The sequence below is a fragment of the Lithobates pipiens genome, unplaced genomic scaffold, assembly GCF_037356315.1.
Source record: "Lithobates pipiens isolate NorthernLeopardFrog02 unplaced genomic scaffold, aLitPip1_a1.2 Scaffold_169, whole genome shotgun sequence".
In the NCBI taxonomy this organism is placed as follows: Eukaryota; Metazoa; Chordata; class Amphibia; order Anura; family Ranidae; genus Lithobates; species Lithobates pipiens.
In genome coordinates, this window is record NW_027507754.1 from 1,233,664 (window position 1) to 1,362,188 (window position 128,525).

Below are 128,525 nucleotides of genomic sequence, written 5' to 3' on the forward strand. Positions count from 1 at the left end.
CTTTATGGTTGGAAGTAGTTTAATTTCCAGTCACATGGTGTGTGGCCTTATAAAGACTCTGTTTGTGTACCTTCTCTGCCATCTACTGGTTATTAATAGAATAGAAGGGATATGTTTAGAAATATAAAAAAAAATGAATATGTACTTTGCTTTGGGGTGTCTGTTTTGTGACCATATAAACCCCAGTCCGTCACACTTACATAAAGAGAGCAGCAGCTGCGCTAAAACACTGAAACCTATATATTTGACCTAAACCAAAGTGATTCTGTGAAACTAGGTGAAAAAAACTAAATTCAAATAAAAATAATTATTTAAAAATTAATCAATACAAATCTTGAACAAAGTTATGTAGTGCCAATTAAAAGTCCACAGTGATTATTTGAAAAACTTCCAAACGAAAATACACCAGTGATATCCATAGCGAAGTGCACCACCACCTTATAAGAATTCTTCTTACCAGAAAGTAAGCCAAATGCAAAGTTGGCTTTAACCCAGCCTGGGCCTTTAATTCATAAATGGATAAGGCAGTAGTGACCTTTTTTGAAGACTTGAAGTCATAGACAAACTTTGGCTCCACACATGTATTTAACCCAGAAAAAAAAAAAAAAAAAACCTGTAACACAGCGTAATAATGTCAAAAAATTTAAATAAAAAAACACATAAATTGCACTTACAATGTGAATCAAGCTTATATGCAGAAAATATAAAACACCCAGTGATTTAAACAAAACTCCCATCCTCGTCAACGGCGTGGTGAAGTCCGCATGTACCTCCCACGCTGTTAACGAGGACGGGGAGTTTTTTTTGTTTTGTTGCCGGCCGGCTTCATTTTTATGCTATATGGAATCGTGTGTTTTGAAAGTGCATTCTTTTTTCTTTGCAAGTAAACCAGTTTAGACGTTATTACGCTATGGTCTGTTATACTTTTTTTTTCTGGGTTGACACCCACTAAAATGTACAGGAGATACAGAGTTCTGTCTTTGCTGTGCATTTGCACCAATCATCATTTCATTCCCCTTGTGTATCCAGCTGAGGACCTATCCATTTGAGAGATTATTCGCATTTGTGGGCTTGTTAGCCAGTAAGGAGGCCCTCTATGTGGTGTTAGGACACTTCGTGTTCGTTATTCGTTTAAATAACTGGGTGTTTATTTTCTGCATATAAGCTTGATTCACATTGTAAGTGCAATTATGTGTTTTTTATTTGAATTTTTTGACATTACTACACAATTTTTTTTATGGGTTAAATACAGTGCCTTTGCGAAAGTATTCGGCCCCCTTGAACTTTTCAACCTTTTGCCACATTTCAGGCTTCAAACATAACGATATAAAATTTTTATTTTTTGTAAAGAATCACCAACAAGTGGGACACAATTGTGAAGTGGAATGAAATCTATTGGATTTTCGAAACTTTTTTAACTAATAAAAAAAATGAAAAGTGGGGCGTGTTATATCCTCTGTGTTGTGAGAGACACAAGACTCTGGTCTCGTGCAAAATTATTCGCCCCCCTTGCGTTAATACTTTGTAGAGCCACCTTTTGCTGCGATTACAGCTGCAAGTCGCTTGGAGTATGTCTCTAATCAGTTTTGCACATTGAGAGACTGAAATTCTTGCCCATTCTTCCTTGCAAAACAGCTCAAGCTCAGTGAGGTTGGATGGAGAGCGTTTGTGAACAGCAGTTTTCAGCTCTTTCCACAGATTCTCGATTGGATTCAGGTCTGGACTTTGACTTGGCCATTCTAACACCTGGATACGTTTATTTGTGAACCATTCCTTTGTAGATTTTGCTGTATGTTTGGGATCATTGTCTTGTTGGAAGATAAATCTCCATCCCAGTTTCAGGTCTTTTGCAGACTCCAACAGGTTTTCATCCAGAATGGTCCTGTATTTGGCTGCATCCATCTTCCCCTCAATTTTAACCATCTTCCCTGTCCCTGCTGAAGAAAAGCAGGCCCAAACCATGATGCTGCCACCACCATGTTTGACAGTGGGGATGGTGTGTTGAGGGTGATGAGCTGTGTTGCTTTTACGCCAAACATATCGTTTTGCATTGTGGGCAAAAAGTTTGATTTTGGTTTCATCTGACCAGAGCACCTTCTTCCACATGTTTGGTGTGTCTCCCAGGTGGCTTGTGGCAAACTTTAGACGAGAATTTTTATGGATATCTTTGAGAAATGGCTTTCTTCTTGCCACTCTTCCATAAAGGCCAGATTTGTGCAGTGTACAACTGATTGTTGTCCTATGGACAGACTCTCCGACCTCAGCTGTAGTTCTCTGCAGTTCATCCAGAGTGATCATGGGCCTCTTGGCTGCATCTCTGATCAGTCTTCTTGTCTGAGCTGAAAGTTTAGAGGGACGGCCAGGTCTTGGTAGATTTTCAGTGGTCGGATACTTCTTCCATTTCAAAATGATCGCTTGCACAGTGCTCCTTGGGATGTTTAAAGCTTGGGAAATCTTTTTGTATCCAAATCCGGCTTTAAACTTCTCCACAACAGTATTACGGACCTGCCTGGTGTGTTCCTTGGTCTTCATGATGCTCTCTGCGCTTTCAACAAAACCCTGAGACTATCACAGAGCAGGTGCATTTATACAGAGACTTGATTACACACAGGTGGATTCTATTTATCACCATCAGTCATTTAGGACAACATTGGATCATTCAGGAGATCCTCGCTGAACTTCTGGAGTGAGTTTGCTGCACTAAGTAAAGGGGCCGAATAATTTTGCATGCACCACTTTTCAGTTTTTTATTTGCTAAAAAAAATTAAATTATCCAATAGATTTCGTTTCCACTTCACAATTGTGTCCCACTTGTTGGTGATTCTTCACAAAAAATAAATATTTTATATCTTTATGTTTGAAGCCTGAAATGTGGCAAAAGGTTGAAAAGTTCAAGGGGGCCGAATACTTTCGCAAGGCACTGTATGTCCCCCGAAGGGAAAGATTCCAACATTGGGGGCGCAGGAGGAGAACCGAAGGATCTGCTTGTTGTGGCAAGAGGAATGAAGGTTTCGAGACACAGTGCTGTTTCCACCATCAGGTGGTGAGTGCTCAATACAGCCCCCAGTGGTGACACATAGGCATGTCAACATAACAAAGCGGTTGAATAGTTAAATTTTGTACTTTATCCTACAGGTAAGCTTATAATAAGACTTACCTGTAGTTAAAAAAGAATGTCTCCTAGTAAAGGTAAGTATTGCATAACGAGCTAGTATGCGGTGCATACTAGCTCATTATGCCTTTTCACTTGCAGGTGTAAAAGAAAGAAAAAAAGTCAGCGGGTTTACTCCCGCTTTAAAAGAAGAAATTCATAAGAAAATTTCCACTTACCTTTCCTCACTGCAGGGTTATCTGAGATAAACCCAATCTTCACCCTGGGCTCCAAAACCTTCAGGAACAGGGAAACCTAGAGGTTACCCACAATCCTAGACCTGCAACAGCACTCTGCCATTAAAACTATATGTCCTTAATACCAAAAAGTAGTGGATCCCAGGATCCAGCTCTCTAAAAAGAGAAGCATTCACAAGTAAAACCTTGTTTCTCTGGACACGAGGCCCGGGTACCATTCCTTTGGCCCATGAAAGGACACTCTGAACGGATCCGGGCAGCATGGCTAGCCCCGGCAAGGATTGCTTCCAGTGGAGCTCAGCACAGCACATCTTTACTCATGACCAACACCTTAGACACTGGCAAAAAAAAAAACAGGACTCCCAGTAGTGGGAGGTGTTATATAGGGAATGCACTTCTTGCCTTAGGGCATGCCAGTGTCCATCACCTATCAGTGGCCCTATAACCCACATAGTAACTACTATGGCTCGGTGTCCCCTTGGGCTTTCACACAGACTGCAGGGGAGCTGTTTTGCAGGCACTTTACAGGCGCTATTTTTATCCCAAAAGCGCCTGAAAAACACCCCAGTGTGAAAGGTGTCTAACTGTTAGATTTTATGAGATGAAGGGAGGAAAAAAAAAAAAAAAAGAAAGAAAAAAAATCGGCATCATATCTGCCGCCGCGATTTCTAAATATCGGCATTGGCCAGAGAAAAACTCATATCGGTTAATCTCTAGATAAAACACAGATACACCCGAACATCCACCACTTCTGCTAGAAAATCTTGCTACCTAGACACAAACCTGTTCAGTTTGTGGTTTAACCCAAAGGCCAGGAGGTCCAACCTTTTTATGTGCAGACGAGGCTGTGGAATGGTTTTAACATGAACACAGTGAGTAGGCAAAATGTAAGCCCCTCCTACTGCCACGATTTGGCTACACCCACAATTAGCCACCTATTTTCCTCCAGGTACCCAAGGCTGAACCACCCCCCCAGTCAAATTAATTACTTATGACCCTGAACAGAAAAGAGACTTGAGATTGGCCGTCAGAGGTTGGAACAAACCTTACACTGACAGAGGTGCTTACAACGGTCTTCTCCGATGTTGGGTACACTAAATTAACTCTAAATCCAAAAATGTTTTTAAAGCCCAACTCCAGGCTCAGCTTAAAAGCACCCTGCACCATTAAAAAACACACAATTCCAGGTATCTTCTTGTCCAGTGATGTCATGGTCCCTCTTTGCCTTCTTCCTCCAGAGATGGAGAGATTCTAAATGCTGCAGACTGCATTACTACATAATGTGATGCCATGCTCTGAAGCATTTTCAGGCGCGTTGAGGGCAGAAGATGGAGCTTTGGCACCCTGGGTACACAGAAAGACTGAATACATGCAGCACTAGATTGGCGAGTTCTAAAGCAGAGTGGCCAGAGCTACTTTTTTTGTTTTCAAGAGCTGGCACTTTTTTGAATATTGCCTAAATTGGTATTAAAATTCATATGAAAAAAGTTAAGGATACATTGCAGTCGCTCAAATAATGAGCCAAGCTTTCTTGCTTCCCTTAGTTCAGACTTGCCATAACTACACACATACGCCAAACGTGATGAACAAAGCATTCATGTGCATTTAAACAGTCTTTAATGATTAAGTATAACTTATTACTAAAAGAAAACCTTACATTTCATATTTTTTGGCAGGAAAAATAAGCAATGCAATTAATAAGCCAAGGCTTACGATGTAGCATAGTGCATTTCATGAAGATCTCCCTCTTTAGAATTTGATTGGCTCTTGCTCCATATAAAGCAGCAGCTCATGTAACTTGGAGAGCAAAACAAAAAAAATTAAATAAATAAAAAACAACAGTACATAATTTTGCACTTTCTTTGCCAAAATCCTGGCCACAATTTAAAGGGAACCTGCACTGCAAAAAACTCTGGAGCCTGACTTCATGTGAAAATGCCAGCTGCCTAGTTTTCATGCAGAGTCAATATATTTAATACTATGAGGAACAGAATTCAAAACTAAAGTACGCACATTAGGAGTTTCACATCAAAAAATAAAAAACAAAACAAAAAAACAAAGCGCACCGGTATTGTATAAAGGTTTACCATCAATTGAACTAGAAGAAAAAAAAAATGCATCATAAAGCATGCATAAAGGATGCTAGTCTGATATAAAATTGCCCTCTGGTGGCCAGCAGAAAACAATATAGTCTATGATGAGTGGAAAAAGCAGCAGTCAGGACTATTTTAACAGCACACAAACTTCAAATCATCTACAGACTTGATTAAGAGTATTAAAGAAGCTGGTAATAAAGGATGTGGTGGGTGGTCAGCATGGCCTGCCCTGACTACTGCACTTTTAAAACCACTGAACTTATTACCAGCTGCTGGCCATGAATGGACACAACAGACTTGATTCCTCTATGCTTTATTAATGTGAGTGCAAGATTTGTTTTCTATTAAGTGATGCTAAACTGTCTTACAGCCTGCCATGTTGCGAACTTTGTAATATTTTCCAGTTGTAAGATTTCCCTAGGTCAGTGATGGGGAACCTTGGCATGGGAAATGTAGTTCCAAAACATCTGGGGTGCCAAGGGTTCGCCATCACAGTTATATAGCCTAGAAGTGGTGGGTCTTTATTTCCTGCCAGCAACACTGATCGGGCAACCCTTTGCTATAGTGGCTAAATTGGCTTTCTTTCCTACGGAGAATGTATTGATTATGGGAGATTTTAATACGGTCCCGGACCCTGGGTGGGATAGAATGTCTAATGCATCTCTGGGGTGTCAAGTTTTTCCATCACTGCCCTAGGTAATGTTTAAATAACCCTATAGTACGGAGACAAGAGATAGCCAGGCAACTAGCACTAGATGGCAATGCTCACAATGTCCTCCTCCTGAAGATGGTAGTCTCTTTGGCCATTAGCAATTTCACCGTCAGACCACCTGATCTGCAAACTGGCTCCAGGTTGGTGACGAAGACTATCCAGGCTGTTAGGCTGATCCAATGAGCATTTTAAAAACGAGAGTTCAATGACAGACTCCAGTTTCTCAGTGCAGGTTTCCTTTAAGAATGGGATGAAACACTTCCATAGGCAGACCAAAAGTTCAGTCATCATACTGGCTAGCCCCTGGGTAAGCAGCAGCTTTAACAGTATACACAAAACTACCAAACTGAAACTAACAAACTTAAGAAAAATGAAGGAACTTCACATTTTCTAAATGTTTCCCAAATTACACATTTTAACATCAGCAGAAAAATGGCTCCAAACTCCAAGTCCTAAAAGACGGCTCAGACAAATGGTGGTCTTGTGTTCATCCCGTGGCTACAGGTAGTAGAGAAGGTTAGCCAGGGAATTGTGCGGCTCCTTGTGAATGCTCTGGCCAACCAGGAAGGCCAGTTTGTGGGCGTACTGGCAAGGAGCTGGCACTCTAATCACTCCCTGGAAAGAGAAAGAAAAAGGCAGAGGTCATGTTTTATTATAGTCTTTGAATAATTTAGTGTTAAAAGGTCACCCAAAAAACTACATTCATACCCCTTGAAATTTTCAACATTTTGTCATGTTAACATGCAACCAAAAACGTAAATGTATTTTTATGTGACAGACCAACACAAAGTGGCTCATAATTGTGAAGTGGAAGGAAAACGATCAATGGTTTTCAAAATTATTTTACAAATATGAGAAAAGTGTGGTGTGCATTTGTATTGAGCCCCGAGTCAATACTTTGTAGAACCACCTTTCACTGCAATTACAGCGGCAAGTCATTTTTGGGGACGTCTCTACCAGCTTTGCACATCTAGAGTGACATTTCTGCCCATTCTTCTTTGCAAAATAGCTCAAGCTCTGTCAGATCATATGGAGAGCGTCTTAACAGAAATTTAAGTCTCTCCACAGATTTTAGGCTGGATTTAGGTCTGTACTTTGACTGGGCTATTCTAATACATGAATATGCTTTGATGTAAACCATTCCATTGTAGATCTGGCTGTATGTTTAGGGTCATTGTCCTGCTGGAAGGTGAACCTCCACTCCAGTCTCAAGTCTTTTGCAGACCAACAGTCCCATCAACTCTGACCAGCTTTCCTATCCCTTCTGAAGAAAAGCATCCCCACAACATGATGCTGCCACCACCATGTTGGGGATGGTGTGTTCAGGGCGATGTGAAGTGTTAGTTTTCCATCACACAGTGTTTTTTTAGGCCAAAAGAAACTGGATTTTTGTACTCACCGTAAAAACCTTTTCTCTGAAGTTCAACGGACACAGCTCCTTTAATTCTTGACCTTAGGGTTATCACGCCACCTTCAGGAGAGGACTAGGCAGAACATGTAAAAACAGCAAGACTGCACAGCACTGCCCAGGGGGCGGTCCCTCTGGCTATAACCCCTCACCCCACTTTCTGCAGCTCAGTTCGTCAAAAACCAGCATAAATAGGAGGGGTGAGTGCTGTGTCCGTCAATGAACTTCAGAGAAAAAGGATTTTACGGCAAGTACAAAAATCCTATTCTCTTTCGTTCATTGACAGACACAGCTCCTTTAATTCTTGACCTTAGGGATGTCCCCAAGCAGTGTCAAAAGATGAGGGGTGGAAACAGCAAAACAAACTTCACCCACAACAAAAGGAACCACTCAACAGAGGAGTTGTCATTTTAAATGGCCACCATCAAAAACTGTGGCCAACTTATGCATCAAAAGATGCGTTCACAACAAACTGAAAGAAAGTGTAAATTGCAACCTTACACAGCCGCCTGTAAAACCTTGCGGCCGAAGTAAGCATCTGAAGATGTGCTAATGTCAACTTTGTAGAATTTAGCGAAAGTGTGAACTGACAACCAAGTCGCCACCTTACACACCTGGGAGACAGACGCTTGATGTCGGATAGCGCCGGGAAGTTCCAATTGCCGTGGTGGAATGAGCCGTGACAGGAAAAGGGGGCACCCGCCCCCTTTAAGGCATAGGCCTGAACCGTGATCTGTCTGAGCCACCGAGAAATGGTGGACGATGAGAGACTGCCAGACCTTTTTTCAGACCGGCCACAGAGAGAGTCCAACTTCTGGAAGGGAGCTATAGCAGACAGATACACCCGTAAAGCCCGGACCACTTCAAAGGAATGTAAGGCAACTTCTTTTCGGGTGTGTCGGCTTAGGACATAGGGATGGTAACACGATGTCCTCATTGAGATGGAAAGCCGAAACCACATTTGGAAGGAAAGAGGGCCGCGGACGTGGCACAGCCTTATCCTTGTGGATGACCAGGTAGGGAGACTTGCATGACAAGGCCGCCAACTCAGAAACCCTTCTGGCGGATGTAATAGCCACTAGAAGACTACTTTCTGAGAAAGAGTTAACAAGGGAATCTCCCCAATGTTTTCAAATGGCGGTTTCTGGAGTGCCGATAGCACCAGATTCAGATCCCACAGAGGTATTGGTGGTCGAACCGGAGGGACTAAGTGTCGAACCCCTTGCACAAAAGTACCCACCAATGAGTGAGCCGCCAAGGGACGTTGGAAAAAGACAGCCAAGGCTGATATCTGAGTAAACCAAAAAGGGGGGAACCCCACGCTTGAACTAAAGGTAATGAATATAAAAAGAAAAGCTGCTCCCCTCAGTGCAATGTGATGACTTTGTAAATTTGTGGGCTGTAAGTGATAAAGGAGGCGCTTAATACAATATGCCCAAATAGCCAATATTGGGACAAATAAAGTGCACTAGTGCTTAATGATGAAACATTGACATTTCAACACATCTTGTACATAATACCGTGCATACACCAAATACATTAAAGAGGATAATCCAATATTTAAACATCAACAAAATAAATTAATTCGAACAAAAAGTCCATATTATTGAAGAAAATAGCTGAAGTGAATGGATTCTACCACTTGGACATAATAGGAACACAAATGTGTCACCCGGTGGATATATGGCAAGTAGCCTACTCACCAACTCACCAAGACCCCTTTAATTAAAAAGACAGGTCAGGTGAAGCTTTGACAGATTAAGGAACCGCAGCCTTTGATGGAGAAATCCTGCTTGGAAAAGCCTGGAGTATTACTTCAATCCGCAGTTACTCGGGAAAAATACAGAGTGCGGGACCATGGCATATTATTATATCGTTATATTTAAAAATAGAACATATAACAAAAACAGCCAAATGGCCTCTAGCTTTAAAAAGTGCTTTGCCTCGGCACTAAAGGGAACGAGCGTATCAGACTGGGTGGGTTGTGAACCAGCCGTGCCGCTGCTTGAATCAGCATGCGTTAGATTCTCTCTCCCCCCCCCCCGAATGACGTCATTACAACAAAACGTACCACAAAGCGCATCCTGGTCACGTCGTTTGATCCAAACATCCAGTTGTCGATCGTTCAGGGGGTGGAACGCACACCGATTCAAGCAGTGGAAGCGGCACAGCTAGTTCACAACCCACCCGGTCTGATACGCTCCTTCCCTTTAGTGCAGAGGCAAGGCACTTTTTAAAGTAAGAGGCCCTTTGGCAGTTATATGTTCTATTTTTAAATAAAATAGTATGCCATGGTCCCGCTCTCTCTGTATTTTTCCTGAGTAACTGCGGATTGAAGTCATACTCCATATTCATTTAATTATTGGATTATCCGCTTTAATGTATTTGGTGTATGCACGGTATTATGTACAAGATGTGTTGAAATGTCAATGTTTTATCATTAAGCACTAGTGCACTTTATTTGTCCCAATATTAGCTAGTTAGGCATATTGTATTAAGCGCCTCCTTTATCACTTACAACCCACAAGGCTGATATCTGCCCTTGATGGTGCTTAAGGCAAGTTTCTAATCCACTCCTCGCTGCAAAAACAGCAGGAGTCTGGAAACTGAAAATGTGCGCGGACACATTGAGATGTAAGCCTTCCAAGTACGATGGTAAATCTTGAGAAGAATTCCGTGCCCTCAGCATAGTGAAAATTACCAAGTCTGACAGACCTTGGTCCCTTAGTACCTGGTTTTCAATAGCCATGCCGTTAAAACCAGCGACTGTAAAGCTGGATGAAATATCGGACCCTGCGATAGAAGGTCCTCTCGCATCAGCAGCCGCTAAGGAACATCCGCCACCAGTCGTACTAGGTCGGCATACCAAGGACGTTGAGGCCAATCTGGGGCAATTAGAATCACCTCGGCCTCCACTCTCTCTCAGTAGACGTGGTAGAAGTTTGGGGGGGGCGATGCATAAATCAGCCGATAGAGCCACCGTGTCTGACGTGTCCGCCCAGGGGTCTCTTGTCCTGGATACAAACCTCTGCACCTTCTGATTGAGCCGAGAGGCCAGGAGGTCCACATCTGGTGTGCACCATCTAAGGCAAAGGAGTCGGAATACATCCGGATGCAACAACCATTCCCCTGGGTCCAGCATCTAATGACTTAGGTAGTCCGCCTGCCAGTTTTCTACGCCTGGAATGTATATGGCCGGCAGGGCCGGAAAGTGCCGCTCTGCTCACTGGAGGATGTGAGCCACCTCCCATGCTGCGGCCGAGCTCCTTGTTCCTTCTTGATGGTTGACATATGCCACAGCTGTGGCATTGTCTGACTGGATCCTGACCAGATGCCCCTGTAGCCTACTGGACCATGTGGAGAGGCACCGTCTGATCGCCCGAAGCTCAAGCACATTGATAGGTAGTAGGGATTCTTCCCGTGGCCAGAGGCCCTGGACTGACTGTACACCCATAACTTCCCCGGTCAGGCTGGCGTCCATTGTGATCACCGTCCAATGCAGAGGAAGGAACGATCTCCTGGACCGAAAGGCCAAAGACCTCAAGCCACCAGAGAAGGGAATCCCTGACTAACTGGCTCACCCGAATTTGACAATCCAGGGGGGAATGAAGATTTGTTACATTTTGACAAAATCTCCTTTTGCAGGACTCAAGTGTGAAATTGAGCGTACGGTACCGCTTCAAAAGTGGCTACCATAAAGGCCAAGAACTCTCATGCAGAAGCGCAGCGACGACCACCTGCGGTTCACCAATAACCTCACTGCAGCTTGAAGAGTCTGCAGCTTGTCTGAAGGGAGAGAAAAAAAAAAAAAAAAAAAAACACTGGCTTCTGAGGTGTCCAACAGTAAGCCCAGGTACTCCAGGTGCTGAATCGGCACTAACACTGACTTCTTTAGGCAACAGCGCCAGAATTGGAGCTAACACTTTGGTAAAGACTCGGGGTGCTGACGCCAGGCCAAAAAAGGAGAGCCACAAACTGGTAGTTCTCTTCCCCGACTGCAAATTGCAGAAACCTCTGATGCCTGAGGCATATGGGTACATGCAAGTACGCGTCCTGGATGTCCAAGGAGCCAGGAAGTCCCCCTGATAGAGTGCAGGGACCACGGAGCAAACCAATTCCATCCTGAACCTTTGCACTTTCACAAAGCTGTTGAGGTCCTTCAAGCCCAGGATTGGACAAATCCCTTCCTTTTTGGGGACTACAAACAGATTGGAGTAGAATCCCTGAAACCTTTCCAGCATTGGTACAGGTACTATCACCCCACGCAGAAGCAGGTCCTGTACTGCCCCGAACAGAGCTTCCCGACGAGCCAGAAGTAGAGGTAGATTGGAGGGGGAAAAAAAAAAATCTGTTTGGTGGACAAGAAAAAGCCATCTTGTATCCCAATGAAACCAGTTCACAGACTCATTGGGTCGGACAATAGGGAGGTCCACCGAGCTGCAAACTCCCGAAGGCGACCCCCCCCCCCCAGCATTTTTAGCCAATTTAAGCGCCATAGCACTACTGCTGATACTGATGCGCTAAAGAGCAAGGGGACCGTATTCAGGGCCGCATTACAGACCTACTTAAGGCCATGCACTAACTGATCTGCCAGTTCTACGCAGACCGGGGAAGACTGTTGCTTCTTCAATTTACGATGCAACAACTTTGCCCATTCAGTAAGCGTCTGCGACACCAAGGACGTAGCCAGGACAGGTCGCAATGCTGACCCCACCACTGCAAACATGGACCGGTCCACTGCCTCGGCTCTGTCGACAGGATCCTTGAAGGCAGGAGTCCCTTCTATCGGAATCATGGTTACTTTAACCTGGATACAGGGGGGGTCAACGACTGAAGGAGACGCCCATTTTTTCAGGAGGCTCTCCTTCTTGGGACTGAAAAGGCCCGTTGCGGCCTTCCCCATTCCTTGTAGATGAACTTATCAAAATAAGTCAAATACGGAAACACCTTAGGCACGTGGGCCAGTTTGTGGGACCCAAAAGGGAACACCACCTCAGCAGAAGTTCCTGCTGCATCCTTTATCTTCAGGGTATCCCTCACTGTAGTGATAAGTGCTCCTACTAGCGCTTTTTCATGCGCTAACCCAGACACAGAGTCAGTCATTCTCACTGTCCTGGGCCACATCCTTTGACACGTCAGAACAGGGGGCACCAGTCACCGCGGGGCCCGAGTCTGAATCAGAGCTCTCCCCAGAAGATGGGGGGGGGGGGCAGGGGGCATTTTTTTTACGCCCCTTGCGCCCACACGCCGCTTCCATCCTGGCAACAAAGGTCTCCAGGACCACCGACAAAGCGTCCATAGGCACCACATTTTTAGCAGGTGAGCCGGTTGCAATGGTAGGGATGTCTGGGGAAGAAGCGCCAGCTTCTGACGCCATGCTGACTCTCACTCGCCTGCCACAACTTAGGGACTTAAGGCAAGGTACACAAAATCCCACCCTCCTAGCTGCTCGCAGACTGAGGGGCCCCTCCGCAGAACTCACCACTATGACCAAGTGCTGCGCTATGCTGCCGCTGACCGCTCTGCCCTGTGTCAGTCATAAAGTGCCCAGAGTAAAAACCAAGCCGTTCTGGAGGTACACAGACACCAGCACTAGAGGTAAACCGTGCTGAGGCTACAAGAAAATGTCCTAGTAAAACAAAAAAAAATAAAAAAATCACCAAGAAAATGGCCACCGAACCTTCTAGAAAAAAGGCTGACAGCACATACACTGCATAAAACGACAGAAAAATGGTCACAGCCCACGTGGCAGCCTCTCCTCATGTATAATAGCCCAAGCACCTCAGAGTGAAGAAAAAAGGGCAGTAAAGAAAGAAAGAAGAAAAAAAAAAAAAAAAGCCCATAACAGCCAGTGCAGCCCCCTGCCAAAGCCCGGAGCCCCCCCCCCCCGCCCAGGTACATAGACCGCACCTCATGCCCAGTCACACAGTAGCCCCAGAAGGGGGAGGAGGGAATGAGGGATAGGGAGAGAGGAAAGGTAGCGTGAGAGACCCCCTAGTCGACCTGCCAGGGAATGCCTAGCTGCTCTATCCTGCCGAGGCAGGGAGAGCCGTACTTGCCCGTCCTGTCGGGATTGCTGGACGCATTCCACCACAGACCCATCACCCGAGCAGTACTGGGTGGCTGTTGGCCACGGTGTTCTGGCAGATGTCCTGCTATCATATAGTGTCCGCCCCATACTGCGCATGTGCAGTACTGGGCAGAAGAAGCTTCGTAAAATCTCCGAAGATGAACGGCGCCTGCGCCGAGAGTGGAGGTGGTAGCCCCCCCATCCAAGCGGACACAGGGTTGTGAAAATTAGAGGGCCCCTTGCGGGCGAGCTTCGCTTGCCATGGTTCGGGCTCGGCCTCGCTGCGCTTGGCTCTTTTTATTCTAACTCCATGTCCACTTGGTTGGTGGGGATAGAACCTGGACTCATGGCGCATACACCGTTCATCCTCGGCTATTTTCGGAATCTGTGTGCGCTGTGTACTGCGCATGCGCAGTACACAGTGGACACTATCCAATGGGGGACCATATATGATAGGACAACTGCACACTGACATGGACAGCAGTAGCCCAGTCATGCGTGTGCCCCGGAGCATATAGCTCACCAGCCGCCCCTGGTGCAGAAAGAGGCATGTCGTTGCCGACCCAGCGTGTAGCTAGGGTCTGCTCATGCTCGATGCCCAAGCTGGGGAGACTACAAGGAACTATATTATCCAGCCTGTCATCCAGCCCGGCTGTTGATTGTAGATTGCAGGATCAAAATTGCAGAAAAAAAATTAAACAATTCCCAGGAGCAATGGTCCCGTCAGGGAGCCAGGTCCTTCTACACTAGGCACAAAAAAAAAAAAAAAAAAAACTGAGCTGCACGAAGAAGGGTGAGGGGGTTATAGCCAAAGGGACCATCCCCTGGGTGGTGCTGTGCAGTCTTGCTGTTTTTACATGTTCTACCTAGTCCTCTCCTGCAGGTGGCGTAATAACCACAAGGTCAAGAATTAAAGGAGCTGTGTCCGTCAATGAACGTCTGATCAGAGCACCTTCTTCCGCATGTTTGCTGTGTCCCCACATGGCTTCTCACAAACTGCAAACAGGACTTGTTATGGCTTTCAACAAGGGCTTTCTTCTTGCCATTCATCCATAAAAAGGCCAGATTTGTGGAGTGCACAACTAAGATGTCCTGTGGAAAGATTCTCCCACTTGAGCTATGGATCTCTGCAGCTCCTCCAGAGAGTTACCATGGGCCTCTTCGCTGCTTCTCTGAATAATGCTTTCCTTGCCCGGCCTGTCAATTTAGGTGGATAGCCAAGTCTTGGTATAATTTACAGTTGTGTCATTCGCTTTCCATTTTTTCAGATGATAAATTGAACAGTGCTCCATGAGATGTTCAAAGCTTGGGATTTTTTTTTTTTTATAACCTAAACCGGCTTTAAACTTCTCCGGAACCTTATCCCTGACCTGTCTGGTGTGTTCATTGGCCTTCATGATGCTGTTTGTTTACTAAAGTTCTCTAACAAACCTCTGAGGGCGTCACAGACCAGCTGTATTTATACTGAGATTACATTACACACAGGTAGACTTTATTTAGTAATTAGGTGACTTCTGAAGGCAATTGGTTCGACTAGATTTTAGTTAGGGGTATCAGAGTAAAGGGGGCTGAATACAAATGCATGCAACACTTTTCAGATATTTGTAAAACATTGAAAACCATCTATCATTTTCCTGCCACTTCACAAGTATGTGCCACTTTGTGTTGGGCCATCACATAAAATCCCAATAAAATACATTAACATTTTTGGTTGTAACATGAAAAAATTTGGAAAATTTCAAGGGTAATGAATACTTTTTCAAGACAGACACTGTACATCATAGATGGTGTCTGTTGGTCACAGTCACCTGCTGGCTTCTTATATCTCTTGTGGACTCAAAATGGTAAAACTCTCCTTGCAATAATTTCTGGCACTTTTATCATCCACCTTGGGGTGGTTCGTACCTACCTTGGGGTGCCCTAGCCAACCGCGGAGACAGGCCGCATCAGCCATTCATAGTGATCTGTGAATGGGAAAAATCCAAGTCTGGACAGCCTTTGCAGCTGTCGGCATGTAGTTCTTAATTAACTACCACCGCACTGTGGTAATTCATGGATTCTTCTTATTGGTGTAAAACTGCATGTCTGTACAATGTACAGACAGTCATCTTACACCAACAGTCTGCAGGAGACCTGCATGGAACCAGCAATCTGCTGATCACTAGTGCAATGCATGCATTCTAGGCTTCTAAAACAAAACAAAAAAAAAAAAAAAAAAACAACATGCATTACTTTTTTTTTTTTTCTAAAAAGGTGATCTTATTCTTAATGTCCTGCTAGCAGGGTTTATATTAGTAGGCAATGAGCCCTCACTGGTCCCTGCGATTCAGCTGGATGCTTATAGTAGAGATAGGACACCCTGCTCTCTCTTTCTCTGATGCCCCCAAAGACTTGCAGTGGGAATCTGTGGGTGAGAGGTCTCTCTAGTCCCTCGGCAGCAAGGGCAAAGCTTGAGTACAGCAGTCTATTGTGCACCAAAAGCATAGCCTTCCATTTTCTCCTGGGCTTCCTAACCAATCTCTTCCAACCCAGCCAGGCAGCAACCAACCCTGGATGCAGATGTGTGCGCCCCAAGTAACTTGCACCAAGAGCGTGAATTTTCCTGGTCAGTCCAGTAAAAATCATTTAACCTCTCCCCTTTTTCCTTGGTGCTTTTTGGGAACTGTAGTGTAAAAAGTTCACTAGCCCAATGCATATCTGCTATCTCAAACTACATTTCCCATAATTTATCACTCTGCATAGGAGTCTATGGACTGGTTTGACTTTACTCTCCCCCTATGGGTCTGGAGACCATCTTTCCCATACAATGCAAGAAAAGCCTCTTTGCAAGAAAGGACCACCAAGTCAGAGATGCCCAATGAATGCAATAGCCATCATAAAGGCAACCTTTCACGTGGGATCCCCCAATGGGAAATCCTGAATCAGCTCAAAGGAACGTTTTTGAATAACTGAAAGTACCAGGTTCAGGTCCCATAGAGCTAGAGTGGTAAATTAACACAAGCAAAGCCAAAATGTTTTTGGGAAAAGAATGGATAAGGCCAAAACCTGACCCTTCGAGTACTAAGAGCTAGATGTTGTCCAGGCCAGACTGGAGAAGGCCAGGATACAAGTAATAGATTTCTCACCAAAGTAAGCCTTCAAAATGTAGAGCCTAAAAAGGTGGATTTCTTGCCTTGAGCAAAGTGAAAATGAATGTCAGCAATTCTGTTATCCTATAGGACCTGGATTTTAACAGCTATACCGTTCAAGCCAGGGACTGAGAGGCAGAGGGCCCTGTGGAAGGAGGTCTTGCCTATTAGGTAAAGGCCAAGGCATGTCCACCAGGAGTCTGTGGGTCTATGTACCAAGTTCTCTTGGTCCAATTAGAAGCAATGAGGCTCACCAGAATCCAATTCTTCTTGGGATCACAGGAGTACAGTTCTTTCTGCTAAAGTCTGCGGTCAGCTGATGTCACTTAGTTGAGCCAGTCTTGGGAAAGATCCCAACTTTACAGCTGTGGCATTGTCCGGCTGCATATTGACTGGGTGTAGGTTTAGAAAAGGGATCCAGTGTAGGATAGTCAGTTTGTGACTCTTAATGGGGAGCAGGTTCTGTAGAGGCTAGGTTCCCTAGACAGTCAGGGAGCTGTAGACCCCACCCTAGCCCATCAGGCTTGCGTTCATTGTCATCACCTTCCAGAGAGGTGGAAGGTGAACAATTTCCCCGAAGCTGGGGCTGAGTTGGAAATTCACCATGTCAGGGGAGAAGAACCACACACCAGGTAGCCAAAGAGGATTGAGGGGAACCCTATTCTTACCATACTGCTTTCCACACCAGTTTCACAAGGGTCCTCCATGAGGGGGTGCAGAATGCTGCCTGCCACGGCCATGACACTGCTCATCTGACAGGACAGTCAGATTGATCTGTCATGTTTCCCCAGGAGAAAAAAACTCAACAGGCTGCCCCTTGCCAGGGCTATCACAGGCAATCCTGCATGGAGTAAGGAACTGTATGCACTCAAACTTGACATACAACCAATTTATATGGTTTGATCACAAAGCCAGCAACAAGTTTAAAGTAAAGTAAAAACAAAAGAATATAAATTTCCAACAGGAAGTCCTAACTCCAAGATAATAGGCTGACTACAAAGCTTGATCACCTGTTTTATTTTTCGGTCGTCCCCAGCATTCTGGGTAGCATTACACTCCGTAGGTCAGGGATAGGCAACCCTGGCCCTCAAGCTGTGGTGAAACTACAATTCCCATCATGCCTCTGCCTCTAGGAGTCATGCCTGTGATTGTTAGGGTCTTGCAATGTCTCATTGGACTTGTAGTTTCAAAACGGCTTTGAGGGCCGAAGTTGCTATGCCTGCCGTAGGTGAAAATGTAAACCCAAAGCATAGCTGTATCGTCCAGCGAACATAAGAAAAACGATGATACTTTAATTACTGAACCCTGCATTCAATATATCTGGTCCCCCACAGTACACGGAAATGCAATTATTTTAGTAAATATAAACTGCTAAATTCTCATCACCAATATTATTGTTGCTGGCATTTGGGCAAACACCGAAACGCAAATTCAAATATGCAGTGTTGATGCCTTAATTTAAGGCATAGGACAGAATATAACTGACCTGACTATCTGGACAGTGCCGATTGGCCCTGTGCTGATCACATGCACCCTCCCAAGAACAAAAAAAAAAAGAAAAAAAAAAAAAAAAAACAACACCACACTACCTAACAATACACACCAAGCTGAGCTTGTACAGAGTCCCCCCAAGGCTCTGTTCTATCAGTAGATGGATTGGGAACAGTGGAAGGGGGTGGGGAAGAGGGTCAGAGAAGACAGGATCAAACAGCTTTTTTTGTTTTTAGACAATGCAAGGGGTTAACCCCTTAGGTTCCGCTGTGAGTACAACAAGCATGCTTTACTGCATATACAGACTGATGTTACTGTTGTGGGTTTGGTAACACTTTAATTTCACTTTAAGAGATTAGCTTCCATCATACATACAGGCCAGTTGAAGTACTGGTGGCACAGCTTGTAGGTCAGTCGCTGCATATAATCTGGCTTCAGACCTCCGCTATCATATACAACATTGTAGTGTGTTGGGGACACAGTGCCTTGTCGCACAGACTGGCTGATGATAAAGAAGTCATACCTGAAAGGAAGAAGCCACAAAAGAGTTTTTGGAAAAAATAAAAAAAATAACCCCACACTATACACACACCAATCTAGCCATTCTACAAAGCCGGTTGAAAACAAAAAAAGGAAACAGCTGAGCTACTCTACCTAAAACTGAACTTCAGGCAAACAGCTAAACAAATGTATTTTTAATGATTTCTTGCCAAAAGATTGAAAAAAAAAATGTCTGCCAATTAGTAAGATCTGTGGCTTCATCGGGTTAATGGTGCCAATTCATTGAGGAAGCTGGGATACAGAAAAAAAAAACAAAAAAAAAAAAACCACATTAAAAAAAAATTCTGAACGTGGAAAATGTACATGTGCATATATCACAGAATTACAAACCCTTTGGCAGGTAAAATAAATGTGTGCTTTTTAAAAATGCACATTTAGCTGCTTGCCAGGATTTCCATAGTTTAACATGGTGCTGGCTAGGAATTTTGACTTCCTACTCAGGGGACCGATGTTGCTGGCATTTGGCCACACACAGGAACGCAAGTTCAAATCTGCAGTGTTGATGCCTAAAGCGACGGCATAGGACAGAATATAAAATAGGTATATTTTTGCCGGAAGGGTTGCCTTTTTTCCCCCTCTTTCAGTATGTTTATTAGGGAAAAGTTTTGAAGAATTACAGTTAAGGAAGGTAGTAACATGTTTTTAGCTGTAACTGGAGTTGAGCCAAACAATGTAGAACCATACATGGAAATCATAAAACATTTCCACAGCATTTCACCTAAGTGTGATCAGTAAGCCTTAGAAAGGGCAAAGGGCTGCATTTGTTTCTTAAATTATAATGGGGTAAGGCCTTATAGCCAAATTGGGAACACAATCCATTTATTGGGGGTCTAATCTGAGCATGAGAGAGAGTTGGAGACACCCTGTAAGGACATTATTCCACTAACTGGTGTCATCTGCAAATACAGAAATGGGCCTTTAATCATAGTTAAATAGTAGGAGAGGTTGAAATAAGACACAAGTCCAACCTATGTGTGTAATAATATGTCAGTATTGCATCTCCCTGTATGTTGTGGTCGTTCAGGTGCTTTTTTTTTTTTAAACCATCGCTCCTCCCTTCCGCTGAAACCACTGCCTGTGGAAGAGCATTCCACAGCCTTGCCACTCTGACAGTAAAGAACCCTCTACACAGTTTAAGTTTAAACCTCTTTTCTTCTAATCGTAACCACTTCAATACCGGGCACGTAAACACCTTCCTGCCCAGACCAATTTTGAGCTTTCAGCGCTGTCGCACTTTGAATGACAATTGCGCGGTCATGCTACACTGTACCCAAATGAAATTTTTATAATTTTTTTTCCCCACAAATAGAGCTTTCTTTTGATGGTATTTGATCACCTCTACGGTTTTTATTTTTTGCGCTACAAATAAAAAAAAAATGTTTTTGTTTCAGTTTCAAAACTGTGTAAATAAGTACGTTTTCTCCTTCACTGATGGGCACTGATAAGGCGGCACTGATGGGCACCAATGAAGTGGCACTGATGAGGTGGCATTGATGGACACTGATAGGCGGCACTGATGGGCGACACGGATGGACACTGATAGGCGGCACAGGTGGGCCCTCATAGGCGGCACAGGTGGGCCCTCATAGGCGGCATTGGTGTTATACTGTACTAATGGATGCCAATCAGTGCCAAACAATAATGCATGCCAATCAGTGATGCCCATTGTGGGCACTGACTGGCATCCATTATGGGCACTGATTGGCATCCATTGTGCTGACTGGTATCCCTGGTGGTCTAGGGAGGATTACCTTTTCCCTGGTGGTCCAGTGTGGGCATCCTCGGGGGGGCTGTGCTGATAATCGATCAGCACAGACCCCCCCTGTCAGAGAAGCAGCCGATCGGCTCTCCTCTACTCGCGTCTGACAGACGCGAGTGAGGAAGAGCCGATCACCGGCTCTTCCCATTTACACTGTGATCAGCTGTGATTGGACACGGCTGATCACGTGGTAAAGAGTCTCCGTCGGAGACTCTTTACCGAGATCATAGTTGCCGGGTGTCAGACTGACACCCCGCAACAACGATTTCCGCGATGCGCGCCCCCGGGGGCGCGCAGCGGCTCAATCCTGAGGACGTCATATGACGTCCGGTCAGGATTATGAAACCACTTTGCCACAGTCAATTTGTAATAGGGCGGGCGGAAAGTGGTTAAAGAGTGGCCACGTGCGTTACTAAATTCCCTTCCATGGAAAAGTTTGATCCCTATTTTGGGGTCACCAGTATGGCATTTGTAAATTAAAATCATATCCCCTCTCAAGCATCTCTTCTCCAGTAAGAATAAGTTCAGTGCTCACAACCTTTCTTCATAACCAATATCTCCATATACAGTGTACTCCAGGTGAGGCCGGACCAGAGTCTTGTAGAGTGGGAGAATTATCGCTTTATCTTTTAAGGTAATCCCCTTTTTAAATGCATGCCAATATTCTGTTTGCTTTGTTAGCAGCAGCTTGGCATTGCATGCCATTGCTGAGCCTATCCATCCTCGACTCCCCCCAGAGTAGATTGCCTTCATATTTTTGCCAACCAAATTCATTATTTTACATTTTTCCACATTAAACATTTATAGTTGCCCACCTCATTAATTTGTTCAGATCTTCTTGCAAGGTTTCCACATCCTGTGGAGAAGTTATTGCCCTGCTTAGCTTAGTATCGTCCGCAAATAGAGATTGAACTGTTTACCCCATCCTCCAGGTAATTTCTGAATACATTAAATAGGATCAGTCCCAGCACAGAACCCTTGGGGACCTCACTACCCACCCCTGACAATTCCAAGTATTCCCCATTTATCACCACCCTCTGAACTCACCCTTGTAGCCAGTTTTCAATCCATGTACTCACCCCATGGATGGACCTTACTTTGTACAGTAAGGCCGCGTACACACGGGCGGACTGTTCGCCCAACTTTGTCCGCTGAACAGTCCGCTCGTGTGTGGGCTTCAGCGGACAGTTTCAGCGGACTGTGTGACGAACAAAGTCTTACGGAATTTCCGTAAAACTGTTCGCTGAAACTTGGTTTTAGCGGACAGTCCGCCCGTGTGTTGGCCACTCCGCTGTACTTTCGAAATGAGCGGACTGTTCCCGCCCGGAGAAAAGTCCGCTCATTTCGAGCGCGTCTCCAGGTAGGCGGGGCCCGCGAAGGAGACGTCGCGGGCTCCGTCGCCTGGAATGGACTTAAAGGGGAACTCCAACGCCGAAAAAAAATCGGCGTGGGTGTCCCCCCAAAGTCCACAACAGACCCTTGTCCGAGCACGCTACCCGGCCGGCCAGGAAAGGGGGGCGAGCGAGCGCGCCCCCCCCTTCTGAGCCGTACCAGGCCGCGTGCCCTCAACATGGGGGGTGCCTTGGGGAAGGGGGGGCCGCGCGGCCCCCCCACCCCAAAGCACCTTGTCCCCATGTTGATGAGGACAAGGGCCTCTTCCCGACAACCCTGGCCGTTGGTTGTCGGGGTCTGCGGGCGGGGGGCTTATCGGAATCCGGGAGCCCCCTTTAATAAGGGGCCCCCGGATACCGGCCCCCCACCCTATGTGAATGAGTATGGGGTACAATGTACCCCTACCCATTCACCTGTAAAATAAAAGTACCCAAAAAAAAAACACAACACACGAGATAAAATATTTTATTGCACAGCTCCGGGGGTCTTCTCGCCGGACTCCTCCGCTATCTTCTTGTAGCTCTTTTGCTAGCGGAGGAGTCCGGCTTTCTTCCTCCCCGCCGCCGGCCTCTTCTCCCGACTTCGGGGGTCTTGTCCCCCTCTTCGGTTCTTCTGCCGGGCCACTGCGCCTTCTTATAGCTCTTTTGCAGGCGGTGGCCCGGTCTTCTGTCGCCGTCGCCTTCCGTTCTTCTTCTTCTTCTCCAGGAGATGTTGACACGTCGCTCTCTCCGGCCGGAATGCCAGAGCCGCACTGCTCGGCCACTTATATAGTGACAATGGGGCGGTGTCACATGGGTTGGTCACATGGTGACCCCGCCCCCTTACGATGTCATAGTCCCCATGTGACATCAACCCATGTGACATATACCATGTGACACCGCCCCATTGTCACTATATAAGTGGCCGCGCAGCGTGGCTCTGGCATTCCGGCCGGAGAGAGCGACGTGTCAACATCTGAAGAAGAAGAAGGGAAGGCGCGGGCGACAGAAGACCGGGCCACCGCCTGCAAAAGAGCTATAAGAAGGCGCGGTGGCCCGGCAGAAGAACCGAAGAGGGGGACAAGACCCCCGAAGTCGGGAGAAGAGGCCGGCGGCGGGGAGGAAGAAAGCCGGGCCGGTGGGGGGCCGGTATCCGGGGGGGCCCCCTTATTAAAGGGGGCTCCCGGATTCCGATAAGCCCCCCGCCCGCAGACCCCGACAACCAACGGCCAGGGTTGTCGGGAAGAGGCCCTTGTCCTCATCAACATGGGGACAAGGTGCTTTGGGGTGGGGGGCCGCGCGGCCCCCCCTTCCCCAAGGCACCCCCCATGTTGAGGGCACGCGGCCTGGTACGGCTCAGGAGGGGGGGCGCGCTCGCTCGCCCCCCTTTCCTGGCCGGCCGGGAAGCGTGCTCGGACAAGGGTCTGTTGTGGACTTTGGGGGAACCCCCACGCCGATTTTTTTCGGCGTTGGAGTTCCCCTTTAAGTCCATTCCAGGCGGCGGAGCCCGCGACGTCTCCGTCGCGGGCCCCGCCTACTTTGACACGCGCTCGAAATGAGCGGACTGTCCTCTTGTGTGGGAGAGTCCGTTCATTTCAAAAGTTGCGCGGACTTAGTACGACGAACTTAGTCTGCTCAAAAAGTGCCGTGTGTGGGCAAGTTCGTTCATTCAAAAGTTTGAGCGGACTGTTTGATGAACTTAGTTTCGGCAGACAGTCCGCCCGTGTGTACGCGGCCTCAATGTTTATGAGGAACTGTGTCAAATGCTTTTGCAAAATCCAGATACACCACGTCTACATGCCTTCCATTATCTAGATGGCAGCTCACCTCCTCATAGAACATTAATAGATTGGTTTGGCAAGAACGATACCATTTTCATTACTAAAATCTTGTAAATAGTCCCTTATCATCCGCTCCAAGAGATTGAATACTATTGATGTTGGGCTTACTGGTCCAATTCCCAGGGGTGCATTTTTGCCCTTTTTTAAATATTGGAGCTACATTGGCTGTACCATTCCAGTCAGTAAATATTAGGAAATATTAGGAACAATGGTTTAGCAATTACTTGACTGAGTTCCCTAAGGACCCTCGGGTGCAAGCCATCTGGTCCCGGCGACTTATTAATGTCAAGTTATCCAAGTCCATCTCCAATTCTGTCCTCTGTTAGCCATGAGGGTGCTTCCTGTGATGTGCCATGAGGATAAACACTTCAGTTTTGGTTGCTGAAGCCCTCCGATTCCCTCGTGAAGACCGAGGAGAAGAATAAATTCAATACCTTCGCCATCTCCCCATCCTCTGTAACCAGATTTCCGTCCTCATTTTTTATGGGACCAATATGATCTCTCCTCCCTTTTTCACGGTTTATACACTTAAAGAATTTCTTGGGATTTTTATTTTGCTCTCCTCCGCTATGCGCCTTTCGTGTTCTATCTTAGCTGCCCTAATTATACCCTTACATTTCTTGTTGCATTCTTTGTAAAGTCTGAATGCCCTCAGCATTGTATTTTTTGAAGTCCTTCTCCTTTGCTTTTATATGCATTTTTACATTGGAGGAGTTAAGCCATCCAGGACTTTTTGTTCGCTCTTTTAAATGTATTTCCCAATGGGATGCACTGGCTAACGCCCTTATTTAATGTACTCAATAATACTTAATATTTAACAAACTCTCCTCCGTGTTTTGTTCCTAAGATTCTATCCAAATTTATATCTTCTAGAAAGGTTCATAGTCTGCTCTTTTGAAATTCAATGTCTTTGTATTCCCCTTAGGTTTCCCATTTGAGCGCTTTATACTGAAGCCAATTAACTTGTGATCTCGGTTTCCTAAATTGGCCCGTATTTCCACATCCATGATCAGGTCTGTATTGTTGGTAATCAGTAGGTCTAGTAACGCTTTGTTTTAAATTATATCATTTATAAAAATATGTTAAAAAGGGTCCCAACACTGAAGCTTTGGGTACACAAAAACCTGAACCTTTGGGCACACAACATTAGACCAGTGGTCTTCAAACTGTGGCCCTTTACTTGCCTTTATCCTGCCCTTATGGCACTGTTCTTCCCACTGTTACAAAGCACCATTCCTTCCACCGACACCAACAGTGGGGCATAATGCTTCCACTGACACCAACAATGGGGCACTAGTCCTCCCGCTGACACCAACGATGGGGCACCCACCAGTACCAATGGCGCACTATTCCTCCTACTGATCGCAGGTACCAAGTATTTATTTTTATGCCCATTGACCACCAAGCCTGAGGCATGGTTTACTCACACTGACGTGGGGTATGCTATTCTCACTGATTACAGTCTGGTCCCCCTAAGGTTTGAAGGACAGTAAACTGGCCCTTTGTTTAGAAAGTTTGGAGACCCCTGTTATAGACCATTCTGAGTAGGAGTCATTAATCACTACTCTCAGAATATGGTCTTTGTTAGTTTTATATCCATTTACAAGCTACATTTTCTAAGCCTGTAAGCTAAAGTACCTAAGACTTCACTTTAGATAATAGCCGTGGGGAATGGTGTCAAACACTTTAGCAAAGTTCAAATCTACCACATCCACAGCCACACTTGTCTAAGTTTTGTTTACTTTCCGTAAGTAGCACCCTCTACCAATAGGTAGGTGCTAGTAAGGCATTTTTACTAGGGTTTCTCTAGCACAGGCGAATTTAGACAGGCCTATGCTGCACACTAGGCCTGTGTTTTGATCTGGAGGCTGGGAGTGGTTAGAGTAACTGTGGGCGTTACCACCTGTGCTCTAGCTCTAGGGCGCCTCCCCCTCTTTCTAGAGAGAAGGTTCTGGAAAGGGGGCTGGGCCTGGAACTGGAGTGGCAGGCAACTTGTGTGTGAGCCCTGACCAATCCCCACCGAGATTGGCAGGGGGCAGATCTGCTATATAAGCTCAGGTGATTCTCCGCAGAGGTGAGAGGAGTCGGCTGAGTGAAGTGAGGAATAGCATGTTAGTCAGTCGCAGGAGGCCATTCCCATCTGGGGGGGGGGGGGGGGGAGTGCGCCAATCACAGGAGAGGCCCAGGGAGAGCTGTGAGGGAACATTGCCTCTACACAGTAATTGGCAATGTCCCTGCCACCACATGGTCGGATGGCAGGGAACTCCTGGAGCAGAAGGGCAGGTGAAACTGGCGGTAGGCATGGTCCAGTCAAAGTTTCTCATCAAGGACTCAGGGCTGTTGGATGTTCGGTGAGTGTTACCACAGTGGGGCTGGAATTGCCAAGGAGTCTGAAAGGAACTCTGCTAGTACACGGTCACTAGTGGAGTTCATCAATACACATGTTGGATGATGGGGAGTCCTAGATCAGAAGAGAGACTGGGGATCTGTGTCAAGTCGATGAAGCCTGTGGGCTCATGATTTGCAAGTTGGGCTGGCTGGGAACAGTAGTCCATATTTCCTGCTTTTAACCCACTGGGCCTCCGGGGAGAGGTTTTGCAGGCCTCTGGCCTAGTGGCAGCAAGCAACAAGAGCCATAAGAGGGAGGCTTACTCACAGTGAGCCTTTACTATTCAAGAGGAGGTGTCATATTTCAATACAGTAACTACAAGTTTTTGCAGAAGGGGAACCAACTTACAGGAGGAAACAAGTTATGTGCAGGAGGTGAAAGATCTAAGAAAATTACTTTTACACGGTCATTAGTGATGTCTCTGCCACCACATGGTCGAATGGTTAGAGAACTGTTAGATGGAATAGTCTGCGGAGGAGCAACAGTCTGCATGGATATGCAAGAGGAAACTAATACTAAATCCTATATGCACATATCTTCTTGCTCTAACGTTATTCAAAGTATACCAAAATCCTTAAATATGATGGAAAACATGCATCCTATGGGCATCCCATATTCCTATCCAAGTTGTACGCCCCAATAAAACAAACAAAGCTCATAATAGACTGTTCAATGTCTCTGCAAAGGATGTATGAAGTCTGGCAGTGGGGCGATTTGATGGATTGTTTGTTACTAGCTGCAACACCATGGCTACACGTATAAAAATAAATCATATTTGCTTTCTCTGTTGTCAACTTATGCTGTCTATTGCTTAAGGCTCGGTTCACACCAGACGCGGCACGACTTGCCGCGCCGCGACCTGACAAGTCGCCCCCGTTCTGTACTACGGAACCGTTCTAAGAGGAGCGACTCAAGTCGCTCCGACTTAGAAAAAAGGTTCCTGTACTACTTTTGGCATGACTTCGGGCGACTTGCATTGACTTCTATACAGAAGTCATTTTGCAAGTCGCCGCTGAGGTCTCGGCAGGTCGCGGCGCTGCAAGTCGTGCCGCCTCCTGTGTGAACCGAGCCTTAAAATGTTTTTAAATCAATCTTGTTTTTTGTTTTTAATCAAACTCTCAAGTATCTTGCCGACTACAGAAATTTTAACAAACCAGTCAGTACTTCACTAGGTAAACGTCATGCAGCAGGACAAGGATCAATGCACACAAGACTTTTTTTTTCTAAAAAAGAACCTGTCAGTTACCATTCAGGCCTGGTGACTTCAGTATCAACTATTGTTCCAGGGGGAGGATTCTGGAGCCGGCCACCAAAAACAGCAAAGAACCTGGCATTGATCCGTTTCTTAACCACCACAACTGACAGTTTAGGGCTAAGAGAGGGGGGAAAAAAAAAAAACGATCACACAAGGTAAATAGGAAATATATGCCATTTAGATTATTACACACGAATGGGGCAAATAAAACTAAGCCTTACGTGTAATCCTTGCCTGCTGTCCTGATACAGTCCATAATCTGCGGCACTTCATAGCTGACAAGGGTCTTTAGCTGACCATCGCCCACGCCGTCACGGTAAATGATAATACGGTTGGGTAGAAAACCATTGCATTTAAACCAAGCATGGAGAGCACCTGAACAAAAACACTGATATTATTCACAGTCATTTTGACTGATGTCTTTCCAGCAGAACCAAAATCAGGAGTTCAGCCAAGGACACTTTGCCATGTGTAATATTGTCAAATTTTAGGTCAGCTGGAAAATACTTGCAGTTATAGAGGTTCACCCTGAGCACTAAAATTGCATTACAGTAAGTATATGGAAATACCAGAAGAAATGCTGGTTTAACCGCTTGCCAACCACCCTATAGCAGTTGTACTGCTACAGGGAGGCATCTGTGCACCCGGACCACGTATAAGTGATTCCGGCATTGGCGGCTGCCAGGAGTAAAAGGTATCAGAAGAGGAAATCCACTGCTTGTTTTTGTTTAGGGTATTGTAGAGCGGAGATATACTCATACTCTGGTCCTCCCAGTACATAACAGGTCCTTGCTGACTCTGCCCCCTGCAGTCTATCGGTCTTGTGTGGTGCAAAGTTCCTGAAGTCGTCACGTCCATAGAGCTGTTCTGGATGTGAAGACATCAGAACAGTGCCTGCTGGATCATGGGGGAGCGCCGTTTGCTGCTGGAATGGAAGATGGAAGATGCAGCTTTCTAGTCACCCCTTGGGGGAAAAAAAAAACAAAAACAAAAAACACAAACAAACAGTCAACCCATGCACTGCCCATGCACAGCCCCATTGCATGAAGGAATAAAAAAAATATATAGATATTTACACATATCATCTCTATACTTAACTGCAGCTCTAAACCGCCTCTTAGGTGCCCCGTTGATGCTACTGGCTCCTCATCTCTGTCCAGTTCCCCTATGGGAAGCCACTTTCCATAGGGGCACGTGTGCGTGTTCGCTCCCAAGCCCCACTGCTCTGAGCAAGGTCCATAAAGACACAGATGAGCAAGTTTGGGGTGGAGGAACTTTACTGACCTGCGCAGAGTCCTGACCTCAACCTGACAGAACACCTTTGGGATGAATTCAGGCAGAGACAGCGAGTCAGGCCTTCCTGTCCAACATCAGTGCCCGACTTCACAAATGCGCTTTTGGAAAAAAGGTCAAATATTCCCATAGACACACTCCTAAATCTTGTGGACAGCCTTTCCAGAAGAGTCCCAACACTTAGTAATTAGTAATATAGTGTACAAAAAAAACAAAAAAAAATAAAAATAAAAAATCCTTCAACTGGGAATACGGTTTAACAAAATTGGCTCACTAGTAGCTTTAAAAGCAAGTAATGGCTGCTTAAAAAAAAAAAAAATTGATCTCTAAAAGGTGCAGGGATTGGGGCTGATGTGATGTCATGAAGTTCACAAATTTGAGGCCAAAAAAAATAATTATATATATATATTAATTTTGGCCTCAAATTTGTGAGCTTCACGACATCAGATCAGCCCCAATTCCTGCACCTTTAGAGGTCAGATCAGCCCGAACCCCTGTCTAGCTCAGGCTAGATAAATGTAATAAATGTAGGAAAACAAAACATGCCCGTCATTACTGGGCTCCCCCTACACTGATAACACCTCTATCACTATGAGGTTTCTGCATTTCCTCAGCTGGTCCGCTACATCCTGGTTGCTATCAGAAAACAGGAGAAGTGTCCTCAGTGCAGGAGATACACCAGCATGCCACTGAAAGACATTGTGTGGTTACCTTGGCACACGTGCTGGGGATTGCCAACCCCTGGGTTATGGTTTTCAGTGAGACAATCTATCTGATTATCTTACCTTGCATGCAGACCTTAAGACCATCGACAATCTCTTGCTTTTTATCCTGGACCACACATCGAGAAAACCAACTAGGATGGAACAGAGCATCAAACTTGTATTAAAAACGAAGTAAAATGAAAAGCTAGCTTATTAGAAATATTGGATGCTACAAGATTAAACACTGTTCACATTCAGCATTATGTAGATGACGTGGTAGGCTTAACATTCACCTGTATTTGTAGTAAATAATGCTGCATAGCAGGAGGGAGCTGCTGTGAAGATTTAGTGTATTTTGGAAGTGTCAAATGTTTTATAAAAATGTTGTATACAGTTGGGAAGGGCCATGGATGGTCCTCTACAATGGAGTCCTGAAGTTGGGCAAATTGCATGAGGCAAGGACCAGAGTCTGTTGGGGAGTATAAGCTTGGCTCTCTGCCCAGTACAAACTGTTGGCATGGTTTTATCCCTGTGAAAGAAACACAGCAAGCAAGCAAGCGAGAAACACAGCAAGCAAGCAAGCGAGAAACGCAGCAAGCAAGCAAGCAAGCGAGAAACGCAGCAAGCAAGCAAGCAAGCGAGAAACGCAGCAAGCAAGCAAGCAAGCGAGAAACACAGCATGGAAGGAAGGAAGGAAGGAAAAGTAAGGCAAGGAAAGAATGAAAGCAGCAGCCTCTGCTAGGTACCGTACTAACAGTTTTCAGAGAAGGGAACAAAACCACTGCTGTAGTTCTGGGCCCGATACCACCATCAGAAATTCTCAGAATACTACTACTGACCTGATAGTGGAAGCCTGTGCCAACTGCAACTCTGATAGGTAGCCACTGCCAACTGCAGGGCAGTACAAGATAAAACATCACTGTACTTCTACTATAATGAAACAGGGAAAACCCATGCTCCTTGGCCAACTGGAAAGACCTCCAGGATTTCCAAAATCCAACATGACCATACTAAATAATTGTTGATTTATGAAACCTTTTTAATTCAAGTGAAAAATGTAGCAGAAAGGGGAAAAAAAACAAAACAAAACAAACTACATCTATTTTCCTAATGACACCAAGCAAAGCTGAGCAGGTGTGAAATGGGGGAGGTTATAGCCTTTAAGAGACAAGCCTTCAGTTTTTCATCGCTGGTGTCCATTTCTCTTGTAGTGTATAAGAAGGAAAAAAAATAAAAATAAAAAAGTTTGGCTTAAAAGGTTCCACTTTATGTTTACTGTTACCGAATTGCCTTTTGTCCTTCATATTTTAACCATGGCAATGTTAAAAGTTTAGACTGCAAGGCAACCAGGAACACCAGCCATAGTTATACAAACAAGCTAGAGACCGAGATAATGCAAGGGATTTAACCTCCAGTTTTGTAGCTTCTCTTTCCCCCTTACTTCCCAGCAAGTGAAGTTAATAGATACTTACTGGTAACTCTAAAACACAGCCAAGATAACTTATATAAATGTATGCACTTCACATGACATCTCCCTTGTCCTACCCTCCTTTTACACAGTACCATCTTACATATAAGTGTCCTTTTATGAAGCAGTGAAACTTATTCACCGCTTCATTCTCCGGCATTCACAGAGGAGATCTTTCTCCTCTGTGTGCCACTTTATGAAGCGGAGTAGATCGCTTCACCCTTGGAGGAGTGAAGCGATCTACAAACGCTTCTAACACTGGAATCTCGTGAGACTTTACGAGATTACAGTACTAGAAATTCACCGATACACAGAGATGTCAATTTATTAAGCGGTGATAAATTATCACAGCTCAATACACTGACACACGGTGCGATTAATGTTAGCAAAATAAAGAGTACCCCTACATAATATATATATATATATATATATATATATATATATATATATATATATATATATATATACACACACATATACATATACACATATACATACATACACACACACACATATACACACACACATTATATATGTATACACATAACTATGACAGGGGGACATGGTTACAGTGTTGGGAGGTCTGAACGAGGCATAAGGAAGTTAATTATCTTCCTCTTTCCTCCTCAGATCCCCCCACATTCCCTCTTCACTCCCCGGTTCTCTCTGAGATGGTAAATCGGGGAGTGTGAATTCTGACACAGATCACCAGTGAAGCGCTGAGATCGCAGCTTCATAAACTGGCCGTTACTATGGCATTCTATGAGGATTCTCAGTGTGTGGAGATAATTGGCGGGAGAACAAATTCAAACACTTCTCCCCCAATTATCTCTGGTTTATAAACTGTTTATGGGCTGTGATCAGCGGCGATCCTCTGGATCTCCACTGATCACTGCTTCATAAACGGACATCAAAATGTGCACTTTGAATTTCTACTCCTTTGGAGCTGGAAAGCTCCATGACACTGCCATCCTCTTACCGAGTCATTCCTTTATTCATGCTGGCGACAAAACCAGCAATTGATCGCTTTCCTGCCACAGTGTCATGGTAGATATCAATCCCAATGACCATCATGCGCTCCACCTGCAAGAGTATCACAAAGCATTCCAGCCATTAGTGATAAAGTATTGAAGCAAGAGGGTTGAAATGACAGCCAGACAACTAGAGAGTCTTCAGGTGAGGTCACAAGCTGCATTCTCCACATATTGTATGTAAACCCTATTCTTATTTGCTCCTTTCTGGTCTGGTAAATACACCATTGAACGCAATTTGTAATATTTGTTCAATAGGTGCAAATAAATAATTGCTAATCTGTGTTATCACAAGGAGTCCAATCAGTTCCCATTAGACTATATGTAAAAAAAAAAAAAAAATTATATTATATTATATTATATATATATATATATATATATATATATATATATATATATATATATATATATATATATATATATATATATATATATATATATATATATATATATATATATATATATATATATATATATATATATATATATATATATATACACACACACACATACATTTACCGGTAACTTGTTTTCCATGAGTTTTTCAGGACAGCAGCAAGGTGCTGTCCTGAAAGAAGTTAAGGGAAAAATCTCTATATTGTAGAGATGGTAAAGAGAAAGGAAGGAATTCTGTATCTTAGTAAACGACAACTGGGCAGGGTTGATCCCATTTCCTACAATTCAGGTCCACAAAATGCAGTGCAACATCAGCCCATAAGGCTGGGCTAACACTTATGCGATGTGTCGCACTGCATTCTTGTGCAAATCACATGCGATTCTATGTGGTACAATTTGAGCCCATCATCAAGTTGATGATCCTTGGTCCTCCATGTGTATACCATTGCACACCTATCTGAGATATGGGCACATTAACATTGCACAGTTACACATACGATTTATCACCAAGTCTCTCTCTCTCTCTCTCTCTCTCTCTGATAGATATTCACTATATTACCAAAAGTATTGGGACGCCTGCCTTTACATGAACTTCAATGGCATCTTAGTCCGTAGGATTCAATCTTGAGTTGGCTCACCCAGCTAACAGCATCAAATCCTTTGGGAAGGCTGTCCGCAAGGTTTAAGAGTGTGTCTATGGGAACGTTTGACCATTCTTCCAGAAGCACATTTGTGGGGTCAGGCACCGATGTGGATCGGGTTCAGGTCAGGACTATGTGCAGGCCAGTCAAATTTCTCCACCCCAAACTCACTAATCCATGTCTTTATGGACCTTGCTTTGGGCACTGGTCCAAATCATTTGGTGGAGGGGGGATTATGGTGTGGGACTGTTTTCAGGGGTTGTGCTTGGCCCCTTAGTTCCAGTGAAGGGGACACTTAAGGCTTCAGCATACCAAGACATTTTGGACAATTTCATGCTCCCAAACTATTGGGTACAGTTTGGGGATGACCCCTTCCTGTTCCAAGATGACTGCACACCAGTTCACAAAGCACGATCATCAGGGGCGTACCAACGGTGGGGCGGGGGGTGCGGTCCGCCCCAGGTGACACACATTGGGGGGGTGTCAGTGGCTTATCTAATGGGGGTGCAGTCCACACCCGGGTCAGGTGACACCACTTACAGAGGGTGGGGAGAGCCCTGGCAGCTCTCTATGGCCGTTTTTTTTCCAGCCAGATCACCCCCGTGCTGCGGCAGCAATGGTCTGGTCTTACTCTTTGCTTTCCTCCTTGCTCCTCCCACCACTGCTGCACTTCCGAGCCAAGCCTGTTACTATTCTCCGCCCGAGCGGTGCAGCTGCTACCGCATACTGTTTTCCAGACCTTGCTAGCTGCTGCCCTGGTGTACTTGAGGCTGAGCCAGCTGCCCTCCCTGCCAGTGTCCTCCGAGGTGAGCTTGTGATAAGGGGGTGTGGGTTGGCATGGTGGTCGCTGCCCTCAGCTGGTGTGCTGTGAGAAGAGGGTGGGGTGTTTGTTTCTGCCTCCCTGACCTGGTCTAATAAGGGGGAAGGGGGGAGGCTGCTGTGTCGACCACTGACTAATGTGCTAACTCACTGCTTTTAGTTTAAAGGGTGATTCAGTGATTGGAGTGCAATCATTTTCAATAAAATTTTACCTGAGTGTCATTTTTTGATTGGACTTTACTTGCATGCTGTTCCATATTTTGCTTGTTGTTTTTCCAATGCGGCTTTAGAAATGCCTTCTGGATTCCTGTGCAACTCCATGCGGTGCAATTTTTTCAACTCATTCATTTAACTGGGATGAAATCACATTGAATAGCACAAAAATGTAATGCACACACTACTTTTTCAAAAGCGTACTGCACCAAATTGCATGATACTATGGTACCATGAAATCTGGAGCAGGCAAAAGCACTGCCATTGTGATCTGCGTTAAAGGTGTCCTTAGAAAAAAAAAATATATATATATATATATATATATATATACACACACACACCTGCAGGAGATCACGTACTCAGTGCGTTTTCAACGCAGTGTGGGAAACGCATACAGAACATGGATTTCCTGCACCACCTTCTGGTATAAACGAGCTCTTAAAGTGGTACTAAAGGTTTGTTGCACAGAGTGACCCTGAACCTCGTCTTCTGGGGTCCCTCAGTGGCTCTCGTAGCTCCTCCCTGAATTAGATAACGCCCTAGGAGAAGCGCTCTCACGTGGGGGTTATTTTACTGACTCACTCCTGATTCATTCATTTGGCGTCCACATACGCCAAGTTTATGACTTGTCCCCACTCCCCAGCACCCACGTCACTGGATTTGATTGACAGCAGCGGCAGACAATGGCTGTGCTGCTATCAATCTATCCAATCAAAGCCGGACTCCGTGGAGAGGAGGACAGCACGTCCCCGCCGAGGAGATGAAGGGGCTCAGGTAAGTAAAAGGGGGATTGGGGAGTCGGTGACTGACAGGTGTGTTTTTTTATTTTTTTTTTTTTTTTTTTTAACCTTAATGCATAGGATGCATTAAGGTGAAAAACCGCAAAGGTTTAAAACCCCCTTTAAATATTTCAAATCAGATATCACTCACAAATTTTAACAGTATTTATTTTAGTAGTTCCAATGCTCCCATAATTTTATTTTATTTCTGTTCTACAGATGCACAATAGGCTGTAAATGTAATTTTTTTTTTGCAGCAAGGCAGAGCAGGAGTAAAATAAGCCCATTTGTTAATAACCCCAAGCAATGATGTCAGTGGATGTTATAATTACCCCCACAGCATTGGTGTCAATGGGGGCTATGCAATGTAAGACCCCTTTCGCACTGAAAGAGCCACTTCTGCGTCTCCAATGTGAAAGTCCCGAGGGCTTTCACACTGGAGCGGTGCGCTGGCAGGGCAGTCCTGCTAGCAGCATCTTTGGAGTGATGTATACACCACTCCTGCCCATTAAAATCAATGGGGCAGCGCAGCTATACCGCCGGCATAGCGCTGCTGTAGCAGCGTTTTGCAGTGGTTTTAACCCTTTCTCGGCTGCTAGTGGGGGGTAAAAGCACCCCGCTAGTGGCCGAAAAGCACCGCTAAAATAGCGGCATTTTGCTGCTAAAGGGGTCCAGAGGTGTGGGGGCTGTATAATGTGAAGGGGTCCAGAGGTACGGGCTATGTAATGTATAGGGGGTCTTCCTACATTTTACCAGCAGTTATGGATGCAGTGCTGTAGATTTCTTAGGTTGTATATTTTTTTCTGCATTTTCTGAAAATGCACCAAAAGTTTGCATTTTTGGCGCATTTTCAGAAAACAGGAAAATATATATTTTTTGGGGGGGTGACACCATGTTTTACTGCACCAGGTGACACCAGCCCTAGTAATGCCACTGGCAGCAGCACAGGCCACAGAGCATGGAGGCACTACACATGACGTAATTTTATGTCAATGTGCGGTGTGCCGACTGCCCACCTGGGGGGGGGGGGGGTGCCAGATATAGGATCCGCCCCGGGTGCCAAATAGTCTAGGTACGCCCCTGACGATCATTAAAGATATTGATAAGCGAGTTTGGGGTGGAAGAACTTGAAAGGCCGTATAGAGTAAAACGTTCCCATAGACACTCCTAAACCTTGTGGACAGCCTTACCAGAAGAGTTGAAGCTGCAAAGAGTGGGCCAACGCAAAACTGTGCCCTGTGGACTAAGACTGGGAGGCTATTAAATTTATGTGCCTATAGAGGCAGGCTCCCCAATACTTGGAATTACGTACCGGTAATGTCCTTTTCCAGGAGTCTTTCAGGACAGCCACCTTAGAGAGACACCGGCTCCTCCCCTCTGAGGAAACACCGCCTTCATTTTCATGATTTAAGCCTCCTCCTCCCTTCGTTCCTCAGTTCTTCCAGAGTACCTCCGGCCAACTGGGGAGACACGAACACGTCAAACAAATAAACTTTTTTTAAGTCTTACCTGACGGCCTCATGTAATGAGTTCCCGATGATCTGCAAACAATTTGGGTGGGAACCGGTGCTGTCCTGAAAGACTCCTGGAAAAGGACATTACCGGTACGTAATTCCATTTTTCCCCAATCGTCTTTCAGGACAGCCACCTTAGAGAGGATAAGCGAGTATATTACCTTAGGGTGGGACCACTGCCTGCAGTACTATACGGCCAAAGGCTTGGTCTTTGGCTGACAGAAGTCTATAATGTTTAACAAACGTAGAAACACTGGACCACGTTGCAGCACTACAGATCTGTGCAGGAGATGCCCCAGCCCACTCTGCCTGAGAAGATGCTACTGCCCTGGCTGAGTGTGCTCTAACCCCAACTGGAGGACCTAACCCCCCTGTCACGTAAGCCTGTCCAATGGCTAACCTTAACCATCTAGCTATCGTACGTTTAGAGGCTTTGGAACCCTTCCTAGCCCCAGAAAACAACACAAAAAGTGAATCAGATTTCTTGAACTGACCTTGTGCAATCCAAATAATGAAGAACACATCTTTTAACATCTAATCTGTGAAACATGTGTTCCTGTTCTCTTACTGGATTCGAACAGAAAGTAGGTAGCACAAACTCCTGTATTCTTATGGAAACTAGAGGCTACCTTAGGTAAAAAAAGGTGCCCTAAATAGAAAGGGCTTCGAGTTCACTTACTCTCCTTGCTGTAGTGATTGCCACCAAAGATACAGTTTTGAGAGTGATCAATTTTAACGAGCAAGGTTCTAACGGCTCAAAAGGTTCCCCTGTGAGAACCTGTAAAGCCAAAGCAAGATCCCGACTAGGAAGGGGGCGACCAAAGGCTTGGTCTTCGCCTACTTAAGGTTCTGAAGAACCTTACTATACCAAGGACTGACATTAGATGTCTATCCAGAAATACGCTTGAAACGGATACCTGACTCTCCAATGTTTCGGGGCTAACCTTTTATCTGCCCCTGACTGCAGGGCCTCTAGAACGGCCCCCGAGTTGTGCTCATTGAAGGAGTTCTCTGAGCACCAGTTATTGAACCGCCTCTATACCTTCAGGAAAATGGTCTGAGCTTCCATTTACCTGCAATTCAAAAGAGTGGCTACTAACAGTCTGAGACCCCTTTGCCGTTCGGTAATTCCTCAGTAGCCAAGCTGCAAGGTTCCACCTGGGGACAGCAGATTGGACACCGGGAAAAAACCCCGGGGAGTTCCACCGACAGGCCCTTCAGAATGGAGAACCACGGCCTCCTGGGCCAATGAGGTGCGATTAGACAGAGATGGTAATCTCCACCTGAAACTTCCTTAACTCTGCAGGAATCAGGACGGGAATCAGGACGGGAAGGGGGAAAGCATAGCACCTAGAGAAACCCTAAGTCTGTGCTTAGTGCGTCTGCTTCCGACATCCCATCTCCCCTGCTCATAGAACAGGAGAAGGCTTCTTTTGCGTTTTCCCTTGGGGCAAAAGAAATCTATCGAAGGAATCCCCCTCCACCGGGTGATCACTTCGAAAACGTCCTGTTTGAGAACCTGGTTGCTCTCTCCCCGCGTTCTCCCTCCAATTTTGAGGGTCTCTTTGACTCCTTCCTCCTTGGATATTGGCCAAATCCACTCTAGGCCTTGTGACAAACATGCTCCCCTATCCCACCAAAGGGACTTTAAAATACGGGCTGTGTAGTATTATCTCAATGGTCTAAGTCGGCTATTCACTGCTACCTTGACAGCACAGGACTGTCAGCTGTGACCTTTGCCATTCGGTGATCAGTCGTGAGCCACCGTGCTAAAGCTAGCAACGGACACCCTCGTGATTTGGCACAGGGTGGACTAGAACTCAGACATACGCAATCCAACCGCAGACTGCGCCTTTGGGAGACGGTGCGCATTGTCACACGCCACCGCTCCTGGCTTCTTTACCTGAGTTAGAACCGAAACCAAAGAGTCCTAAGACCCTCTACTGTGGCCCCAAACCTTCAAGATGAATAGTTTGCAGAGGACGGTAACGCAACCCCGTCCACTGAACAGCTAGGAGCGTGGATGTCAGAAAGCTCAACCTGACCCTCTTCACCCAGGAAGGTGACCCCTTGGGAAGAAGTTTAAGATGAGTTTCCCTAGGTTCAGAGGCCAACCCAAGCTCACTAATAGGTCCCTTGTAAGCTGTGGATCCCCGTTCGACTGCGCCAGAGAAGGGACAAACAGGAGAAGATCGTCAAGATACACGATCACAGAGACTACCCTGCGACGCAGGAAGGACAGAACCTCTACCATCGCTTTGGTGAAGATACGAGGGAGAAGGGGATAGCCCAAAGGGGAGTGCTTTAAACTGAAGGTGTAGCACCCCTACAGAGGTTATTACTGCCAGCATGAGGAAACGCTGGTGGCTCTCTGCGATGGAAATATGCAGGTATGCATCCTTACTATCGATGCCCTGAAACAGTTTTGGTGGAAGAGGTGCCCTCACCCCGTGACTAAAACCAACCAAAAGCTTCTGTAGGTGACCAAGACACCCAGACGATTCAGGTTCAGGATGAGCCTGAACTTTTCCGAAGGCTTGTGAACCATAAAAGAGAGGATAGAAGCCTTGCCTGTTTAACCTGCTGGGACCTTTGTTACCACTTCCTATTCCTCTAACTCCTGCAGAGGAAAGAAAGGCACATCTTGTCAGCTCAGTGACAAGGAGTCTCAAAAGGGGGAAGCTCTGAAAACTCCACACGGTAACCTCTTTTGATGATCCCCAACACAAACTGATTGGAGGTGATCGTCTCTCACTGGGGGAGGAAGGACCCTTTTTAACTGCTCCCCCTATTTTTTCTTAAGGGGAAAGGCCTCTTTCTTATAAGCCGTGCGATAGCACTGCTTCAAGACCTGGCCCAAACAGCAGGTCTCCCCTAAAGAGGAATTCCACCGAGCTTTGATCTGGACGCCCTGTCCCTCTGCCATGTCTACAGCCTTAAGGCTCTCCAGGCTGAGTTGGTCAGAGCCGAGGACCTTGCATACAATCGAATGGATTGAGCCAAAGCATCCGCAGAGTATGCCAACGCCTAAAGCAGCACGGGAAAAGGAGGATAGAAAAGACTCCTCTGCCGTCATTGCTTCATCTGGATAAGCCAATACTTTGTACTACGAGCCACCACTGTGGCTGCTGTGGCAGGCTTAGAGATTTCCTTATGGTAAATCTTCAAACCATAGGGTCTGAAAGTACCCCCATGTCCCCAAGGACAGGTCAGTATGCCTGGACATCTGAGAAAAGGCCGCATCTAATCTGGGGGATTTTATTCCAGATGAGAGCCTCCTCTTCCGCCCAAGGAAACCTTTGCTTTAATGCACCAGAAAAGAAAAGCTTTCTATCTGGATCCTGCCATCCTTGATGGCCTCGATCAAGACGTCATGACCCGGGAACACCCGCTCCCCCTAGGCCCTAGTACATCTGATCGTGGGGTGACAGTGCCTCCTAAGTGACTTGGACAGCCCTCAAGAGCCTTTCCATCTCATCCAGGGGAAGTTTATACCGTGAGGTTCTTTTGGGTTCCCCATCCAAGTCCTCACCCTCAGTCTCCCTCTGGGAGTCTGAGACGGCCCTGTCAACTTCTTCCTCAACTTCCCTCTGGAACCCTCTGGATTCTCCCTAACCTGTGGGAGGAACAACCATTGGGTTAGGTGGAACACTCTGCTGTGCTGGTGAAAAGAGTGCTCTGGAGCTGAGGGCATTGAAAACTTCACAGAAGCCGCCAGATCTGCACCCTGTTCTGCTGCCTGCTTTCTAATGGCACCCAAACAGAGCTACGGACTGAGATATCCAGGCCTTTAATACACTCATAACAAAGTGCCTTGAACCAGGAATTCCCCAAAGAAGCTCTACATGAAGGACACTTCCTCCAAGAACCAAGGGGGGACCTGCTTAAGTCTTTCTGAGATACCGAAGCAAAAGAGAGAGAGCAGCATAAACTTTTAAAAAGAAAAGAAACACCAGCACTATTTAAGAGGACCACCGGGAGTGCCCAGGATCAAACTCCGCCTGGATCCCAGACGCACTGCCCTTCCCCCCGACCACCTAGGGGGAAAACACACCAGTGGAGCTAATGGTTATAAGGTAAGGGAACCCCTCTCCTGGGCTATTACCTTTGAGTGGCTGGTGCTGTTATCTCCAGGAGTTCTTGAAGCCTCTGCTTCGGACATTCTCCCGTTGAGGAATCGTGGTACGAACGTGCCTCCAACAGCTACCTGTGCAACTGTAGAAAGAGGCTGCACCAGCCGAACGCTAGGTTCCCCTTCACGTGCCGCGTCCGGAACCGGAAGACGCGGATCGAACGAAGGGGTCCGCCCCCACCGGAACTGACGTCGCCCGCCTACTGGTCCGGCTTCCAGCTCCCAGCCGGCTGTATACACAGGGGGGCCCTGGACGCCTTCGTTCAGCGCCCCACTGGGCGAAACGCAGGGATGAACCTCCCCAAAAACTTCCTGCTTTCCCCAAGCGAAGATTGGAGTGCGTGTAAAGGTCAGTCGAGAGTTCAGCTTCCCCAGCCGACCGGACTGTTTGTTCCGTTGAAACACCCACGGTTGAACGAACGGACGACCCCATAAACTTCCTGCTTCCCCAAGCGAAGTTTAGGGTATATGGACAGTACGAACACTTCAGCTCCCCGCCGATAGGACTGTCCCGGACCGACCGATAAATGGTCGGATAGCCGAACAGGGCCGGGGCTCCGCTCGGATAGCTTCAGTTTCACCAACCGAATTCAGCTTTCAGGTTCCTTGGCGATGTCTCCCCGCCGGAGGAAACACCATAACTGAGGAACGAAGGGAGGAGGAGGCTTAAATCATGAAAATGAAGGCGGTGTTTCCTCAGAGGGGAGGAGCCGGTGTCTCTCTAAGGTGGCTGTCCTGAAAGACGATTGGGGAAAAATCCAACTGGGAATACACTTTAATTGGCTCACTAGTAACTTTAAAAGCAAGTATAGGCTGCTTAAATAAGGGCATTTCCAAAATATTGTGAAGCAAGAATAGTTATTTTCCTGTAAAAAGTCTCTTGCAAAGCTATATTTTGAATACGGATTGTTTTAGCCATTGCCATGCGAGGTGGGCAACTAAGAGATAGAGGGTAACACAATGAAAGACAACAGAGCATTTAGATCCATATAATGCTCTGTAAAACATGCTTTTCATTGCAAAGGATACAACTTCTGTATACATGCAGAGAAGTTTTTTTTATCTTAAAGAGGAAGTAAACCCTAATGGGTTTACTTCCTCTTTCATTCCCTGCAAAGGTATGCATCGCATAGTAGTCCATTATGTGTCACTTACCTGACACAGGAGCCAGCACCGCTGTCCCCTGTAGTTCCGAGCGTCAATCTTCTTGGTGGGTTTCCGTGGGTCTCGCTGCTCCGGCGCTGTGATACGCCAGAGCAGTGATGACGTCACTCCCGCGCATGCGCACGGGAGCCGATACTCGCGGCATATCGCCGCGATCTGCGGCTTACCCAGTGCGCCTGCCCGCTGCTGTCTACGGCGCATGCGCCATAGACAGCGGTGGCTGTCTTCAGGTAAATATCTCCTAAACCGTATAGGTTTAGGAGATATTTCTTGGACCTACAGGTAAGCCTTAATCTAGGCTTACCTGTAGGTCAAAGTGGTTTGCAAGGGTTTACAACCACTTTAAGGCCCATGTCACACTTCAATGTCTTCATCAGCAACGGGACTGCTAAAATATAAGCTGCCGGCAAGAAAGCAAATTCTCATATTTCTATCTGGGGAGGGAGAGACATGCCAGAAGACAAGCGTTTCTCCTTCCTTCTGTGTCCTCCATATCGAGAACTTGTCAACGGCAGGATGACAAGTGTGACGTTGGCCTAAGAGCAGTTACGCTGCGTAATGCACTACCACATTAAGCTGTGATGGCAAGACCATTAGTGGAATAAAAAATAAATAAAAAAAATTATATATACACAAAATTTTGGTGATTGGTTTTTGGGGAAAAAAGCAAAGCATACTGTGTGTTATATATTGGAACAATTGCTCAAGAGGACCTTGTGGAGTCCAGTAGAATACCCCTTGCCTAAAGCTACCCAGGAAACTTGTATTCATCTTGGCCAAAAAACACCAGCATTCCCAAGATGCTGAACTAGACAAACATACTGACATCTTATTTTTCAAGCTGACAAGTTAAGATAGTTACCAAAGGAACTACAAAAGATAAAAATGTTGTTTTGCTACTTTAAAAAGGACATTACTGAAAATGTAGGCCTCCGGGGAGGAATTTGCTTTGCTCAGCATGGGGTCTTTTTTTTTTTTTTTATTATTTACTTTTATTATTAAACGGTGTTACGCTATGGATTTTTGTTTGGCTTTTTTTGTATGACCTGAGTCTATGAGGAGAAGCTTCTGTCCATACGAGGTCCACCTTATTCCATGTGAGCAGGGAATCAACCTGCATAAGCCTATTTGACTATCTTTTTAAATAAAGTAGTCAACAGCCTCTGGTAAGAAGACATCTTTATTTTCACAAGTGTGGTGTTTTTTTCTATGTCCATAAGTTTTTGGTGAAGGGACGTGTCACTACGGTATAGAAGATTCCAGTTTTTTTCTGATTTATGGATTCAGAAGGAGTTTTTCACAGAAAAAATCACTGCTTTGGACTTTGAATTTATATCTATATAAGTTTTTTTGGTGTCACTACCCAATTGGGACTTTATTTATTTTGGTTATAATTTTTTGTTTATTGTATTTTTGTGATATGGTGTTTCTCACTTTAGATGCTATACGATTATCAAACTCTCACATTTTTGATACTTATATTTGCTTAAGCGCCCCTACCATCAGTATATTTTTAGCACGACAAGTTGTTTTTCTTGTTTTTTTAGGGAGCAGCTATCAGTGTTTTATTTAGTATATTTGATTCACTGAGTATTGGTTAAATTTTTTATTTTTAGTGGCGCGGAGTTTACTAGTCGCTGTTTTTTTCAGCTACTTTCCTTACAGCAGGGGATCTTGCCCGGATCCAGTGTACCGGATTGGAGGTAGGCAGATTTAAATGGACAAAAAAATAAAAAATAAAATCTGCTTACCTCCACTGGTCTATAGGGATACATGGACAGGTGGACCTGGTCAGATCGTTCATATGAAAAAAAAAAAAAAAAAAAAAGTTATGAATGGTAAATATGAGCCCTTAATGGTTAGAGTGGGCATATGACATTTCACCTCTGTTGCCATGGCATGTCCCTACAGTTACACACAGTCTTCATAGCACTTCCTGAGGTAGTGGTGGGGTGTAAAATGTCTAGTGACACAAGCATGAGGCTCTAGTAAATGAGCTCATGGAAGAAAAAAATAAAAAAAATTGGATTTTCCCATTATACAGTAGGAACAACTTGCCGGTATCTCCACGCTCCAAAGCTCCCCTCCAAGTTTACAATTCATCTGAAGGGCAATCTTTGTACACACAGACATGAGAGTTTGTGGTTTGCTCAGGGTCCTAGAGACCACACACTGACTAGGTATGGGCACGTCCAGACACAGGTACTTCTTTATTGCATCATACTTCATCTTGTTTATACTGGACAAGACACACACTACCTAGAGGGAGATAAAAGAAGAACTGCTTCAGAAATCTAGAACAGAGCACCTGCAGTAGAAAGGAACACATTGGGGGTCATTTACTAAAGCTGGAGAGTGTAAAATCTGGTGCAACTCTGCATAGAAACCATTCATCTTTCAGGTTTTCTCATCAAAGCTTAACTGGTTCCCGACCGGCGCACGCCAATGTACGTCGGCAGAATGGCACGGGCAGGCATATTGGCGTACAGGTACGTCCAATCTTTGCCGCCCTGCCATCGCGAGCTCGCTATGCCGGTCGGGACCCCCGTGAGTCCGGACGCCGCGGGCATACCCGCGATCATCTCACGGGGCGGCTGAATCGAGAAATGCTGTTGTAAACAGCATTTCCCCATTCTGCCTGGCAACTAGTGACGCTGATCTCTGCTCCATGTGATTGGAACAGAGATCAGTGTTCACTAAATGAAATCCCAGCCCCCCATAGTTAGTAACACGCCCCTAGGAACACTTAACCCCTACACTGCCACCCACTGGTTAACCCCTTCACTGACCGTGTCATTTACACAGGAATCACTGCATACAGCGATTGCTGTATAAATGACAATGGTCCCAAAAATGTGTCAAAAATGTCCAATGTGTCCGCCATAATGTCGCAGTCACAAGAAAAAAAAAAAAAAAAAATAATAATAATAATAATAATAATAATAATAATAATGCGTTTTTTTCAAAATTGTCGCTCTGTTTTTGTTTATAGCGCAAAAAATAAAAACCGCAGAGGCAAATACCGCCAAAAGAAAGCTCTACTTGTGGGAAAAAAAAGGACGCCTTGTTTGGGAGCCACGTCGCACGATCGCGCAATTGCCAGTTAAAGCGACGCAGTGCCGAATCGCAAAAAGTGGTCTGGTCTTTGACCAGCAAAATGGTCCGGGGCTGAAGTGGTTAGTTGAACAAGCTGAAGTTTGAAGATGATTGGCTACCATGCACAGCTGCACCAGATTCTGAGTGCTCCAGTTTTAGTAAATCTCCGCCATAGTATGTCAAGGGCTGAACAAAATGCCAGTCAGGTCACCTTCGTACCTTAAAGCGGAGTTCCACCCATTTTTCATACTAAGGTCACTTGCATACCTATTGATCATGCTTTTTCTAATGGAAATAGTGGGATTTTTGTACTCACCGTAAAATCTTTTTCTCTGAAGTTCATTGACGGACACAGCTCCTTTAATTCTTGACCTTAGGGTTATTACGCCACTTCAGGAGAGGACTAGGCAGAACATGCAACACATGTAAAAACAGCAAGACTGCACAGCACCACCCAGAGGGCCATCCATCTGGCTATAACCCCTCACCATGCTTCCTGCAGCTCAGTTCGTCAAAAAGCAGTACAAGCTTAAATAGGAGGGGTGGGTGCTGTGTCAGTCAATGAACTTCAGAGAAAATGATTTTAGGGAGAGTACAAAAATCCAATTTTCTCTTTCGCTCATTGACGGACACAGCTCCTTTAATTCTTGACCTTAGGGACTTGGCCAAGCAGTTTAAAAAAACGAGGGGGGTGGAAACAGCAAAACAAATTCACCCACAACAAAGGGAACACCTCAACCGAGTAGATCTTAAACGGCTGCCATCAATACCAGCGGCCAACTTGTGCGTCAAAAGATGCATTTACTACAAACTAGTAACTTAAAGAAAATGTAATTGCAACCTTACACACCAGCCTGCAAAACCTTGCGGCCAAAGGCAAGCAGCCGAAGACGCGCTTACGTCAACTTTGTAGAATTCAGTGAAAGTGTGAACAGACGACCAAGTCGCCGCCTTACATGCCTGGGAGACAGACGCTTGATGTCGGACAGCCCAGGAGGTCCCATTTGCTCTGGTGGAATGAGCCGTGACAGGAAAAGGGGCCACCCGCCCCTTTAAGGCATAGGCCTAAACCACGATCTGTCTGATCCACTGAGAAATGGTGGATGAGGAGACCGCCAGACTTTTTTTGGACCAGCCACCGAGACTGACTTCCGGAAGGGAGCCGTAGCAGACAGATACACCCGTAAAGCCCGAAGCACGTCCAGGGAATGTAAGGAAACCTCTTTTGGGTGTGTCAGCTTAACATAAGGAAGGTATGGAAGGAAGGAATGTCCTCATTTAGATGGAATAATGAAACCACCTTTGGAAGGAAAGAGGGCTGCGGGCTTAGCACCCCCTTATCCTTGTGGATGACCAGGTAGGGAGACTTGCATGACAATGCCGCCAACTCAGAAACCCTCCTGGCAGATATAATAGCCACTAGAAAAACTACTTTGAGAGAGTAGTAACAAGGGAATCTCCCTAATGTTCACAAATTGCGGTTTGTGAAGCACCGATAGCACCAGATTCAGATACCACGGAGGTAATACGCGTCAAACCCCTTGCACAAAAGGTACTCACCAATGAGTGAGTCGCCAAAGGGCAGTGGAAAAAGACGGCCAAGGCTGATATCGGTCCTTTGATGGTGCTTAAGGCAAGTTTCTGATCCACTCCTCGCTGCAAAAACAGCAGGATCCTGGAAACTGGATATGTGTGGATGCCACCCCATCTCCTCACACATGGAGATGTAAGCCTTCCATGTACGATGGCACATCTTACGAGAAGAAGAATTCCATGCCCTCAGCTCAGTGCACCGTTTACAGCAAAGCACCAGGGTCAGCAATTAGTGCCCACCGATGCCACCTCATCATTGCTCATAAGTGGCACCTCATCAGTGCAGCCTATGGGTTCCCACCAGTGCCACCTCATCTGCGCACATTAGTGAAGAAAAATTATTTACAAAGTTTACTTACACAAACCTTTTTTTTTTCAAAATTTTCGGTCTTTTTTTTGTAAAAGAAAGCTCTATTTGCATGAAGAAAATTATACAAAATGTCAGATGGTTACAGTGTAGCATGACCCCATGGATTGTCAAAGTGCGAGCACACTGGAAGCTGAAAATTGGCCTGGGCAGGAAGGGGATGAAAGTGCCACGTAGGCAAGTGGTTAAAGCCCACCTGCCAAGAGGTCACATATCCCTACGGCTGGCAGGAAGAGGTTAACATTAAAAATTACAATTGCATAGGCTATACTTTTTTTTTTTCCCCCCTACAAAAGTCGAGTTTCCCACTAAAGCGGTTCTGCAGATCTCATTTTTCGTGTGGGCATTTGAAGCTCACAAGCAATTACTTCCTCTTTCCAGTCTTTGCTAGGAACCAGCATGCTTTGCCAGTTCCCACGCATGCTCTGTAGCTACAGCTACGAGCGGTGCAAATCCAGAATGTTGTCAGGACAACGGCGTGATGACGTCACGTCTGCGAAATCTCGCGAGATTTCGCCAGTCTTAGCCGCAATGTTTCCTGGGATTACTTGGACGAGATCCCAGGAGACAGTGCGGGGGATCAGCGGAAGTGATGCTGATCCCCGCATAAAGACCGCCCATAGCCGCAGGGGATGAAGAGAAAAAAATAAAGATAACGACAGGTAGGATAAATAAAAATAAAGGGGCATTAGGCAATGTGTGGACGGTAGCAAAAACAATCGCAGTACGATCATTGTGGGCAGAACCGCTTTAAGTTTTTAAAGGCCAATTTCAGAAACTAAAATTTTGAGCATTCTTCATTGAATGGTCTGTGGGTTCTGGGACCAGCACCCACACAAATAGCATATTGGGACACAAGTGCTGTGTCCCAATAGACAACAATGGGACTGCTGTTAAGAAGATGCACACAATACCTGTACATCACCGTACGGGGCACAGATCTTACATCCCGAGGTCTTTAATCAGAATTTAAGTGGATTAAATTCATTATCCACCCAATCCATGTCTATGCTTCCACATTTATAGAGCTTTACAATCCTCTTTACATGACTCCAAATTTTTTTGGAACTGGCTTTTCAAATCTGGGAAGATCGCCACACCAACTGTACTTACCATCTCCGTTTGGTCTGAAATTTCCCGCTGAAATGCCTGTAGATAAGCACCTACATTGTCCTCTATTTCCACCCTAAAAAATATAAAATATAAATCTATTACGATAGAAAAATCAGCATGTATGTACAAAAAAAAATTAAAAAAATAAAAAATAGGTAAATTTAGGATTTGGAAGGAGCAGGATAAGGACAGACCTTCACCACGCTATTTGACCTGGCGACAGTTGTCAATGAGATAAAAGCGAATGAAAATCTAAAAATTTTGAGTCATTACTAGCACAAGAGGTTGGGAGAGCCCAACACCCTCATGGAGCAGCTGCCCAAAAAAAAAAAAATAATAATAATAATAATAATAATAATAATAATAAATAAAAGTTGGCATGTTTAGGCGGCAGAGAAATTTGTTTTACTTACATTATAGCTTTATTCATGCGGATGCCCATCTGCTGGGTGACTTTATACAAAGTCTGTAAAAGAGCATTGGCCGCTTCATAATTTCTCCGGGGGTAAACAAGTAACCAGCTGTTCAGAACTGGAGCACTGAGCAGAACCGGACCCCTCATATCCCTGGACCAGTCTGCAAACTGGGGATTGTAGTCTACCTGCAAAACAGACAGAAGCGTAGACAGAAAGACCCTGCTCAGTCATCGCAGAGAAACAAGACCCTTTGTCAGTCATCACAGAAAGATTCCCCTCATCAATCATCAGAGAACCTTCAGCAGAAAAATAGCTAGTTCCTGCCTTAATGCTACTTACAGATCGGCCGCTCAGCAAAATCTTCTCCGGAACGGCAACTCTCCCTGTAAAGTTCAGAAGCTTGGTGTCAAAGTTAAGGCCCCAGTCACGCAGCTCCTTTTGAACACTCTCATCCCTAAACAAAGACAAACACATACAATGCTATAATCTAATGTAACAAAGTTACAAAGCTTAGTTTAGTTTATTGACATTAGAACAGTGTTAATTTTGACTTCAAAATTTCAATTTTAGTCATAGTCTTGACTAATACACAACGTATGTTAGTCAACTAAAAGAAAATGCCAATTTGATCGACGGAACAAACTGCTTGCCGTATAACCTAGATATACAGTGGCAAGATGGCTTGGCTGCGCCAGATCATGTACCTAGTATTTGATCTGACACTTCCGGGTAGGGGTGCACGTGCCATTGACGACCCGGCCTTGCTGCGATTAACCACTTTCATACCGGGCCAATTTTGGCACTCTGCTCCTACATGTAAAAATATTTTTTTTGCTAGAAAATTACTCAGAACCCTCAAAACATATAAGGTTTTTTGTTTTATTTTTAGCAGAGACCCCATAGAATAAAATGGTGGGTTTTGCAACTTTATGTCACACGGTATTTGCCCAGCAATATTTTAAATGCTTTTTTTTTAAAGCTAATGAATTCCAGAAGAAAAAAAAAAATATATAAAACCACACACAAAACCACACTAAAGTTAGGGGATAATGTGAAAGATGTTATGCCGAACAAACAGATACCCAACATGGCGCGCTTTAAATTTGCGCACATGGAATGGCGCGCCAAACTTCAGTACTTAAAAATCTCCATAGGCAATACTTTAAAAAAAACTTTACAGGTTACCTGTTTAGAGCTACAGAGGAGATCTTGGGAAAGAATTGTTGCCCTCGCACAAACGCTTGCAGCGATACCTCTCATCTGTGGACTGAACGCTGTTTATATATGTGGGTGCAACGTACGTATGTGTTAGTGTATGCATGCGAGCATGTAGAGATGGGGGCACTTTAAATGTATTTATTTTTTTGTTTATTTTAACACTTTCCCTTTATTTTTTTTTACACTTTCCCCTTTAAAACAAATTTGCTTTGATAATTTTTATTCCTATTACAAGGAATGTAAACATCCCTTGTAATAGGAATAGGGCATGACGGACCCATTTATGGAGAGATGTGGGTTCAATAAGACCCCACATCTTTCCTCCAGGCAGGAAAGCCTGAGCAAAAAAAAATAAAAATAAAAATGCGCGCGCGCACACACACACAGCTGAGGAAACGGCAGTATTTACAACTGCCAGGCCGCATGCGACGTCATAATGTTGCGCCGAGGCCTCCAAGAGTCAGAGATTGCCAGGGACCATCTGGTCCTCGGTACTCTCTATAGTGAACTTTTGCCTCCGGCCTATTCCTTCTACGGCTCGCCGATAGCACAGGCGAGTCAGTAGAAGCACCGGAGGGTGGCTATCCTGCCGCCTGTAAGAACAATCAAGCCACTGTGATTGTACTTACGGTGCAGGGAATCTCTGGCTGAAAGAAGAAAGAAGAAAGAAGAAAGAAGAAAGAAGAAAGAAGAAAGAAGAAAGAAGAAAGAAGAAAGAAGAAAGAAGAAAGAAGAAAGAAGAAAGAAGAAAGAAGAAAGAAGAAAGAAGAAAGAAGAAAGAAGAAAGAAGAAAGAAGAAAGAAGAAAGAAGAAAGAAGAAAGAAGAAAGAAGAAAGAAGAAAGAAGAAAGAAGAAAGAAGAAAGAAGAAAGAAGAAAGAAGAAAGAAGAAAGAAGAAAGAAGAAAGAAGAAAGAAGAAAGAAGAAAGAAGAAAGAAGAAAGAAGAAAGAAGAAAGAAGAAAGAAGAAAGAAGAAAGAAGAAAGAAGAAAGAAGAAAGAAGAAGAAGACCTGCAGCTGCACCCATCATTCAGATATCTCCCCTCGAAGCCCAGGAGGTCAAATTATGTACTGTGGGCGGGAAGTGGTTAACCACTTAAGGACCACCTCACTCCGATATACGTCGGCAGAATGGCACGGCTGGGCACAAGCACATACAGGTATGTTACCCTCTAAGAGCCCAGCTGTGGGTCGAACTGCATCAGAATAGATATTGGAGCAGCTTTTTAAGAGAGTCAGAATATTAACCACTTAAAGACCAGGCCTTTTTCTGACATTTGTTGTTTACAAGTATAAATCTGTATTTTTTGCTAGAATATTACTTAGCACTCCCCAAACATTACATAATTTTTCTTCAACAGAGACCCCAGAAAAAAAAAAAAAAAAAAAGGCAGTCGTTGCAATAATTTTATGTCACACTGTATATGTGCAGCGGTCAAACTTTTTTATTCATTATATAGAAGAAAAAAAAATAAAATAAAATAAAAAAGAAGAACAGTAAAGTTCGCCCAATTTTTTTCTATAAAATGTGAAAGATGTTACGATGAGTAAATGGATACACAACAGGTCATGCTTTAAAATTGTGTACGCTCGTGGCAACAAAACTACGGTACTTAAAAATCTCCATAGGCGACACTTTAAACATATTTACACGTTACCAGTTTAGAGTTAGAGGAGGTTTTGTGCGAGAATTATTATTGCTCTAATGATTGCGGCTATATCTCACATGTGCGATTTGAACACCGTTTAGATATGTGGGCGCGACTTGAGTATGCATTCGCATCTGCGCGCAAGCTCAGAGGGACGGGGCGCTTTACATTTCTTATTTTCGCTCATTTATTTTTACGCTGTCCCTTTCATCTCATTTACCTTTAAATGCAAAAAAACAAACAAAAAACAAACTCACAACACACACACTGACTTTAAAGCGGGATTCCGCTGTTTTTTTTTTCTTCTTACCCGTGTCACAGGTGGGCGACTGCTACCGTCGGTTAGCATCCACGCTCGGCGTTTTTTTGACCCCCAGCTCGACGATTCTTTTGCTTGGGAAAAGTTTTTAAAAAGTACTCAGGCGTTTTCCATTTTAAGTGTGGGCGTCTGAAGCCCACAGGCATTTACTTCCTCCATTTGATGACGCTCGGCTCCCAGCATGCTCCGCTCCATCTCGCGCATGCTCACTGATAGCAGTGAGCAGCGCTGTAAAAGTTTCTTGTTACCATCACAACGGGCGGCGTCCCCGGAAGTTCCCGCCCTGTTGTGATGGCAACGAAAATAACACAGGAGAGAGAACAAAGAAACAATGAAGACGGACGCTCACAAGCAATCAGCATCCAGAGAGGAAGGTAGGCTCTTGTACCCATTACACCACGAGGCATCTGTTTTATCTCCTGACCTAATGTGATTGTCCATCTAAAAATAAATATATATACACATACACACATACACACATACACACATACACATATCGATTTATCTATCTCTATCTCGAGCGAGAGATGTGTGCGTTTTTTTTTATATATGCATTTTAGTTTTTTTAATATGTATTTTATAGCTAACTAGTCTAATTTAATTTTATGCTCAATATATCATAATAGATCGTTCTATTGTGTACGTTTTGTATGTAATTTTATGAATCTTTTAGTATTTTGTGTGTGTTTATGTATATGTATAGTTAATTATTCTATTTATTTCTATATGTAATCTCTCCGCTCCTCAATATATCATTATAACTGTGTGTGTGTGTATATATATACATCTATATCTGTATATCGGTGTGTGGCTACAGAATACGTTTGTGTATATGTAGGTATGTATGTAGGTATGTATGCATGTATGCATGTATGTATATATACACACACACATATATGTATACATACATATAGCAAACACCATTTCTAATAATAAATATTTACTTAATTATTTCAGGATAAAAATATTGACGTAAAGAACATCCACTTTCAATTCTTGTGAAATGGTAAGTCCATTTTTATTTATATAGGCATATATAAATATGTTATGGTAACATTGTTTTAACGTGACTTGCATTTACTTTTTTATTAGGAAAATACTGAAGTTCCCTCAGGATCCGGAACGCGAAGTTATAGTTCTCTCACTCAAGAGGAAAGGGTAATTCTTATATAAAATTGTCTATATTACCCTCTTATTTCAGTTGTATCTCTACACATGTCAGTATGTGTATAATGATAGAAAATAATTTCTCTAATAATCACTGATAAATATATTTTTTGCCATAAATATTAGCAATAAAATTAATAATTTTTCAATTTTCTGTAATTTTGGTATGTATGTTATGCTTGTAATGTGTTGTATACAATATCTTTTTTATTTCTTTTTATTGTAATTTATGTAATTTTTATGTTTTTTTTTGTAGAAAAATAAATAGTTTAGATTTTCTAAATTTATTTTCAAATGTTACCTATGCTTTTATATTCTGCCAATGTGTTTATTATTTGTATTTTTTTTTTAAAGAGAAATATGATGATCCAACTACTGTTGGCAAGGTTTTACGACACCGAACACGATCCAGCCTTTCCCCAATAATCCCCGGATACCAATTACTCCTGAGGATTCGAAAACCACCCAATCTCAAGATACCCCTGAAGACCGAATTGGCAACACTCACTGGTGTCTTTGTGAGTGTTGCATACCAATGGCAACGCAAATCGAATCTGTGTTTTGCCGGGAAATACACGAGGTTGAGGGATGCATCCCTGAGGGCAGCAAATGTATCACCTATGCGGATATGTTCATTTCCCAAATTGCAACGCAAGAACATGTTCGACTCACGTCCATGGCCATGCATCTTGATGATTTACCTGTCGTGGATGCCAACAATCAGTAATTATGTCCATTTGTAATAAATAAATTAGAAAAAAACACCATGTCTTTGGCCTTTTTTCATTTTTAATTTTATTTTATTTTCAGGCGATTACGGAAGACAGCTTACCAGTTATTCATGGCGTGGATTTATGGATATTTAGGGAAGGGTAATCCGAGAGTAATTCCGTCATGTGCTGTGAAAGTTGTTAGAGAAGTTTTTCCAGACCCGAATGGTTCCTATGTCGGTTTTTTATATTCTGATGATTACGATGCCTCTGAGATGGCATTTCATTAAAGATGGACGATTTAATTTTTTAGGTTATTGTATAATAATATATTTTGGGTTGTTTTTAATTGTATTATATTATTTGTAATAAATCATATTTCATTAAGATGATTGTTTTTGTATTTATTATCCACTCAATTGTATGTACACATTAAACAAACTGTGTATGTTTGCTAATAATACACATGAAGCTGTCAGTAGACTTCAAAGCGTTTTATTAAATAAATAAAATAGAATATATATATTAACAATATATTAAACATTATGTTCCTTACAAAACAAAAGAAACTATTACTTTTTATTTTTGGTTTAAAACAATATCTTTAAAAAAAAAAAAAAAGTAGTAAACTTATCACAACGACCGTTTCAATTTTCAAAGTTTAGGAAAACGTGTCATATGCTCCCTTACTGCAGTACTGGTATCCGGCCTTTCTATTGGAGCAATATTTTTAGGCATATCTGGATTTTTGGGTTTCCAAGAGGTGATTAGCGTCCCCTCAACAATGCTAATCATTTTTGAAAGCAGATGGAAGGCATGTTCATTCTCCATTTTTTTGAAGACTTTACGGACAATCCATTTCTTTCTTCCTCATGGAAACTCCAGACTTTCTTTCCACCCAAATAGCTTCTCCTTTTTCATCAATTTTTTTTATCACAGCGGGGTTGCGTATCACATTATGATTATGGCATAATGCTGCCAATTTAGTTCTAGCTTCCATGGAATCAAATTTATAATGAATTCGTTTGGGGCGATATTTTAACATCATACTGTGATACGTTTCGTTTACCCCGGTTTGGCAAAAAAAAAGTTAGATGTTTCATGTCCTTTTCCAATTGTGCATCTAGAACAATTGTGGACAATGCAACAAATGCAGGTGTATTTTTGATTAACCAGGGAACAGACGGAGATTCCTCGTTGATCTCATCATGTAAGCATTTGTGCTCTACGTTTCCAATTGTCCATACATGAACATTTACAACGTGGTGTAGTACAGATTGCCAACGTTCTTTTAAAACGGTCTCGTTACCTTTACAATTTCTACTACACCAGTAGAAGTGAGTCAGTATGGATGGCACCCACGGCAAAAGTGCCCGATGAATTTTTTTTTTTTGGAAATTTGGACCAATTTGCGTTTTAAATTTTTCACATAATGCCAAATGTCGAATTGATGATTTAAATTTTTATATTTTTCGGTTGTTGACAGTAATTTTCGAATGCCAGTGCGTCGATCTGTTCCCACAAATTGAATATCCATTTTTTTGTCAATTATGCGATCTAAACATTTGGTAAATCCAAACTTCTCCATAGCAACCAACCAATGAAGTGGTTTGTGACACCTTCACCAATTCAAAGTCCACAATTTTCTTGGAAAAGAGATCCATGAAAGTGTAAGTGGAGTATTTGGCCGAAAAACCGGGACTGTCACATTGACCGTCCCCAACAAGAAAAACAGTTTTTTCAGTCAAATCATCAATCACATTTGATCTATTCTCTTGCCAACTGTGATCAATAGCTTTAAAGATGTATTGATTTTGGGCTCGGTTGTACGAAGAGTTGCCAAACATCTGTATGCCACATAAATCAAACATTTCTCTAAGTTTGGCATAGCTTCCTCCACTTACACATAAGGCCCCAGCAAGCAGAATGTTACCCACTGCATATTGTTTACTTTTTGGTTGGCTCTCCCACAACTTTAATCTGTGTGAATTTACACATGTTGAATATGCTGTCACCATGGTACCAACAGTTTGTTTTTCAATTTTATGAATACGAGAATAACAATCAGTGTCAGGGCAACGCATATTGTAGAGCAGTTTGTCCAGGCAACTTTCGAAAACAATGTATTTTTTTTTTCTTTCACCCAATCTAGTGGATTATGGAATTATTTCTTCTGGTTCTGTTTCGTCTACACTTTCACAAATACTCAGATCACTTTTTTGTGGTGTTTCACATTGTGATGCATGAAAACTTGGGTCTTCTGCATACGCCAATTTTCTCCTTTTTGGAACAACCTCAGGAGTTTCAATATACCGATTTACTGATGTCTTTGTTTTCTGAGGTATTTGTGAAGGTGTAGACGAGACAGATGAGGGAGATAAAGGGGGTCGCTGTTATCATTTCTGATATTTGAGGTTGACGTTGGGGTGTTGACCCGAACAGCGATGTCATTGAACACATAGAATATGCATGATCCAATGACAGCGCTCGTGGACTTGCCATCTTTGAATAACTGCCTTCGGATTCAGTTAATGTTACATCTAATGGTTCCGTCTGGGTTCCCGCTTCCTGTGTGGTGACAATAGAACATTGAGAACATCTACTCATGACATGGGTAATATCTGATGTTCCTGCCTCTAAGAAAGCCTTTTTTCTCAAATTGTCTAATCCGTTTTGCCATTTATTACCACGATGTGCTCGGCCAGGCAATTCAACAAAAATAGTTGGGACTGATTGTGGTATCAGTTTTCTTACACTTCCCTCGACATGGAAACAGTGACTTTCAAAGTGCACTGAACACAGTCGATAATCATTTTTGTGCAAATCGGCTTTAATAAGAGGGATATATTGTTTGATCATTGTCGGCTCCATGCCAGCATTTTCAAGCCAAACTTGAATTTGCTGCTCGTCCGTCGGAAAGGAATGGTAGCTGATGTTTTCATTTTTAGGTTTTGCAGTGCTGTCGTTTTTGCAATATTTTGCAAAGCAGGCCGGCATTTCTAATGAATACATAAGATGAATCGGTTAGTGTATACATAATATTTCAAACAGTGGGAATACTGCACAAATTTGTAGTGGAAATTAATATAGAGAAAAATTTGAAAAAAGGCGTAAAACAAAAAAATGAATTTTTGAAACAAATTTAAAAAAGGTCTACCAGAAGGGGAACCAAACGGGGTATTATTTGTGTTTAAAAACATTGGTGATATACAATCAATTTAGTTCTTAGAAATAATTAGACATAAATTAACACAAACTCTTATTGACTTCGCTATAGAGACTAGCAGTCCAAGTAATATTTTTTTATGGCAATCGTATATATTCGAAAAAAAAAAAAAAAAAAAAAACATCCTTTTAAGGCTGGGAGGTAGAAGTGATATCAGACGTCGTTACGGTCCTCCAAGGGCATAGAGCCCGAGGATCACTGAATGGTTTCCCAGGTTACTGACAGGTCTGGTAAGCTCGAGAAACACCGGGAAATGGCGGGGGAGAGGTGTACCGCTCCTGTGGCCCTATAAAAGTGATCTTGAGGACCCGCCGCTGAGACCACTTATCTGAAAGCTAGCCACTTGCAGTAAATAACGAGACCATGGTTATGGCTGCTACCATAACCCTGGTATTTAACCACTTTCAGACCGGACCATTTTGCTGGTAAATGACCAGAGGTCTTTTTACACTTTGGCACTGCGCTGCTTTAACTGGTAATTGCGCGGTCATGCAATGTTGTACCCAAACAAAATTTGCGTCCTTTTCTTCCCACAAATAGAGCTTTCTTTTGATGGTATTTGATTGCCTCTGCGATTTTTATTTTTTGCGATATAAACGTAAAAAGACCGCAAATTTTGAAAAAAAATGATATTTTCTACTTTTTGTTATTAGAAAAATCCAATAAACTCAATTTTAGTCATAAATTTAGGCCAAAATGTATTCAGCCACATGTCTTTGGTAAAAAAAAAGTCAATAATTGTATATTTATTGGTTTGCGCAAAAGTTGTCACATCTACAAACTAAGGTACGTTTTCTGGAATTTACGCAGCTTTTAGTTTACGACTGCCTATCTCATTTCTTGAGGTGCTAAAATGGCAGGGCAGTACAAAACCCCCCCAAATGACCCCATTTTGGAAAGTAGACCCCCTAAGGAAATTGATAAGAGGCATGTTGAGCCCATTGAATATTTTATTTTTTTGGCTCAAGCGATTGAATAATGACAAAAAAAAAAATTTTTTTTTTTTTTTACACAAAGTTGTCACTAAATGATATATTGCTCACACATGCTATGGGCGTATGTGAAATGACACCCCAAAATAAATTCTGCTGCTTCTCCTGAGTATGGGGATACCACATATGTGGGACTTTTTGGGAGCCTAGCCGCGTACGGGGCCCCGAAAACCAAGCACCGCCTTCAGGCTTTCTAAGGGCGTAAATTTTTGAGTTCACTTCTCACTACCTATTACAGTTTTGAAGGCCATAAAATGCCAAGATGGCACAAAACCCCCACAAATGACCCCATTTTAGAAAGTAGACACCCCAAGCTATTTGCTGAGAGGCATGTTGAGTTCATGGAATATTTTATATTTTGCCACAAGTTGCGGGAAAATTACAAACTTTTTTTTTTTTTTTTTTTTTTTAACAAAGTTGTCACTAAATGATATATTGCTCATGCATGCCATGGGCATATGTGAAATGACACCCCAAAATAAATTCTGCTGCTTCTCCTGAGTACGGGGATACCACATATGTGGGACTTTTTGGGAGCCTAGCCGCGTACGGGGCCCCGAAAACCAAGCACCGCCTTCAGGCTTTCTAAGGGCGTTACAGTTTTGAAGGCCATAAAATGCCAAGATGGCACAAACCCCCCCCAAATGACCCCATTTTGGAAAGTAGACACCCCTAAATTTAGGGGTACACTAGTGAGACTAGGTAATAAATGGCGGGTGCCCTGAAACTATAAAAAAATAACTAACCAACCAGCGTCACCTGTAACAGTTATATGGTGATCACTGGTGAAAGGGTTAACTAGGGGGCAATTAGGGGGCTTTATGCGGTAGTATATGGGGGTCCCTGGCACTATAAAAAGCTGCAGCGAACCTAAATACCTACCTGCCTAACTAGCGTCACCTGTGACACTAATACAGCGATCAGAAAAACGATCGCTTATTAGGCTGGGTTCACACTGGAGCGATGCGGGAACGCCACGAATGCGCGGCGGGTTCCCGCATCGCATGCCTCCCGGCGGCAGTTCACACTGCCCTATGCGAACTGCTGGGAGTGTCAGTGAAATGTTACTGACACCCCCAGATCAGTTCGCATATCGCAGTGCGATCTGCAAACTCGGATCGCATGGTGTGAACACCCATGCGATCCGATTCTGCTGCGGGCCAAAAAAAGGGTCCCGTGCGAATTTGCGGCGGGTGCGGCGGGTGCGGCGAATGGCTGAACTCGAATCGCACAGAGATCGGATGTGATTTGCACTGCAGTGCGGTGCGAATCACATCCGTTCTCATAAACCGCTGCAATGTGAACCCAGCCTTAGTGACACTGGCGACGGGGGGTGATCACGGGGTTAAACCTTTATTGGGGGGGTTAGGGGGGTACCTTAGAACTAAAGGGGGCTAACCCTAACTGCCCTAACAGTTATTAGTCACAAATGACACCCGCCGGGTGATCAGGGGGTTAAACCTTTATTAGGTAATAAATGGCAGGTGCCCTGAAACTATAAAAAAATAACTAACCAACCAGCGTCACCTGTAACAGTTATATGGTGATCACTGGTGAAAGGGTTAACTAGGGGGCAATCAGGGGGCTTTATGCGGTAGTATATGGGGGTCCCTGGCGCTATAAAAAGCTGCGGCGAACCTAAATACCTACCTGCCTAACTAGCGTCACCTGTGACACTAATACGGCGATCAGAAAAATGATCGCTTATTAGGCTGGGTTCACACTGGAGCGATGCGGAAACGCTGCGAATCCGCGGCGGGTTCCCGCATCGCATGCCTCCCGGCGGCAGTTCACACTGCCCTATGCGAACTGCTGGGAGTGTCAGTGAAATGTTACTGACACCCCCAGATCAGTTCGCATATCGCAGTGCGATCTGCAAACTCGGATCGCATGGTGTGAACACCCATGCGATCCGATTCTGCTGCGGGCCAAAAAAAGGGTCCCGTGCGAATTTGCGGCGGGTGCGGCGGGTGTGGCGGGTGCGGCGAATGGCTGAACTCGAATCGCACAGAGATCGGATGTGATTTGCACTGCAGTGCGGTGCGAATCACATTCGTTCTCATAAACCGCTGCAATGTGAACCCAGCCTTAGTGACACTGGCGACGGGGGGTGATCACGGGGTTAAACCTTTATTGGGGGGGTTAGGGGGGTACATTAGAACTAAAGGGGGCTAACTCTAACTGCCCTAACAGTTATTACAGTCACAAATGACACCAATGCAAAAAAAAAAAAAAAAAAAAAAAAAATGACATTGGTGTCACTGTGACTGGGGGGCAGGGGTAATTGGGGGGGTGATCGGGGGGTAAAGGGGGGGTGTGAGTGTGCCTGGCATGTTCTACTGTGTGTGTGAGTGTTGGTGCAACTTACTGATCCGCTCTCCTCCGTGTCGGAACGAAAAATACCGACACGGAGGAGAGAATACATCACTTCCTCTCCTGTGTTTACATTACAGGAGAGGAAGTGATGTCACCGGGGATTTCTATTCGTCGGGAGCGATCGCGAGGGGGTGGCCATGAATGAATGGCCGTCCCCTCGTCCGGGATCGCTCCCGTACGAATACCGACCGCCGCAGGCACCGGGCGGGGGCCCGATCGGGCCCCCGACCCGCGGGAGGCAAGGGACGTACATGTATGTCCTTATGCCTGCCCGTGCCATTGTACCGACGTACATCGGCGTGCGGCGGTCGGCAACTGGTTAAAGGTCACAGTAATGATACGGGCGGCACAGTGGTGTAGTGAGTAGCACTTTCGCCTAGCCTAGGGTCGCTGGTTCAAATCCCAACCACAACACTACCTGTCTGGAGTTTGCATGTTCTGTGTGTTTCCTCCCACACTCCAAAGACATGCTGGTCGGTTAATTGTATCCCGTCTAAATTGGCCCAAGTATGTATGAATGAGTTAAGGACCTTAGATTGTAAGCTCCCTGATGGTAGGGACTGATGTGAATGTACAATGTACATGTAAAGAGCTGTGTAAATTGACGGGTGCTATACAAGTACCTGAAATAAATAAAATTACGTACATTTTACATTTCATTTTGCAAGTGGTTAAAAAAAAGTTACTGAAGAGCAAACAACAAATACTTACTTGTGAATGTAGTTGAGGAATCGTCCTACTTGTCGCTCCCTCTGGTCTGGTGGCAGTCGGGTGTGAACAGCAAGATCTTTCATGACGCTGAAGTCGCTTCTCATCTTGTCAGTTAAACCTGTGGCATTCATTGAAGAGAATTAAATAAAATCTGCACTAGACACCATCAGCCATTCAAATATTTACCAGCCATAGAAAGAAAGCCTAAAATTTTATTTTAGAACTCTACAACAATTTTTATGTTCGTATAAAGGAAAAGGCATATACAAAAATAGACGAAAAAACAATGCGCCCATCGACTGACAGTTTAGATCAAGTTAACATTAGTGCATCCAAGTTCTTTTGGGGCTGCGCGCACACACGCTTAAAGTGAAACTCATTATATACAGTAGATTCATTACACACAGAGAAGTATAATCAAGCATTTCTCTTTTAATTTTGATGATTATGGCTTACAGCTAATGAAAACCCAAAATTCTGCATTTCAGAAAAATAAACCATTGTGAAAAAGTGCAATATTTTAGACTCATGGTGTCACACTCTAATCAGTCTATTAACGCAAAAAGCATGTAAAGGTTTCCTGAGCCTTTAAAATCAGGGTCTTCAAACCAAGGCCCTCAAATTCCCATCATGCCTAGTCATGTCTGTGAATGGCAGAGATTTACAATGCCTCATGGGATGTGCAGTTCTGCAAAAGCTTGGAGGGCCATAGTTTGAAGATCCCAGCTTTAAATGGTCTCTCAGTCTAGTTCAGTAGGTTACACAATCACGGAAAAGACCGCTGACGTAACAGTTGTCCAGAAGACATTCATTAAAACCCTCCAAAAAAGGAGAGCAAGTCACAAAAGGTCATTGCTAAAGAAGCTGGCTGTACACAGAGTGGTGTATCCAAGCATATTAAATGGACAGTTGAGTGGAAGGAATAAAAAGTGTGGTAGAAAAAGGTGCACAAGCAACAGGAATAACCACAGCCTTTAGAGCAGGGATATGCAATTAGCGGACCTCCAGCTGTTGCAGAACTACAAGTGCCATGAGGCATAGCAATACTGACAGCCACAAGCATGACACCCAGAGGCATGATGGGACTTGTAGTTTTGCAACAGCTGGGGGTCCGCTAATTGCATATCCTTGCTTTAGAGGATTGTGAAACAAAGGCCATTCAAGAATTATGGGAAGATTCACAAGAATGGGACCATGGCTGGCATCAGTGCTTCAAGAGCCGCCACACAGACGTATCCAGGACATGGGCTACAACTGTCGCATTCCTTGTGTCAAGCCACTCCTTAAGGACCGGGCCTCCTTTTTAGACTGTGTTTATGAGTTAAAAAAAGTTTTTTTGCTAGAAAAATTACTTCGAACCCCCAAAGATTATAAATTTTTTCTTCTAAAAATAAAATGGCGGTCGTTGCAATACTTTTGTCACATCGTATTTGCACAGTGGTCTTTTTTTCTAAAAAAAATATATATTTTTTTAAATTCAAAAAAGTGTAAAAATAGTAAAGTTAGCCCAATTTTTTTCATATTGTGAAAGATAATGTTATGCCGAGTAAATTGATACCCAACATGTAACCTTTCAAAATTGTGCCCACTCGTGGAATGGCGACAAACTTTTATCCTTAAAAATCTCCATAGACGACATTTAAAAGAATTCTACCGTTTGCACGTTTTGTGTTACAGAGGAGGTCTAGGGCTAGAATTATTGCTCTCGCTCTACCGATCACAGCGATACCTCACATGTGTGGTTTTGAACACAGTTTTTATATGCGGGCGCTACACAAATATGCATTCGCTTCTGCACGTGAGCTCGGCGGGATGGGTCGCATTTGAAAAAAAAAAAAAAATTATTTTGTTTACTTTCTTTTATGGTGTAAAAATAAGTGCCACTTTTATTCCTATTACAAGGAATGTAAACATCCCTTGTAATAGAAAAAAGCATGACAGGTCCTCTTAAATATGAGATCTGGGGTCAAAAAGACCTCAGATTTGGACTTAAATGCAAAAAAAATAAAAAAGCCTTTAACCACTTTGCGCCCGCGCTATAGCCGAAAGACGGCTACAGCGTGGACGCTAACTGCCGGGAGGGCGTCTCTGGATGCACATCCTCCCTCGAGGGCACGCATCGGGGAAAATCTGTGTTTTGGACACGGCCAATCAGAGTGGCTGTTTACCGTGCGATCGTAGCTGCCAATGAGAGATCATCTCAAATGTAAACATATGAGATCATCTCATTGCCGGTGTTCTGTCTCTCCCTCCTCACACAGAGACAGCGTGTCAGGAGGGAGAGCGATCTGATTTTTTCAGTGAGTGTTTACAGTGTTACAGTACACATCAGTTCCATCTGCCAGCGCCATCTGTCAGTGCCAAGTATCAGTGCCATCTCTCAGTGCCACATCAGTGTCACAGATCAGTGCCATTTGTGATCCCTAAGAATGTCACAAAGATTATTTTCAGCCGAGGAGACATATGATATTCTTGCGGCCGACGAGAGAAACGGGTAGCTCTCCGTTTCGGATTCCACCTCATATTCAGATTCTGAGTCTGACGTGGACTACGAGCCTGTCCTAAGCAGTGGTACAATGACAGCCTCAGAGGAGGAAGATGAGAGTCCGCCCATCAGACAAAGGCGTACTGGTGAGGAGGCAGTGCCATCCACCAGCACCACCGCAGTGCCTCGGCAAAGGACTAGTACCAGTGGGGTGTCACCTCAGCCCCAAAGGGTTAGGCCCCAATGCCAGCCTTCCCTATTCCCTTCAGAACCCCTTGTGGCGTCCTGCTAATTCAAGAGAAGCCAACGTTCCCCCTTTCACTGCCCACCCAGGAGTCCAGGTGGACACAGAAAATTTTTCCCCAATAGACAATTTCCATTAAATTTTTACTGAGGACATGCTTGCATCAATTGTGGCCCAGTACAACCTATATGCACAACAATTTATAGCAAGTAATCCAATGTCCTCTTATGCCCATCCCTACGAGTGGAGAGCCCCAACAGTGGAGGAGGAGTTAAAAAAATGTTTGGGCCTCACATTCTGTATGGGACTAACCAGAAAAGGTACCAGTTACTTACTGGTAACTGTCTTTCTGGGAAATCTTCCAGGACGGCACACCTGAGAGATGAGAGGCTCCTCCCTACAGGAAACACAATCAATCGACAGCTGTTTTAAGTCCCCACCCTTCCCCTTGATCCTCAGTTTGTAGAGAAGTAACTCCTGAACCAGGTTCACAAGGGAAATCATTCCTCATAGGTACTCACCTTCTAGTGTTCTAGAATTTTCCCTCCTCCAACGGGCGGGAAGTAGGCCTGCCGTCCTGGAAGATTTCCCAGAAAGACAGTTACCGGTAAGTAACTGGTACCTTTCTCAAGTCATCTTCCAGGATGGCACACCTGAAAGGATAAACAAGTACCTCAGGCCTACCTTAGGGTGGGGCCACTGCAAGACCCTCTTGGCGAACCTTGGTTCTGCAGTGAGCTTTACCTCCACTCCATATGCTCGATGAAGGCATCTTAGCTGGATCATACGGCTGATCTGCAGGTCTGCTCCACAGATGTTCCTGCCTTTTCCGCTTGGGATGCAGTATCTAGGTGAAATGGGCTCTTAAAAAAGAATTAGAAAACATGTTGTACTTGTAGGTCAATAAGAGTGCCTGTCTTAACACTACCCTGTTGAGGGAAATAAAACTGCAAAAAAAGGGGGGCCCCCCGACAGACTATTTTTTTTTTGTTCCTTTTTATCTTTATGTCAGCAAAAGACTAAAGGGAAGCCTACTTAAGGGAAATAGATTAACAGAAGCTTGAACCCTGGGTTTAAGGCATGCCCAATCTATGTCCTTACTTACGCCTGAGAGCCTACTTCAGGAGATTAAAGTCCCTAGCAGGAGTAGACTACCCATATTGCTACGTCTAGTTTTGCTAAAAGGGCGAAATGAAGGCCATGCACCGAGCCGAAACCTATTCGATCGGGTATACATCTTTATACTTCATCCTCAGGCCCTAATACTCCTCTGAACAGAACTCTCCAAGTTCTTACTAAACAGGGCGATTCATTATCCCCTTCCTACAGTGTCCCATAACCCTACAGGGCTTCAACCCTAGGAAATGGTTCTGGCATCCCTGAATGTAAGTGGTCAAGGTTTTCTGACATGTGGCATCTGCAGCCCGAGCTCCTGGCCCCTCCATGGAAAAGAAGGCTGAAATACAAAAAAAGGTGATACATGTATTATTAATATCCCAAATAAAATGATCATAGATTGTGGGCACGGCACAATAGATTTAGACAGAAAGGACACAAGCATAGACAACAATGTTGTGTGCCAGAGTGTGACTAGCTAAACCAATATATCAAATATGGGAAGAGACCCAAATCTGAACCTCAATGTAGACAAACAGTCCTCACAGTCTGGTTTTCTGATGTGCGGCCAAGACGTAAAAACATTAAGACACAAGCAAACCCTAAATGCTGCGTATTTCTTTAGTGCAGCTAGCTAGGTCATAACTGATATATAAATACAGAAAGGACAGGAACCCCCTTTACTGTTGTGTTTTACCTATGTACAGCAAAACAAGGCTATAAACATAAAGACAGAAAGATCCAAACTTCTATGTTGTGTATTTCTGACAAACCACCAAATACAGTTATAAGATTAATATGAACACCAACTCCCGTGTTGTGCATTTCTGCTATGCCACAGGGAAAAATATGGAACACAAGACAATCCTTTCTGTCATGCACTTCTGTAGTGTAGTTCAGATAGAACCAACACTGAGAAAGGACACAAGCAACCTGCAGCATTGTGTTTTTCTGAAACAGAAAGCACCAACAAGCTTCAATCTTGAGTATTTCTGCTGTGCAACATAAAAGCAGACACTGAGGAAAAAGACAGACAGCCTTTACAGCTGCAATCTTTCTGGTCTGCTGCAAAATAAAACAACGCCATGATGAGTATTCCTGCTGTGTAGCAAAACCTCAATCAGAAGGGACAAATAAGTTTAGGGTTCCCACACCCGTGCGACCCAACCTGCGACTTGGGACTGCAAGACGCATGAGAAGTCATATACTATGGCTTCCAATGGGTACCATTTGTGTCTGTGCGACACCAGCAGCCCCCGATTCCTGGATCCACAGACCTCAAGATTACACAGGTCGCAGGGAAAAAAAAAATGCAATTTTCAGGTCGAACAAGTAAGGGATCCCCAATGCTGCGACTCCCTGGAGGATTGCAGCCAACAAACCCCTGCTGTGTATCCCTAAGATGCAGAAAGGTAGATCCATGAGAAACACTGCTCACTGCTGTGCCCGATATATAAACGATAAGGCAGTAAATATAGGACATACAGGACACAAACAAACATTCAATCTTTGTGTATGTCTGATGTGTAGCAATATATCAATACTGAGCAGAGATGCCACCATCCTCAATGTGTGTCTCAGCTGAGCAGCAAAAACAAAATCAGAAAAAGACAAGCAATCTTCACTGCTGTGTCCTTTCTGATATGCAGCGAATAAGGCAGTATATGCAAGACATAAAGGACAGACAACCTTCAATCTTGTATATGTCTGATGTGCAACAATATAACAATTCTGAATAGAGATAGCACATCCATATTGAAGCGATTTGGCCTTGCGACTCAACATGTCAAATCGCATGGCTAAAATCAGCACAACACTACTTTGTGGTGCTACACGGATTACCAAAGGCAGTATATGTACTACACCTGGCAGGGGTTCAATTTGTATTTCTGCTATGTAGCCCAACAAATTCGAACCATCAATTTTCACTGCTGACTTTCTGATAAAGCAGTAATACAGGACACAAAACCTCACAGACCTTAATGCTGTATATATCTGATGTGCAACAATAAAACACTCTGAATAGAGATAGCACATCCATATTGAAATGATTTGTCATGAGACTCACCATGTCAAATCGCATGTTTAAACTCGGCAGCCATTGCCGTTAATAGCACTGTCTGAATCAGCACAACGCCACTCAAATCAGGACCATCAGACTTCACTGCTGCCTTTCTGATAAGTAACCAACAAGGCAGTAAAACAGGACACAAAGCCCCACAGACAGACCTCAATCTTGTGCATGTCTGATGTGCAGCAATATAACCATTATGAGCAGAGATGTCACCAGACTCAATGATGTGCATTTCTGCTGTGCAGCACAAAACCAGAAAGTACAGACCACCTTCACTGTTGTATTTTTCTGATCTGTAGCCAAACAAAGCAGTACCTTTAGGATATAAAGGACAGCAAACAAGCTTCAGTGCAGTGCATTTCTGATGTACAGCAATATAGCCCTTATAAGCAGAGATGTCACAAATCTCAATGTGTATTTCTGCTGTGCCACAAAAACATCCCAGCAAGGACAAACTTTCACTACTGAGGTCTACTGGTGTGCAGCCAATGAGGAGTCATGGTCTATCCCTTTATGAAATAACCAACAGGCAATTTATTTCATAGGCATAGCCTGGGCTGTAGATACTAAACCTCACCACCAGTGAAGGAACAAATTCTAAAATGGTTGGACACCCTACTATTAGTAGTTGTTGTCCTACCTTACCTCCATAGACTGAGCAAACGCTAGCCAGCTCAAACCCAGGTGGTGCTGATTAGCAACTAAAGTCTCAATGAGCCCAGCCCTAGAGACCAATTTAAGACAGCCTCTAGAAGAGGTGGTTACCAATTTAGCCTGGGGGGGGTAAATAGCTATTTGCAGGCTTCAAACAAGCAATTATGTAGCTCTTGCATAGGTTTGCACAGAAAATCCTAAATTAAAAGGATGTAGGAAGCGATCTATGGTGAATCGCCTTTAGATCTGCCACTGAGTGGATTGTAGCCCAAACCAACAAAACAAGTTTCTTCTTACCTCCTACACTATAATATAACCACAGTGTAAAGGTGGAGTGGGAGGTTGGAGCTTATGAAAGTTAACTATAGCAAGCAACCCCCAAAAGGAGGATCTGTCACAAGGGAACCCCTACTGTGCAACACAGAAGCTTGGTCCCTGCCCATCCTTGAATGTTAGGTCCGCTTTTAAACATCGTGAAGCAACTTCAGATTCCTAGCAGCTGGGTTAATAGGGCCGGTAACCTAGTGCACCTGCTGACCAGGGGAGCTTCTGAATCCACCAACCACTGCCCAATTAATAACTTGTTCAGTGGTATACCTGGCCTGTAAGTAACTTTGTATCTACCAGGTCCCCTCCGTATGCTATATTCATCCCTACTAATGTACCACAACTGGGCATGTAGGGGGAGGCTGGCAACCTACTGCTGCGATAACCACAGTGTCTCTGCTGTAAGAGGCAGCTGTGGCTGGTGGTTTTAGCAGTGGCGTCTGGGCTATTTGTATCCCGACCCTGGGTTCTGCACTGCACCAGTCAGTATATACACAGGGAAGGGGGAGCAATGGTCTACCTACCTCTTTCCCATCTGAGGTGGTTTAGGTACACTCGTTCCTCTGCACCACCTGTCCACCATACAGCGTCTCTGATGTAAGAGGGAGCTGCAGCTGGTGTTTTTAGCAGAAGCTTAAGGGCCATTTGAATCCAGACCCCAGGGGAGATCTCAAATGCCCAGAAACCCTCTGGCTGGAATTGGGGATTTTGCAGCTAAATTCCCACGGCAAAAGGAAAGTACTCACCGTTGTCGTCTTCCTCTTTTTGCCATAGCCAGCGGGCTTGCTTTTCCATCCTTATGGTCCACACACAAGGAGGATAGCCGCCAAAGTGCTCCCTCCCCAACTGCTGTCCCCATAGGGAGGTGCCAGGTTAGGCTGTGTCCTGCACTGTGCCAGTCAGTCTATATACATGGGGGGGGGGGCAATGCCTTCCGTTCCTCATTCCCATCTGAGGTGGTTAAGGCAGACTTCCACCGTAGTAAACTGGTGCCTCCTCGCTCTATAGAAAGAAGGATGTGGGCGCCTGCTCCTACTGACTCTCAGCCTTCCCTCCTGGGTAAGAACGCCGCCGCCATTTTCCCGAAGTTTGAAAATGACACGGGTGCTTGTTGCCACGCCCTCTCCGGCAGCCCACGCGAGCTACCGGGGACCCAGGAGTCAGGGACACGATCCCCCTGGAAAGAACCAATGGCCAGCACCCCCGTCTGAACAGCCACCTGTACAGGTAAGGAGGGGAGACAGGATAGTGGCCCCTGAAGTTCTGGGTACACCACTGTACCCAGGGTCCTTCAGCTCTCAGGGTGGCTCTTCCAATTTCTGCTGCCCCCCCTGAGGAAAAGATAGGGGAACCCCCCAGGAAGGACAAGAGTATCCTACCAGACCCAGAGACTTCCCAAGCTTGTGGTCCGGCTCCCAGGGGGAGACCACCAGCCCCAGGCTTCGGGTCATTTGGAAAAAAACAAACAGTTTCGCTGTGTAGGGAGAAACACAATCAAAAACTGAGGATCAAGGGGAAGGGTGGGGACTTAAAACAGCTGTCGATTGATTGCGTTTCCTGTAGGGAGGAGCCTCTCATCTCTCAGGTGTGCCGTCCTGGAAGATGACTTGAGAAAATTGAATTACGTGCATATTGGTCATCCCGCCCCATCTACCACATGCCCATCTTTTCCTCAATAATGCCCAGGACCAGATTTCTCATGATTATGAGATTCCTACACTATAAACTACAATACCCTGTCCCCTCCCGGAAATGACCCACATTTTGATAAGCTTTATAAAATTTGGTTGCTAATAAATTTTTCTGAGATCTTCCCCCAGACCAACACATGTGTGGATAAGTCCCTTATCAAATTTTCTGGCAGGCTGGGCTTAAAACACTTTATTCCCTCCAAAAGGGCCCGCTATGGGGTGAAGATGTACAAATTGTGCGACGGAGCCACAGGGTATACATATTCCTTCATGGTATATGAAGGGAAGGACACTCAGCTACATCCCCCTAATTGCCCAGAATACATTGGATCGAGTGGGAAAGTCGTTTGGGAACTCATAAAACCACTCCTGGAGAAAGGCTACCATCTGTATGTGGACAACTTTTATACAAGTTTACCCCTGTTCCGCAACCTTCACAGAAAGAACAATCCAGCATGCGGCACCGGAAGGGCTTTCCTCAAAGCCTCATCAACAAGAAGTTAAGAAGAGGGGAAGCGGCAAGTTTACGGAATGAGGAAATTCTGGCTGTGAAGTGGAGGGACAGAAGGGATGTGTATATGCTTTCTTCGATCCACAACAATACATTCGTTGAGATCACCAGGAGGAATGGCTCAATCCAAAAGCCAACATGTATCCATGACTACAACATGTTCATGGGGGATGTCGACTTCAATGACCAGATGCTCGAACCCTACCTTTCCACAAGAAGAACATACCAGTGGTATAAAAAAAAAAAAAAAAAAAAAAAAAAAAAAAAGTTTCAATTTATTTCATTTGGCCATATACAACACCTATGTAATCGCAAATCCACTGAAAGACCCAAACCCTTCCTTGGCTACCAAGAGGAAATCACCACTGTCCTTATATACCCAAAGGGCCCACCAGAAAACATGCGATCTGATGTGATTAGCAGACTCTCTGAACGCCACTTTTCCGATAAAATCCCTCCCAGACCAACAGGCCAAAAACGTCAGAAAAAAATGCCGGGTGTGCACCAAACGAGGATTGAGAAGAGACACCACTTATTGTGCCCAATGTCCTTCCCAACCAGGCCTCTGCATAGGTGACCGTTTCCGATGTTACCATACTTGAGTGAATTATTAGTGAAGTATGGCAAACATAACCCTCACTTCCTGCCATTTACCTTCACACCCCTTATGCCTCTGCTTGCTCTGTAACTGACCCCAGCTTGTTATTCGACCACGCTTCTGCCTACTGATTCTGTACATATCTCTGCCTGATCTGGAACTGATCCTGGACCGTTTGACCATGCCTCTTGCCTGACTCTTGGACTGATCTTGTACCCTGCCGGTGGACTAGTGGCATTCATAACACAGGGGTCTCATCTGGAGCCCCTCACATAATTGTTTTTCTAGATGAAGAAAACAATTTCATTCGTTCTCTCATTCCTAGATTGGGGTCTGGAGACTCAGAGGATTCAAAGAGATTTGGGTGGGAGAAGCCTCTACCCCTGTCCCCATTCTGTCCTCAACAAGGCCCTACTTCTGCCTGCAGGACCATGCCATCATGCCTCTGCCTGTCGCATGAACTGACCACACCACATGGATGGACCATGTTCCTGCCTACTACCAGGACCAATATTTTGGCACTGCTGACAATCTCTGCCTGCACTGACTCAGGACTGTATATGGACAGTATCCCTGCCTGCTGCCTGTATTGACTATGGACAGTATACTTGCCTGCTGCCTGGACCAGTGCTATCATCCTGTGGACAACTGCGCTACTAAAACCACAGGTAATCTTTTGTTTACTCTTTGCTCAGCAGAATGTATTTTGGGGTGAAATTCTTGATAAGTGCATGCTATGTGTCCCTGGAACACCTAATGGTGTTCCTTGAATGTTGGGCCTCTGTATGTGGCCAGGCTGTGAAAAAGTCACTCTTTATTTGGAATCGCCATACTCAGGAGTAGCAGAATGTATTTTGGGATGTCATTTTTGCTATGTATATGCAATGTGTTAGAAATATCTTATAAAATGGACAACTTTGCGTAAAAAAAAAAAAAAAAAAAAAAAAATGAACCATTCAAAAGACTCATTATGCCTCACAGATTATACGTTGGGGGTGTTAGCTTTCCAAAATAGGGTCAAATTGTAGGCCCTTCCATTGTCCTGGTGCTCCAGGGCCTTCAAAAGTAGAATAGGTGGTTGAGAAATGAGGTGTGTAATTTATGCTCCTAGAACGCCCGATGGTACTCTTTCAATATTGGGCCTCTGTATTTTGGGGCATCATTTGTGGTATACACATGCCATGTGAGAGAAATAACCCATTACAATGAAAATTGTGAAAAAAATAATATCTTCATTTTGCAAAGAATTGTGGGAAAAAAAAATTGGATCAAAAACCTCACCATGCATATTACTAAATACCTTGGAATGTCTACTTTCAAAAAAGGTGTCATTTGGGGGCAATTGTACTTTCCTGGCTTGTTCGGGTCACAAGAAATGAGATAGGCCACCAGTACATCAGGTGTGATCAATTTTTTATGATTTGCACCACAGCTTGTAGATGCTATAACTTTCACATAGACCAAATATCATCCACTGATATGGGTTATTTTTACCAAAAGATATGTAGCAGTACAAATTGTGGACAAAATTTATGAAGAAAAATTTATCATTTGCAAAATTTTAATCACAAACTAAGAAAAGTTCATTTTTTTTTCCCAAAATTTTCCGTCTTTTTTCATTTATAGCGCAAAAAGTAAAAAACCCAGTAGGTGATCAAATACCACCAAAAGAAAGCTCTATTTGAATGGAAAAAAAATGAAATAAAAAAAAAAAAAAAAGGACAAAAAATTCATTTGGGTACAGCATTACATGACTCAGTAATTGTGGGAGAGCACCAAAAGCTGAAAATTGGTCTGGGCAGGCTTGGGGTTTAAGTGCCCAGTAGGCAAGTGGTTGAGAAGTATGGGCAGAAGTGATGTTTTGACATTGCTTCTGCCCTGCTATGGTATGGAGACGGGTGGGGGCCACCTTAACCTCACTCGTCTCCATACCTAGCAAGGAGACAGATGCAATCACCTCCGCAGGTGCCGACGGCATCAGTAAGCTGTGGAGGGCACCAGATCACGGTGGGAGGGGGTGAATCCGCTGCAGAGACCACATTTATCTTTTATCCACCGGCCGAACACGGTGATACCGGGGTTATGGCAGCTATCTGCTGCCATAACAACGATATCTGTCCGCAAAGTAGGGATGTACATCGGCGTGCAGCAGTCGGCAAGTGGTTAAGCTCTGTGCGGTATCCACCAGATAAGTTTTTGTTTAAGAGACTACCGCATCTACGGCTGGCATGCTCCATTTCTTAAACTTTTCTTCCATGGGATATAAAAGGGAAAATCTTAGGAGGAATGAAAATTCTGTCTGGATGTTCCCAAGCAGCATACACTGCCTGTTCCAACAGTGGGTGCAATAAAAAATTCTGTGTGGCCCGAGGAGGCCTCAGGGACCCCAAAGAGGACCAGGGGGCTGAGAATCCTCTGCAGGAAGTAACTTAAAGGCAGAACGAACCATCTCGGTAAGAGTCTGGATCAGAAGTCTCTGCGACTGAGAGGCCGATACCAACTAGACATCTTCTGGCCCAGATTGCTTTAAAAAAAGCAGAATTATCTGCCAGGCCCTCCACAGAATCCTTAGCATTTAGTTCTTCCCCATCATCAACCCATTCCTGCTCCAAGTTAAAAGGATCGGGGGGGGGGGTCTGTCACTTCTTGCAACCCTGTGAGATGGAGGCAATCATGGCAGCAATCCTGTCCTCTAAACCGGCTAGAGCCAAGGATCATCCCTGGTAATAAAAGGCTGAAGCAGCAGCATTGACAGTAGGCTCAAAACCAGACAGGTGCAGTGGCTCAGATTTCCCAGATGCCTATGGTCTTTCAGGGGATAAAGCACTAGGGTTTCAACTAGGCTCCTCAGGAGCTACTGACGACACAAATGTGTCCTTCCCTGTAGGGTTAGTGTTAGGGTTAGTCCCGCTCCTCTTTTTGGAAAAGACACTGCAAGCCACAAAAAGAGTACCTTGGTTTAGTATTTACACACCCCAGAAGGGAGAACCTTTAATAGGGCACACCAAGCCCCTATGCAACAATCCTGCTAAGCACCTTAGCCTGCCAACCAACACCTGGTGACCGACGTAACCCTGGTAAGGTGAAATTAAATGCTGAAAGTTAATGGTCCAGAGCCTACTGTGTCCCACAGCTGCCCCCTGGAATTGCCACGTCAGCCATTCTCCGCTTAAATAAGATGGCTGCTCATACATGCGTGTGTGGTTCTGGCGAATGCGCGTGACTGTATTCACACCATGCAAATCTTCGCATGCCAGGATTAGGCTACAGCGCATGCGCGGCTCCATTTGCGCAAGTCTGCGGTGAAGCCACGTTGCGCACCCTAATGAGCAGACCATTTATAAGCAGACAAGACAATGGGGGGAAAGAAAAGACTCAGTTAGACTTACCGGTGACGGTATTTCTAAGAGCCTTTCAGGACAACCCCGGAGAGAGTGTAGCTCCACCTTGCAATCAGGAAACACATGCCCACTTTAAAAACACCTCCTCCTCCTCCTCCATGGCTTCAGTTATTGTGGCCTTCCGACGCTGGAAAACAAAGCACAGAAAGCACAACACCATGGTAGAACTTAATACATTTACTAAGCATAACCTAGGGAGGGAAGTAACGGTTGTCCTGAAAGGCTCTTAGAAATACCGTCACCGGTAAGTCTAACTGAGTCTTTCTCAAATCGCCTTTCAGGACAACCCCGGAGAGGATAACCGAGAAACTTACCCTAGGGCGGGACTACTGCCTGCAGTACCTTCCTGCCGAAGGCCTGATCTGCTGCAGACAGTAGATCTAACCGGTAATGCCGGAGAAATGTCGAATAACTGGACCAAGTGGCAGCCTTGCAGATTTGTTCAGGCGTGGCACCGGCCCTTTCAGCCCAGGAAACTGCCGTGGATCTAGTAGAGTGGGCAGCAATACCTGAGGGAGGTATTTCTCCTTTTGCTTTATAGGCTTCTGTTATAGCCAACTTAAGCCACCTACCCAGCGTACTTTTAGAAGCTTTCTCCCCCTTGCGTGATCCAGAAAATATCACAAAGAGGGCGTTTGATTTTCTAAATTCTTTAGTAACTTTCAGAAACTGTAAAAGACATCTTCTCACATCCAATGTGTGAAAAACTTCCTCTCCTGCATTTGCTGGGCTTGCAGAGAATGTAGGTAACACTATTTCCTGTGATCGATGGAAAGTTGAGGATACTTTCGGTAGGAATGCTGGATCCGTCCTCAGTACCACCCTGTCCTGATAAATTCTAAGGAAGGGTTCTGTAATAGCTAGAGCTTGGAGCTCGCTGACTCTCCTGGCCGAGGTGATGGCCACCAAAAAGATTGTTTTTAAAACCACCTTCTGCAAAGAAGCTTCCTGTAAGGGTTCAAACGGTGCTCCCGAGAGACCCTGTAAAACTGTAGACAAATCCCAACTGGGAAAGTCTTTAAGGGCTACTGGTCTATTTCGAGCAAGAGCCCTAAAAAATCTAGAAATTAAAGTTTCTTTAGATAAAGTCTTTTCAAAGAAAACTGATAAGGCAGCCACCTGAGTCTTCAGGGTACTGGCTGCGAGACCCTTCTCCATTCCTTCATGGAGAAACTCCAAGACTGACACCGTGCTCTTGACCTTGAGTTCTCTAGAACTGCACCAGGAGTTGAACTTTTTCCAGACCTTCATGTAAATTGCCTGTGTAACTGCCTTCCTACTGGACAGCAGGGTCTTTACTACTTTATCTGAGAGACCTTTAGCCTTTAACAGGTCCTCCTCAGAAACCAGGCGGTTAGCTGCAGGAGTTCCACTTCTGGATGACTTACTGTCCCCTGGGATAACAGATCTTTTCTGAGTGGTAACCTCCATGGGGGCTTCGAGGCTAGGTTTCGAAGACCCGCGAACCAGGGTCTTTTTGGCCAAAAAGGAGTGACTAGTATTAAGTCTGTCCTTTCTTCCCTGAATTTCCTCAGTACTAGTGGAATTAGAGGAAAGGGGGGAAAGGCATAGCACAGCTGGTAATGCCAGGGGTGAGCGAATGCATCCAACCCTATTGCTGCATCTCCTCGGTGAAGAGAAAAGAATCTGTCCACCTTTGAGTTCTGCTGGCTGGCAAAAAGGTCTACCTGAGGAACCCCCCAGGCCTCGGAGATCATCAGGAACACTTCCTGATTCAGACTCCATTCTGCCTCTAGCAATTTGCGCCTGCTTAGGAGGTCCGCAAACAAATTCTGAGAGCCCTTCAGATGCACTGCCGATAGTGAGGCTGTGTTCTGTTCTGCCCAGGCTAACAACAGATTGGCCAGCTCCATCAAGCTCCTGCTTCTGGTTCCCCCTTGCTTCATAATGTAGGTAACCGCTGTTGTGTTGTCTGACAACACCTGAACATGGTGGCCTCTCAAACTCTGCTGAAATGCCACTAAACCCAGAAAGATCGCCTTCAACTCCCTCCAGTTGGATGATCTTTGAGCTTCCTGTTTGGACCAGACCCCCTGAGATGTCTGACCATCCAGATGGGCTCCCCAGCCCCAGGCACTTGCGTCTGTAGTAAGGCGCTTGTCCACAGGAAAGGTCCACACCAGGCCCCTTGAGAGGTTTGCCTGGTCTCTCCACCACCAAAGAGCCCTTTTCGTCTTTGACGAAATTTTTAGCTGTTTTTCCAAAGGATCCTGATGGGACCAGCTTGACAGAACCTCCCTCTGAAGGGGTCTGGAATGGAACCTGGCCCACTGAACAGCCGGGATTGCTGCCGTAAGCAGGCCCAGAACTGCCATAGCCATCCTGACTGAGACTGTCTGGTTGCTCTGTATCCGCTGTACAGCTAGCTGTAACTTTTCCTGTTTTTCCAACGGCAGGAAAACTTTCTGGAGAATCGAATTTAATGTATACCCCAGAAATTTCATTTCCTGTGAGGGGGTCAGGATTGACTTCTCTAGGTTTAGAAGCCATCCCAGGCCCTCGAGGTGAGACTGGGCCCTCTGGAGATTGACTAGGACCTGCTCCCTGGAGTCTGCAAAAAACAAAAGGTCGTCCAGATAAGGAACGACTGGAATCCCCTTCAATTTCAGGGGTTCCAAAGCCTCTGCCATAATCTTCGTAAAGACCCTGGGAGAGGACGAGAGTCCGAACGGCAGAGCCCTGAATTGGAGGTGCCATACCGAACTCCCTACCTTCAATGCCAGGCGCAGGAACTGCTGCGATGCCTGATGAATTGGTATATGAAGGTAGGCATCCCTTAGGTCCAGGGATGCCATGAAGCATTCTGGGGTCAACAGCTTTGTGATGGAGAAAATTGTATCCATCCTGAAATGTTTGTACCGAATGAACCTGTTCAGGAATTTCAGATTCAGGATTAGACGGTACTTCCCTGAGGGTTTTTTCACCAGAAAAATATGTGAATAAAAACCCCCGCCCTGCTGGCTTACTGGGACTTGAATCAGAACCTCTTGCTGTATCAGCTCCTGTAACAACAGCTTCATTGCAGAGGCCTTCTCCTGATCCCTTGGCAATGTTGTCACATAAAACCTGCTCGGGGGTAGTTCTGAAAACTCCAACCTGTACCCCTGATCGACAACGCTCTTCACGAACAGATTTGGAGACAGCCTGTCCCATTGTTCGCGAAAAGCTGACAGTCTCCCCCCCACTGGGGAGATATTGTCACTTGTTCTTAGGGGACTGCTCTGGGGGAGATCTAAAGAGGACTCCACCCCTGCCTTTGCCCTTCTGTGAACCCCATCTGCTCTTGTGCTCCTGGTCTTTTTTATGGGACTGCTGAAAAGCACGAAAATTCTTTTTAGCCATCTGCTTTTTCTTAACTGGAAAAGCCTTCTTTTTATCGGCTGTTCTATCCAGCACAGACTCTAAATCAGGACCAAAGAGCAAGTCACCCGAGAAGGGAAGACCACACAGCTTGACCTTAGAGGCAGTGTCCCCAGACCATGTTTTCAGCCAAACTGCTCTCCTGGCTGAATTTACAAGAGCCGAAGACCTAGCGGCCAGTTTAACTGATTCTGCTGATGCATCCGCCATGTATTTGACTGCATTCAGGATCAGTGGAAAGGACTCTAAGAGATCCTTGCGGGGTGTCCCCGCCTCAATATGGCTCTTCAGCTTCTCTACCCAACATTCCAGATTCCTGGCCACCACCGTAGCTGCCATTGCTGGTTTTAGACTGACTGACGCAGCATCCCAAGCTTTTTTAAGGATGGAGTCAGCTTTTTTGTCCATTGGGTCTTTAAGGATCCCCATATCTTCAAAGGCTAGATCCGTTCGTCTGGATACCTGCGAGAAAGCTGCATCGACTCTGGGTTTCTTGTTCCAAACCTCTGAGTCCTTATCTTCGAAGGGAAACCTTCTTTTGAGAGCTTTAGAGAAGAAAGGGGCTTTTTCTGGGTCCTTCCACTCCTTTCTCACTGAGTCTGAGAGGACCCTGTGGACAGGAAAAACTCGCCGTTTTGTTTCGTCCAACCCCTGGTACATTTTGTCATGAACTGACAGTTGTACTCTTTCTTCCTGAATTTCTAGAGTAGTGTAGATTGCTTTTAAAATATCATCTACTTCCTCTAGTGATAGCTTGAATTTGGAGCCCCTGCCATCTTCTTCCTCTTCCTCCTCCGAATCCCTGAAGGAGATGAGAGTACTACCCCCTTCGTCTCCAGACTCTTCAGTTTCCACCTGTCTGGATGACGACGCCCTGGGGCTGGGCGGTAAGTTCTGAGGCTCGGTCTGTGCGGGAGGGTTTTGTATCAGGATGGACTTGACTGAACTCAAAGAGTTTGTCAGCTCTTTAACCGAAGAAAACAAATCCTTATATTGTTGAGATGTTTCCTCTTCCACCAATTCTCTGATACAATTTCTGCACATTGCCTTCTGCCATGAATCTCTGAGGGGGGTTTTGCAGGAAGGACATTTTCTCTGACCTGGTCTAGCTTTTCCTAGTGATTTTTCCTGAAACGACATACAGGTTTAATTCACTAAAAGCTCTCAACAACCAGTTGCTTAACACCAAGCCAGTGCAGAGACCCACCACCAAACAGACCTACTAGTGAGACCCCAGAACTAGGCTGCAAAAGGTCAGAGCGAAGTCCACCTCTGACCTGCAGCGACAGGCCCCCAAGAGGGGGGAACAAACAAAGACATACCCACAGTAAAGCAGAGGGTGCCAGTGCACCTTACGTACCTGGGCTGGACCGGTGCTGGGGGCGCCTGTCTCCGCCATAGCTGGCTTGCACTCTTCCATCGTTTGAGTGAGGCAGCTATTTTACAAACAGCTCTCATTTTAAATTTTCCCGGCCGCCGCGTCATCAAGGCCGGCCGGAAGCGGAAGCACACGGTCACCTGACCCGCCCCATGACCCCTGCGTTCCAGGCGCTGAACCACGGCGCCACGCCCCCTCAGAGCGCCCGCGCGTCACCGTGAACGACGCCGTCGCCGCCCGGGACCCGGCGCCGAAAACGGAGCCATGCCGCTGACCTGCAGCGGCCTCCGCCAGCAACAGAGCCCTCCCTGCACTAACAAGCGGACACCGGGCACCCGACGCCGGCACTCCGAGGGTCCTTACTCCCGTGAGATGGCGGGACCAGGAGCTCCAGGAGTCCTCTCCCCGTGGAGATGCTGCTGGGGGTCAAAGAGAAACAACCTGCAACAAAAGGTAAGCCTTACTCCCCTGCAGAGAGTGTAGCTCTCCCTGGTTCAGGCACATGCTTCCTCCAAGGAGGAAACACAATAACTGAAGCCATGGAGGAGGAGGAGGTGTTTTTAAAGTGGGCATGTGTTTCCTGATTGCAAGGTGGAGCTACACTCTCTCCGGGGTTGTCCTGAAAGGCGATTTGAGAAATAAAAAATAAAAAGAAAGTACTCCAACACCCGCAGCTAGCCCAAACTTTCCCCTGTGGTCATAACACATGGGTGTCCAACCTCTAGCTAGTTTCTTCTTTGCGATGCTCAGGTACCATTTAAGCATATAAGCTTTTCTTCAAATGGATATGATCGGTCAATCCCTCGATTCATTTAAGAACCGTTTTGGAAGACCTGGAGCTCTAGAGAGCTCAAACAAACGTGCCCATCCACCTTGCAGACACTGGTAAAAAAAAAACTGAAGTACTTCCTGTATGGGAGGGGTTATATAGGGGTGGACTTCCTGTCTAAGACTCTGTCTGCCGGTGTCCATTCACTTAGAGATTGAGTGTAACCCAGTGAGAAATGAATAGCAGCCTAGCTCTGTGTCCCCTGATGTATGATGAAGAAAATTGTGTTGCTAGCTGCAATTAGTCAATTTGATCACATGGTACAGACAGGACCAATCACAGCCCATCTGTGAAACGTGATAAGCTGTGATTTGGTCAAAGCTAATCACAAGAAAACAAACTGCATGACTCAGTTTCATTCAGTAAAATGCTTGCTTATAGCCGTGAATTACATTGCGCCAAGCAAAAAAAAATAAACCCTGATTATTTCCCCAGAGTAGTACAACGTTACTATGGTAACATTATTTTGCTCTGGTCATAGTGTATTGAGAAAAAAAAAAAAAGTAATACTTTTACTTTTTTCTACTGTCACCGGTCAGTGTCCCTGATCACCGCCACAAATGATGCTGTACTGCCCTGGTGACCATATGTAGTATATAAAAAAAAAACAAAAAAACAAAAAAAAAACAAACACACACCATACACAACCCTCCATGCCTCTTAAATACCTTGGACTGTCTGGTTTCCAAAAAGGGGTAATTTGGGGGACATTTGTACTGTCCTGGCATTTTAAGGCTTCGAGAAATGAGGCCGTCAGTACATCAGGATTGACCAATTTTCAGATAAATAAATATACGCCGATTTGGATTATTTTCACCAAAGGAATGTAGCAGAATACATTTTGGGGATAAATTTATGAAGAACAATTATTTATTTGTAAAATTGTATAACTAATTTTTACATTTTCAGTCTTTAATGTAACAAAAAATAAAAATAAAAAATAAAACCAAGTGGTGATAAATTACCACCAAGAAAAAGCTCTAGTTGTGTGAACAAAATAATAAAAATTTAGTTTGGGTAAAGTGTTGCATGACCATGCAAATGTCATCTAAATCCAAAAGCGCTGAAAGCTGAAAATTGTCCTGGGCTGGAAGGGGGTAAAAGTGCCCGGTATGGAAGTGGCGAACAAATCTCTGGAGGAAATGAAAACTGCAGTCACAAATACAGTGTAAGGGATAAAGGCCTGTCCTCACCTGTCAAGTTACAAAGTTCTGGCACCAACATAATAGCACCGTTGGGGACACCTGGCTTGGTTCTTTTGCATATGCTGACAAGCAAGGGTTGCTTTGGATCCTGGATATTTATATTGTATTGCTGAATTGAGGGGGAAAAAAAAAAAGAAGAAAGAAAAAAACATACCACGCACATTAAACAAGCTACTAGTGAAATGTAAATAATCAAAGACAAATTTTTTTTTTTTTAAAAATTAGCAATAGGACTAGCCCATTAGAAGATAAAAATTTAGATATTTTATCAAATCGATTCATTTTCTAGATACAATACTCACCCAGTTTACCTACCTCTCTTGCTGCTGAAGTCTATTGAAACCAACACCGATTGTCGATCTGCTATGTCCCCTGCTGCACTCAGTGGTTCCGACCATCAAACCTCATGATGTTACAGAACTCAGTAGTGTCACTTTAAAGTTGAACTATATGCACCTTGAATCTAGAGATGTGCTAGGATTGTTGGGTTGCAATCACCGGCTGGGCTGAGGCAAGGTCACTCCAGCTCATGCGCAAATTTACTGTACAGGGGCAGACAGACAGGCAGATAGCCTTAGGCCCCTTTCACATGATCTGCCCGCTCGGATCCGCTTGTCTGTTTTTTCAGGCGGATCCGAGCAGGCCACCCATTGATTTCTATAGGCAGGCGGTTGTCAGCAGAGAGGTGTCCGCTGACACCTGCCTGCCATCTGATCCAACAAGATCCACTCAAAACAGACGAATGATGATACGTTTGCCATCCGTCCAGCAGATCGAGTGGAAACAGACAGGCTCAGTGGGGATCAACAGAGCGATCCCTCGCTGAGTTAGCAGAGTTTTTCCAGCGAATCAGATACGTGTGAACCCAGCCTTAATGCAGAAGAGACAAAACATGTCTGTTCTGCATTAAAATGGCTGCCTGCCATCCCTCCTGATTAGTCACAATGGAGAGATGATGTTAATTCTCTTTTGAGGAGGGAAGAGCTGACAAATCATTGGGGTTGTCCAAAAAAAAAAATGTAAAAAGATATGGAAACCATGGTTGTCCTCTGCAGAAATGACATTTGTTTAATCAGTGAACTCACCTGTTTAGAAGGCAAGTGCTGCATTTAGGTTGGGCTAAGGCCCCTTTCACACATGCGGAAAGTATGTCCGTATTTCATCCATCCGTTTGCGGATGAAATACGGACATACATGCATACATATGGGATAGCGGGTGTCTGCGGATGAGCATCCGCAGACACCCGCTATTGTCCGCCTCCGCTACTGTCCGATTCTGCAGACGGAGGAAAATCCTATTTTTTCTATCCGTCTGCAGAGCGGATTGGATGAACACGGACAGACGGTCCGTGCTCATCCGATCCCCATAGAGGAGAATGGAGAGCTGACAGGGCGGTCCCTGCACAGTGTGCAGAGACCGCCCTGTCCGCCGCCGGCTCAGCGGGGACAACGGAGTGATCCCCGCTGAGCGAGCGGTTCATCAATGATCCGTCCCGTGTGAAAGGGGCCTAAGGATACTCTATTCTCCTGAAAATTGTTGTTGTTTCCAATATTATGACAAGGTCTACTACTCTGAAGGGAGGTTACATTTAAAGAGGAGGGCCGGTTTAAAAAAAAAATTTTTTTTTTTTTTTTTTAAAAGTCAGCAGCTGCAAACACTGTAGCTGCTGACTTAATAAGCACACTTACCTGTCCAGGGCGCCCGCGATGTCGGCCACCCAAGGCTGACCCGTCCCTCGGCTCTCGGGTCCCGGCGCCGCCATTTTGGCTAAGGGAAACAGGCAGTGGAGCTTTGCGGCTTCACTGCCTGTTTCGTACTGCGCATGCGCGAGTCGCACAGCGCTTTGTGAATGGGGCGCGCCGTGTTCTGGGACACACAGTTCCCAGAACACAGCACGACCCATTACCCAGAAGACGCCGCACGGAGGAGAGACGACAGAAGATCACAGCGGAAGAGGAAGAGGCAGATTAGGACAATGTGCCTAGCAACAGGCATTTCTGGCAAGTTAAAAAAAAAAATATTTTTCTTCATTTTTTCTACATTTTAATGTATTTTTTTTTTCAGGATGGCCCTCCACATTAGGTTTAATGAGTGCTCCCGTGCCATCACTTTAAGTGGGATAGGATGGATTTAAATGGCAAACTGCTTCAAGCACCTAATAGCTTATCCGTGGCTAATGTGAACATACATACATTATATAAAATGGTGCTATGCTACTAAAGTGAACTTATAATGCAAAAAAAATAAATAAAAATTATCCTAGATCATACAGTTTGTATATAATAAAAAAAATTATTATTTTTATACAATAAAAAAAAAAAAAAAAAAAAAAAAAAAACACATTGTTGTCTGAAACACACAGAAAAATCACACAAACGGATCACCTGCTTCATCAGGGCCAACAGAATTGGGTATATTTAAAACAAGTAAGTCAGACAGTTAAAAAAAAAAAAATAATAATAATAATAATAATAATAATAATAATAATAATAATAATAATATCTACAATAAAAAGCAAAAAGGAACAAAAATGAGCAACAGCAAAAAATATAGCCTATTCATAAGAAGTTGGTACAAATTAGGTTATCACATTTTTCTGAGTATAATCACACACAATTCAATACACTGCTCGTGCAACAACGAATTTGTATCCAAAATCTTATCAATCCATTAGTGAAAAACATAAGATGGATGCAATATAGTGTGCTCAATGCTTTATGGTAAGATAAATATAATCCAGGCTAACAGATCTCTATGGCAAGTGTGGTCTCCTCTATGGTAATCCCGGGTGTCCACTCAGTATCATCCGTAGTTAGATATACATGTGAAAAATAGGACTTTCCATACTGTGTTAACATTTTAAAATGATTCATTTAGGTTAAAAAAATAATAATTTTACTCACATTTGGAACAATAAAAACGCATATATAACCCATTAGTGCCAGCCAAACTCATATTGACACTGGCATGACTTCTGGTATGCCTGCGCTCACGTCCTACGCGTTACATTAAGTCCATGCGACTTCTTCTGGGGATTGTTCCAAATGTGAGTAAAAAGCATTTAACCTAAATAAATCTTTTAAAAACAGTAATACACTATGGGAAGTCTTTCACATATACATCTAACTACGGATGATACGGCGAGTGGACTCTACTTAAAGAAAGGTTAGCCAGGGAGGATTACTAGGAGGACCCCTAGAGGGGTGCGGGGAGACAAATGGACCACCAAATTGAGTTACCAACTAAATGCTGTAACCAAGCAGTATTAAGGGGAGAGGCTAGAGAGCACAGAGGTGTCATAGCGGTGGAAAGATTAGAGACAAACTCTTGATAAACACACCATTGCCTCAAAGGACTCGCACACTGTACTGTTGAATTATCCACATATTACTTATGGCCTAGTTATGCTTATTTCTGTATACCCATCTGCTCTTTACACACCAGTCACTGAGCATTGATTATGTGAATTTATGGTTTTTAAGTATTTGCGGAGTTGCATACGATTTGATTGCTTTTTTTCACCTTCATTTACCAGCACTACACACCGTTTTCATTTTGCACAATACTCATAGTGCAACATATGTTCACTCTACAAACGCAGCACCATTATAAACAAGTTACAGTAAGTTTAAGCATTTTAAAGGAGCAAATAAATGTTGGGAAAGGTTCTAAATTTGTAAGATATGATGTCATACACTTTTTTGGATCTATGTTTTTTTGTTGTGTTTATTGCCCATGGGGCATTGTGGTTTTGTTTTTTTTCTCTTTGTTGTTAAAGTGAAAAAATAAATAAAATAAATCCTGCTTGTCCACCCATTTTTATTTTGGAGTCTAAATCTCCCACTTCAAAAACAGCCCTGGCTGTAAGCAAAGCAATGAAACATTCCAAGGTACTGTGAAGGTAGGCTTGGCATGCAGATCTTACATTTTTGTAGTAATCCAGATAGGTGATGTCCTTATCCGATTTCTTAAATGTAGCCACTGGAGTCATATTCCAGTTAATCTCATCTACGCGGTATGTCCTATTGTTGTACCTGAAAAAAGTAATTGATGCAAAAGGAGGTTTACAAAGAAAAAAAATAAAAAATAAATAAAAAGTAGGTAAATGCAGAGGGGAAAAAAAAAAAAATTTATAATATATATATATATATATATATATATATATATATATATATATATATATATATATATATATATATATATAATTATTATTAATAAAGTTTTGAACCAACCTGTAAAAATCTTTCTTGGCACTCATTACACAGGAGCTTAATGTTAGACAATTGGGTTTATGGAGCTACCTTTGGGTGATTGGATACCGGCAAACAAAACTAAGGACAGCCCTAGCATAACCGTTCCCACTCTTGGCAAGCCTCAGTAAGGCTTGCCAACGCAATGAGGCTCAAGTGATAACTTACCTAATCTACCCAGCAATGGTGAAACCAGGGGCAGGATGTCCCCTAGGTCCCTCAAATGACAAGGTGAAAAGCCAATTGTTGCAACCCACATCCAGACAATGGAGAGAAAAAAGGTTTTGGGCCTCAAAATAGCCATGCTCATCAAAGTCAGTGTTCAGGAAGCAGGATGATGGAACCTGGAACAGAATATCTGGCTAATCTGGTGGGGCCCCCATTGAGAGCCTGCCAGGAGCCCTATGAGATCAGAATACCAAGTTCTTCTGGGCTAGTTTGGTGGAATGAGGATCAATGAATGCCCTCCTTCTCAATCCTCTGAAGCAGACTATCATGAAGCTTCAGTGGGATAAGTTGAACTGGTCCAATGGAGTCATCAGGGCATCCACTGCAAAGACCTGACAGTATGTGGTCCTGGCAACAGATCTCTCCAGCTTGCTGTTGAATATGGACACTAGAAGATCCATGCCTGGTGTCCCTCACCTGCAAAAGAGGTCTTGAAAACACCTCTGGGTGAAGAGGCCATGCCCCAGGAACCAGACACTGAAGACTAAAAGTCTGCCTGCCAACTGTGCACCTGAGACATTGTCAGAATGTGAAGTTCCACCCGAGTTAGACTGAGGCTCACTTCCCTTTGAACAAGGCAACACCTTTTGCTTGCTTGGTGCCTGATGTAAGCCATTTCCATACCACTTGGGTGTGTGCGATACTGCCTTGAAGGAGACAACCATCAGGCAAAAGACGCTCATGGAAAGGCAAAATTGATGGGTGTCCCCTGGACCTCAGGGCCCGAACTGGAAGCAGAAGACCAAGAGCTTGTCCACAGGAGCAAAACTCGATTGTGCCATCTCCAGAATCAGGCCCAGATACTCAAAGTGGCGGGTCAGTTCAAACACCAACTTCTGGAAATTTGGGACCCATATAAACCTTTGCAGAATCTGCTCAATGGAGATGCCTCAACAGACACATTGAGGAGCCAACATTTTGGTGAAAAAAAACAGGTGCTGAGGACACGTCAAAAAGTGCCACAAACCAGTAATATTAAAATAAAGGTATTTGATCGCTGACCTGGCACACTCTAGAATAAGGAGACTGCCAGCCTTTGCCTTGGGTACAGCAAATAGGTCGGAATAGAACCCCTGACATCTCTTCGTTTATGGAACTGTAACGACCCCCTATGTGAGCAGCATGCAGATAAATCCCTTCTGAGGGGAAGAGGACAAGTTTGACAGCATGAAATGGGGGGTGGGTCGAAAGACTGGAACGCAATCTTGTAGCCCCAGGATACATGGTTCTGAACCCAAATATTTGAAATGCCCTGTGCCCAGATGGCTGTAAAAGCAAATGAGGAGGGGCTGTACTTGGACACAGCAGGCTTTGACTTTGAGATTTTACAGGAGTGCAAGCCGAGCTAAGACCTTATACCCTGAAGCCTAAGAGATTCTAAAGGAACTCTCCATTTCAGAAACTGAAAGGTATGCCAGTGGGGGCTTTTGCATTCTTCTGTGGTAAGAGTATGGTACCCCATGAATCCTTTCCATATCTAGTAAGAGGAGGTTCATTCTAGCAATTTGCCAGAGTATCCGCTAACCTGTCCACATAGTAGGGTAATGCAATGGGCAAGAGCTCCAACTATTGAAGGACAGAAGGAACCAAAACCCACCCAGGGTCTTGGGCCATGTACTTGGACCAGACAGCAAAATCTGCCCCACCACTGTAATCCCCTGCTCATCTGCCCCACCACTGTAACCCCCTGCTCATCTGCCCCACCAATGTTCCCCCTTTCTCATCTGGCCCACCACTACCTCCATGCACATCTGCTTCACCACTAAACCATCTTCTCATCAGTCCTAACACTGTAACCCCCTTTCTCATGTGCCCCACGACTGTACCTCCTGCACATCTGCCCTACCTGTGCCCACTGCCCTTCTACCCCAACACTGAAGCTCCCTGCTCATCTGTCCCACCACTGTAGCCCCCTGCTATTCTGTCCCATGGCTGAACCGCCTTCTCAACCCTTCCACCACTGTACCTCCTGCACATCTGCCCCACCACTGTAACCCACTGCTCGTGTGTACCACCAATGTACCTCCTTTGTCCTCTGCACATCTGCCCCACCTCTGCTCCAAAACTGAACCCCCCTGCTCAACTTACCTTTTCTTATCTGCTCCACCCCCGTATCCCCATGCTCTTCTCACTACTAAATGACCTTCTCATCTGACCCACCACTGTAACCCCCCCGCTCTCCTGACCCACCACTGTAACCCCCCTCCACTCTCCTGACCCACCACTAACCCCCCCCCCCCCCCGCTCTACTGACCCACCACTGAAACACCCCCCTGCTCTCCCGACCCACCACTGAAACACCCCCCTGCTCATCTGCCCCAACCCCGAACCCCACTGCTGATCTCCCTTCTCATCTCTTCCACCACTAAATGCATCCCTGCACATATGCCCCACCGCTGTATCCTCCTGCTCTTCTGTTCTACCTCTGAACCCCCCCTGCTCAACTTTGCCACCACTGTACCCCTTTTCTCATCTGCCCCACCACTGTAACCCTTTTCTCATCTGCTCCACCCCCGTATCCCTATGCTCTTCTCACTACAGAATCACCTTCTAATCTGACCCACCACTGTAACCCCCCCCCCCCCCCCGCTCTCCTGCCCCACCACTGTAATCCCTGCTCATCTATACCACCACTGTATCCTCCTGCTCATCTGTCCCACTGCTATACCAACACTTCTCATCTGCCCCAACCCCGAAACCCCCTGCTCTTTTGTCCCACCGCTGATCTCCCTTCTCATCTCTTCCACCACTGTACCTCCCTGCACATCTGCCCCACCGCTGTATCCTCCTGCTCTTCTGTTCCACCTCTGAACCCCCCCCTGCTCATTTTCCCCACTGATGTACCCCCCTGCTCATCTGTTCCACTGATGTACCCTCTTCTCATCTATGATATGCAAAGTGGTGAAAGGAAGCAGAGATGTCACATACCAGCATCTGGAATGGATTAGCTCAGGTCAGGGGCATTTTCTGAAAGCAGCGGGCCTGTGTACAGGATTATAAATTGGGCTACCGCAGCTGAGAAAAAGTGTGGTGCTCTGCCCCACAGGAACAGTTGGGTGTGATTTTCATTACGCCAAATACTGGCTGTGGCTTAAAAGGACACAGAGTGCAGAGGGGTTCAGTAGTAAGTGAAGCAAAGGTTCAGGGATACATTTCAACTAAGTTCCCAGAAGCTCAACAGTAATTCCACAAACAGTTGCCTCATTGTGGTTTTCTCAATCACCCTTCTTTCTGAGATTGGTAGTGGCAACCAAGCGAGTCATCTTCCTCCAGATGGTGGATGGGGCTGGCAGGAATGCCATTGGCTTTAGCAGTGGCCAAAACAGCCCTCCTCCTGGAAACAGGGAAAGCCCCCCCCCCCAGTAGAACTGCACCTAATCTCTCGCCCTACCACAAAAGCTGGTGACCACAGCTACAGCAAAGTTAGAGAACCAAACAATGTTTCCTATCTTTTACAGTGTCTGGGGGCACAGTGCCCTCCCCCTCAGTACAGGGTGGGAAATTATGAGAGATTGGAATGCATTAGCGTCTCCCTGACACTTCACTGCGCTGCTCTGTTGATGGGGAGTGAATAGAGTGCCAGCAAAAGAGGCTTTGTGTGCTGGGGGTTGACTACCCCTGCTCTAGAACATGTACAAGAATGTTTCGGTTGGCTGAGGCATTTTTAAAGGAAGCTAGGCTGGTGATCATTGGTCGGGTTGACCCAGGCTGCTCCAAAGCAATAAATGTGCATACCGTTTCAATGAAGATACAAATAGTATTTTTCACTTTTGTAAAGAGATCAGCTGATTAGGTATTCTCCTGTGCAGAGTCCTCTCAACCAGATAAGGAAACCCTTCTCTTCTCACGAAGGCCGAAGAGAGGAGCAGAGGTGCACTCTGGGCTAGAAGCAAGAATCACGTGTGTACCCAGCAATGTGAGGTCACCAACAGGGCAGAGAGCCATCCCATAAAACACAACAAGAAGCTAGGGAGACCTCAGAAGAGGGTAGCGACTTTGGCAGTGGTCAGGACTATCGAAATCATTAGGGGGAGATGCTGCACACACTTGAGCACACTGAGCCATTAGCCAAGTGTAAACTGGCAAGGCCCAGTCGCCTTGCATCTATGATCTGTTATGTGTAGTAAGGAATAAGCGCACATGGATATGGATCAGGAAGGGGGTATGCCTTTTGTGATAATTGGGGGCTAGAATATCTGGATCACTGTGGCATGTAGAATGAGGCAGCTAGGAGTTGACTGCCAGCAGACTGCGCACTCAGACTAAAATGGCACATGCAGTAAGCCCCCCCACACAAGACCAAGGCTGCTCCTGAAAATGGAGATGCCAAGCACCAAATGTGAACATGGGTAGTGGCTGTTTTCTGTTTCAAAAGTTAAGTGAACTTGGGTAGCGGCTGTTAACTACTGCTGCAGGCTGCGACTGACAAAAGGCATAGTCCCTGAAACGCACCATTGACCCTTAAGACTGGGACTGCAGCACCCTGGGCTCGCAGATGGGGCCAGATCTCTAATTTACCACGGTGTATTGCTGTCCAAGCAGTTGATGGAAGAGAAGGACAAATGCCCTCTAGATGTTCACATTCCCAGTAGGCATATACCACTAGAAGGTATTCAGAAACCGGGTCAGTCCAGATGGTGGCGTTACTGCCCTGGACCTGTATAGCACTCTGTGGCTAACTCATTGGAGTGCATTAGGTGCCAAAAGGTGAGCCATGTAGAACCTGATTGTTGAAGTAGCATTACAGGCTAGCCGCACATCTTTTCTAGAGGACTCGGGAGTCTGTATAGTCACCCAAGTGATCCGTAAAGCTGCTAAAAACGGAGGCTGCAGCTACAGCCAAAATAAAAAAAAAATGGTTTGCATCTATCAGAGCAGAAGACATCCAGACACTAGAAAAAAAAAAAAAAAAAACACACGCACACAACCACACCTGCTGGGACTAGTCCTGTGCTATAAAATCAGGGGCAAATCACTGCAATACTGGCAGAAAGTACGTTATCCGATTAGGCCAGATTTCCCACTCAGACTTCTTACTGTTGAGAAATCTCTGTAGGTACCCCCAAGCCTTTTAAAATTGTGAGAGTAACTGCTCCTTTAGGAAGAGACCCATCAATCAGTGGCAACTCATCCATACGGGCACCGCCCCCCAAGCCACATCATGCCAGACGCATGGATTTCATATTATATATATATATATATATATATATATATATATATATATATATATATATATATATATTTATATATTTTTTTTTTTTTTTTTTTTAGAAGCACGCGATTAGAGCCAGAGGCTCCAATTGGCTAAAATAAATAAATAAAAAAAGGGTGGGCTCAGAGCGCAGTGCATGGCAATAGCGAGTCTTAGGACTCCCTGGTCAATCGGATCTCAAGACCCACTTCCTGTTTTGTCCAGGGAGAAGCAATGGCCCTCCTTGCATTCCCATCCATCTCCCACAGGGGAGGGGGTGCCGTTAGTTTGCCGCCCACAGCCCCCCCCCCCCCCATAAAATATTGAGCACCAGCCACCAATGCCATCAGTTATACAAAAAGGTCTATGTAATGAAGGTTAGGGTTAAATCTGACAAACAATTTGACATAATCTGAAAGAGGAGTGCTAAAAGTTCTGATGGAAGCAGATGATGTGGTTATAAAATCAGCCGATAAGGGCAGTGGAATTGTAATACAAAATAAGATTGACTATATTAATGAGGCCAAGAGATTGTTGTCAGATTCCAATACTTATGAAAAAATTTGAATGGATCCTACGAATGATTATGCTAATGAGATTAATACTTTAGTTTCCACCGCATTCCAGAATGAGATTCTCACAAAAACTGAGAAGTCTTTTCTCCTTAAAAATTTCTACAAAATTCCATATTTCCATCATCTTCCCAAAGTACATAAAAAATTAGATAATCCTCCAGGTAGACCAATTGTGACGGCAATGGATAGTGTCACAACTGGATTGAGTTTGTACATTGACCATTTACTCCAGCCGATTGTTCACCAACTTCAATCATATATTAGGGCTGGCATTCATTTAATGGAAAACCCGTCTGCGTACAAATGGGAGCCATCTTATCATTGGCTCTCACTTGATGTCAACTCCCTCTATACATCAATCCCTCACTCGTTTGGTCTAATAGCATTAGAATATTTTTGGGAAAAGAGCCTCCGATTAATCCTCACCAGGCCACATTCATTTTGGATGCTGTAGGTTTTTGCCAACACATAATTTTACTTTTGATGGGGATTTTTATGCGCAAAAACATGGTACAGCTATGGGAGCGAATTTCACTCACTCGTACGCAAATTTGGTAATGGGCTACTCGGAAAATTTATACAATCATAATAACCCATTTGCGAGCAATATCGTCTTTTTTGGGTGTTATATTGACAATATCATCATCTGGGACGGCCCTCCTGAAGCAATCAATTTGTACAATATTGTAACCAGAACCCATATGGGTTATCATTTAACTCAGGGATTAATCCGGACTCACTACCCTTTCTTTATTTGGAGCTTAGCCACGATGAAGCCTCAGCAGAAATTATTTCTAAAAATTATATTAAACCAACTGCAGGCAACTCATATCTCCATCACAAGAGTTGCCATCTCCCTAGGTGGATCGACAATATTCCAAAAGGTCAATTTTGTAGACTCCGTCAGAATTGTACAAGGGAAAGAGATTATTTGGAACAAAGTGCCCTGTTAAAAGGAAAAATTCAAAGACAAAGGCTACCCCACTGCCTCTGTGGACCATGCATGTAATCTTTTAAAAAAAAAAAAAAAAAAAATTTTGAATGAACAACTCACCAATCACGAATTACGGTTTACCACTACTTTCAATACTGATTTTAAAAAAAATTGAAAAAAAATCTTAATAATCACTGGGGCATCCTATTACAGGATCCCTTGTTAAAACCTTTGATTCCACAACGCCCCAGAGTTACCGTACAGCACCCAATTTGAAGTCTAAAATTGCGCCAAGCAAAATTAGATCTAGCTGCACTCCACCCGAAAAACCTATACTAATACCATTAGTAGGGATGTTTCGTTGTCATAAATCGCAGTGTAAAACCTATAAATATGTGGAACATGGAAAAAAAGTCTTCAAACAAAAAGGAACTACTTATACCTAGAGAGACTTTTATAATTGCTCTTCGGATTATGTGGTTTATGGACTGACATGCCCCTGTGGCCTGATTTATGTGGGACGCACCATTAGGACACTCCGAACTAGGTTCGGTGAACATAGGAGATCCATTGAATGTCTCAAGGATCCACCTAGTGGGCCCAGACACAGTGTACCAAGACACTTTTTGGAAGCCCACCAGCAATCCACTGAAACTACAAGTTTGGGTTATTGAACAAAATTTCCAAGTCACTCCCAGCAGCAGAACGTTTCAAAAAGCTCTGTTCCAGAGAAACATTTTGGATTTATACTTTAGATGTTCTAGAGCCCGGAGGTATGAATGAAGGATTAGAAGTCTCAACCATCCTTTGAATTACGATTATATATTGTTTGGGTTTTCATTGGTTATCGGCTTTTTTTTTTTTTATTTCATTTACCACTTCCCGACCGCCGCACGACGATGTACGTCGACAGAATGGCACGGGCAGGCATATGGGCGTACCTGTACGTCCCTGCCTTCCCGCGGGTCGGGGGCCCGATCGGGCCCCCGCCCGGTGCCTGCGGCGGTCGCTATTCGTTCGCGAGCGATCTGGGATGAGGGGGCGGCCATTCATTCATGGCCACCCCCTCGCGATCGCTCCCGACGAATGAAAATGCTCCGTGACATCACTTCCTCTCCTGTAATGTAAACACAGGAGAGGAAGTGATGTAATCTCTCCTCCGTGTCGGTATTTTTCGTTCCGACACCGAGGAGAGAGGATCGGTGAGTTGCACCAACACGACACTACACAGTAGAACATGCCAGGCACACTCACACCCCCCCGATCACCCCCCCCCCCCCCCCCCCCCCCCAATTACCCCTGCCCCCCAGTCACAGTGACACCAATGTCATTTTTTTTTTTTTTTTTTGCATTGGTGTCATTTGTGACTGTAATAACTGTTAGGGTTAGCCCCCTTTAGTTCTAATGTACCCCCCTAACCCCCCCAATAAAGGTTTAACCCCGTGATCACCCCCCGTCGCCAGTGTCACTAAGGCTGGGTTCACATTGCAGCGGTTTATGAGAACGAATGTGATTCGCACCGCACTGCAGTGCAAATCACATCCGATCTCTGTGATTCGCATCGCACCCGCCGCAAATTCGCACGGGACCCTTTTTTGGCCCGCAGCAGAATCGGATCGCATGGGTGTTCACACCATGCGATCCGAGTTTGCAGATCGCACTGCGATATGCGAACTGATCTGGGGGTGTCATTAACATTTCACTGACACTCCCAGCAGTTCGCATAGGGCAGTGTGAACTGCCGCCGGGAGGCATGTGATGCGGGAACCCGCCGCGGATTCCTGGCGTTCCCGCATCGCTCCAGTGTGAACCCAGCCTAATAAGCGATCATTTTTCTGATCGCTGTATTAGTGTCACAGGTGACGCTAGTAAGGCAGGTAGGTATTTAGGTTCGCCGCAGCTTTTTATAGCGCCAGGGACCCCCATATACTACCGCATAAAGCCCCCTGATTGCCCCCTAGTTAACCCTTTCACCAGTGATCACCATATAACTGTTACAGGTGACGCTGGTTGGTTAGTTATTTTTTTATAGTTTCAGGGCACCCGCCATTTATTACCTAGTCTCACTAGTGTACCCCTAAATTTAGGGGTGTCTACTTTCCAAAATGGGGTCATTTGGGGGGGGGGGTTTGTGCCATCTTGGCATTTTATGGCCTTCAAAACTGTAACGCCCTTAGAAAGCCTGAAGGCGGTGCTTGGTTTTCGGGGCCCCGTACGCGGCTAGGCTCCCAAAAAGTCCCACATATGTGGTATCCCCGTACTCAGGAGAAGCAGCAGAATTTATTTTGGGGTGTCATTTCACATATGCCCATAGCATGTGTGAGCAATATATCATTTAGTGACAACTTTGTGTAAAAAAAAAAAAAAAAAAAATTTTTTTTTTTGTCATTATTCAATCGCTTGAGGCAAAAAAATTAAATATTCAATGGGCTCAACATGCCACTTATCAAATTTCCTTAGGGGATCTACTTTCCAAAATGGGGTCATTTGGGGGGGTTTTGTACTGCCCTGCCATTTTAGCACCTCAAGAAATGAGATAGGCAGTCGTAAACTAAAAGCTGCGTAAATTCCAGAAAACGTACCTTAGTTTGTAGATGTGAAAACTTTTGCGCAAACCAATAAATATACAATTATTGATTTTTTTTTTACCAAAGACATGTGGCTGAATACATTTGGGCCTAAATGTATGACTAAAATTGAGTTTATTGGATTTTTCTAATAACATAAAGTAGAAAATATCATTTTTTTTCAAAATTTGCGGTCTTTTTACGTTTATATCGCAAAAAATAAAAATCGCAGAGGCAATCAAATACCATCAAAAGAAAGCTCTATTTGTGGGAAGAAAAGGACGCAAATTTTGTTTGGGTACAACATTGCATGACCGCGCAATTACCAGTTAAAGCAGCGCAGTGCCAAATTGTAAAAAGACCTCTGGTCATTTACCAGCAAAATGGTCCGGTCTGAAAGTGGTTAATATGACTATCTCTATGGTATATTGGCGTCGCGCTGATCCAGCACTCAATTATCAATATGGGGAATGCGTCTTACTCCCAATTCTAAAGATCTATATAAGTAATTGACTAGGCCAGTATCCAATAAAATGATCTGTAATGATAAATAAATAGATCAATTGATCACAGGAATATACGCTAGTGTAGGTAAAAAATTAATAACTCAACGTAAAAATGTACTATAAACACTGTACAGTGTAAATTAATTCAAGATCATTGTAGATTAGTAAACAAATACTAAAACAATATCCATGAAAGTGCCAAGTGCTCAATGTCTGAGAAAAAGTGTCTGGTAAGTGCTTAGTAGTAAACCCCCTCGCAGGGATGGTACCAGATAATAAAAAGACTAAAACGTGGGGCTTGTATGTAGAGTTGTTGACAAAGGAGCGCGACTTAAAACGTCACCCAAGTGCGCATGCTCACAAAACGCGTCTTTCACTATTGACGACATCCCCTGGAGCCGACTGAACACTGTCTCAAGCCTCGTTTTGAGGGCGTCCTTCCGCAAACCGGCATTTCCAACATTCGGAAGCATAACAACTAACGAACAGCTCGATCAGATGGCCAGATTCCATTTTCGGGGAAAACATCCATGAAACCTTTATACAATGCCTGCTATTCTCCTTTTAAATGTGAGTGCACATTTTGCTGCTTAATAAATGTGGCATTTTAACTAATGCACCAAGAGGCGCCTCTTTTTAAAGTGTTACTAAACCCAGGACACAGCATTCACTATACCTGGTCTCCCACAGTACACAGGACATAGAAATGCATTTTTCAGTCTCCTCTGACTTGAGAGGCTGCATGATCCCTGACCCTCTGTCTGGACAGTGTTGATTGGCCCACAGCCAACGTGCACCCCCCCCCCCCCCCCCCCAACACTTCTCTCTAGCAATACACACCAAACCGAGCATGTACAGAGTGCCTCCGGGGCTCCGAAAAATCAGCAGGTAGATTGGGGACAGTGGAAGAACAGGAGGATCAGAGAGGACCGATTCAAAACAGCTTTTTTTTTTTTTTTTTTTTTTTTTTAAACACAACGTGGATTAACCCCTTTCGATTCCACTGTGAGTATAACAAGCATGCTTTACTGCATACAGACTGATTTTACCGTTGTGGGTTTAGTAACACTTTAAGTAGGTAGCATTACACAGTTTGTTGCCAGAAAGTTGCAAAACCCCAATATATCAAGCAAGTCCCTCCACATTCAAATCTTCATACACAAATGATTTCTTACTTGGTAAGCACGATCTGCCCAACCAGCTCCTTAATGCACAAATCCTGAAAGCTCTGCGGCCCACACGACTCATATATATTGTGCATAAGGTCGAGGACAGTCTCATTTCTCAGTACTTTATGGCTGATGTCGATATTTAACATAATGCTGGTTTCATACTGCAGGATGGAGGTTGAAAAGCCAGGCCAGATAGTCAGGCTAGCAAAAAATAAATAAATAAATAAATATATATATATATATATAATAATAATAATAATAATAATAATAATAATAATAATAATATCACAAACGAAAAAAAAATTTACATTTTTATTTGAAGCCATTTAAAGCGCAACATCTTTTTTTTTCTTTTAAAAAGATAACTCGGGCAGCTTTAAAAACACACACACAAAAAAAAAGAAAAAAAAAAAAAAAAAAAAAAAAAGGAAGAAGGGAACTCTGGCAGCAATAACCTCCTCCCCCACCCTCCCCACAGAGGTTCCTTATCGCCATAAGATGATCTCAGGCTAGCAGCATCAATCTGCGACACCGGGGCTGTACACTCCTGACACTATGGGTAGAAGCACTTGAAATACAGGGGATGGAGTGAGTGGATTCTCATAAGCCACATCCCTTATAGAAGTGTGAGGGGGGGGGGGGTCAAAAAAATTGCAGGCTCTGGCACCCACCCCGCCCCCCCCTTCCTAAAACTTCACCAGCTGCCAGAGAGGGGGCGAAGCAGAGCCGTGGCCTGGTGTCTAAATGGACACAGAGCAGCGGCTCGGGCGCCCATGTAGCATGTAGAAAGCAGCTCGCTGTGGGTACAATCAACAGGAGTGAGGGGCCAGGAGCCCCAATGGGGGACCAGAGAAGTGGAGGATCTGAGCTGCTCTGTGCAAAACCACTGCACAGAGCAGGCAAGTATGACTTTTTTTTTTGTTTCAAAATTACACCCACACAAGACTTTAATATCCCTTCAATTGAACAAGCTGACGTAAGAAGCCGATTGGCTGCCATGCACGACTGCACCAGATTTTGCACTCTCCGGTTTTAGTAAACCAACCCGCCAAAATGTTTAGAAGTAGCAAGGGCTGAGCTCTGACACATTATCTGCATGGGCACATTAAACCAATAGTAAGAAATACCTGGCCTGTTATTTTCATTGTCTCAACAAATGGGGTTGCCAATACTAAATACCCAGAAAAAAAAAAAAAGAAAGGAATTGTGCATAGGTGGGGTGGCCTGCAACACTACAGCTGTATTAACAGAAGCCCGGAGAAGGTAGGTTATGGATTTTTTTTTTTTCATACATTTCAAATGATAACTGACTAAAGTGCATCTTCGAGATATACAACTCAATAGAAGAGAAGAGAATCAAGACTGTATTTTCATACCGGTGTGCTCTGACTTCTGTAGCATCATTGGGGTTGTAGTAGTTGCGTCCAATCTGCTTCATGTTCATAATCTTGAGCAACCTGCAAACATGAATTCCACATTGGCGTAAAAAAATAAAAAATAAATAAAAAAGGAAGCCGTAATGTTTTTACCAAGAATCAGAAAGCACATAAATATGCTTCACATTGTGCATTGCAGTCATGTCATGGGTTGGTCCAACCTTTATAACATTGCACTTAAGCACCTTTAAAAGCTCATGACTGCAAGAAAAGAGGAAAATCTGAATATCTGTACTCATGGTTTATTTCAATGATCAGACCTCCTGAAGATGATGTTGTAAAACTGAAAGCAGGTGGGTGAAGTTGGCGGCAACTCATTTGTCAGAGTAATTGTCACTCTCACGTTCTCTCCATTCCGGGTTTGGCTGAACACTTCTGTAACCTTCAATCAAAAGCACACAAACATCAAAAATAAAAGTCTATATGTTAATGCAATTTTAATTAAAAAAATAATATCACAATTTGAAGTTTCTCATTCGATACCTTATTGAGCCTTTTAGGTAAAAATAAGATGGTACCATCGAAGGCACGTGCTTTCCCAATGGTTTCTTCATGCTGGAATAGCAAAGCGGTTCTCAAGCGGTGCGACTCCATGGGAGGATTGTAATCAATGTGGTATTGAAACAAGACCCACTGTGGCCGAGAGACCAGTTTGATGTGGTTGGTGACCAGCTGGATTGCGCTGCCAGTCGCACCTACAGGCAAAAGCATTAAATCACTGAACACAACATTCAGGGGAGAAAAGTCTACACAACCATCCTTGTGATCAAATATTAGGCCATTCCTCATTACCCCACTCCTACAGTCTCCAAGATCAGGTTTTATACAATGTTCTGATTTTGCCCTTCTGGGTCTGGGGCGCGCACGCACTAGGGTTGCCACCTTTTCTTCAAGTCAAACCCAAACACTTTTGCGGCGCACACCAATTTTTTTTTTTCCTTATAGTATAAACTATACATATATTTTGCTACTAAATAACATTTCCAATCATAAGAAGTTAACAAGAGTTCCCTTTCATTACAAGGGGGGACTCTGCAGACTGAGATGCAAGGGAGAACTCTGGGGACTCTAACATAAGGGATGCTCTGGAAATACTCATTTAAGGGTGTACACTGAGAACTCTGATGTACAGAGAGGACTCTGATGTAAGGGGAATCACTGTGGCCTCTGGTGTGAAGGGGAACTCTGAGAACCCCCGATTTGCCTTAGTGTACTTAGAGGCAAGAGAGAGAAGGGGGAGGACTTCAGTCACAGAAAGATGGATGGATGTGAGCTCACTCACCCCTTGGCAGTCAACACCTTTAATCGAGATGGATCTGAGGCTACTGGCCTTCAAATTTCCTTTTCTGAGGCACAGTGCCGGCCATTGGAGTGTGGGCAGACAAAGAGGTTGGGGGGGGGGGGGGGTGCAGTTTGAGCCCTCTCTCCTCTGCCCTCTGTATGTGTTTGGGGGGGCGGGGGGGGCTTGTTAGTGTTGGCTTTGGGCAGTGTGAAAGAATGTAGCAGACACGCTCGGCTGAGACAACTGCAGTCAGTAACCCTAGCCATAGTCCAGTCTAAATAATGTGTCCAGACACGATTCCAAACCCAAACTGTACGGCTGAATCCTGGACAGGTGGCAACCCTAGCACGCCCGCTGCCGGCGACCAGCTTCCCGCTGTGATCTGACAGCAGGAGCCAATCAGCGGGTCCACCGGGGACCAAACGATTGTTCCCAAGGCAGACAGAATGTAAACAAGGCAGATTGTTGTTCTGTGACAGGAGAAGACCGAGCGTGTGTTTCTGCTAAGCAGCAACACAGATCTCCTCCTGCAGTACAGTCACACCCCCCCAGTTAGAAAGCACTCCCTAATAACACAATTAACCCTTTGATTACCCCTTTCCCAGCCAGTGTCATTAGTGATAGTGGACATTATTTAGCACTGATCACTGTATTGGCGTCACTGTCTGATCTGTCCGCCACAAATCTTGCTACAAGTCCTTAATCGCCACCATTACATATACATACATACATACATATATATATATATATATATATATATATATATATATATATATATATATATATATATATATATATATATATATATATATATATATATATATATATATATACACACACACACACACACACACACACATACACACACTTTTTGGAATTTTGTGTTACCAAAGAAACATGTAGCAGAATACATATTGGTCTAAATTGAAGAAGTAGTTTGATTTTACATCAGTTAAATTTTTTTATTGGATGTGTTTTATAGCAGAAATTTTATTTTTTAAATTGTATTTTTAGATTCTAGCGCAAAAAATAAAAACCACAGGAAGTGATCAAATACCACCAAAAGCTCTATTTGTGGGAAAAGAGGACATACATTTTTATTTGGGTACAGCGTCGCTCAACCGCGCAATTGTCAGTTAAAGTAACGCAGTGCCATAGCGCAAAAAATGGCCTGGTCATGAAGGGGGGGTAAACCTTACAGGGCTGAAGTGGTTAAACAAACCAGGAAGGCATTTAATTGGAAATGAAAAGGTTCTGCCTAATGCTGGTCACACAGAATCAAACTCACTTTGTGCAAAGCCACCATAAAAAGCAGTAACTACAGGGTGTAGCTACCATCTTCAGAATGCAGGAAAACCTCCCGATACTAGATTATTCTGTTAGAAAGTCTTTTCTTTCTAAACTTTGGAGCCAAGCTTGGTACATCACCAGTAACCTGTTCTATGACAGTGTCCCGTTGCCCACCAAGAGCAATAACACAAGACAGGTGGGCATGACTTGGCACTACAGGGTGGAGCTTAAAAAGCGGAGCTCCAACCCACTTTTGGGAGACCTCACTGTGGCAGGGTCCTTCAGAGGTTCGTCCCCCCCTCCTCCTTCCCCCATCGACAGGCCAGTCACAGGTAAGTGTCCTAATAAGTCAGCAGCTACAGAATTTGTAGCTGCTGACTTACTTTTTTTTGGTGGGGGGGGGGATGAGGGGGGAGAGGGAGACTGGAGTTCCTCTTTAAAAAATAGAGCTAAATGCTATTTTTTATTTTATTTTATTTCCTAAATGGATAAAGTAAGGGCGGTAAAAGGAGTAGTATAACCCTTGTAAAAGGTTTATTTTTGCTCTTTTTGTCCCACTGGTGAGATTTCTCTTCACTTCCTGTCCCAAAGCCAAAACAGGAAGGAAGAGGAAATCCCTGAAAATTAAAGAGAAACTCTTGGGGACCAGCAGATGACTAGAACTAGTGTACCCATTGGAAGATTTCCCCCTCTATTGCTTTTCTGGGGACAACTCAAATTGGGATTTTCTTTACTTTCAGTTATAGCGATAATGGTCAGATCGAGAGAGAGGGAATTTCCCTGACGGGGACACAGACCATAATGAAAACCGACAGGGGGTTCTAATCCCCCTCCACTCGATCCAAAATAAAATGTTTTGTCTTTAAATTATACTTTTAATCCAGGAGCAGTGCCCTCCTAACTAAGGGAAACCAGCTTTCAATAGAAGCACAGTGGCTTTGAAGAACTAAGCTCTCTCAATTCACAAACTATTTACTAATGCTAGCAGCAGAAGGATTAGATAGCTAGGAAAGTAGGTTTCTTTTTTTTTTTTTTTTAAATGGATGCATACAGCAGTGTTACATTTTGGCAGCAAATTTAAATTTAGTCTTAACTAAAATGGCATTTTAGTTTTAGTCATCTGCAATTGTTTTAGTCATATTTAACCGCTTCGGCCCTGGAAGTTTTTACCCCCTTCCTGACCAGAGCACTTTTTGCGATTCGGCACTGACAATTGCGCAGCCGTGTGACGTTGCGCCCAAACACCGTGTGACGTTGCGCCCAAACAAAACTGACGTCCTTTTTTTCCCCCCCACAAATAGAGCTTTGTTTTGGTGGTATTTGATCACCTGTTTTTTATTTTTTTGCGCAATAAAACAAAAGTGACAATTTTGAAAAAATAGCAATACTTTTAACTTTTTGCTATAATAAATGAGATTAGAGAGCGCAAGATTAGCGCGAGATTAGAGAGCTAGCGAGCGCAAGATTAGCGCGAGATTAGAGAGCTAGCGAGCGCAAGATTAGCGCGAGATTAGAGAGCTAGCGAGCGCAAGATTAGCGCGAGATTAGAGAGCGCGATATTAGAGAGCGCGCGAGCGCTACAGAGAGAGCGCTACAGAGAGAGCGCTACAGAGAGAGAGCGCTAGAGAGCGAGAGCGCTAGAGAGCGAGCTAGAGAGAGCTAGATTAGCGAGCTCCTCAGTAACCAAAAATATTGCAATAAGCTCATATTGATTGGTTTGCACAAAAGTTATAGCGTCTACAAAACAGGGAATAGTTTTATGGCTTTTTTTAATTAGCAATGGCGATTTTTATCCCGAGTGACATTATGGCGGACACATCGGAAACTTGACACTATTTTGGGACCATTGTCATTTATACAGCGATCAGTGCTATAAAAATGCATTACTGCAGGGGCATACCTAGAGCATTTGGCACCCGGGGCGGATCCTATATCTGGCACCCCCCCACCATAAAATGTAAAAACACCCACCGTGTCCCCTGCATAGCTCTGTATCCTTCAATATCTTTTTGTCACTACTGTGTACCCCCCCTCTCCACAACTGCACCTCTGGACCCCTTTACATTACACAGCAGCCTGCACCTCTGGACCCCTTTACATTACACAGCCCCTCACAGCTCTGGACCCTCTGCATGTTACACAGATCCCCTACAGTGCAGACCCCCCTCCCTACCATACAGACCCCCCCCCATCTACAGTGTAGACCCCCCCTACAGTGCAGACCCTCCTACAGTACAGACCCCTCCCCCTACAGTGCAGACCCTCCTACAGTACAGACCCCTCCCCCTACAGCGCAGACCCCCCCTACAGTGCATGACCCCCCCCCCCTACAGTGCATGACCCCCCCCCCCTACAGTGCATGACCCCCCCCCCCTACAGTGCATGACCCCCCCCCTACAGTAAAGAACCCCCCTACAGTGCACAGCCTCCCCTAAGGACCCATAGTGTACCTCGAGCCCAAGGCAGCGGCATTGCAGGGGGGAGGTGTGGGCAGCACCCGAGTGAAGTGTCACCTGTCGGCTCAGTGATCCGGGACCCGGCGCAACAATCCCCTTCTCTCTGTGGTCACGTGACTCACGTCACGCCGTTCTGATCAGTCTCGGGCAGCGGCTGTCACTCACAGCTGAGCAGAGTGAAGCCGCCTCCCCCTCCTTGTCTACACAGTGCTGTGCATGGAGGAGGGGGAGGCGGCTTCACTCTGCTCGGCTGTGAGTGACAGCCGCTGCCCGAGACTGATCAGAACGGCCGCGCGACGCGACCACAGAGAGAGAAGGGGGTTATTGTGCAGGGTCACTGAGCTGATGTCACTCCACTCGGGTGCTGCTCGCACCCCCCCCCCCCCCCGCAATGCCGCCCACTGCCAGTGCCTCGGGCTCTCTCTGTGTGGGCTGCACGGCGCTGTCTGACCCCCCCCCCCCCACTTAGTACGCCCCTGCATTACTGATTACTGTGTAAATGACACTGACAGGGAAGAGGTTAAACACTAGGGTGCGATCAAGGGGTCAAGCGTGTCCTAGGGAGCGATTCTAACGGGACACCGGCTAACAGAGTCTGTGGCTCACGCTAGCCCTGCCAAATTAAAGGGGATGTACAGGTATGCCCATTTGCCTACTGCTGCCATTGTATAGCGACTATATCTTCAGTACACGTTAGTGAACTAATGGCCCCTACACGTGATCCGAACATCGTATGACTGTTTGCTTAATAGAATAGAAATTGAATAGGTAACTAAAGTCACAAAAATTCTCGCACGACAGGAAATAAAAAATAAATAAATAGGAAGTGATGTCATGTATTTTCAGAAGACAACTGTACCAAAATTGTACGATCTGGTATCGTACAAGGAAAATTTTCATGCTTGTCCAATTGAATAAAAAAAAAAAAAAAAAAAAAAAAAAAAAAAAAAAATAAAAAAAAACGGACGAACCGTCGTGATTAGCTCGCGAAGTAGTGTACACACAATCCGAAAATCGTACAATTCTTCCACAGATGACAGTTTTCGTACGATATTCGGATCGTGTGTACAGGCCATAAAACTCATTCTACTCATCTAAAATCTAATGGGTGTAGCTAAAATTGTAATGCATTATTTAGGAATATCTCTACAATTTACAAACTCATTATATATTACTGGAGTGGAATATTGAATATGTTATTTATGGTATTAAGGTTGGAACATGCACTACAGACCAGTGTTCATTTTGATGTCAAAATTTCAAATTTAGTTTTAGTCACGCTCTTGACTAAAATGCTAGTTTAATTTTAGTCGTATTTTAGTCATCTCAGTTGTTTTAGTCATATTTTAGTGGAGAATTTTTTTAATTTAGTTGACAAACATTTTATGTCAACAAAATTAACACTGGTACACAGTTTTCTGTTTTTTCTAGGCTAAAATGTAAGTCTTCATGTGCAGCTTTTCATCTTGTGAAGTGAATGAGGGGTTTTCCCAGCCAAACATACATTCCCGCCCTGCATACCTGAGCCAAGAGCAGACGTAAATGCTACACGAATCTGCCTTTATTCAAGATGGCTGCAGGGGGAGTTTTTCAAAGTGGTTTCTCAACAAAACAAAATAAAGCACAGAGACCTGGATGGATCGGCGAGTTTGAATGTTAAAAATGCAATTCAGGTTTTCAGTTTGTGGTGTTCAGAAGCTGTTTAGGTCTTGTTTAAGTAAGGCCTTGTTCACACGGGTAGCAGAGGAAGTGAAAACAGCTGGTTGCTTTGGGTTTTACCACCCCCCTCCTGCCCACTGGCAAGGCAATATTGCTGGTGGACTGTCACATTTTGGCAGGTGTCGCCATCAAAATGTACCCCACTCACATATAAATAGCAACTGCAATTCAACCAAGGACTCCATCACCCGTCAATCGGCTCTGAAAGGCTTTTATATAAAAATAAAAAGCCGCAAACAGCCGCCTGTGTGAACATGGCATTGCAACTCATGCTCTCAGGCATGAATTTCGATTTTCCAATGTTTTTCTCCAAAAAGGCTGACAGGTTAAAGTCATGTCCAAAACAGATTGCTTTAGTACTGTAAAAAGAGTGCATAAAGCGCACTGACCATTACCAGAAAAGACATGCTGCATCAAAAGGGGAAATAGTCACACGGCATAAAATTCACTAAATGTAGGGGGAAAAAAATAAAAATAAATAAAGTAGAATAAGTGGATGTTAAAGAGGGTTTGTAAAGCTTTAAAAAAAAAAAAAAAAAAAAACATAACATGTCATACTTATTTACTCTGTGCAAGGGGTAAGTACAGAGTTGCCCCCGAGCCTCCTCTTCTGGGGTCTCCCAGCAGCACTCCTGGCTCCTCTCCGCATCAAGTGCTCTGACGGAGAAGCGCTTTCCCTGGGGGCACTCCTTCCCCCCACGTGTCTTTGGATTTGATTGACAGCAGTGGGAGCCAATGGCTGCGCTGTAATCTATACAAACAGGACCTGAAACACCGGCTGGAGCTGGTGTGCTCATCCTAGTCGCTGGAAAGACCGGCGTCTTATCATATAAGGTCCTCCATCCGATAGTGTCCGCTGCGTACTGCGCATGCGCAGTAAACAGCAACACAGATTCTGAAAATTGCCGAGGATGAACGGCGCCTGCGCCGTGAGTCCAGGTTCTATCCCCACTATCCAAGTGGATATAGAGTAGGAATATAAAAGAGCCGAGCGCAGCGAGGCCGAGCCCGAAGCGTGGCGAGCGAAGCTCGCCCGTGAGGGGCCCTCTAATATTCACAACCCTATGTCCGCTTGGACGGTGGGGCTAACACCTCCACTCACGGCGCAGGCGCCGTTCAGCTTCGGAGATTTTCCGAAGCTCTGTCTGCTCAGTACTGCGTATGCGCAGTACGGCGCGGACACTATATGATGGCCAGACACTATATGGCACAACACCGGGTTTAGGTAAGTAATAAGTAAAAAGGGGGGCTCTGCTGCATCACAGGAGGTTTTTCACCTTAAAAGCATAGAATGCATTAAGGTGAAAAACCCGAGGGTTTACAACCCCTTTAAAGTAATTCTAAAAGTTTTTTGTTTTGTTTTTTATAAACAAACATACCTGCTCTGTATAATAGTTTTGCACGGAGCAGCCCTGATCCTCTTTTTGGGTCCTCCCACCCCTGACAAGTGCCCCGCTCCTGTGAATGGAGATTGTCCACAAACACGCACGCGCACACACGCTGCTCAGTCCCTAACTCTCTCTTTGGCTCACTGGCTGTGACTTAGCAGCAGGAACCAATGGCTCACACTGCAGTGTAAGCCAATGAGGAGACAGAGACCCGGGAGAGCTGCTGCTCTCAAGTTTGTTTTTTTATCCCAATACATTAATGTTAAAAGACCTTCTGCCTTTAGAACCACTTTAAATTCATGCTTGTAACAGTCTAACAAAAAGAAAAGGAAAAAAAAAAAAAAACCCCACATAACACACCACGCATTTATAAAGTAAAGCAGTGTGTCACAAAGGTCGTGAAGCCTGTCGTTAGCTTTGAAGCAAGCAGAGCACTTCTAGCCGGCCAGAGATGGAGCGATTTCTTTTCTTGGGGATAATCGGCCTGCCCATACAAGGTTTGAATCTGGGGTGGTCCCTGAACTGCCTATGGCCAGAAGAAAAAAATAAATAAATAAATAAAAAGCCGGAGGGGATCCTAGTCACTCAACATTCAGAATCATGTGATCGGCTTCTTCAATCTTGTAGCTTTCTCTGCTGAATTAGGTAGAGAGACTTTTGGGGAACAAAGGCTGTACATTGACAGATGGACAGCAAATACACTTTGCAAACTGACTTCCACATACAGTACACAGTTTATAACACCCACCACTGTTGTGGAACCCAAGCCCCAGCATGTACAAAAAAAAAAATAAAAAAAAATAAAAAAAAAAAAAAAAAAGGGGGGGGGGGGGGGGGGAGAAGCAGTATACGATTTCCTATTTCAGAGTACAGTGGGCCTATAACAATATAAAACTGCAGGTACCCGTTTTGGATGCTTTGACATGCTCGATTGTCTGGCGAGTGTTCACTCCAAGGTCCTGAAAATCCCGTCTTCGACCGCCTCGTTCACCGAGCGATATCTCTTGAAATCCAGCTGAGAGCTGCAGAACTGAATTTTATGCGTTTATTAGTCCACATTTGCTGCTGCAGTATAAAAATTACAAGCATGTTTTTTTTTTTTTGTGTTCTTTTAACTCTGACTCAGAAGTGCATTTTAGAACACGTAACTTCTGCATAAATTCTGGAGGGGCTAAATAAGTCGTGAATGGGCAGGCATCTTTTTAAATAAATACAAAATTCACTCTGTTGTAAAGAAGCCAAGTGGAGAAGCTTACCATCAGCTGGAGGCCGTTCACCTATCGGAGGTCCCCTCTGGCGCCCCCTGCCAACAAGCTGAGGCTCAGGCTGCAATAGCTCCGGAGGAGCTGCAGGTCTTGCTGCTGCCCTCGCTGCAGCCTGTGGGACTTGTGGCTGAGGCTGAAAAGTGAAAAACAATTCAGCATTAAAGTCCTGCTGTGAAGAGCAACAGAATTTCTAAACACTTATGGTAACAAAGAAGCCAGTTTGAAAACTCATTAAATATTACCCATAAAAGGGGCCATAATTCACATTAATAGTTACAATTCTCATTGGTTGCACACAATGGCAGATTTATCCGTTAATATTAAAAATTGACAGTCAGGCTCTTTCACCAGATTTGGGAGAGTTTTTTTTTTTTTTTTTCCAATGAATATGGGGTGCAAAAAAATTTTCTCTAATATAAGAAACCAATTGCAAAGGTGTTTCTGGTTGCCTGGAAATCTCTACGGCAGAAGGCAAACCCTTTTATAGCTCACAAACAGAGACCCGCTAGAGTCCCATTTAACCACTTTCAGATCGGACCTTTTTACTGGCCAAAGATCAGACCGCTTTTTGCGATTCGGCACTGTGTCGCTTTGACCGACAATTGCGCGGTCGTGCGACGTGGCCCCCCAAACAAAAAACGGACACAGCCAACAAACTGGGGTTATTCAGAGTGATCCTTTTTGTATTACTGGAAGTGAAGCAACAGGAATCGAACAGTGTTGCAGTAGAGGATTTGTACAAGAAGAGAGGAATCTAGAGGAGTGATCCTCTGCACTCACTCCTGCAGACTAAGAGGAGCAAAAGTCTGCATCATTTTTTAGGGCTAAACCTGCTAATCAATGTTCTACAAATGGAACGACAATTCAATAAGCGCTATGGGCATCCTATATCTTCCTTTACCCCAACCAATTTGTATCCCGTAATAAACATAACAAAACTACACAAACGACTGCTCATCGTCTCAGAAGTGATAGATGAGGGTCTTGCAGCAAGGTGATTTGGTGGATCGTTGTCAAGAGTGCTCCGACCATGGCTACACTTAGTTACAAAATTTACTGACAGGGGGAAAAAAAAAAAAAAAATCCTGACCACCTCACGCAGATTAACATACGTGTACGTTGCCCTTTAAGAGGCAGCTCAGGGGCGTCCGCTGGGAGCTCCGTGACTGTGGGTCCAGGGGACCCGATGTCCGCGGGGGTACCAGCGATGGTCTCAGGGTGAGGAGAAGGAGATGCCAACGTAAACAAGCATCTCCCCGTTCTGCCCAATGACACCGTCACTGATCCGCTCTCCCTGCAAATCGGGAGTAGTGATCAGCGACGTGTCACACCCAGCCCCTCCCCCTCACCGTTAGAATCACTCCCTAGGACACACTTAACCCCTACAGCGCCACATAGTGGTTAACCCCTTCAGTGACATTTTTACAGTAATCAATGCAATTTTTTTTAACATTGATCGCTGTATTAATGCCAATGGTCCCAAAAATGTGTCAAAATTGCCCGATGTGTCCGCCATAATGTTGCAGTCACAAAAAATAAAAAAATAAATAAAAAACGCTGATCGCCGCCATTATTAATCGTAAAAAAAAAAAAAAATCTAGAAAAATGCCATAAAAACTACCCCCTATTTTGTAGACGCTACAACTTTTGCGCACACCAATCAATAAAAGGCTTATTGTGATTTTTTTTTTTTTTTTTACCAAAAACATGTAGAAGAATATGTATCGGCCTAAACTGAGGGGGGAAAAAAATAAATAAAGTTTTATTTTTTAAATATTTTTTGGGGATATTATAGCAAAAAGTAACATGACTGCGCAATTGTTAGTTAAAGCGACGCAGTGCCGAATCGCAAAAAGTGCTCGTCAGGAAGGAGGTAAATTCTTCTGGAGCTGAAGTGGTTAAACACCACCAAAAGAAAGCTCTATTTGTGTGAAGAAAAAAAAAAAAAAAAAAAAAATATGTGTTTGGGTACTGTGTACCACGCAATGGTCATTCAAAGTGCAACAGCGCTGAAAAATGGCTTTGGCAGGAAGGGGGTGTAAGACTAAGTGTCCGGTAGGCAAGTCATTAAAAGGCATTTAAAAGAAAAAAAAAAAAAAAAAATCACTCACATGTTACGAGTACAAGGCACCAGAGACCAGTTTGCATCGTTTAGGATGCACATTCAATGCTAAAGACCAGGGATCCTCAAACTACGGCCCTCCAGCTGTTGTGAAACTACACATCCCATGAGGCATTGTAAAACTCTGACAGACATTCACAGACATGATGGGAATTGTAGTTCCCATGCTAAAAGACAAAGGAACGTGCTTGTTGTGCAGCTATATGATACCAAATAGCTGGAATGCACACCATGACTCTAATGGGATCAGGAACCAGCTGTCTAAACTGGTCCCCTTTTAAGCCCATTGGCATTTGGTTCCTATACGCCAAATATGGCCCATGGCACCCTCCCATTTGTTTCCAGAGATGTAACAAAGGAAGAAAGCACTCACATACATGGTGGGAATGTCCAACTGCATTATACTCCATTTTGGCGGACTGGATTGGGAGGCAGCCAGATGTAAAAAAATAAAATAAAAACAGAAAGCAAAGTCCATTTACATCTGGCTGCCCATAGAGCAGAACAAGGCCTGTCCAGGCCTGCTCTTCATAAACAGGAAACAGATGTGACATCTGCTACACTCTGCTCTAATCAATAGGGGAGCAGCTCACTGATCCACTTGCTGATCGGAGTGAAATTGGCCTAGTCCAAGGATATGCAATTAGCGGACCTCCAGCTGTTGCAGAACTAAAAGTCCCATGAGGCACAGCAGGACTCCGACAGCCACAAGCATGACACCCAGAGGCAGAGGTATGATGGGACTTGTAGTTTTGCAACAGCTGGAGGTCCGCTAATTGCAGATCCCTGGCCTAGTCTGAAAGGGACTCAAAAAGGAGAGAGAGCCATTATCTTGAGCTCTTACTATTACCAAGTGCCTTATATGTCTAGAATACCAACAGAAACTTACGGTATACCAATTGTAAATTGTTTGTATTGTGCCCAGGGGCGGACTGACAACTCATGGGGCCCCCGGGCAATAGGAGATTATGTGGACCGAAGGCAATTAGAGATTATGGGGCCACACAGTATACACAGGCATATTACTATTGGCTGAGAAGGTACTGGAGAGGTGGGGCAGTTATAAATCACAGGATTTTTGGGACCAAAAGGATCTTGGTAAGGGACATTTCAGAGAGACAGATTTAAAAAAAAATAAAAAAAAAATTTTTTTTTTTTTTTTTACATACTGTCCCTGGTTTTACTGAGGCTGGCAACCCTGATGGGGACCCCCAGTGACCCGGGGCCCTCGGGCACTGCCCAAGTGGCCGAATGGTCAGTCCGCCCCTGATTGTGCCCACTGATCACAAGAGCAAGGCTTTGCAGGCTCCTATGCTACATGTTCACATACAGAACAAACAATGGCGTCCCGTTCCCCCCCCCCCCCCCCACAGTGCAAAGACGGTTGAAAATGCATTTTAGATTTTATCATAGATTCTGTACCATTGCCTCCATCATATGTACAACTAACGAAGAGGGATAAGCAGAATTCCACCCAGGGCACAACCTGCATGTTCACCCTGTGTCTGTGTGGGTTTCCTCCAAGTAATCCAGTTTCCTCCCACAATCTAAAGACATGCTGGTGTGTTATTGACTGATCTAAATTGGCCCTAGTATGTGTAGGTATGAATGCGAGTTGGGGACCTTAGATTGTAAACTCCTTGAGAGCAGGACTGATGTAAATCACTGTGTAACTTGTTGGTGCTATACAAGTAAAAAACACTGTAAAAAAAATAAAGAATATCTGAAACTGCAGTCTGCAAAAAAATAAAAATAAAATAAAAAATAAAATAAAATAAAATGCATTCTACATGCAGTAAATCATATGAATTAACTCTCAAGCTGTTGCAGTGTGCTGGCTCCTAGTGGGCAAAACGAGGGAGAATAAGAGGGATAAAAAAGTAATTTCTACTCCACCACTCAGAAAGATGAAACGTCAGTTTTACATAGACATAGCAAAGCACATTCTATTAAATAAAAAAAAAAAAAAAAAAAAAAAGGGGAAGACTTAAAATATTATACAAACCTGTCCAGGTTGGGGCTGCTCTGGAACGCGAGCTCTGCCCCGTGCTCTGGCTCGCGCTCTACCGGTCATCTTTCACCCCTGAGGAGAAAAAGACCACAAAAAAAACAACACTGAGGTGGGTAGGGAAGTGAGGCATCGATTTTACAATTTTGAAGGTTTTACGTTATCTTGAAATAAATTAGAGGGTAACTGAAATAATTTCGGGTCAGTTCTATTAATTTTAGAGTTTCAATTTCTTTAGGCTGGGTTCACACTGCAAAAGTCCGAAATCGCATGTTAATGTGCAAGTCATTCCTGATGTCCACCTAACGCAACTGTACATATTGTACAGCGGGGATATGCAATTAGTGGACCTCCAGCTGTTGCAGAACTACAATTCCCATGAGGCATAGCAAGACTCTGACAGCCACCAGCATGACACCCGGAGGCAGAGGCATGATGGGACTTGTAGTTTTGCAACAGCTGGAGGTCCTCTAATTGCATATCCCTGTTGTACAGTATCTCACATTTTTTAAATATTTTTATTATATCTTTTCATGTGACAACACTGAAGAAATTACACTTTGCTACAATGTAAAGTAGTAAATTTGCTGTCTCCTCAAAATAACTCCACACACAGCCCATTAATGTCTAAACTGCTGACAACAAAAGTGAGTACACCCCTAAGTGAAAATGTCCAAATTGGGCCAAGGTGTCAATATTTTGTGTGGTCACCATTATTTTCCAGCACTGCCTTAACCCTCTTGGGCATGGAGTTCACCAGTGGCCACTGGAGTCCTCTTCCACGATGACATCACGGAGCTGGTGGAGACCTTGCACTCCTCCACCTTCCATTTGAGGATGCCTCACAGATGCTCAATATGGTTTAGGTCTGGAGACATGCTTGGCCAGTCCATCACCCTCTTTAGCGAGGAGGAGGGAGGAGGAGGGAGGAGGAGGGAGGAGGAGGAGGAATTTTCAGGGACACTTTTTTAAATAAGTACTAATAATGGGGCAGAACAAATATGAGGACTGAGAGATTTCCTTTAGTTGAACTAACAAAAGTGTACCCATTCTAGAGCTGGTAACATTGAGGATATTCAGTATAATTTTAAAGAACAGTTTTTGAAGGTAAGAGGCATAGGGGACGTGTGTGTGTCCCAGAACACAGCCGGCCATTCACAAAGCGCCACGCTGCGCAGTAGGAAATGGTCAGTGAAGCCGCAAGGCTCCACTGCCCGTTTCCCTTAGTTCGAATGGCAGCACTGGGACCCAATCCGATGGACGGATCCGGCCTAGGGCGGCTGACATCGTGGCCACCCTGAACAGGTAAGTGTGCTTATTAAAAGTCAGCAGCTACAGTGTTTGTAGCTGCTGACTTTAAAAAAACAAAAAGTTTCAGCTGGACCTCTGCTTTAACAGAGGCAGATGCTGTATTAAAAGTCTTCAGGTTGTGGGCAGGAGTGAGTGGTGAAGGTAGGAGAGGAGCCAGCGCCATCAGCTGTGGTGAAGAGCCCCATCCCATGCAGGAATGAGCATGGGGGTGGGGGTCTAGAGGAGACCCCTTCTGGTCAGAGCAGCAGTTTTCAGGGGATGCGATGGCTGAGACACACTCTGGTGGGGTTAGCAACAGGGGTCCATGAATTCTAGGAGAGGTCAGGGCTACAGAAATGATCCGGTAGAGCTGTGGGCAGAGTGAGGATTGTAGGAGTGGAGCCACCAAATTCATTGCCAGTGGCTCCAGTACTAGTCCAATGTCTAACTGAAGTACTGAGGACCAGTCAGTATGGTGGATCAGAGCCCCTGTGAGATGTAGCGAGGGGCCCGGGAACAGAGGAGGGAGACTCACCCAACAACTCCTTGGGACTGCTGAATCTCTTCAGAGCAGTTGGATGCGCCTCAGCAGAGCCTAATGCCCTGTACATACGTTCCAATTATCGGATCACAAAAGTCACTTTCGGACAGATCGTTCGATAATCTGATCGTTAGTACGCAGCTTTCGACAGCCGATCACAACAGTCCGTCCAACCAAATCCGAAGGGACAAACAGGAAAACTTTGGTGGGATGACAGCCCATCGTACGGCAATCGTGTAGCCATTACAGTTTGCGTCTGATAAAAGTAATTTGACAAACACCACGCATGATCGGAAACACGAAAATAAACCAGAAGGACACACAGGTCACACGTATTTGACATCATTTAAAATACGTAGCTACGCACGACGGAAGATTTTTCCAGAATTGTATGACAAAAATCTTACACACATTTTGCACTGTTGTATTCGATCTTAGTTGTATACAACAAAATGTGAACGATCTGTCTTACGATAATCGGAACGTGTGTACGGGGCATTATCCCAGAGTTCAGGCCCCACCCAGTCACCTCAGGTCTTGTAGCCAATCCTAAAACCTTGTAAACACAATCCCATTGTTGGCCAAAAATTCAGACTGTTAGTACACTCCTTCAGACAATTGTTGTCCAACTTTCCGCCCATAAATGTTGGATGGCAGGCTAGTAAATTTTCGGCGGACAGCGGTCTGTTGTCAGATCGCATGTACACAAGTCCGTCACAAAAAAGTCCAAACACGCATGATCGGAATCAATGCTCACCAAATACGACAGCAGCAGAAGGTGCCCAAAGGGTGGTGCTCAAGAGCTGAAATTCCACGTAGTAAGTCACTACGTTCGTGTTTTTTGGCCAACAATTGCGTGCCGTTACTTTGCAAGACAAGATCCAGGCACAAACCCTTTGGACAAAAGTCTGATGCTCTGTTGGCCAACAATCTGATTGTGTGTATGAGGCTGGCCATACATTATACAACTTTCCTTTAGATTTACCAAAACCATATAATAGGAGGTCAAACCTCAACACGCTCAATTTGCATGCAATCAGGCAGGCCCTTCTATCATATAGTTGAAGGTAAATCTAAAGAAAATTGTATGGTTTATGGCCAGCTTAAGGGAATTACATAACTTCCCTTTTAGTTTCACACCCACAGCGATGCTATGCTTCCAGCAGTCAAGACTCCCTTTCCCTAAAGCAGGGATATGCAATTAACGGACCTCCAGCTGTTGAAGAACTACAAGCCCCATGAGGCATAGCAAGACTGACAGCCACAAGCATGACACTCAGAGGCAAAGGCATGATGGGACTTGTAGTTTTGCAACAGCTGGAGGTCCACCAATTGCAGATTCCTGCCCTAAAGGCTCAAGGGGCCTTCATTTGGATGGGGAGTGTACACCAGTCGTGGGCACAGCAAAAAAAAAAAAAAAACAATCACCCCGGGTCATGATCCATTCAATGCACACATTATGGTAACTACAGGGTTATAACATAATGAGGAGGTGACAGATCACCTCGCCGCCTGCCAAATATCAGCAGACAGCAGTCATCATTGACAATTGCAGCATCTACTTCATGCCAAACTGATCAATGCAACTGAAGTTTCAATGGCACTTACTGTCTAGAGCACTCCCCCCCCCCCCCTTTAAAAAGCGGTGCTGCAGGCGCGTGACCTTCTGTTTTTTTTTTTTTTAACAACTTTCATTATATTGGCTTTTGAAATTTACAAAATGCAGAAATTTAAAAATTGGAAGAAAGGTTTAGCACTGGGATATACTTTTAGAAAGATAAATAGTGCATTTTATCCACTTAAGGACCAGGCCTCTTTTTCAGGCTGGTTTCACACTGCTGCGGCTACGAGAACCGGATGTGATTCGCACCGCACTGCAAATCACATGCGATCTCTGTGCGATGCGAGTTCAGCCATACAGATAGTATGGCTGAATTCGTATCGCACGCGCCCCAAACTCGCACATGACCCTTTTTTTGGTCCGCAGCAGAATCGGATCGCATGGATGTTCACACCATGCGATCCGATTCCTCTCCGAGTTTGCAGATCGCACTGCGATATGCGAACTGATCTGGGGGTGTCATTAACATTTCACTGACACTCCCAGCAGTCCGCATAGGGCAATGTGAACTGCCGCTGGGAGGTATGCGATGCGGGAACCCGCCGCGGATTTGCGGCGTTCCCGCATCGCTGAAGTGTGAACCCAGCCTTAGACTCGGTGTTGACATGTTTAAAACAGGTTTTTTTTGCTAGAAAACCCCCAAACATTATATATTATTTTTTTTTCTAACACCCTAGAAAATAAAACGGCTGTCATTGCAATACTTTTTTTCACACTGTATTTGCGCAGCAGTTTTACAAGTACACTTTTTTTGAATAAAAAATAAAATAAAAATAAGACAACAGTAAAATTAGCCCTTTTTTTATATTGTGAAAGATAATGTTACGCCGAGTAAATTTATACCCAACATGTTAGGCTTCAAAAATTGCGCCCGCTCATGGAATGGCTTCAAGTTTTTACCCTCAAAAATCTCGATAAGTGACAAAATTCTACAGGTTGCATGTTTTGCGTTACAGAGGAGGTCTATGGCTAGAATTATTGTTCTCACTCTATCGCGGCGATACCTCACGTGTGGTTTGACTACCGTTGTCATATGCAGGCACTACTCACGTATGCGTTCGCTTCTGCGCACAAGCTCGTTGGGATGGGGCGTTTTAAAAAAAATCTTTTTATATATTTTTACACTGTTAAAAATAAATAATATTGGATCACTTTTATTCCTATTACAAAAAAAAAAAAAAAAAAAAAAAAAAAAAAAAAAAAAAAAAAAAAAAGGGTCCTCAGATCTCATATTTGGACTTGAATGATAAAATAAAAAAAAAGTCATTTGAAAAAATGACATTGAAAAAATGTGCGGAAGTGACGTTTTGACGTCGCTTCTGCCCTCCTATGGTATAGAAACTAGTGGGGGCCATCTTAGCCTCACTCATCTCCATAGCCAGCACAGGAAAGGACCCAATCACCTCCGCCGCAACCGACGGCTCCGGTAAGCGGCGGAGGGCGCGGGGTAGCCCCTCTCCCACCTCTGATAACGGTGATCTTGCGGTGAACCCGCCACAAAGACCACCATTATGGTAAATACGACCGGTGCCTGAAGAGATAGATCTCGGTTGTGGCAGCAGCTGCTGCCGTTATCGAGATATACCTCTTAAAAAAATGGACGTACATTGTCGTGCGCCAGTCGTAAAGTGGTTATATACAACTATACAGATCAGACCAAAAATGAGGAGGAAAAAAGGGACTTTGTTCCAAATCAGGGACAGTTGGGAACTATGCCCAACAGGCCATGTTTGCAGGTTTTCCTTTATCTTGCACAGGTGCTTTAAATGAGAGTCTATGGCTTGGTATTTTGAACAGCTATTTTATCTAAGGCCCCTTTCACACTGGGCGCTACACTACAGCGCTAAAAATAGCGCCTCAAAAAACGGGGCCCTTTCACTCCAGTGTGAAAGTCGGAGGGCTTTCACACTGGAGCGGTGCACTAGCAGGACGGTGAAAAAAAGTGCTGCTAGCCACATCTTTGGAGCAGTGTATTCACCGCTCCTAAACTACTCCTACCCATTCAAATCAATGGGGCAGCGTGGCTATACCGCCGGCAAAGCGCCGCTGTGGCCGCAGACCGCCGTTAAAACGACGGTAAAGCGCCGCCAAAAATAGCGGCGCTTTACCACCGACGCCCCAGTGTGAAAGAGGCCTAAAGAGAAGTTCCCAAAACATGTCCTGTTGGAGGTACTTGAGGACGGGGTTGAGAAATACTGGTCTATAATACAATCTCCTGCAATAGGGGAGAATGTCATTGATTTCTGGATCTCACTGATCAGTAGGGATGAGCTCAGGCGTGTTCGCATGGAACACGTGCAAAACCCGCCAGGAAATCGGCGCAGCGCTGCGCGAATCACAAGCAGTGATACGTTGCCCCGATGCGCGGCTGCAGAGATCAGGCAATGTCTCACTGCTTGTGATTAGCTCAGCGTTGTGCCAACTCCCTGGCGGCTCTGCACGTGTTCCATGCGAACACGCCTGAGCTCATCCTTACTGATCAGATCAAAATGCTGCCTGAAATCCTTTGGCCTTGTTCACATGTGCTTCAGCCTATAGAAAGGTGGAATGTGCAACAAGCTTTTCCTTTGTTAAAAGCCGATAAAATGATTCCACCCCCACATCAAATCCATTCATACAGTACTTACTGTCGTTCTCTTTGTGGAGACAACTGATGGAGTAGTTGCAGAGTAATGGTGATACTTTCCTGATCCTTCTAACACTCTCGGGCGTGTCTTGGACTTCTGATTACTGACCATCCACAGCTGCTCCCCATCTCCGCCTTCTACTGGCACCGGTATATGGCTGAGGAGGGGGGTAGGTGGGAGTTTAATGGTCTGCACACATGATCAAAAAAATTTTTTTTTTATGCATGCTAGTTGTATATTGAACCTGCAGAGTTTACGAAAATTCTCGTATGACAGAATAGAAAATCGGAAGTGATGTCATGTGTTGTAATGTATTTTCGGATGACAACTGTACTGATTAAACGAAAATCGTACGATCTGGTATCACACGAGAACATTTTTTTTTGTGCATGTCTGATAAAATATCGGATGAACTGTCGTGATCGGCTCTCAAAGCCCTGTACTAACGATCGGATTATCATCCGATCGTATCAAAAGTGGTATTTTTTTTTTTTTAAAACAGACAATCTGTCATCTGATTTTCGGATCGTGTGTATGGGGCATAAGGTTGGGTTCACACAATCTTCACATGCGGCTCACAGCAGGGGTCCAGTGCGTCCCCAGTCACCGTTTCAGGTCTGATTTTAGCCCAAATTTTTTGATTGAATTCGTACCTGAAAACGGACCAAAAGACGCACAGGGCTCCTGTGCAAATCGCACCAGAGCCGCAGCAGGTATATGTGAACCGGCTTCATAGCAAGCCGGTCAAAATCTCCTGCTATTGCAAATTGGATGCGAGGTCACCGCATCCAATTTTCAATAGTGAGAACCCAGCCTGAATGAGGCAGTGACTGGGTAGAGTCGTATGCCTCCATCCCTGGTACAGATAAAAGAGAAGGGACATTTGGGACTTTAACCCCTTCAGATCCGCTCTATAGCTGAATGACGGCTACAGCATGGACCTACTTTGCCAGGAGGCTGTCAATAGACGTCCTCCCCTTTGCACGCTCCCCGCACGTCCCCTGCAGGGTGCGTGCTGTGATCGCTGAGTCAATGAGCCCCCGGCCCCTTACCAAGTGATCAGCTGTCAGCCAAAACGTTGCGGATATGCACTTGCCACATCACCTGCCACAAGTTGTGGACTGTCATTTGCCACATCACCTGCCACAAGTTGCGGATTGTCACTTGCTACGTCACTTGCCACACATTGCGCATTGTCACTTGCCACATGTTGCAGATTGTCACTTGCCACGTCATCTGCCACACGTTATGGATTGTCACTTGCCATGCTACCTGCCACAAGTTGCAGACTGTCACTTGCCACGTCACATGCCACGAGTTGCGGATTGTCACTTGCCACGTCACCTGCCACAAGTTGCAGATTGTCACGTGCCATGTCACCTGTTTTGCGGATTGTCACTTGCCACACGTTGCGGATTGTCACTTGCCACGTCACCTGCCACGCGTTGTAGATTGTCACTTGCCACGTCACTTGCCACACGTTGCGGACTGTCACTTGCCACGCGGCCTGTCACTCATTGGCGATTGCCACTTGCCTGCTACAATTGTCACTGACTGTGTCACTTTCCTGCTAAAATGGGGATGGTCTCTTGCTGTGTCCCAGAGTCGATGATGTAATCTCTCTGCTGCCCCACGGCTGCCTGCCCAGTGAGGGCTTAACTGCAGGGATGCAGGGCAGGAGGTGAGAGATGATGTCATCTCTCTGCTCCACCACCCACCGGCTCGCTGATTGGCCAGCCGCCCTTTCACCCACCCAGCCGCCCGCTCTCTCACCCACCCACCGAGCCGCTCAGCTGCCCGGCCCACCCACTCACCCGCCCACAGAGCTGCCCGCTCTCTCACCCGCCCGTCCGCTCTCTCGCCCGCCCGCTCACTCACCGGCAACTAATTTCTCGGGGGGGGGGGCAATTGCCCCGATTCCTGCCTGTATCCGCCCCTGTGACCTATAGAGAGGGTGAATCTCCCTGTATATTAGTTGATGGGTTCCTCTTTAACCACTTTAGTTCCAGAAGGTGTCCTTTTTTCCCACAAATAGAGCTTTCTTTTGGTGATATTTGATCACCGTTGCTTTTTTTTTTTTCTCGGTTTGATCAGATGCTTTTGAGGGCAGAGAAGAGATCTTTGGTCTAAGTGATCCCATAAAGAGTACCTGTCACTGTCCATGCCATCACAAGGGATGTAATGCCGCGTACACACAACCAGATTTTTTGACGGACTAGGTCCGATGGTCTTCCCGACTGACTTTCGGCGGAGTTCCAACGGACTTTCCGAACGAACGGACTTGGCCACACACAAGCACACCAAAGTCCGATGAATTCAAACGTGATGACGTATGACTGGACTAGAATAAGGAAGTTCATAGCCAGTAGCCAATAGCTGCCCTAGCGTCGGTTTTCGTCCGTCGGACTAGCATAGGTCCCATGAAGCCCACACACGATCGAAGTTTCCGGCGGATTCGTTCCGTCGGACCTAGTCCATCGAAAAGTCCGGTCATGTGTACATGGCATTAGTCATCCCTTGCGATAGCGAAAACATTTATCCAATAAAAAAAAGAAAAAAAAAAACTCGAGTTGATGTAAAAAATAAAAATAAAAATACAAATGTGAATATGCACGTGGGTCTCACAGGCATATATAAACAGTGATCACACCACATATGTGAGGTATGGCCATGAACGTCAGGAGGAGAGCAATAATTCGAGCACCAGACCTCCTGTTTAACGCTAAACTGGTATCCTGTAGTTTGTCGCCTTGCATCCGCAATTTTAAAGTGTGACAGGTTAGATATCTGTTTACTTGGTGTAACGTCATCTTTTATATTTTACCAACAAAATGGGTATTATATTATGTTTGTGCTCACATTTAAACACAACATTCCCAAAGCACACGTTCCTGAAAAATGACGGTGGGCCTGGGTTCACACTTAAGCGATGCAGACAACGCATGTGATTCGCACCGTAATCGTACCGCATTCCTATGCACATCACATGCAATGTCTGTGAGGTGCGATTTCAGCCATACAATTTAGTCTGGCTGAAATCGCATCGACACCAAAATGGTGCAAGACACCCCCCCCCCATGCCTGTTCACACCCATGCAATTCCAGCAATTGCACTGTATTTTGCAATCTGTTTAGGAGTGTCATTAAGATAACATTGACACCCGCAGCAGATTGCATGGACACTGTGCGATTGCAAAGCGGTGCGAGAAAATGCGAGATTCACTGCGCTTCCCGCATCGCATGTGTGAACCTGGGCTAAGTGAAAAATGATGAGTGGGAGCTGAGGACATGATGTCTAGACATGTGCACTACCGAAAAATTAGTTTAGTTTTCATTTTATTTATCGGATCACTTGTTATGATCCACATTCTTTACTTTGGATCATTCATGACTTCGAATGCATACGTATTTGTTCCATTCACTAAAGCCTTGTACACACTATCAGATTGTTGGCCAACAAAACTGTGGACTTTTGTCCGAAGGGCCTTGGCCCATACTTGTCTTGCATACACACGGCCACACAATTGTTGGCTAACAATCACAAACATAGGGATGTACTACATGGCTTTTCAGTGACACCCTTTGGGCTCCTTCTACTAATTTCATGTTAGTAGAAGTCTGGTGAGTGTTGATTTGTGCTTTTCAGTTTGTTTCTCAACAAGACATAGTTACATAGTTAGTAAGGTTGAATAAAGACACCAGTCCATCCAGTTCAACCTGAGTGAGTGTCTACAATTGTCCCTATCCCTGTACATTGCACACTCACATCGGTCCCTACCCTCAAGGAGCCCACAATCCAAGTTCCCCTTTCATATACTAGGGCCAATTTTGGACAGAAGCCAATTAACCTACCTGCATATCTTTGGAGTGTGGGAGGAAACCGGAGCACCTGGAGGAAACCCATGCAGGCACAGGGAGAACATGCAAACTCCAGGCAGGTAGTGTCATGGTTGAGGATTTGAACCAGCGACCCTTTTTACTGCTAGGCGAGAGTGCTAACCACTACACCACTGTGCTGCCCTCAATATTGCAGAATCGGAGGAGATAACGTGTTATTTATTATTGGCCTTGGAGTTATTGCTTTGACATTATTTTTTTGGGTTGCATAATGATTGATTTGGTATATTTTCTATATTTTTGGATGCACAGAATGCACTTTTTGGTTAAGTTCTATTGGCAGATGTTTAATGCACAATAAAAAAATTGTGGAGAATGCAAGGAAAAGGGGAGAAAACTGTTTTAAGCCCCCTTGCCTAGTCTCCCCTCAGAGCTGAATTTGCGGGAAGAGTTCCCATTGGCTCCCTGACCTCTGGAAATAGGTCTAGTTGTATCCAGGCAGTGACAGGGGTTTTCTTAGTCCACTATTGGTAACCTCCTCAGGTCTGGAAAAGTGTGGGAAGCATTCCCATTGGCCTTTGGCTACCTAGCTGGTCAGGTGACCTCTGTATCTGGGCAGCTAGGTGTTGTTTGTTATGAGTATTTTCAAATAAAAGTGGGATTTAGCTCAATCACCTCAGTAGCATCAGCTGTAGTGTTCCCTCCCGCCCTTTGTCGCAGGCTTTGACTTTATTATGTGGCTAGTGTCACCTTTTAAGGAGGACGTTCCCCCCCCCCCCCTTTATCTTGATTATACAGCTTGAGCCATTAGTGGCTGAGCTGTTTTATTAACCTCTTGAGATCCGTGCTATAGCCGAATGACGGCTACAGCGCGGACCTGCTTTGCTGGGACCAGGTCTATTGACGTTGTCCCGTGCACGAGCGGCCTGCGCGCCCCCTGAGGGGCGCGCGCGGCGTGCTCTGTGATCAGCGAGTCTATGAGACTCGCCTGATCATAGATTGGAGCAAGGGGTCGATCCCGACCCCTTACCATGTGATCAGCTGTCAGCCAATGACAGCTGATCATGTAACACAACAGAGCCGGCAATCGGCTATTTTTCCTCCTCGCGCTGTCAAAAAAAGCCGATCACTGGCGGCCGTGAGAGGGACTTCAGTCCCTCTCATGGCCAGCTCATCAGTGCCCACCTGCCAGTGCCACCCAAATATGAAAAAAGTGCCACCCATCAGTGCCACCCATTAGTGCCCATAGTGCCACCCATCAGTGCCTATAGTGCCACCCATCAGTGCCCACAGTGCCACCCATTAGTGCCCACAGTGCCACCTATCAGTGCCCACAGTCTGCCTCAACAACAGTGCTGCACCTCAGTGCCACATATCCGTGCCCATCAGTGTCATCTACCAGTGCCCATCACTGCCCAGGAGAAAAATTACCTGTTTGCAAAAAAATTTTAACAAACTATTAAACATGATTTTTTTATTTTTTTTTATTTTGCATCTTTTTTGTTTGTTTAGCAAAAAATAAAACTCCCAGCTGTAATTAAATACCACCAAAAGAAAGCTCTATTTGTGGGAAAAAAATGATAAAAATGTAATTTGGGTACAGTGTTGTATGGCCGCGCAATTGTCATTCAAAGTGCATCAGCGCTGAAAGCTGAAAATTGGTCTGGGCAGGAGGGGGGTTTAAGTGCCCAGTAAGCAAGTGGTTAAAGTTTAACTTTTGAAAAGCCAATAATATAGGCCGAGGCCAAAATATTTTCCAATAAAAAGGTAGTTGTGTTTTTTATTGTGTTTAAAATTCTGCTGACTGCTATCCCATAATACTTGGCTATGTATTTTTCTTCAAGTGACAGTTTGGGAGTAGGCAGTTACATTTAACCGCTTCCCTACCGCCTCACGCAGATATACTGGTGCAGAAGGCCACGTATAGGCAGATTACGTACTTGTACGTTATTGCCCTTTAAGAGGCTTGCGGGCGCGGAAAAAAAAAAAAATTAATAAATGCCATTAAACTATCCCCTATTTTGTAGATGCTATAACTTTTGCGCAAACCCATCAATAAACGCTTATTGCGTTTTTGTTTACCAAAAATATGTAGAAGAATACGTATCGGCCTAAACTGAGGAAAAAAATATTTTTTTTATATATTTTTTGGGGATATTTATTATAGCAAAAAGTAATATATATAGCTTTTTTGCAAAATTGTCTCTCTTTTTTTGTTTATAGCGCAAAAAATAAAAAACGCAGAGGTGATCAAATACCACCAAAAGAAAGTATCAGCATCAGTATCACCAGCAAAGCAGCTTCATTATTATCCCATTAATTGCTTGACGTCCGTGCTATAGCCGAATGACGGCCACAGCGCGGACCTGAATTTCCGGGAGGCCGCCATATGACCCCCCCCCCCCCCCGATGCACGCTCCCTGCAGGGCACGCGCAGAGCGCACTGTGACCACCGAGTCACTGAGACTTGGGTGATTACCGATCCGAGCCAGTGACAGCTGATCGCACGATGTAAACAAAAGCTCGGTAATCGTTTTATTTTCTCCTCATGCTAATAGTGTGAGGAGAAAAAAAAGCTGATCACGGGCTCATCTGCAAGGGACATCGGTCCTGAAGAGGAAGAGGCAATTATGCCTCATCTGTGCCCACCAGTACCCCCTGCCAGTGCCACCTGCTAGTGCTCACCAGTGCCATCTATCAATGCCCACAAGTGCCACCTATTAATGCCCACCAGTGGTGCTAGTTAGTGCCACCTAGCAGTGTAACCGATCAGTGCCCATCACTGCCACCTATCGGTGCCCATCAGTGCCACCTATTGGTGCCCATCAGTGCCGCCTCATCAGCGTACATCAATGAAGCAGAAAAATTACCTGTTTTCAAATTTTAGAACAAAATATATATATTTTTTTTTTTATTCTGTCTTTTTACATTTTTTTTTGCAAAAAATAAAAACCGCAGAGGCGATCAACTACCACAAAAAGAAATTTCTATTTGTGGGAAAAAAATTATAAAAATTTCATTTGGGTACAGTGTTGTATGACCTCACAATTGTCATTCAAAGTGCAACAGCGCTGAAAATTGCTTGCAAATGTGCCCAGTAAACAAGTGGTTAAAGAAGAAGAGAATTGTGCGCTGCATTTGGAGATTTCATAATTTGCCGCGTCACGAGTGTTAAGTCTCAATTACGAACCCTAGTTTACAAGACCGACCGCTTCAACTTCCGAGCATGTGTGTTTGTACTTTGGACTTTTGTCCGACAGACTTGTGTACACACGCTTGGAAAATCCAACAACACACATTTGTCCATGGAAAATTTAAAGTCTGCTATTAGGGCAGCACAGTGGTGTAGTGGTTAGCACTCTCACCTAGCAGTAAGAAGGTTGCTGGTGCCTGCCTGGGTTTCCTCCGGGTACTCCAGTTTCCTCCCACACTCCAAAGACATGCAGGTAGGCTAATTGGCTTCTGTCCAAAATTGGCCCTAGTATATGGATGGGGACCTTGGATTGTGGGCTGCTTGAGGGTAGGGACCAATTTGAGTGTGCAATGTACAGGAATAGGGACAATTGTAGACACTCACTCAGGTTGAACTGGATGGACTGGTGTCTTTATTCAACCTTACTAACTATGAAACTATCCAACATTTGTCCTCAGATAATCCAACAATTGTCCGACCACACACGGTCGGATTTTCCGACAACAGACTATCATCACACAATTTCCGTTGGAAAATCTGATCGTGTGTACGAGGCTTTACAGCTACTTTAGCCAAATTTGAAAATAAATTTCAATAAAAATGTAAATCAAATCTATCCCAAATTTGCTGCTATGGCGCAGAGACCTGAATAGAAGAATTACTGACTTCAGCTATTTTAACTATAATCTACTAGTTTATAATAATAAATAATAATAATAAAAACTATAATAATAGTTATTAAAGTGGTTGTAAACCCATCTGGAAAAAACAAAACAAAAAGCAACCTGCAAGGCAAAGGCATAATGAGCTAGTATGCATAGCATACTAGCTCATTATAAATAACTTACCTGAGAACGAACCCCTCGAAATGGTCCTCCGTCTTCATGTCTGCCGCTGCCATGGATCCCCGAGTGACTTCTGGGTCTCGCTGCTCCAGCGCTGTGATTCGCCTGAGCAGTGATGACGTCACTCCCGTGCATGCGCACGGGAGCCGACACTCGCGGCATATCGCCGCGATCTGCGGCCTGCCCAGTGCGCCTGAACACCACTGTCTACGGCGCATGTGCCGTAGACAGCGGTGGCTGTCTTTTTGTAAATATCTCCTAAGCCGTATAGGTTTAGGAGATATTTCTTGGACTTACAGGTAAGCCTTAATCTAGGCTTACCTGTAGGTCAAAGTGGTTTGTAAGGGTTTACAACCACTTTAAATTTAATTATAATAGAAAATATAAAAAATGTCATTATCCAAATGTAATTGATTCGTTAAACTCGTAGGCTGAATTGTTTTTGTTCTTTCGGGTTCTCATTTTTTTCGGGTTTTCGTTCTTTCGGATTTTCGTTCTTTCTGGTTTTCGTTCTTTCAGATTTTCGTTCTTTCCAGTTTTCGTTCTTTCTGACAAATCGTTTTCGTATGCCTTTGTCAAAAGAGTCTTTTGTTCATTCGGTGTCTTCCGAATATGCCGAATTAAATCCGTATACTTGCACATGTCTAATGATGTCACATGCCCGATGGAGGGGTCTTCCGAGGCTCCGAAACATTGCTTGTGTAATTATGATGTGATTGCTAAATAAAGCTTTGGACCGGTTCTGGAGATCGTTGGTGTGCTGGTGACATACTTTCTACTTTGAATGTGTTCACATTTATACATATATGCCCTAGTTAATTAAGAGCACTGCCTCTGATCAATAAAAAAAGGTAATAAAGACTTGTCTGCAAAAATGTAAACACTTTTGGACCGCCGCACGCTGATGTACGTCCTTATTGGGGATGGATATCGTTGTTATGGCAACAGCTAGCTGCCATAACCCTCCCCAATATGCCTGTGTTCAGCCGGCGGTCCGGTACAAGTTAAAAGTGGTCTCTGCAGCAGATTCGCAGCGAGATCACTTTTATCATCAGCAGGAGAGTCCCCCCCTCCCACCTCAATCCGGTGCCCTCTGCCACTTACCGGAGCCGTTGGCAGCAGCGGAGGCAATCGGATCCTTCCCATGGCTGTGCATGGAGACAAGTGAGGGGAAAATGGCCCCCACCCGTCTCCATGACACTGCAGGGTGGAAACAACGTCAAAACTTCACTTTCTGCCCATAGCTCTTAAAGGGCCATTTTTTTTTAAATGACAATTTTTTTTATTGCATTTTTGTGTAAATATGATATCTGAGGTCTTTTTGAGGTCCTGTCATGCTTTTTTTCTATTACAAGGGATGTTTACAGTGAAACAATTTTTTTTTTTTTAAAACAGTTTAAAAATAAAAGGCAAATTAAATAATAATAAAAAAATGTAAACGCGCCCATTGTGCCGAGCTCGCATGCAAAAGCGAATGCATATGTGAGTAGCGCCCGCATATGAAAACGGTGTTCAAACCACACATGTGAAGTATCGCCTTGATCGGTAGAGCGAGAGCAATAATTCTAGACCTCCTCTGTAACTCAAAATATGCAACCTGTAGAATTTTTTAAATGTCGCCTATGGAGATTTTTAAGGGTAAAAGTTTGTCGCCATTCCACAAGCGGGCACAATTTTGAAGCGTGACATGTTGGGTATAAATTTACTCGGCTTTACATTATCTTTCACGATAAAATTGTCTTATTTTTTAATTTAAAAAAGTATATTTTCCAGGTATAGGGAAAGTTGCCAATAAGCAAAATGGCTGCCGAGGAGAAAATAAACACGCTATGAGGACTTTCTGAGGTCAGGTTTCTCATGTTTCGCAGCTTTACTGTATTTATTGATTTCATAGTGTAACTTATTTACACGGAGTGATGAGGGCATATGTGGACACAAGGGGCCAATATAAGTGTATACTTGTTACTTCGCCAAAAGTAAAATGGCGCCAAGGCTCAAATGAGAACAGGAAGCCCATGTTTTATATATTTATTTTTTAAAGCAAACATATCAGTTCTCCGGTTTTAAAGAAATGCCCGTTTGACCTGTGTGTGCAGTGAGCTGAGATACTTTAGTTTTGCTCGTTACTCTCATCAGCTGCCCTGAAGCAAAATGGCCGACATGGCAAAGGGAACAAGGAAGTGAATGTTTTAAACTTATACAGGCTGCAGCATGGGAGGACGAGGAGTGTGAAGAGTGGATAGTGGAGTCTCTCAGGCTGTGAGTGAACAATAATATACCATTACCAGATTCCACTGCATGCACGCTTACTGATTAGGTGTGAGCAGCCCAGGGACTACAGCTCCCAGCATGCCTTGCTAGGCAGTCAGGGTGTTATGGATATACTGGGGTTGCAGTTTTTTATACAGACTTGAGGGTCACAGATAAAAACTGAATCAGATAATGGTCCCAGCAGCTCATACTGTATCTCAGTATAGAATTCTAGTGATGGACAAGTCTGCCTGCGTTCAGGTCTGCTAATCTTGTTCAGATTTTGGAGAACCTGGGCTAAGGGTGATGTCAGGCGGCAATTCTGGTGATAGAGACAAGTCACCAGCAGTAGGATTGTTAAAAGAGTCTGTCTGTCTGTCCCTATAGCCAAATGCAGCGAGATGTCGCTGTCCTGAACCTTGATCGCTAGCGATAGGAGCGACTTCTTGCTGTCTCAGGTACGGAGGAAGTGATTCAATAGGGGACAGGCAGCCCGGTGGCGAATTTGACAAATCAGAGTCAGCCACCTAATATCGGCTCAGGGCTTTTTTGTGGTGATATCTGAAGGGTGATTCACATTCAGATTGCTCTTCAGAGGGTATTTGACAGGCATCTTATGCTCCCTCCTCATTGTCTGATCTAATCCTGTAAATGCTGCACCACCATGCTACAGTTGCCTGCATTACATGCCCCATAGGCTTGCATGGGTCACGTTTGGTGGCAGTAATTTCTGCCAAGCGCAACATGCGGTTGAATTTTTGCCAAGGGATCACAGCCACAGCATGTGAAGCCAAAATGCTTCACTGCCGGTTTCCCTTACCATGAATGGCGACGGCAGGCACCCAAGAGCCGATATCTGGAAATCGGCTGGGGTACTGACATCATGGGTAGGGATGAGCTCAGGCGTGTTCGCATGGAACACGTGCAGAGCCCGCCAGGAAGTCGGCGCGGCGCTGTGCTAATCACAGGCAGTGAGACATTGCCCCGATCAGGCAATGTCTCACTGCCTCTATATTAGCGCAGCGCCGACTTCCTGGCGGCTCTGCACGTGTTTCCATGCGAACACGCCTGATTCTCATCCTTAATCATGGAATATCTGGACAGGTAAGTGTCCTAATATTAAAAGTCAGCGGAACTCTGCTTTAAAGTGGTTCTAAAGCCAAAAGGTTATACCCCAATGCATTACCTGCATAAGGCTCAGTTTACACTCATGCAGTTTGCTTTTGATCCTTTTCTGCAGTGCTTTTTACGAATCGCTTTGCAGTTTTGCACACGCGTTTTTGTTGCACTTTTTCATGCATTTTTTTTTTAATGCTTCTTGCATTTTCATGCCTTTTGGGGGGGGGGGGGGGCACTTTGTTAGGTGGATTAAAAAATGAAAACAGGCAAAAAAATCACTGCATGCTCCTTTACAGCTTCTTCATTAACAGTCTATTGAACCAAAATGCACCGTTTTTTGCTGTAAAAAAAAAAGTCCTGACCCTTTCCCAAAAACGCAGCGGCTG

The 128,525-nt window shown here is 44.6% G+C and overlaps 1 protein-coding gene across 1 annotated transcript; it reads right to left on the minus strand.

The window, feature by feature from the left end:
• Positions 1 to 4,953: 4,953 nt before the first annotated feature.
• Positions 4,954 to 117,004, minus strand: LOC143986548 (piwi-like protein 1). The gene is made up of 21 exons (XM_077484928.1): positions 116,896 to 117,004; positions 110,814 to 110,891; positions 106,678 to 106,855; positions 106,326 to 106,451; positions 97,770 to 97,981; positions 97,547 to 97,668; positions 97,227 to 97,307; positions 95,854 to 96,051; positions 84,353 to 84,461; positions 80,415 to 80,535; positions 60,533 to 60,650; positions 48,507 to 48,621; positions 48,165 to 48,352; positions 47,752 to 47,824; positions 43,641 to 43,841; positions 31,873 to 31,976; positions 29,507 to 29,577; positions 27,650 to 27,803; positions 27,420 to 27,545; positions 18,629 to 18,776; positions 4,954 to 6,771 (listed from the first exon to the last, which is right to left on the minus strand). The coding sequence occupies exons 2-21, from the start codon at positions 110,880 to 110,882 to the stop codon at positions 6,655 to 6,657; spliced, it is 2,631 nt and encodes an 876-aa protein (XP_077341054.1). The 5' UTR covers positions 110,883 to 110,891; positions 116,896 to 117,004; the 3' UTR covers positions 4,954 to 6,654.
• Between the last annotated feature and the right edge of the window lie 11,521 nt (positions 117,005 to 128,525).

Coding starts and splice junctions, on each gene's coding strand:
- LOC143986548 (XM_077484928.1), bottom strand. CDS start 110,882: ATGACCGGTAGAGCGCGAGCCAGAGCACGGGGCAGAGCTCGCGTTCCA. Junction 106,856..110,813: donor AGCAGCCCCAACCTGGACAG/GTTTGTATAATA, acceptor TGCTCTTCACAG/CAGGACTTTAATGCTGAATT. Junction 97,308..97,546: donor TACAACATCATCTTCAGGAG/GTCTGATCATTG, acceptor TCATGTTTGCAG/GTTGCTCAAGATTATGAACA.